This window comes from Nomia melanderi, chromosome 1, assembly GCF_051020985.1.
Source record: "Nomia melanderi isolate GNS246 chromosome 1, iyNomMela1, whole genome shotgun sequence".
NCBI lineage: Eukaryota > Metazoa > Arthropoda > Insecta > Hymenoptera > Halictidae > Nomia > Nomia melanderi.
In genome coordinates this window covers 35,987,010-36,124,474 of record NC_134999.1, presented here as the reverse complement: position 1 = coordinate 36,124,474, position 137,465 = coordinate 35,987,010, and the positions used below count along the sequence as shown (strand labels likewise).

General features: G+C 45.8%; 3 protein-coding genes and 1 long non-coding RNA gene across 5 annotated transcripts; 2 read left to right on the top strand and 2 right to left on the bottom strand.

Moving 5' to 3' along the window:
- Window positions 1-11,945: 11,945 nt before the first annotated feature.
- LOC143175258 (uncharacterized) lies at window positions 11,946-35,633 on the bottom strand. Its single transcript, XR_013000001.1, has 4 exons — window positions 35,610-35,633; window positions 33,617-33,677; window positions 33,379-33,522; window positions 11,946-12,042 (listed from the first exon to the last, which is right to left on the bottom strand). It is a non-coding gene; the product is annotated as an uncharacterized LOC143175258 (long non-coding RNA).
- Window positions 35,634-37,021: 1,388 nt separating this feature from the next.
- Window positions 37,022-42,404, top strand: Ripk5 (receptor interacting protein kinase 5). 2 transcript variants are annotated; one of them, XM_031989968.2, is made up of 5 exons: window positions 37,022-37,841; window positions 38,043-38,212; window positions 38,287-40,719; window positions 41,033-41,176; window positions 42,092-42,404. In XM_031989968.2, exons 2-5 carry the CDS (start codon window positions 38,089-38,091, stop codon window positions 42,121-42,123), a joined length of 2,733 nt encoding a protein of 910 aa, XP_031845828.1. In that variant the 5' UTR covers window positions 37,022-37,841; window positions 38,043-38,088; the 3' UTR covers window positions 42,124-42,404. The 2 variants fall into 2 exon arrangements, with proteins under 2 accessions (XP_031845828.1, XP_031845827.1); XM_031989967.2 differs by lacking the exon at window positions 42,092-42,404 and having other exon boundaries at window positions 41,033-41,914.
- Window positions 42,405-42,480: 76 nt separating this feature from the next.
- Window positions 42,481-43,335, bottom strand: LOC116432721 (COMM domain-containing protein 7). Its single transcript, XM_031989969.2, has 2 exons — window positions 43,053-43,335; window positions 42,481-42,801 (listed from the first exon to the last, which is right to left on the bottom strand). Exons 1-2 carry the CDS (start codon window positions 43,099-43,101, stop codon window positions 42,626-42,628), a joined length of 225 nt encoding a protein of 74 aa, XP_031845829.1. The 5' UTR covers window positions 43,102-43,335; the 3' UTR covers window positions 42,481-42,625.
- A 7,465-nt stretch (window positions 43,336-50,800) lies between these two features.
- Window positions 50,801-129,101, top strand: LOC116432723 (lachesin). Its single transcript, XM_076367572.1, has 5 exons — window positions 50,801-51,390; window positions 62,963-63,290; window positions 78,973-79,175; window positions 107,502-107,715; window positions 118,177-129,101. The coding sequence occupies exons 2-5, from the start codon at window positions 63,158-63,160 to the stop codon at window positions 118,590-118,592; spliced, it is 966 nt and encodes a 321-aa protein (XP_076223687.1). The 5' UTR covers window positions 50,801-51,390; window positions 62,963-63,157; the 3' UTR covers window positions 118,593-129,101.
- The last annotated feature ends 8,364 nt before the right edge of the window (window positions 129,102-137,465 follow it).

Sequence of the window (137,465 nt, the reverse complement as noted above, 5' to 3'; positions counted from 1 at the left end):
GGGAGACCGGTAAACAAACAGTGAAAATAATATAATTTACAGAGGATTAGGAATGGTCGGAACGGTGCCGGTGGGAAGGGCGGCGAAAGGAGTACGGAACCGTGGCGGAGGGGCCGGGGGAAAGGGTTTCAGTGCACAGAATAACTGTTTCTGGTTATAATTGATATCCTGGCAAAGCTCTATAATCCCTCCCGGCCGGGCCGCCACCCTCTTGAAAGTCGAAACCGACTACGGGAAAAGGTGGAGACCCGCCGAAAACCGCAGCACGTTCGGTCATGCTTCTATTTACGGAACATTTTCATAATGGTTTATTTCCGCTAATGTCAGCTTGACCGACGGAAAAGACCAGTACCTTCCTCGGCGAATTTCCGCGGGCCGCGCTCGTTACGACGACGGCGGGGCGCATTCATCTCGATTCGCGACGCGGCGCGCGGCGGTCGGCCGCTGCTACACGGTTTCAGGGGAAATTCACCGTCGAACGTAGGCGGTCAACGCGGACCAGGGAAAACTTTAATTTTCCCCATTTAGCGCGCGGTCTTTTATAATATAAGCTGGACAGATATACGGAACTCGATAAAATATCATTACGATGACGTTAATCGAGCTTAACGGTCGAATTAGAGCGGCGATTCCGCGACGTCGGATCGCGCGGTCGGATTTCCTGTTCAAAATGGCGGTTTTCTGCGCTCGAGCGACGGGAGAAATGAAGACAAGGATATCGTACGGGGATTGCGATCGGAGAGAATTGATTCGAAGAGTGTCTTTGTATTCGTCCGATTGTTAGACAACTGATAGTAGAAACTCGAAGTAAATTTTCGAATACCTAGAAACAGTATTTTATACCTTGATCCTGGAATTGGGTGTCATGAAACCTAACTGAAACTTTCGAGAAGGGAATATCGTATCAAGCGATATTGATGAATATTGTAAGTAGATATATCCGGTAGTGATCAGACTCAGACGAAACAGACACTGAAACGCAAAAGTCGTAGTCCATCGATTTATTTCACAGTTTTCCGTCAACCTGGAACACGGGATTGGTTTTTGGTAATTACGAAAGAAACAGCAACTATAAAAATGAGCAGTAACAAAGCGCGGACAGAAGTGGAACGCAGGGGAAGGGGGCGAGCGGAGTTTGGGGCCGGGGGTGAAAGGAAGAGAGAAATGTAATATCTAGCGAGCACGTAATTATGATTCCATTGAAAAGTTCGTCGGACCGGCCCTTCGTGGACGCATTAATGCGGCTGACCGTCTCTCTCCAATTATAAAAGTCTTCGAACAATGGGGAGCCGCGAGTGCTGACATCGGGACGAACGCATGCACGAGCGGGTAAATAATACTCGCATCTGTCCGGGCTCCGTTTTTCAACGTTTGTTCTTCCGGCCGCCATCCGGATGTCAGTTCCGTCTCGGCATTTTGCTCGACCGCCAAGGGAATCCATTTCTCTCTCGTCCTCTAGCACTCTCTCTCTCTTTCTTTTTCTCTCTCGCTTTTCCTCTCTCCTTTTCCCAGAGATCGCCTATCCCGACTCTTTCCTCTCGGAATTTTTTTCAAGTGCGTTATAAGACGGACTCTGACTGGCCGAACGATCGGACCCATCGGTTCTAATTAGCGTGATATAATTTCCCAAGATGTGACAAATGATACACTTTTCTACTTACGACCGCGTACACGCGCGCCGGTTGTTCCGCCTCCGGACGAGGCGCCGGTAGAATTTTTATCCGGATAAAAGATTCTGAAATGGTGAATCGCGAACGGAGAGAACGGTCTCATCCCTTGTGTTCACGGAACGGTGATAAGAATTTGGACTGTAGAATGGGATAATACTTCGTTTTCAATTAGTACAAGCTTCATACAATTTTATACATTATCTAGGGTCTTCATCCCTAATTCCGGAGAAACTGAGGACTCCGCTTTCATACACTGGTTACTTTCTATCCTTCAATGTCGCGATGTGAATTAATCTTATAATCCGGTCTCTATGGAGAACAGGATGTTTAGTCGCTGTGACATTATTTTGATATTCGTTCGGTTAACAGTGAACTTCGTATTCGATATTACTCGGATCTCCGATCTTCATACAATTGAAACGAACACTTCAGCATCAATGACAAATGATTTCGAATCTACTTTGTACATTAATCCTTTCATGAACAAAAATTCTATACTCCCGCTGGAATAGAACTGTCTCTCTTACCAATACAAACCATACTATCTCAAAGTGTACAGAATCGAAAGGGAGCCAGGAACGTCGCGAAGATCCACACGATGACAAATTAACGAACCGCGCGGTTTTAGCGCGCCGCGGGATCCTTCGATTGTCTGGAAACGGTGCAAATCCACCCCGGCTTCTGCGAGCACCTAATCCTCAGCAAAACTTTGGACGAAGCTTTTAAAAGAGATTGATCGTCGCCTCGTCGCTTGTCCTCGAAATCAACCCCTCTCTTTCTCTTCTTAACCGGCGGCCTCCAGTTCTCGCGTCGTATCGGCGAGCCTCGCGAAACGCAGAAAGGACGAGTGAAATCTCGTGCTCGACGGTAAATACCTGGTCCAAGTATCGAGACATTAGTCACGTCTTTAAATGTAGCTCAACGGCGAAAAGGGGGTTCCCAGAAACCGTATATATCTGCGTGTTCGAGAGCATTAGCGACGATTTCGAGGTACGATCAGCCACAGTCTCGAAAGGGATTTCGATACGAACCCGCTCGACAGTTCGAAGGACAAGTGCTAGATGGATTATTAACGATTCGCCGTGGCTCGCAGGCTTCGGCTCGCCTTGATCTATTTTTCAACGATCCACGGGACCGCTCCAGTTTGCGCACCGCTGCGCCCTGTGTCGCTGTATCGCCGCTGTCGAGACAATTATATGCAAATTATAGTTCGCGGGACCTCGGGCTCCTCGGGACACAGACGAGTCGAAAATTTCCGCGTAAATATCAGCTCAAGAATGAATTGCGGCCGCGAAAGTCGGGCTGGGGGGTGTCATTAGAGATCCAGAGGGGTCGGCGGCCACCTCTCCGAGCACTCCCTCACCCTCGGCGTCCCCTTATCCGAGGGGAATTTCTAACTGATTTACGAGAAAACAAGACTGTTTAATATTTCCCTTAGTCCCCTGGCGCGGCGCCGCCGTTACTCGGCGCGCGTGACTTTACGCGACGCTTTCCTCGTAACTCGCCTAAATCGGCGTGTTTCTGCAGCGGGCGGTGATGCGGTCTGGTTCGCGCGTTTTGTCATCTTGCGGTTCGTCCGGCGCGATTAGTCTGTCCGCGTGATTCATACGGGAGTTGTAAAATTCTTGAATATATCGAGTCGTTTGTATTTTTCGCCCCTGGAGTTGTGTTAGTCACGGTGTAACAGGATTTGAGGAGTTTCATAAGTAAAATAAGTAGAATAGGACTGTCTGATCTTTCAGTGAAAATTGTAAGAGTATATTTAAATTTTGAAGGAGTGATTATTGTAACTGAGTGAATACGATGAGTCATTGGACTGAATGTAACTGAAGTGTGGTTCCTACTTCCCCGGTGTCTTAAATATACCTCGTCAACTCTATTTCTAATTCGATGAGCACCCCAATGCTTATCAGCTTCACGGAGCAACAAAACACTGTTAAGGACTTTCTAATGACACGATTAATTGTGTATCAGATACAAGACCGATTTACGCAACACCAGTGGATCCTGTATCGCTCGCTTATATAAATCTTCCACTTGAAATCTACTTAGAGGCTCCCAACCCCTAACGTTTCAACCCTCTGTAACGTCCTCGCAGCCAAACAAGTCGCTTTTGCTTTCAGCCCCACCGCTTGACTCGAACCGCTGGCGGAGTATTTCCTAAAAATGCGAGTGGCCATTGCGCCGCTACGAGAATACTGGTCTCGTTAACCATCGATAAAAGAAAACACTAATTACTCGTTTAATGAGCAACGTGTTCGTCTCCCAAATGAAACGAGTCGGTTTATAATATAAGAAAAATTCTCTTCTAACCATTTTTGCTGATCGTTGAAGTAGAAACAGAAAGGACACGTTTGAACGTTTGATATCGATTGTCTTGATTACGATAGTATGCAGTCTGCGATTCTTCCGAATAAAATAAACAACAGGTTTTGTAATTACGCATCCCGGCACGCGTACACAACGAGCCTCGTAGCCGGATAACCTGTTGGATAGAACGAAACACTTCGGAAAGTTCGTGAAAACGCCGGTTACGAGTATTCTAAACCGTTTTAGGATACTTGAGCCCATCCCGAGACTCCCTTTACGATCCTCCCACGTAATTTCTTTATTTCAGTTTTATGCGTCGTTAGTGGAGCCTGAGCATTGCGTATTTAGATCACGATTGAACGTACAGCGCGTGTTTAACACGTTTACGCCGGCGTGTACCACCGGTGGCTCACAGTAAGGTGTCACGTTAGACAGTGTGTACCATTGATGGCTCATTAGACGGTGTCTAGCATGAAATATGTGGCTCGTCGAATGGTTTAGTAAGTAGAGAACATTGCTATATATTTGAGAATTAATTTACTTATTGATCGTTTCAATATTTTTATCAATTTTGAGAACTCAGTCGCCAAATGGGAGAGTAGAAATTACAGCGCCGGTGTGAACGTGTTAAATAGAAATTTGAACATCTATTTGAAAACTAATATTCTTCATAAAGAAGAGATTTGTTCGTCTAATTAAACGAGAGTTTAATACATATAAATTGTTAGAAAGTATGCAACGAAGAATTGAAAATCCTTGCTGTTGACAAGACGTGACATGTTAATTGGGTTTGCAATGAATTCGTGGAGGTATGTGTACAGCAAGACGCGGAATCATTAATTCGGCGCCCAGAAAGCCATATCTCCAGCTAACTCGGAGGGAACTATCGAGCTAGGAGATTCCGGGAAGGATGGGTTACAAAGGGGGTCACGAAGTGGTTTAAGGGAAGAGAGGAACGCCAGGCTACATCGCGAGACATCCGTCCTGCTCGGCACTAACGATAATTAGAGCGTTAAGACGGCGGACGGGAGCAAAGCGAGGAGGAGGCGAAAAGGCAGCAAGGCAAACCGATAGTGTTAATTTAAGTGCAAACTTCTGTTACCAGGATGACGGTTTCCACGAATTATTTTCGTGGCAACCGACGTAAATATTCGATCATATACTATACACTCATTTCACGAAGACTAGAATTAACAATCATTTCTATTACAATATTCTCTTGCCTGTATTATACGAAACAATTGATTAACTTAGGTAAAAAGTGGAAGTATACATTAAGAATTACGGAACAATACGGTGTTTTATAAAGGTCCGTTCAGTGAAAAGAAGCTTCTCATTAAATTTCCTTAAAAAAGAGACACGTTAACCATCCGGATACTTCCCATTGACTCGAGTGCCCCTGAACAGTTGCGTTCATTATTAACGGGAAACTACCCCTGGATAAACACTCGATGGCTCATGTATGAATGTAAAAAGGTTTTAATTATTTCATGGCATCGCGGAATTGATAATCCTACGATGAACCCTCCTAATATTTTTCCCGCGTTTCCAGGATCCTCGTCGAGAGAGAGAGAGAGAGAGAAATGGGGGAAAAGGGGTAGTAGCCGGTAGCAGCATAAACACCCGCGATACCGGGCTCTCGTTATCTCGAATAAATCAAATGACTGGTGGATATAAGCGGACAAAGCAACCCCGCAGCATATTTTCTAGTAAACTTTCCCGAGGAGGCGTGAGCCGGGGATAATAAATGCATGCACACGATACGAACCGGCCAATATAACACGCCGCTGAAATTTACGCAGCCTCCGCGCGCCTTTATGTACTCGGCCGATGTTGGAAATCCAGTCGATTCGGCGTAATAATAATAACTAGCCGTCTCAATTCTTTTGCACGTTGTCTATGCCTCTCATTTTATTATTATCCTATTGCTTAATTTACACGGTGCTCAATGTTGCCGTTGAAACTTTAAAATCTACGCGTGAAACGTTGGCGAATACTCCTCTAAACGCTCGAAACTTCAATTCCTACCAATCGAATTTCCAATATTATAATTGCTAACATTGTAATTTCTAATATTACAATCTCGGGATATCCAATTTCTAATCTTCTACTTTTCAATATTATAACTGCTAACATTGTAATTTCTAATATTATAATCTAGGGATATTCAATTTATAATCTTCTACTTTTCGATATTATAACTGCTAACATTGTAATTTCTAATATTATAATCTCGGGACATCCAACTTCTAATCTTCTACTTTTCAATATTATAACTGCTAACATTGTAATTACAAATATTCCAATTTCTAATATTATAATCTCAGGATATCCAATTTTTAATCTTCTACTTTTCAATATTACAACTGCTAACATTGTAATTTCAAATATTCCAATTTCTAATATTATAATCTCGGGATATCCAATTTCTAATCTACTTTCCAACATTCTAGTACTCTATTGTAATTTCTAATCTCCCACTTTCCAATATTCAATTTTCCAATTCCTAATCCCCCAATTTATCCAAGCCTTTTTCACAAAGGTCCAACAATCTAACAAAAACATTTCCTCTATTTCGTTAAAGAAAACCTGCAAAGCATTAGCGACCGCTTAACAAGCAGACAGAAGAGACGCCTCGTTCTGCAGTGGCGTTCTGGCAACTGCCGTTAAATAGCCAGGATAATAAATAACACTGTGGCAATATTACCCCCGCGGCGTGCGGTATCACGGAGCGGGTAGGTCCACTCGAAACACCGATGCACCGCGGCGATGCAATTGCAGCCGATAAGAACCTCTGCCAAACGGGAGGAGGGGGCGGGGGGCGAGTCGCGAGTTCTCGTCCCTCTTAACGAATCCGCCACCCCTCGATCCCCGACTTCATTCACGCACACCGAGAGAAACAACCGGGGCCACGGTCTCCAGAGTTTTTCCCTTTAACGAACGACCGTTATAAATAATTTCGATGCTTTGTCGTATTGCGTCGGCGGACGAGCGTGCCGCAAAACTGGGCGGGTTGCCTCTCCTCTCGTCTACTTTCCTCTGGTCTCTCTTCTCTTTTTCTTTTTTTCGGCGGTCCGCGCGCGCCAAAGAGGGTGAACGAGGACGAGCCAGGGGTGGAGAGTTTCTCGGGTCTCGCTCGTTTATTCTTTTATCTCGTTACGAAAGAAAGATATCGCGCTAAGAACGGATTAATTAATTAATACCGGAGGCCCGATAATGTATTTATCGCCGTCGACACGTCCGACGAGCCCCGCCGACGAAATTGTTTGATCCAGTCTAGCGGCCCGCGGATTTATGGGCGCGGCACAGTTTATTGAAAATTATGTATCTCCCAGTTGCCGGGCGCGGGAAAAAAAAGGCCGCGGCTATTCTAATGATCGCGTACGACCCCCGCGTGTAATTCATGGAAGCGAACGCGCGCGGCTCAAAGCACAATGCGTACACTTTTGCCGCGCGATAAATAACCGTCGTCCGTATGAATCATTGCAATTTATATTTCTGCTCGGCTATTTTTATCGTTCGGTTTATTATTATCCTCGTTTTTATTTGCCTTCTTTCTCGGCGGGAGAGCGTATACGTATCCCGGGGACAACAAAGAGGCCGAATAAATTTCACGCTAATTAAAAGGACACCGACGCGAGTCGCCGAATCACCTGACGAACGCGCCGGAACGATAAGTGGGATCGAGCGATCGAACCCGAGACACGGGAAAAGACAGAATCACGGAGATAGAGGCGAAATTAGCCCGCGGGGACTTCTTAACAACTCGAAGAGAACGGCGAAAGTGGGGGGGGGGGGGTGGCTTTTACACGCGGCTCGAACCACCCTTGCGAGATACAATCCGCCCCCCGCCGCTCATGCCTCGGTAACTCTGTCGAATTTGTAGTTAAGGTTGTAAACGTAAACCTGGGAATTCATCCCCGCCATGATTTTCTGCCGTCTCACCTATCCCTCTCGCACCCCCGCGCACGTTCGTTCCGCCAGCTCTCTCTCATTCGAACCCTTTTCCGTCGTTCTTAACGCGCTCGCCGAGCACGCGGCTGTACGTGTATCCGCGACACTGATACGCAAACGTTAGGCGATGTTTGCAAACCCTCCTCGTCGTTCGTAACACGCGCTACGCTCTCCTACAACCCCGAGTGTATGTACCACCTACGTCTTACAACCTCCCTCCTTGGATAACGAGCACGATGTAAAGCTTCTCTCGACTTTGCCCCGGCCGATAACTTTTCGAACACCGGGGGATACCGAGGGGGACGCGTGCGCGAATTTTCGCCTCGAACACTGTTCGCCGGGGACGTTAATTTTTATTGAGGAAGCGCGCTGGGGTGTCTCGCTGTTTGTTCATCTGATTATGCAGCGTCTTGGAACATTCGTTCATTGCGGAAGAGAATTGTGATGTAGAATAGAGTTTCTTATTTTGATGACACGTGATATGTAAAACTCACGCGGTCACATCTAACCAGCGAAGACTAGCGTCTAGTAGATTCGATTTCTAAAATCTCAAGTATAACCAAGAAATCAAGGAATGTTTCACGAATCGTTCGATAATCCTGAAGTTCGAGTAACATCTCTATTTACTCTGATCTATTATTTTCCCGGAGCGTTCAGCCGATATATCTCGAGCATAAATTAACCTCAAAGAGCTCGCACCTCCGAAAACAAAGGTGGAAACCGTCGGCGAAGGAAACGGGGCGGTTTCCACTAGCTATCGCGAGTATATCGAATCCGCAGTGGAAACGTGCTCGGGAAATGGTTGCGGATATTGGCCATAGATATATTTCTGAGGGAGCAAAAGGGAGCGCGTTGGAACATAAAAAGATCGCTCGCCTTATAGCGAACGGTAACCAGCCCCTCCGCCGCCCCCGCTCCACGGCGTTCACGACCACCCTCCGATTTATGGAGCATTCTGTACATTCGATATTTTCTATTGTCGATCGCCCCTATTTGTCTTATTTATGTTTCTTTTAGGGACCACCCTCGGCCACCCCTGCGCTGTTTCTGCCTTGGCTTGGCCGGCGTCCACCCCCGCACGCGGCCAAGTGGCGGCGTCCACTCTCGTGCGAAATTCAACCCCCCACGGACACGGACGGCCACTGGATATTCCGAAGGATTTGCTCGCGATGCAAACGCCGCCGCTATATTAAAACGATATATTTCGTCGGACCGTCGGAAATTAAATACGAGGGGAAACTATTATCGAGCGGCGAAAGGCAGTGCGACCTGCCGACTATCCTCCTTTCCTTTTTGATAATACTCGAAAATAGGAAAAACACGCTGCTGGGAAGATGGAGTGTAAAAATGCGACGCGTCATCGTGTTTGATACTCATCGGGCGCGATCATGCAACGCAGAAAAGGGCGAGGCTATTTTCTGCATAAGTGACTAAAGCTCTCTCGTAGTCGGCGTACCGAAAACATTGGAAATGCCAGGGGATGAATGGACTATAGTGTTTTTCGGTAGTCCTTTGAATCGTTTACCAGATGAACAATTATCTCTGTCGGATGAACGAATCTTCTTTAACACCTTTGATGTCACTCTCAATGAAGGTTTTGAATAGTTTGATAAATGTATATTGAATGTTACTTGTCAATCAATCGTTAACCTCTAGAATAAACGTAGATGTAGAGTATGTATTTAATTCTATTCTTTTTATATGAAATGATTAACGAGGAAAGTAGCTTTATCGAGCACAGTTGTGTAAGAAATAGGGCAAAGGGTTAAGATGTTTTTTTACCGGAGCTAAGGGACAGGAGTGTTTTTTACACGAAAGGGAACGAACGAGGAGATTATCTTGGTCCAGCAGAGAACCGAACGTCTTCCCTGCACGGTGTACACGATTTGTCTTCGGCTAGTTTAGACTCGGTGTTAATACGAGAATAAACAGCGAGGTAAGATCCCTCTTGGCTTAACGCGTCTCTCCTTGAGTAAGCCCGGTTAAGTCGAGAGGGAGGTTCGAGATTCGAGGTTCCAGGTTTCAGGTCTGGACGGCCTCGAGCTGGAATGAGCAAGGGCTTTCTAATTAAGATCGTTAAACTGCCATGAAATTCAAATTACGTTTACTGCTGTCCTTACTTCCCTTCGCGGACCCTTTTGCGGACGATGGCGAGGCGCCGTTCCGCCAAAGTCCTTGGTCAGAAATTAACTATACTTTTTAAAAACTTCCTTATATACGTAATGACGGAATAGCTGCATCGAACGGCCGTGAACGTGTACATCGAAGGAAAAACGCCTTGCTCTCCGGGGAAACTGTTACGATCGACCAATGTTTGACTTTGGAAATATTAATTATAATTTTTAATGAATGTTCGGGTCGGATGAATGAAAATATGAAGCTGTAGGAATATTTAGGTACTCGATACTTTAAAATGCTAGCCTAGCAACGCTTATTACAGGAGTCACGCAGGTTACCTTAAATTTCGTAGATACAGATCACTAATTAGAACACAATCCTCTATTGTATCTTGTAATTCTTCTTTTAGAGTATGATACTGATTTTTTCGGTTCCACCGAGCAGTATTTCGGACAAGGAAATTAATCGATATTGAAATTTCAATAATGCTACAATCTGTGAGCACTTCCCAGACTAATCTGACGATATTAGCATAGATCCTCGGACGGTAGATAACTTGGAATCTTGAAGGGTTGCCAGAGAGGTGGAGGCAGGAGGGACGTCTGATAACCGCCCCTTGTAAGTTAGCGTATCAGCCAGTGGGAAAGGGTAAGGAAAGGGGTGGTTTAGGGTAGCACGCGTCCCTTCTATTAAATTAACGTAAGGTAAAGGGGTGGAAACCACCTCCTCCCCAGATACTAGGTCAACTGATTCAACCTCTCAGAATCCCAAGTGATTCATACACCGCCTCCGACATTCTTCTCGCGTTCGAACGACTTTCGAACGGTGGGACCGCCAGTCCGTTCGATGATTTTACGAAACACTTGCACGACACAGAGTCCCCGGAGCAGATAAGAATAGGTTCTTTGTTCTCGACAAACATCACGACGGAAGTTTGTCCCCGACTACACCCGCACGCGTGATGTCAGAAGCCAAGCGACTGATTAAACCATCAGTGGTTATTCAAGCTACCCTCATAGACGAGGAATGCTACCAAGCACTATTAACCAGAGAGAGAGATACGCAACGTTAAATTGTGCTGATACAAGCGTAATGTCTTGTAAAACAGAGAAAAAGAATTGAAACCATCCGTGAGATAAACGTGTCGGAAAGCTACTCCTTGCGGTTGAAAAATATTTTATTATTTTCATACTTCCCGAGTCCATTAGCACGGCCAGCGGCAATTATACAGCGGAGAGCAGAATGGCGTCGCCCTGTTAAATATTTTCACTGCGGAGGATATATGGGGCGAACAAACACGGAGGATGTTTTTGAGATAAGCAAGCGGTACATCGGGATAGTTCAGACCCGTACGAGTTCGAACGAAGAAAGGGTGTGTCGGACGACCGTGTCCTGTCATGTTCGATAGCGATATACCTTGGGCCTTGGTTCCCTTAGAATTCTCTAGCACCCGTTCTCTAATTGCATAATAGGATGCCCGCATGTACGGAAAAGATGGGTGGTTAGTACAGACTTGGTCCGTCGACCAAGTATGGGGGCAGCGATGGAAATAGGATTCGTAAGGCTAGCTAAATAAGATATATCATTCGGCGCATAATGGCTCGCAATTCCGGTTATTTAGATTTCATAGGCTTCAAAAGATTAGATTTGGACTTTCGATTATTTTTAACACTAGAACTACCGAGCATTTAATACGATTCATTTGTAATCTCTATAAAAATTGTGACAATAGATTATTTTCAATTTCTTTGGATATTCATCATAGTACACAAGTGAAAATATTTCCAGAATCATTTCAAATATTCAGTGCTTTTAAGGTATTAATAACTGAGAAACAAACAAATCGAAACGATTTGACTGTTACGTAGTTCTAGTGTTAATCTATAAATTCTTACCGCAGAAATAATATTCCAGGCTTACTTCACTCTCTCCCGAAATGTCCGTGAAAGTAGCTGCAACTTCTGCAATTCAGTGATGTACGCAGTTGAACCTAAAAATATGAAAATATGATAATATACACTTCAATCGATATTAGATAATGTATAGATACGAATAACAAGAAACGTCTGATCACAAAGAAACAATTTATTCGATGTAACGCTTGCTAATAGCTGTTGTTTATAATACGAAGCCACAGGTCTCGTATAAAAAAGCAATCTCGCCTGTAATCGTCTCGACAAGCTTTCAAGAATAAATTATATCCCGGTAAATATCTCTCTGATGAAATATAAATTTCCTTTACATATTTTCCAGGCGATTCCCGGGCCGAGTAGAGTACCAAAACACACAGCCCTGAGTTAAACAAACGGGAATATGTTTGTGGAAGGACACAGGCCGGCTACATTCTTCCATTAACATGGTAAGAATGAGTACAAGGGAGAGGCGTAGCGATAAAGCTGTTGCACAGACGAAAGAGGCGCGTTTGTTTACGCAACGCTTTATCGTTAGAGGGTACGACGGATTTTCTTGTTGATCCTACCTGTACTTCTAATAACGATTTTCGTTTATTTCCGTTAACAAATTACCGCGCGAACGCCGGCCCCGCCGAAACTCCTGCCCTTTTGTTTAACTCTTGCTCGTCTAAACATTTACGGAGGATTCCGCGGGAGGACAAAGTTTTCGAGAACGGCGGAAAGAATTCGCCAGAAGCGAGAGATGGGAAACGAGATAAGATTATCGTCTTCCGCGACTGTTCGCTTTAGAAATGAAACCATGTCTGTTTGTCTGTTTGTTGAAGCAATTAACAATGTCGCCTGGTAGATTGGAAGGATCACACCGTCACCGGGCTCGACAGCGTGGCTCCGCCACAAGCGGCGAAATACAATTACCTAAAATACACAACGGGCAACGTCGAAAGGCAACAATAACTTGGTCTCAGACTCGGGTACGCTGCACCGACGAGTCAAGACGATATTCTAGACCTACGAAAGGTATTCTTATTCGACTGTCTCTGATCTCTTTGCAACTAATTGTTCTTTGTAAAGTAACTGATGTTATTAAATCTTTTCGATTATATTTTTATAAATAAGATGATTCAACAGGGAAGAAGGACTTTTGTATTACAATAGAGCTTGATTTTGATTACAATTACTTGGAATTACTATTTATTTCAATAATGAAATTGGATGAATGTTACGTAAAAATTAATCCGTAATTTCTTTCAGACAGTTTTTCATTCTGACAGAATTGAACGTTCCTAATTTCTTTACACGTTGAGATATTAATAATCGCGACAGGCGAGAATAAAATTAAATTTATTTAATTTCAAGTAGGAATACGAATTTGAGAGTAATTGAAATATGACTGGTGGGAGTGTCAACCCATTATAATTGTAAATGTTCCGAATGGAAAAATGCCGTTGCAAAGGCCGAGGGATGAAAAATACGGTCCGCCGTATTTTAAGCATCCCTGTAGGTGAAACCAGTGAAGTGGCTGAGGAACGTTACGAATAAATTGATGAGACACCGGCAGCCTCGTAATAAGATGGCTACGTTATAGCGATCGGACACTCGCCGCGTTATTAATTGACACTTCACTGGAGATCCTACCGTATCTGCATCGATATATTCCGTATTACCAAGTAGCCTCGCTAAGTGCCCGGCTAATCGATATCACGCCGTCGAGAGTATAGAATCCCTACACTCGTCTATTCTTTAAAGCCTAACGCGCGAATCGCAAGCTTGAATGAATGAAACACTAGAAAACTTAATAATTTAACGTTACATTGAAATACACAGAAACTGCTAAATTCACTAAAATTTGAAATTACTAAAATTCAAACGATTTAAATGTAACACAAACAGTTCAATAATTAAAATTGTCGCCTACCACCAAATAATATAAATTACTAGAATCAGACCAAGCAATACTTTCGATGATGTAGGCATTACGAAAGATTTCGAAAGCTTAAAAACTATTATAAGAGCTCTTTGTTTTTGAAATCGAGGATATCGGTGATTGTAACACGCTGTACATCACGACAGTTTCGAGCACAGAATTTTTTCCCGAAGGAAAGAGGCGTCGAAGTCCCGGTAACGAGTGGAGTTTTTCATCGTTACTCCCATGGAGAAAGACTCGGCCGGCAAATAAATACAAATTGTCGGATTACCGAGACTTTTCCCGCTGATATGGGACCCCATGCGCTTCGCGCGACAACGTTCTCCATTTTCCGAATACTTCGCATAACTTACCGCAAGCCTCACCGTGAAACCCTAACGCTCCGCGAGCCGGCGAAATAATAATAATGAAACTGCGGAACGAAGGAAGGCACAAATAATGAAATTCTGGGATACAAACGGATCTTCCGCGTGCGTCGCATTGGAACTGGAAAAACGCTGATCGAAGCGGCATTAAAGCGGTGGACGCTTAATGGATGTTTTCATCGTAAAATCCTCCCGAGCGGCGACCGCCATTTTGCAATGGAAGGCGTTAAGAACTCAGAAATATTGTGCTCGGCCGTAAAAAAACAGAGGAGACTCGGTTCCAACTTTCGTAATAGCGAAATAAAAAGCTGGAGGCGAAGTGGAATTTGCATTTCACGCCATCGAGCTGGTATCGTTACGACGCGGCCATGTTTCTCGTAGATTTCCGTTGGACCGCCTTTACATATTAAAAATACGCGACACTGTCGATCCGACAACTCAACTGGGAATCTTCACGCACCGATAACACAGAGAAATCCTCGGAAACTTGAAGAATGGGAACACCGAATGGAACTTAATAGAATTTCGGCTTTAATTTTTCATTCGAATTGAAATTTAAAACGAACGCGGATCGATCGCCGTTGTTCCATGACGTCTGCCGCATCGGTCGGAACTAAGGACGAGCCGGGAAGAGAGGATTCTCAATAATTAGCGACCGATATCCGATATACTATCCTATTTATTTGAAAAAGTTAACCGGGGGAACGGCGGGATTATGGGACGGCAGGAAATCCGAATGCATAAGTAAGGAATGATCGATCAGTCGACTCGTGCTTCGAGTTGCTCGCGTTTTTCGAATGTTCCGGCTACCGGGCGTGGATCGGCGGCGCTCGGGGGGGCAGGGCATGTTAATTAAATAGCCGGGAAGAGTTTACCAATAACGTGGCGGTGTGTGACACGGGCCTGCCGCGAAATAAAAGAAAAAAGAAAAAAGGGAAACAGGGGGAAACTCGCAGAAAAAACGAAGAACGTCACCGGGGGTGTCCGATGTTCGGAAATGTGGCCGCGGGACTTTCGATTTTTACTTTAATTAAATATTTCCCGCGCCCCCCCGGTGTACGTTCGGCGCGGCACGTTGCAAGACAAGCCGCAGCGTCGCCGCAGCGACATTTTTTAGTCACGCTTTTATCGATGAAACAAGCAATTCGCGTGCTCCTCTTTCCGTACCCGTGTCGGCCGAGTGCTTCGAACATGCGCGAGGTGTTAATTAATTGGAAAATTGTTATCCGCTGTTCGAGCCTCGCCTGTATAGTTGTAAAGTAATGCACACTGGATGTAGATAATAAACATGTAGACGAGTATCTCGAAAAGTCGACTATAAGACGTTGAACATAATTGTTATGCAATTTCCAATTCCATCGTGGATCACAGGAAAGTTATAGAATTTCATTGTCTAATAGTTTCAAAATCTTTCAGTTGTTTCGCGATAGAGCAGAAGCGATAGAAATAAATCTACTTGTACCATAGAAAGCAGTGGAATTCGCGACACGTGAAATTGTCAATAAATATTCATTGTTACAATTGAACGTAGCGAAACGCGGTATCAACTTCTCGAACCTTTAATAAAGTGGTGAAGGGATTCCATAACAGGTTTAAGGAAGCATAAAAAAGGCGGCAGGGGTCGAAACGGAAGGAGAGCGACGCTGCTAAAAATGTACATCTTAATAGATTAATTAATATAATCTGCCGGCTCGACTGCTGCCCAGGCGAGCAACTCCGTCTCAGTATGGGAAATGAATATTGTTAAAGTTAATTATAATTGGGAGTAACCTTGCGCAAATATTTCAACTGGCGAGTTAAAGAACGGCCAGGCGACGGGAAAGGTAGAGGAAGAGACCGCGCAGGAAGTGCTACTTTCTTTGTTTGGAAACGGGGGATTCTTCATCGGCCGGTAATGCGAAGGATGTGAGCCTGTCTGGGTAGAATATTCCTTTCCTCTTTCTCGAGGTCTTCTCCTCCGCGGCAGTATTTTTCCACGGATTTCACGTGTATCTTTTCATAACTCGGAACGTACAGACCGTAACATGTACAAGATAAATTTACCCTTGTTACCTTGTCAAAAAGTGTTCGGAATAACTGCATAATTATCCGGATCAGCTCGCGAGCAGTGTCGTTCGAACTGATCCTCTGAATAATTCGAGGGACCAGTCATCTTCGAGGGGAACGTATAAAGACATGATCGATGCATCAAACTTTAATTCTTTGTAGTCAAAGTTAATCTCGGTGTATGGATTATTCATCGATCCTCCCGATAACATCGACTCTAATAGATGTCTTCGATGGAAATAGACGAACAACATGAAAAAAGTGAAGACCCCGGGACACATGAATGGCGATCGAGGTTTTGTTAAGCGAAATGCTAATAATCGAAGCAATTTCCCGGCGACCGACCGGCGCTATTGTGTTTCCATTAGTTTAAGTTGCCGCGTGTACTTCATTATGCGCGGAATTTCAGATTATTACGGCGGCCGGGAGGGGGTCGACGGGGATTTTCTGAAAACTTCGACTAAACTCGACTGTCGCCTTCTCCGGCAACTTCTGCGCGGCGATGGTCCGATATTAAATGCGGATGAATATTTATGAACAATAATTGTATTTATACAATGTGTCGAGGCACGCCTGCCCCGAACGTGCCTCTAATTAAATTCATGCTAATAAGTGTACCTTGTCTCGCCAGGAACAAAGGGAAAAAGAATAACTTTCCTTATTACTCTCGCGGAGAAAAAGACTTCTCCCGGAGAAGAAAATAGTACGTACATGAAAGAATGTGACTTACATTTTTACAGTCACAAAAGTTTATCCAAAAAAAGGGAGGATACTCTCACGCGAAAGTTGTAAGAAGCACCGAGCTAGCAATAAATCCTCCCTTGATTTATTGAGAGAAAGGGGGATGAGGATTCTTGGACAAAACAGCAGTCGCGCGAGCTGCAGAGCGAAGACAATGCGTAACTTATTTATATGGGGCCGCCCTCGTTCGTTGCCAGTTAATTATACGTCTCCGAGGATCTAATCAAGCAGTCTTTTCAAAAGTTATCCTCCTCGTACCGTGCTCGAAAGGTAAATCGATGCTAACGACGCGCGATAGAAGAAACTTAATTGTTCGACGTTATAAGAATGGAATTGAATGCCACAGCGTTCGAATCTATAAAGCGTCTATCGTATCGATCCGCTGAATCTAATTGTAATGATATCGGCCGGCGAGAGAGAGATAGGAGAACGTTGCTCGAATTTTCAAGGGAGCGGTGCCGACGAAGGCGAACGACAGAAACAGCAACGGAGCCGGACCAGCCAACCCTATTTCCGTATGCACAAAGGGCTCGAGTAGGCAAAGGTTTTGCCGGCCATACGTGCTACCACCGGCCCCAATTGCTTCCACCCCCTTCTAAGTTTCATTATCTCCGCTGTCTGAGGTGTTTCTTCCATTGCATTTTACGCTGCTAATTATTACCGTCCACCCCCCAGGAAATTAGCAACCCTTTCCCGCAGCAGTTCTCGATGTCCCCCGCATGAAAAAAAAGAACCCGCGGTCAAAATTATGACGTCGAACGCTGTCCGCTTTGAAGCGATAATTGCGGGTATTAATCACGAGGGGTGGTTTTTGTGAGACGCGGCGGAGGGGAGGGAAATTATACGATTTCAGTAACGGGCGTGGATTTCAGAAAAATTCAATGCGACAATCATAGAGCTTGCTAAATAATTCTTCGATACTCAGATTAATATTTTAACACTTTGCACTCCGCCGTCATTGTGGCGATATTGTAAGATAAGTTATATGTAGCTTTCAAATGTATACGCGTTTCTTTAACAACAAAGAGGGTCTTCAATCTTTCACGGCAGAAATGAATCGGAGTCGCTGAAAGGTCATACTAAAAATCGCTCGGAAAAGGGTTAATACAGTTGTATCGAATATTAACAACACAGAATCTTCTCGCGAAAAGGACCAAAAGATCCCCACGGAAGCGAAGCAGTAACAATAAACCCTCCGCCCCTGGAAAAATCGAAATTATTCCATTTTCCCAGAAACCCCGTCGCAGAATGATTCCCGAGCCGCTCGAGTGCATGACGGCGGGCAGGCAGGCGCTTTCATCGGGCAAAGAATCCAATCAACGGGGACAAACGTTCGAGTGGTATGGCGAAAAATTAAAAAGGACAAAAGGGGAAGACTCGTGAAAACTTCGGCAGGTACTCGAGGCCAAATTGACACCTACGATCCGACAGAAGAGGAGGAAGTGCCGTTGAGGTAAATTGAGGGCTCGATGGGAGGACGTCGTAGGGGTGGGAGCGAACGCCGCCGGAGGAGGGGTGGAGTACCGGTGGCCTTCTTCGAAGGGGCTAGCGAGGGTTCCTAAGCAGAAGGGTGGAGGGAAAAGAAGAACGTTCGGGAGAAAGGTGAACGAAGAAAGAACCGACGGGGTGGAGGGGGTGGCGGAGGCCCATTACCGGTGAGCGTGTGTCTCGAAACCGCCTGAAGCGGAATCTAAAAAGAGGGCGAAAAAAGGAGGCGGCCGCCTCGCATGTCTCATTGCAATCTGCAAATATTGAGAATGTTTTCCGGCATTGCGGGAATCACGGCGTGCGCCACCAACCAATTGCGATTATCTGTCGGAGATACCGGCGAGCGGATCCATCGTTTCGCCCGTATAATCCGACTTCGCCGTCCCCCCGCCCCGCGAGCCCCGTACAACGTAGACGGAATTAGGTGTTCTCGTGTCCCGTGATACACCGAGCAAAAAAAGATCAGCTAATGGGCTTTCTATCGGCTGGCTACACCCACCCCGATCTACCTTCTATTGGCTCTCGAGTTTCGGATTGGTATCGACTACTGGAGACGTCTTCCCGGCTATCACGGAAGTTTATGCCGAATCAATGGGGAATTCGTTGCGGTTCGCTTCGTTGTGTTTCGAATTGTTATTCCAGAGAAAGATACATCTGTTTGTGTATAATCATTGTAAGGGAATAGTGTTTCTTTCAGATTAAAAGGGATAAATAGTATTCATTATTATTCATACCTATTCCTGGGAGTCCGACTCGATAAAGCAAAGGGTCGATAAGCTTCCCCCGACTATTTCTAATTAGAAGTCCCTTCGTTACGCTGGAAATACTCCGGCAAAGTAACAAAGAAGGTAACAAAAATTGATTTCCAGCGAGATCATTAATTTCTCGCCGGAGACTCTTCTCAGAGGAGAGTGCCGGCGAAAGGGTAGCGGATGTTTAGTCAATTAACCGTGGAAACAATTTGTCGATTAACGTTTCACATCTCGAAAACGCTACCGTCACAAACGGCCCGTGGGTGGTCGGGCGCAGCAATTAAGATTGTAAAACGATAAGTCCGCCGGGCGAAACGACAAAGATACGTAATGGAACAAAAGTCGCCCCCTACCACGGTCCCCCAACCCTCGGCTGACCCGGCCGGGCCGAGCCGACGTCGTCGTCGTCGTCACGGTATCGGCCGTGTCCGTTGGTAAAGAAGAACAATTAAAATATGACAATCGTTAGATTTAATTATCGGGACAAAGGGCAGCGGGTAACCCCTCCGATTGTCGGGCCAGGAATGCTGCGCGCAGCTGAAAACTTGAAAGACATTTAAAAGCGCGGCTAAACGGATGGAAGGGTGAGCGAGCCTTCTCACGGCTGATTTCGTTGCTCCGTCTGACTGCGGCTCGGCCCCGATCTCTTTCCGACGAGGTATTATTAAGTACAGGGCATAACAATCAAAGAGCGAATCTTCCGAATCATTTATAACAGGCGTTACGGCAATAACAATTATCGCGACCGTCCTCCGCCGCGCGGAGGAAGATTCTTCCGGAGGACTTCTTCGCCCTTTAAAAACAAGAGTTGCGGGAAAGGGAGGTTTTATATAGGGTGCTTTGAAAGAATACCGAGGACTTAAGAGGTTTCTTAGACTGCGCGAATTGTGGACAGGTTCAATACTTAGGAAATATGGAACAATATTAATACTTGATTTCCCAGGTGTAACAATGGGGGAATTTTGATTAATATTTAATAACGATAAGGATTTGTGTCTAGGACAAGTATATAATCGAAGGTAAATATTTCTTTTTACCGTGATCTCACTGGAAAGTTTATGAATTAAAAATATTCTAATCGTCTGTCGAGACTACATACTTCCGACTTCGTGGAAATTTGAGGGAAGATATGGTGTGGGTGGTACCAGAACTACGTCGTCTGGCAAGGGTCGAATTAATATAGTTTATAATTAAAGATGCGGCTTTGTAATTAGTAGAGACACGATTGCGTGACAAGTCTGTAATAAGGACACCCTGAAATACCAATCCGTGATATATGTTATTAGGAACGGACACGCGAAACTGTGTGACGAGGTGCCGCCGATGATTTTAAATTGGCAAACGTTACGAACAACCTCGAACAGAGGCTGGTATAATGTTTACGGACAAGTTCAACATTTAATGCACTGATAACACGAAGCCGTTGTTGTACATCCTCCGGAACCGAAGTTAAGTTTACGAGGAATATACTTTTCATGCCGCACTTCAAACTTTTCCCTCGGCCGAGATTTACTGTTCTTTCTTAACAGCATACATTTAACTGCCAGAGAAAACTTTCGTCGTGCCACGAAAAAAAAGGAAAAAAAAGAAGGAGGAAAATACGAAGCAGATTCTTTCTTCTCGATTAATCTCGATTAACGAACGCCGGTATCTACACAACATAATTATTCCATGGGATTAAAATATTCAGGCAGGCTACCGGTGGGGACGAAACTCTGCCGTGCGAAACTAGTTTACCGGAAGTCGGGCGAAATTACACGATTCAACCGCGGCGATGTCGCAGCCGCGGGACGAGACGGGTAACACCGTCTTCCAGCGATGTGAACAAGACGACGCGTCGGCCAAGGTTATTTTCCGCCGTCACACCAGGTTAATCATCCCCGAAAGTTACGGGAACGACATGACTGACGGGCAAACAGGAACGAGGCGGATCCGCCGCCCGCGCGAGTTCCCCTCGAAACTGCACCGCCGGGCAACGACAAAGCGCGCTTAAAAAACTTTTCAAATTTAACCCCATCCTAGGCCAAGTTCCTCCAGGGGAAAAATGCGGATGCAGTATACACGAGGTGACGACACCCCGGGTATCTCGTGAAATTCATGGGAAGAAGGTGGGCTTCGGGTAGTTTCTTATATAGTCTGCTTTTTACAGGGATCATTTGGAGAAATGATTTTTGTTTTGGAAGTACTGGCTGGAAGTACTGGGTTTTGGATGTTTGCTAGATTATATTGATATTGATGTGTAAAGTAGATTAATTAACACTAGAACTACTGTAACAGTCAAAATGACTGGTTTCGATTTGTTTGCTTCGCAGTTACTAATATCTTAAAAGGATTGAATATTTGAACTGATTTTGGAAATAAATAGTTTTAGAGTACTATGATGAATATCCAAAGAAACTGAAAATAATCTACTGTTACAATTTTTATAGAGATTACATATCAATCGTATTAAATGCTCATTCTAGTGTTAAGCGATGAGTTTGCTCTGATTTTAATGTAATATAGGAAATACGAATTCATATAAATATTTTCTTTGTATCGTACTTTTGATTATCGCCACTTTACTTCTAAATAATTCACCAACCACCTCCAAGGGAATAGAAAATAAAAACAAAGGCTCTCCAAGAAAACGAGGTCACAAATTAGAGTGCCGATCAACCCTCGTCGCGTTACCGAGCGATTCCAAATTCACAGGCGAGCGGAACGGAAGATCTCGCGGACTGCGTACTAATTTCGAGAAAGTGGCACGAGTGGATCATCGAGGGGTTAACCGGGGAGCTGCGTAAACGCGGGACACGGGGCTCGAAGCTGCGGGGCGGGGGATGGGTGCGGCGTAGGAGCCGCGGGATTCGGAGTGCCGTCTCGATTTGTATCGAAAGGGGGAGGGACGACGTGAAGTTTTCCAATTAAACGCGGATTATATCGCTTTGTCTCGGTATTGAAAATACATCGATACCGTCCCCGGTGGCTGTATGGAAACCAACCCCCGCGGAACCAGCCCCCGACACATAATCGTCCGGGGCATGGCGAGGGGGTTGAATCTTTCTCCGACCGGGAGAGAATCATCGAAACTTCGGTCAACAACCGACTCGGCGATATCTCGATGTATCACGAAGCAGACGAGAAGCGGGATTACACCCGTGGCCTTTCCACCCTTCCCTCCTCACCCCTTTCCCGTTCGCCTCTCACTCTCTCTCTCTCGGCCGTTCGCTCGCTCACCCCTTTTTTTCTATTTCTTTCCACCTCGTTTTCCCTTCGGCGATTGTTTAAACCGTCTGCCGGCCGCCGCCTAGCACCGGCCCCGATTCCACGTGGAGCGATTGTACGCGAAAGAGAATTGTGAAAATTTCAAGCAGGCTTGCACGCTCCTGTACACACCGTCCGCGACGTTATGCATGTATATACGGCACGTAACGTGTGTATGGTCCGTGTGTGTACGTGTGTGTGTGTGTGTGTGTGGATGTGTACGTGTATCGCGATGTTTGCTGAAGTTCAACCAAAACGGCCCGCGCTCTCCGCCGGCGCTCTGGATCTGATTAAACATTGTCCCGTCTATTCAAGGAATTTTCAATCTTTCTTCGCGATACGTGCGACGCCGGCGCTGGGGGCTTATAACCGGCTGATGCAAAAATTAATTCGCTCACGGCTTTCGTTACGTTCGGGGCCGCGGGGGACGTGGCGAGGCGTGTTTACGTTATCGTTCGCCCCTGTTTTCCCAGTGAAATTGTAAAAATTATAGAATCCGGGGAAGAAATCTGGTGACGGTAACCGCGGTATGAAAGAACTGTTTGTCTCCTGTTCGATTGAAAATAATTTCACGATTCGAACAAATATTTATACACGCTAATGAAGTTTCTTAATCTGTGAGTTCCTTAGATTCTACGATATTAAGTTTCAAATAAATTATTCAGAATTAAGTAGCAATATCCATGTGTCCCGTGCCCGAAGGCTATAATACCTCGAATCATCGATATCGATCGCTACAGTCCGAATCGCAGGGGATAGTTCGCGACGATCGTGTTCGTATCTCGCGTACGAAAAACAGCGGTCCGCGATTTGAATTCGATATAGGGATACAAGCTCCTATGGCCGGTCTAGTGATCTGTAAATACATCGGCCGGATTGGATTGGCCCCTATCAGCCTAACTCCCCGTCTACCAGGAAGTTTCGTACTTTCCGAACTCGCTCCCTTGGAAAAAATGCCCTCGGTCCCCGGGCGAAACGGCCGGCCGCTAAACCGTGCCGCGCCGAACGAATTTCTGCTTTCGCGTGTCCTCCCTTTCACGTCGGAAAGAATCGAAATATATTAATTTCGCTTTTTATCGGTGCCGCCCGCGCGGCGTTCCTTTAATCCGTTCGATTTTTCTCCGCGGAACGATGTAGCGACGCGGTATCGATAACCACGCCAATCGTCCCTCGGAGATTAACGACCTTCCTAAGGAAACGATCGGTCCGCGCGAGGCAGGGCGGGAGGGGGTTGAAAACGAACGTATGCAGGCACGCGTATGAACGCTATCGATTCGTGAAATTATGGCAGTGGGTCAAAGAGGGGTGAAACGGCGCCGGGAGCGGGAGAACGAGCAGCATCATCGAGCATACTCACCGTCAGGAAAGTATAGGGTGGACTATTTGTTCCGAAAGGGATGAGACGGTCCTCTTTAAGGCTCGATGGTGCTCGAAATAAAATGTCCTTTGTGTCCGCGGGGTGTGCGTTGGAAATTTGGAAATGTCACTCCGAACGAAGAGGTTCCTTCTATTTTTAATATACAGATACATTTCAGTCCGCGACTTGGAAGATTTCAGTTATAGAATTGAATGCCGCGTGTGTGCAATGTAACAATTAGATTTGAAATACCACTGAGGTAACACATAACCTTTTTCGTTAATATTCAAGATTTCGGTGTATAATAACCTACACGGATATCAACGATCACCGATACCCTGATCTACGAAGATCCCAATCAAACGGAATATCTAACAAAGTACACGAACAAATAGCAAATAACCTAAAATTCGAATTCACCAATCCTCAATTTACCCGAGGCATCGACGATCAACCCGTCTCTCAGTTTCGGAACAACGCGAAAAACCCTCCACCCTTTCGCCCTTTCGATTTCCAAGCGGCGCGCGAACTCCCTTCGTTCGGCAGCGAGGCAGACAGCGCGGCAGGCAAAAGATATTAAAACAATCGGGCGTTGTAGGGCCCCCCTCCGGTTCCCTTTAAAATTTGCAAATACACGAGTGAAGTGCGAATTTATTCGTCGGTCTGTAACCGCCGCGGCTCCTCTTCACGGCTCAGACTCGGTTCAACGCCGTGAGCCGTTTGCGGCAGCCGCGAAATGGAAAAACGGGTTTTCCTTCTCCCGCGAAGCGGCAAGGGGCGGGAGAGGGGGGGAGAGGAGCGGCTGCGTGCCGCGAGAGGGATTAGCATAGCCCCCTCATTAAAATACAAACACAATTCCATCGGCCCGTACAGCCGCCTACTCCGCCTGCAGCCGCCAATCTCGAATACCAACCCGTTTCTGCAGACTCGGTTCAACGTTTTCTCCTTTTCCCTCTTCGACCGTCGCCCACCTCCCTCCTCCCCACCCTGGTCCGTCTCTCCCCACCCAGTGTTGCCTCCGTGGAGAACTTTTAATCCGTATTCGTTAAGTCTCCTTAAGTAACTCCGGCATCTGCGCGGGTTGATTATTTTCCGATGATGAAAAATATAAGCAAATCGACGGGGTGGTCTATCGTGCTCGATTCCCGGCGAATGGAATCGACTAACGCGGGTTCAAGGGAGGATGAGCGTGGAAGGAGGGAAAAAACCAGTCGCTTAAAAGCAAAAGACGATGAAAAAGACGTTCCTTCCGCGCGGGCGACCGGCACATGCAAATGCTTTCTACCGTCGCGTTACTCTTACGTGAATCCATTGGTTTCACCTCGGCGGTGTTCCCACGTTTGGCTCCGCAAGGGTTGAACGGAGGCGGTGTGTATCGATAGATTTCATTTTTTTGGATTGTTACGGAGGCAGGTTGATAAGGGAATTTTTATGTGCGCGATTTAAACAAGGAGAATGGAAGAAAGTTGAGCAAACACGATGGAAATGGCAGCTGCAACGTCAGCTGTTAAGGAAACTGTCTCGTGGGGTGGTTAAACCTTATTGACCGGAAGAGGAAAAGTAGCCGTAAACAACCCTCCTAAATACCCCTGACCGCTTACTGTCCTATAGTCATCGGTTTAACCGTTGCCCAAATAACCCTCGCTTGTTTACTGATCGCCGATGCCTTTACGTGATTGAAGCTTCCTTGACAACTAATATTCCCCCCGTTATTGCCGGAAACTTTGTTCTTACAGCGACACGCCGAACTATCGATCCTACGGTAGCATCTAATTCGTCATTGTAAACAACCGGAGAAGTTAAAGAATCCCATTCGAATGTCGAAAATGAGACTAGTTTAGCATGGACAACCACGAAATGCTAGATGAAGATAAGTAAAATTAGATAGGCCGGGGAATAAAAGGCTGCGAGGCTCGGGAAAGAAACACAAGTAAGCAAACTGCGGTCTGATTAATCGCGAGGCGGAGTAATGGAGCCCGGGGTCTACTTAATTAAGTCGAAGAACAACGAAACTGGAGGCACGAAATCGACGAAAACAGAGACGCGCGGTTGTACGTACAGCAAGGTAAACATGTACGGGGGTTGATACGGTAGGATCCGGCTGCGCTCCGTAAATACTAACGAATCTATCTTGAAAATTGTTAAAGGCTACACGGGCCCCGCCAGAGGTTGGAATATTTTCAACGCAAACAACCCGCTCCGGCCGGCGCTAATCGTAGGAGAAGCTTATGCGGAGCGCGTGGCATTTCTTTGAAGGGCTTTAGACGAGTGTAGGCCTTGCCAAATACAGGATCCGTTTGACCGTCAAACGTACAGAGCAGAAAGCTTTTATCCTTTCTACCCTCGGCTCATCCTGCCGCCTAGAGGAGCCTCTTCAACCCCCGACCAGCCAGCCCGCCCCACAAAGGAAAATATTTACAAATATTTCGCGACTAGAAACGGGTTCACGCCGCAGTCGTTTCCAACGCCTCTCGAGAGTTCAACTCTTTCGTTTCTTTCTCTAAGCGTTTCGTCCCTCCGGCCTGACACAAATTTACTGGTACCGCGTTGAAGCCAGATAAATCTCCGTCATGGGGTATGTGCTTCGTGGAAACTGTATCGAGAATTGTAGGGAAAATTAATTTATTGTAGACGAGTGTACAATGCTGCCTTTAGATGTCGGAATATTTATTGTATATATGGGAGATGTATGTAATTATTGTACTTTTATCAAAGGATTGGTTAGAATTTTTAAAATAGAAATATACTGTGGTTAAGGAAAGGCGAAGATAAAGAAAGAATAAATGTTCCTTGTATTCTGTGTGAATATAGTCGCTGTTAAGTTAACAGCGAGTCCCGCAATGATTGACTGCTTGATCGAAAAAATCGGGATGAAAGGGAAAAGATAATTCAGTCCCGACCTCCCTTTATCTCTTTAAAGAGCATTCGCCACGTTGATACATATGCAGACTCGATATCTTGGTAGTTATTCTTTCGCGGCTTACCGTGGAGGAAGATAAGAGAAAACCCAGCAGTAATTTGAGGCAAAGGGAGCCGGCCGATAAAACGGTACCTTTGATGTCTCCGTCCTACGTTCAGCCAGTTCTTATGATCTTCCATACACAATTCTGCCGAATGTCAGCAACACCGTCGAACGTTTTGCGCGGAAAATTTGCATGAACCTAACAGCGAGTGTTCGGACTAAATCTAAACCCCGATTAGCGGTGGAGATCGAAGGGACACGGGGGGGGGGGGGAGATGATGGGCACTTGTCCCTTGAAGGTCAGTAGGGTGTGGCTAACGGCCGAGTAAATGAAGGGTCGCATTACGAGTTAATGTTCAGCTGTTACGTTTCTGTAATTCGCCTAATTGCACTGCCCGAGAGATTTCGAAGTAGCCTGCGTCCCTTGCCGAATAAAAAATGCAGACCCGCTAATAACTGACCCTTAGGAAAAAAACAAAATTGAAAGAGAATAACCGTTACCACTCCCCGAACACCCTGGTTCGCGCGAAATTACAAAACCGGAGTCTATAATTTTCAACGAGCCCCAAAGACGCTATCTCTCAGAAGTTACCTTAAACCGTTGCTAAATATTCATTCGAAACGGTACCAACGGCGCTAAACCATTCTCCGCATAATCTAATCCGACATGACTACCGGACGAGTCCACCGATACATCAAACAGCGATAAAAAGCAGAGATAAAGGAAGCAATGACGTCATCGAAGGGTTAATCAATTCTCGAATTCCATAAGAAATCAGCGGGAGGAAAGGTCCGACGCGTCGATACAGAGAGAACAGGGAAAAAAAGGTGGGGGGAAGAAAGAAAGGAAAGTAGAAGATGTAGCGCGTTGGTAGGACTGTCGGGACAGGAAGCTAAAGAGGGCGGTTAACAGGAGCTTCGGGGCAATAAGCGACTCTACAAGCTTTGGGAGGCGACGAGAGATGACCGCACAGGAAAAGCCGCACTGGTCAGCAGAAACAGCTCGCAAAAACACGGTCGTCCAGCCTCTTCTCTGCCCCACAGCACAGGCAGCAACCCCAGGGAAAGCTCCGCCGACCACCCACACCTAAAACCCACCCCCGATTTCCCGGTTCCCCTCGGCCGACGTTGTGCCCAGCTCTCTCTCTCTCTATCTTTCCCCCTTTCTCTCTCTCGCTCTGACTCATTCTATCTCTGTTTCCCCTCTCTTCGTCGTCGTTCTTCGCCGTTTCCTCGCTCCTTTCCGCGCCAGCTACCGCCACACGTTAAGGGTTGCTTAGGTAGTTGGTACAGAGGAGAGAGAGGGTGTCGGCAGGCTGGGTGGGGGTGAGGCCAGGCGGCGGCAGAAGAGAACGAACGAACGAACGAACGAACGAACCCGAGAGGAGTCGGAGGGGTTTGCTCCGGTGGCAAGATTACGGCGAAGTTGCGCTCATTTAAATAATGCGCACAATAAAGTATGCAATGGCTAAGAGAGTGGGCGGGCGGGCGGACGGTTCGGCCGGGTTCCCGTTAGCGCTCGATGTTCCTGTTTCAGAGGGAGAGAAGGGATGGCGCTCCCGGGTGCAGTCACGTACCCTTGAAGGAGGAAGGACCCGGCCACCCAGACGTACGTACGCGCGCAAACGTTTATACGGCCGCGGAAGTTCATGGCACGCGCGATTAGATTTCCGGGTGACGTTTTAGTGTCTACCATCCCGGCGCGCGAAAGTTCCGCGTTAAACGTTTATTAAAATTCTGCGCGCCATCGCTCAGCGAGCGTTGATACGGTACGCGGTTGCTCGATTTTGCCTGTGGCTTTCGAATGTGTATGAATTTTAATATTCCGGTGGAATCTAGGTTTCTTTGACGGTAAATTTACGGACGTTGTACGCTTTAGGTTTTTGTTTCTAGGAAACTACGTGTTCTCTATATATATCGCGAAAATGGTTGCTTTAAAAGCGGAATGTACGGCTAGAGCGTAATCGTACGAATCGAAGTCGAGTTAAATTGATACTAAATAATGTTTGAAATATTCAATATTCGTTAGATTGACGGGTTCCGTGAGTATGAATAACTAGTGTTAGGAAAGGGATTGAAGAAGGTACTATATTATTTGATAACTGTAATTTCCGATATATGGGGATTGAAGATCGATTTAGAGGAATTGAAGAATATATGATGAGTGGTTGTTGAAGGTTTTTAGTTGTTGGTTTTAAGAATGATGAATTGGGTGATAGGAGTTTTCAAGAAGAGTTAGCGGCAGAGTGGAGACTAGTTGTATATTGGGTGTAATATTTTTTCGTGAGCTCGGACTGTAAAAATCTACGCGATTACGTTCGCGTAGCCGAATCTCCTATCGCGTATGTATCAGAGGGGTGAGTTCAGGCGTTCCGCCCCAAAGGTTTCACCGATCGATTGCGATTCCCAAGGTCATCTAAGTTTTCCGACCGTGGACATTGCGTGGAATGACCTGCTTCGATAGGTTACAGGGATTCCGGAATAAATCCCTCCTAGCCGAAGCAAAAGTTTTTGTCGGCAGTAATCTTGCATCTCCGACACCCCTAGTTCGCTTTCTTTTTCTTCCCGGCAGCACTGCCTGCCTCGTATCCCGAAATGTGCTCGTTCGTCAGGATGAAATCGAGTATGCTAAAAATGACTTCGCGTCTGGAATATTTTCCTTTCGATACTTTCGACAAACCCATCTTTGTCTAACTTGTTGTATCCAAAAAACAATTCAATCTCGTTTGCGAAACGGAATGAAGCATAAATTAAATCTTACGATTACAATACCACCGTTGTTCTTTTCGTAAAAACATAAGTTCTAAAGAAATAATCACGGAAGACAACTAAACGTAATAAAAACTGGATCAGATATTATTATCTGCATTGCTTGTAGATGACAAGCGAGTCGTAAAGAAGCGTTGATGTGAAAAAAGCGAATCTGAAATAACGATTCCAGGAGACGCGAAGAGGAATGGCAAAAGTAAGAATAGTAAATAATATATTCGAGTAATGGGGGTAGTCTTTCTTCACCTGTACCCCTCGCGACGGTGTATCTTATGAGAATGAAGAGGGAGGCGTGAGAATGAATGTAATGAAAAACTGGGGCTGCTTAAATAAAATAAAGCTTGTCGGCATATTATTGGCGGGAGGGTTGCACTTTATCTTCTTCCTACCCTCTTCCTCGCCACTTCCCGGCGTACTTCATTTTTCCAGTTTACCCTTCGTCCGAGAAGTACTTTCATTTGCTCGATAACCTTACGTTCCGCGTGCGACTGTTAACGATGCAAACAGACCGTCTCATTTATCCTCGACTACTCAATTATATCCGTCAGGAAGGAAAAGAATTTAAGTAAACGATGTTTGTCGCTTGCCGAGGAATATTATCTGCTACAATGAAATTGATATCCACTGACTTCACCCCTGCGTCACGCGGTAGCTTCTCCGCTGTCCGACTAACTCGACAAAAATGACAAATAGCACGGCGAAGGAGGCGTCTAATTTACATATCCACTAATCTCTGCCTCTCACCGTGTCTCCGGCTCTAATTCCGCGCTAATTCGCCGCCCTGCTCGAAAACGGCGATGAAATAGTCCGAGCCCTCCGCTCGCCTTGTTCGCGAGCAACACTACGGACGCAACGTTCACCCCTTTCCTTCACGACGCCAGATAAGGAGGGATCTAATTCCACTTAATGTTGCTTTTTCAATTGCCCGTAAACACTCGGGAACGCAATTGCAAGCGAGACGGATAAGACTGATTGAGGGGAAATTAAAATTCGTTTGTGTGTCTGGCTAAGACAGACTCATACTACTTTGTATTATGTACGCCACGATGCTTTCCGATCAGTTAAAACTGATTACCATTGAAGATTTAATATTGAATGGTTGATCAAAGCACAGAAGTGACAATCTCTTACTTAACTTTGCTTTTGAATTAAGTATAAATTTCGAGAGTCTCAAATTTAGATAAATGAATCAACAATGAACAGAAAGGATTGCAACATCTTTAACGACAAACGTGACACAAGCCCTCCTTTCAGCTACTAATTGAGAATGAATTAAACTCGAATCAGTGTGTCGTTTCACCTATATCCGCGTCTAATGAAGGGCGGAAACGTCACCGTTCCATAAACATTTCGAAATTGTGCAGGTGCTGTTCTTGATTTATGGCAGGCAATTAGAATCCTACTACCTTATTTGCCGTCGTCGCCACTAAGAAGCGACGCCGGCATGTGAACGCGACGCATCGTAATCTATGCCTGGAAACCCTAATTTCGAACGGACGCCAGATGTTATACGACGTCTGGAGGAGATGCAAAATATAAATAGCGCGTCCGATCGACAGGAAAAATCTCCGATGACAAACTAAAGTTTACGCGAACGTCTCCGGTGATCCCGAAAGAATTATTAACGCCAGGAACGAGATGAATTCCCGTTCTAGACACGGCGCGGCTGGTATGCGCGTTACACGCGGAATTAATAATGTAAATTGTGTAATGAGACTATGGTGTAAGCGGATTATAGAATCCGAGGGTGAAGTCAACGTCGGAAGGAGACAAATGAAGAGAGATGGTTTGCGGGAACTGGAAATGCAATATTCCGTGAAAACCGTCACCGTGGGGATCGCAAAATAAATAGATATACGTGGCTGGAGTTCCGTGCCCGATTCCTGAACTTTGTCACCATCAATGACACGTATTTACCGTTTCCCTTAATGAACAGTAATTTATTACTAACGTAGAATCGAAATTATCCGAGACTACAATGAATCCCTCACCCTTAAACACAAATTCAACGATCCCAAGATCTCAGGCACTCAATGGTAAACATTCTAAAAAAGTATATACACAAAACATTTAGAAATAACCAAAAATTCTATATACACTAAGATAAACGCACAATCGATAGAAGGAATTAAATGCAATCGCCGAACAGCCGCTCTCCGAAGCTACCGAACGTTTCCAGCAAACAAATAAAACCACGGAAGCACTCGCACAGCCCGTTCCCAATATTCCCAGAGCGAGCCCGCCGCCGGTTCTCCTAACCCCCATTAATCAAGACAATAAACATCCACGAAGCGGTTGACTCGATCACAATTAATAATTCCGCGATTCGTGAAACGACAAGCTGATCCAGTGAATCGCTTCCACCCGCCCCCCCCGTTCCGCGCGACTGTATTCACCGTAGGAAATGCAGCATGCTTCGATAAATTCATCTCCGCGGAACAAGCGATTGTTTTCCGAACGAGTCCGATAAGGACATAGACGGAAATGAGTAAAGGGGTAATGGGGCGGGGAGGTGGCGGCAGAATAACCCAAACGGAAAGCTCCGAGAATGGCAGAAGGAGTAGAGGAGAAGGAGGAGGAGTAGACGACGTTGGCGCAGGAGGACTTGAGGGAGAGATGGCCCGGCCGTTCATCGGACATTTATCCAATTAACCGATCCGAGTCGAGTAACCGGGGGTCAGGAGGTCGTTCGGGTACCTATATAGACGACGGCGGTGCGCACGGTTCGGTGCACCGGGCATACCAATAATAGATACGCGCGCGCGTCCGCACGGAAGACGAGGAGAGGCTCGGGTTACGTAATGTCGAATGTTGATCCGTTATGTTTAATTACGCGGGACCGATATTGACGGGTAGGTATGCGGCGAGAAGGGTCGGAAAGAGGACAGGGCTCGTCGTTCGAGCCGATACCGGGCTGGGAATCGGTCCCAGTTGCTTGTCCGTAAAGTCAACCCCTTTCTCTTGGTCGGCAGGGGGTTGGGCCACGCGAAAGGGGTTCGGGAAACAGGAGGAGAACTGCTGAGGCGCTCCGGCCACTGTCGAACGAAATGGCCAGCAATATTGTCGTCGTGGTCCGGGGGATTTGCGTGGGGCAGATCGAGCAAGAGCGCCGGGGCTGGGGCTCGAGTGACATGGGAAATTAATTATACGCTAGTGAAACTCCTGACCTCCGAAACAGATCGCGGTCTGTTTTCTCCGCGGCCCTTTTCGTTTTATTCTTTCCTCGGGGAGGGAAACGATTATTGGATGTGTCAACGAGTGGTTCATTATAGTTAGCGATTAATTTTCATATTGCCGGTGTCTCTACTGAATTTTCGATTGTAGTTTTTTGGGGATGGGAATAAGTAGTAGTTTCGAGAGGATAGAAATTTGTATGGAATTGAATGTTTTATCTTTTTGAGATAGGGTTTAACCCTTTGAACTCTGTAGGCTCCAATATTGCACGTGTTATAATATCAAATATTTTAATGAATCTTAAAGGAACTACCCTAAAATTATTCGATTTTCACATCCAAATTTTGTGCTAAGAAGGAAAATAAAAGATCGAAGAAATGTTACATTTTTACTTTCGCTAGGAATACTATAAAAATTAGTTGCAGTTGCTGATAGATTACAAAACAACCCGGAGTGCTAAGGGTTAATAGTTTCGAATGAATTCTAATTGATTGGGATACACGCGAATATAAATCGGAGCTGTTGGAAGGGAAAGAAAGCAGATATGTGGTATCGTGATACATAGAAATAAAGAGCGATTCAAACTCACCGAACGCGGCTAGCTGAGAGTACATCCGGGGATCCATTACACCCAGATCTCGGTGTTCAACTGCCCGAGACGGCCGCAAGATTTGTGTTTTCACATTTGTGTAGGGACTCCTCTTGAAATGTTTCGCTTCCCCGAAATCCGCGGCTGTAATGGAAACGCGAGGAAGGAACGAGAGGAACGATTAAATGATTTTAATATGAAAAATTCACGATCGGACGGGGGAGGAACGGCCGTTCACCTCGGTATTCCGGGTAGCCATCGAGCGACGTCAAGTTTATCGGTCGTTCTATGCACGAAATCTGCGAAAAGAGAAAAAAAACCGATTTGTCCCGAAATATGTCGGCTTTTATATATCGTTATGGAGCATACGCGTGGGGAACGACGTCGTAGCCACCGCCGCCTACCAACTTTCTATCTCCTTTCTCATACTTTACCACCCCGGCCAGCACACATACGCTGCGAATATTTATTTTTATTACAATCCGTATACTCCTGAGTCAACAGTTTTTTCTTTTCCTTTTCCTTTTTCCTCGCCTCCGCCTCCAACCGGAGGTACGAATCGATTTTAGTGGGGGCGGGCGTACGGGGTGCGTGAAGTCGAAGAAAATTTCGGTACGTATGAAACGCTGGCGCAACGATGGTCGCCGATCGATTTGTGCTTATTTCGCCGAGAAATTAACACGTTGAATGTCGCATGATTTCATTGAGCGAAATATTCGAAATAGAATAAAAAATAATATTACGTCATTTAATTTAATTGCATTGTTATTATTGCAAGTTCATCTAGCCGAATGTCGCCGCGTTAGCTAGCATTATTTATAATATAGAAACGTCTTCAAATAATTATCGTTTAACCCTTTGCACTCGAGAGGTGACTCTGACCATTTGATTTCATACAGTAAAACTATAAAATTTGATATTTAATATTATATTTCCTACAATGCATCATTTTGAGAAATATTCAGATAAAATAGCTTTGTTCCTCAATGTACACGTGATTTCTCGTCGACTGTTTCACAAAATATCGATTTTATCTCATCAGAAAATGTTAAACTATTTCTAGTGAAAAACATCCGAGTGCAAAGGGTTAACTGAGTGAACTATAGTAATTGAATTTGGTTGGGGGTTACCGGTAACCCCCATGGCATTCAACGTGTTAAAGTCACCGCGTTCGAGGCGATCTATCCTTCGTTTTTCTTAGAAATGAAAGAAGTCGGCCGCGATTCCAGCCGAAATAAATTGTTCGCGCTCGCGTTATATCGCTTTAATGTTTTCGAGACGGGCCACCTTCCCCCTGCTGCAAAGTTAGCGGCTACTGGCGAGTCCAGTAAATCTTACACCCCGAACCATCCCCCGGTTGCCTAGCCATTCTTATTCCCTCGTTACTCGCAGCTTCGCTCGAGGCGGCTCTCTCCTTATTATATCGTCTTTCCACGCCATAAAATCGGAAAAGAATTTCGCTCCCCGAGACAATAGAAACTAATAAATTTGATTGCTGATTATACCCACGAAATTCGCAGATTAAAAAGCGATCGTGGCGTTCAACGAAATCGTCCGGTTCGCTATTGGCGATTATTGTTCGTTGCACGAGAGTATAACGTTGGATGTTCATTAAGTGTAATGTGCGTTGAACTTGTTTATCTTTAAATTAAGTACGAAGCGTAAGTAGAAGAACGGAATGATTAGATGGAAAATGGAAGCAACCTCTTGGGGTGAAAAGTTTTGGAACCCTAAATCTCGGTGATTTACCTTACACTTCGCAATATCGTAATATTGTAATATCGTGAGAGCAAGTTGGTATAATTAAAGTAGAAGTATCTTCAAAATAGCCGCGGGTAATGGCGGCACGAGATCACCCCTCGAGTTTTCCCGAAAATTCATTCCGTCCGCGTGTAAACTGTATCGAATCGGGGTAATTCGGAGATTTTAAGTTGCTAATAATATTTATTACTAAAAATTTCAGTCTATTTGTTTCGAACAATTAATTGTGAAACAAAGCTCCTAAACGATACATGGTAAAACTCCGCTAAAAAGAAATTACTCTTGATTTTGCCTATTATAACCTATATGAGAAAGGATGTAGGTTACAGCCAATAAATAGTATAGCACCTATTTAATATTGGATTTTGATTACATGTAAATGAACGCATCGAAGGGCTTGAAAACATTTGATATGCGTTAGCAATTAAGGCTATGTAGAATTCGGATAATATGGAATTAATATCACATACCATAATTAGCTGTTGATTGACCGCGCTCCGCCGCAAAAATGGCAATAAATAAAATCTGGCGCGAAATGGAAAGAGAAATGGTGGCGCCACTCGACGGCGAGAAAGAGAACTACCCATAAGACTCGATGGTGATATTCCTGGTATCATGAAACATTGAATATATAGTTCATTCGAAACGCGATCGTGTTGAAAAGAGGGAAAATTGTTTAATAATCTTTCGTGTAACTATTTCACGTGAAAAATTCGTAAGAAATTTATCTATTGTTAAATGATTAACAAAATAGTAATGTCTGTTCGGAAAACTGAATGGTGGAGCCTTCTAACGGTTTCATTTGAAAAGTAATGGCTAGTAACTTGGGCGTTTTGTCGCAGATGGCAGCGCAATTTGTATTTTTATAATATTCTGTATTTAATTAGGTATTATATAATTCTGAACGAAAATAACCACCGAATATTATTATAACGATGTGGTATAAATAACTTATCACGAATAGGACATTTATTTTGTACACTAATTCTATTTTTCATAATGTTTAGTGATTATTATGTGCACTGATCAATAAATCGCATAGTAGAAATAAATTAATTTCACAACAATTTCCCGTGAAATTTTTAACTTATCAAGATCTGTATTCAAAGATTAAATAATACTGATTAATTTCCAGTAATTTATATTGGTAAAGAATCATGATAATGCATTGAAAATTGCCATCTATTTTAAAGCTGTTCAATGGACTTAATCAATGGGTCTCCAATAAATTAATTATTCTTTGGTTTCTCGTGGAGCTTTTTCTTCGTCGAACTACAGAATTAAAGTTTAAAGTATACAGAATAAAATTCACTAATTCTCAATTCGTAAAAATTACTTGAAACCTGCAAAATCTCAGATGATTAGAGTAAGGTCCAACGAGTGCGACTGTTGTTCCGGTAAAGAATTAATTCTTCCAGAGCTTTCCGTGGAGCGTTTTCTTCTCCAAGCTGTAAATTAATATCTTGAAAAACGTAGATTATCTCTCGGTAATTGTTTTCAAACAACAGATACGCCGGTTCAAGAATGAGCTCTCATTTAGCGAGTATTTAAGCCTCGGCGTGTGTATAGGTTCCACACCTACATGGAATGACAGTTGAGAAGGAGAAGATCTTGACTTAAGGCGGTTTCCATAGCACATTCTAGAGAAGTCGATTAATCTGGTTCTCATTTATCAATAATACATAAATTATTCAATACATAATACTGATATTCTTAGACTATTGTTTCGCATTCTGACGACAACAGCGATTAACACACATCAGCACGCATAAATCAAAGTATTAATAGTTATTGTCGGTTCACAGTTATAAATGGCTGGTATTTTACTTTCGTTTGCACATTCTTATTGCCGGATGATTCACATTTCAGTTTTTATGTATGCGTACGTGCGCGTACCGGGAAAATATATTTTACCGATGATGCAATGGCTAGAATTACTTATGCAGGAGCTCGGAAAGATATTTTTTAACGTTATCCGTTTATGATAATTCGCTTTGAAATATAGTGCGACATGAAAATTTGCGTGCTGCAAATCGATAACTGTAAATTCAAAATGATCGTTTGTTCTGAACTTCAGAATATAATTGTATGCACACATATCTAAGAATGTTATCTTTGTAAATAAGGGGAACCTTGTTTATTCTGTGCAGTTCGCCTGTATTCCTCTTAATCGCATAGAGCAAAGTATCGTTCCCACTAAATGGTGCATTCAGTTTATCAGGCAATTCAATGTTTTCTTTTTAACTGCGGTTCATAGCTGCACGAGAACGTAACTGTAATAAACGTTTTGCATGTGAAAATAATCTCACTCTGTTCACAACATGTGCCCAACGTATACGTAGTTTCGTATTAACGTAGTTTCTAATTTTTAAATAAATATTTTGGTCGAGCCGTGTTGGTGATTGCTTAACTGACGTACTGTATTCGTATGTGTGAGCGTGACAGCGGGAATACGTTAGTGTTGAAAATCATATGGCGGGCGAGCGTTTACATTCACAGTAGCTCCGTAATTTATATTATACTTTTATACATGGAAAACGAAAGGAATTTGTTAATTCATTCTCTGGAAGTTGTACAAGAAGTCGTCATTATGATGAAGTTAAGGACTGAAGTCAAGGAAGAAATTAACCGCTGAGAAATAACAAAAATCATCCATCAAGCATATTTGGTTAGAAACAAGGTCCCCATACTGTGTATAGAAGGTACGCGCTTATTTAATTAATTAAAAGTCAGATTATCGATATTAGTTTTAGTTCTATTTATATAAGTTATGCATGCTTTAGTTTAGTAAAGTAATAGATAGTAATTATACGTACAGCTTTAATGAACACGCTATCAGGTCTGAATATGATCTGATGTAGTAGGCGATATATTCTTAAACTATACTTAAATCTTATTATCAGGGTATGAGAGATTTTGGAGTAGAGGTATTTAAATAGAATTAACAAAATGGTAAGCAAATTACCACAGGAATTTAGGAGGTATCATCGCAATCGAAATCAATTGAGACATATCCTCAAAGAAACCGAACATGCACTGGAACTTATAAGTGCTGAGAATTTTTTTCCTGGAGGTGAATATTTAAAGCACTGAACTTACATTCCAAGAGAATCAGTTCAATTCTTAAAATATTTTCTTTGTTTACAGAAAATATTATTGAGGAATTATTGCCTCCATTGACATTAGATAACGTTAAACACATAATATTTAATTCACCTGCCATTGTTATTTTTGGACAAGACAATAAAGCAAAGGCAACGTTAGTTAATAGCTTACTTTCTAGTGATATTTTACCAGTATCTGATGGACCGTGGCGATGGATAAAAATAACTTATGATGTGGTAAAGAACATTAGTCTTACGTTAGGTTTAGAATATGAAGTAGTTAATATTTTACAAGCAAATGAGGAACCGTGGAGTACTCTTCCAATTGAAGATTTAACAAAGTCTGGTTCTGAAGACATAAATTGTCCAACTGTACTCGAAGTTAAGATAGATCAGCCCATATTAAAAGATGGGGTTCAAATATTTATTGCTCCAAATACTGGAGCGGTCAAGATTTTGGCCAAGGGAATGTTGCATGTACTACCGATATTTCTTTATGCTCTTGGGGAACACCCTTTAACAGAGCAAAACTTGGAAGAATTAAGAGATTTGAAAGAAACATATCCGTTCAATCCTGTACTTTTTATATCATCACTGGGAAATATAACATTGAATAGCATTGACGCTGAACTGACTGAATCTGAACAACATAGACTGCAAAATCGATTTAGTTCCATTGATTCTACGAACAAAACTGATAATGACGACGGTATTGACTTTGACAAAATGAATTCACTGGGTATAACATGGCTGGAACAACTGACCAATTTAGGCTTCCTTGGTATGGAAGAATCCGTTGAAGTTGATCAGCTATCTTGGCTTGGCGGTGGACATTATGTTTGTGGTAGTGACTTGGTGGATTCATGCAAGAAAACAGACAGAATTTTATATTTTGTACGTGGATGTTTGCAAACCTACCTTATTAAAGCCAGCACCTACTTAAACGAAGTACACTCAACAAGTCTAAGAAAATTTATACTGAGTGCATTCGACATGGCCCGAACAATTCAAATAACTCCAAGGAGGATACAGTATGCACAGATGAAAGAGAACAAATTGTATGCCAGTTTAATGAACATTGTTAATGAAAACCAAGAAGAGCTGACTGAGTTGATACAAGCCATTATACAGGAAATGAAGAATGATGTTTTATTATCAGAGAATGATGTATATCCATATCCAAACACCCACTTTAATAACACGGAAAGAGCGGAATGGTCAGCGACCGTAAGAGCCGCAACGTCCGAAGTCCAAAGGGTAGTGCTCGGCCGGTTAGGTGAAAAAGTCGCGAATCAACTTGTGAATTCTGTCAAATGTCTAAGAGAAACATTCCTGGGGACTTTGCAGCGTTGTCTGTTAAGTCTCGAAAGAACGTACGATCGCGACTCGTCTTTGCTAGCTAGCGATGCATTAAAACAGATACTTTCATCCGCGTACAACGTCGAGTTACATAATTCTTCGCCGTCCTTAATACACTCATTCCTAGAAAGATTAAGACAATTATTTAAGTCGTTACCCTTGCCATGGACACCAACGCCAACCTTAGATGCAGCATGGAGGAAAAAGGTGACCATCGATGTATTAAATTCGTTATCGGCAGCGAGGCTAGCTAGAACGATATCCATGCAATTCAGAGACAAACTCAAGGCGTCCCATGACTCGTTTCAAGCAGCTCTCAGGTCTTTAGATAATTATTATTCCGGGAAATTAGAAAGAACGGAAGAGCAAAGAATAGCTATCAGAAAGGTCCATGCTCCTAGGCTAGCGAAACTAGCTTTAGAGTCGACATCGATGATAGACGCCGTCCGCTATGGAATGCCTCATTGTGGCAAAGAAATAGGCAGAGGACAATATGGAGTAGTATTCGCCTGTGATGGCTGGGGTGGTGCACCTGGACCTTGCGCAGTGAAATCAGTGGTACCCCCAGATGAAAGGCATTGGAATGATCTTGCCATGGAGTTCTATTATACCAGATCCATTCCAGATCATAAGAGGATAGTAAAACTTCGTGGATCGTTCATTGATCAATCATATGGCGGAGGATTCGGTCTTGGTTCCGCAGTTCTTTTAATATCCGATCGCCTAAGCCGCGATTTGTATTGCGGGATTCGCGCCGGTTTATCCTGGCTGGAACGTATACAAATCGCAATAGACGTGTTGGAGGGAATACGTTATCTTCATTCGCAAGGACTCGTTCATCGCGACATTAAGTTGAAGAACGTTCTCCTCGACACAGAGAACAGAGCTAAGTTAACGGATCTAGGGTTTTGCATCACGGAAGCCATGATGTCTGGCAGCGTTGTTGGAACACCCGTTCATATGGCACCAGAACTATTGTCCGGTCATTACGACAGTAGTGTCGACGTGTACGCATTTGGAATTTTGTTTTGGTACATATGTGCTGGTCATGTGAGATTACCATATGCTTTCGAACAGTTCCACAATAAAGAGCAATTGTGGACTAGCGTCAAGAAAGGTAATTGTAATTTCAGTTGCGCGTTGATTGCCGGCCGATTTTCGTGTATTTCGATCGTTTCGGTGGAAGGAAATTTTCGATATATAAACAGTATATAGTAGCGAAATGTTGTAGACAATTATTGGATTGAGTTGTGCTATCAAAAGATCAGAAATATTAGAATTTACTGGAATCAATCGTATCGATTAATTCGCTTGTAGCGTTGGTCCCCTGTAGTGATAGCGGAGTCTCGTTAGTTACGGCAGTCAACGAATTTGAGCGTAGAAGTTTTATTTTCTTTTTGTTTTTATCATTTTTGTTTAATTATAATAAGGTATACGTCCTGAACGATTGCCTTCTTTCGATGATGAGTGTTGGACGTTAATGGAACAATGCTGGGCTGGGGAACCATACAGGAGACCTCTACTCGGTGCAATATTACCGGTCTTAGAATCGGTTCAGCGAAAAGCGGAAAGAGGCAAGTCCTTACAACAGCTGAACACATTGAAGCTACAAGAAAGTTCGTCATCAGACGCAAAAAATCCTGCTTTAGCATTAGCAGAACCTTATAATCAGAGGGGGGCTGTTATCAGTCCGCATCCTGCGAAACGCAAGACAATAAGAACTGTGAAGCATCCGATCTTTCATATCACTAATCTGTTTCAAGCAAGTCTTTGCTCTAATCTCTATGTTCAAATGCGGGAATTTTAAAATTTCTGACTTTGGTAATTTTAAAGAAGATCTGACTTGATTTAATTAGGCTTAGAACGTTCGCAAAAGAATCCATTTTCTACTGCATTTATTTGACAGCATTTCAATAGTATTTTTGCAGTATTAATTTGACGGTTACTCTCTAAAAAAGATTGTTCTTTTTTTCTCTTAATAGTATTCGTTTATTTAGCCAAAGACATAATAGGAACATTTTTGTTTAAATATAAATAAGATGGATAATTGTGTAAATATTTCGATTGTGTTAGGATCGTAAGCGATTGTGATAATTGATTATTGTTTTACATATATAATTAGTGGGATAAACGAACAAATTTTTACGAGACAATACATTTTTATCCCTAGACATTGCACTCTCATTACATATGTCAGTTCCTCATTATGATACAAACATGTTGTTATAAAAAAAAATAACAAAATCAAAAAAATTGTACATTAACTACTAAAGAATAAATAAAGTTTCCCAGTTTTCTATTTATAGCTTAAACACTACTATAACATTCATTCTCCAGCTTTCATACAATTCTTTCGTAATTTTTGTGACGTCTTTCTTTCTTTCGCAAAATCTCCGAGGATTCGATTTCTTAGATCTCTAAATCACCGAAGACACAATCTCAATGGTCGATAGATCTTATATGTTATTTACGAGAATTTATCTTTTCAGATGACAGATTCTTCGATTCAGAACCCACATGAATCTCCAAATGGAAATTAAAAGGGTGTTAACAATTTTTAAATGATTTCACATTTCACCAGAAATATTTCGATTTTATTGTACAATTGGACATATAACATATCTTCTTGATTACTAACAGCTATCAAGAAAATAACTAATTTTTATATAATAGGAGGTATGGTAATCTCTTAAGGTATGAAATACTATATGAACAGAGACTATAATTTATTAGAGCTCTTATCTACTCCTATATGTATAAATTTATAATTATATTTTACTACGTAACTTTTATACCATAAAAGTTTTATTTTCTTATGAACTAGTCAAACTACCCTTGTAAGTATTTGTAGTTTATAAAATTGTCAATTACCATGATAAACTGTTATTACCTAATGTAATTGTGTAATTACATTATTATAATTTTATTTTTATACACACAAATGTATACAAATATATCGAAAAATAACATATTTATTAATCAGAAACTTAACTGATAATAATTATACAATCAACGATATTTATTTAAAGTAACAAATCAAGATCTGACTTAGCTTTTTCTAGATCATGTAAAAATTTGTAAAATTCACTTATTGTCATTTCTACAAAGACATTATTAGTTTTACCATCTTCTTCCAAATCTAACTTAAGTTGTAGAAATGATTTTCCAATGTTATCAGATTCATTGCTAGCTGCAGTGACTGTAACAATTATATATTTATATAGTACAAATCCATACTATATTAAAAAGACTATAACAAAATTGTATAGTCAAAATATCGCGTATATTTATATTTAATACCAACAAAAAGATGTTACTTAGAACTTAGAACTGATATAAAGAATGAATTTTTATAAAACATGCACAATAAAATGCATTACAACTGCAGCTCTGTGGTTTACAAAAATAACGAAACGTTAAGTCTCGTTGCATAAGGTTAAGTATTCTTACCACCAAATCTCCAAGAAATTCCTCGTATTTTACTAATACTCTTAGCCATTTTTACTTTATAATTTCTTAATCGAACGGTTTGTTTACTTTCGAACAACGACAATCTTCATTGAAATACGTTTAAATTCAATTTAGCGTAACTTCAGCCATATACAATGGAGGCTGCAGCCATCCATAGGCAAGTCGCGATACTATTCTACCAACATTACAGACTTAATATCCAAAATTCAGACTCAAGATCCAAACCGTAGACTTAAGATCCAAAGCATAAACTTTCAAATTTATATAGATGCTCCACGCAATGTAATTTTCTCTGCCAGTTCTGAAATACCGACACCGTCATGAGTTCCCTATCGCAGTAGCGTACTCTACTTGAATGGAGGAGACAGTTAGCGAACTACATAAGACTGCAACGTATGATGTGTCCAAGTGACTTTCCTTTTCATCCATCTTGCCTCTTGAAACTACCAAAATTGAAATAATAAGGTACACTTGAAACTAGTTATTCAATTAAGTGATCTAGTCTATATTGACTGATATCATCCCTTAACACAAAAGTGGAAACATAATTTGATTTTATTAATCTACATCAATGTGAATCCATATTATCACCAACCAATACTCGAGTACTCAACTCCATCAAAGTAAATGGATGCCATCTAACTTTCCTTGTCGTAAATAATTCTCTCCACCCCTAAACTACCCTTCAATGCTGACACATTTCTAGGGGTTGTCGGTTAGACAGAAAACCTCATCGAATGAGACTTCTCTACCGATCTCAAATCCTTTACCATTACAAAATTTTCTAATCAATCACCAAAAAGCAGGTATTCTTCGATGTATCATAATTCTTCGCAATCAATTATTTTCAATATATTAAATTTTATATTTCGAGATTATTCGCATGGCTACAGTCCTGTCGAACATCTCTGAATCCTTTTATTCCAACGTCCTCCCTTTATCTACGAGATTCTCTGACAAGGAACCAGGTTAATCACAGTCGACTTATCTGACCGCGATTTATTACTTTATCTCTGACCCGCGCAAAATAATTGCAATCGTCACGTATCGGTGGCGCGATGAGATATTTCAAAACCTTATCTGCGCCGGGTTCAACCGTACCGTTGGTAAGGGTAAAAGGGGTGGTTGCGCGGCACGGTTACCGAAGAGCCGGCGGGGCAACTCTGCTCCAATAAATCCTTCGGGCGTCGCGTACGCCTCGTCGGAAAACAAAAACACGAAGCGAATCAAAGGACAGCGGTTCGACGAGCACGGTGGGATGTAATAAAACGCGGCAGTTGTTCCGTGGTGGTTGTACTTTGTTCCTACGGCGGAATAAATTTCCGTTAACCCGACCTGCGTTTCGCCCTAATTTACTAAGCTCTGATAACCTACGGCAATAGCCGCTCGCGACTCGGTTTTAATCGGTTGTAAAGAAACTTCTTCTGCCCTTACTTTAAATTTAAAATCGATTTCTCCATACACGTTTCTTTGGTTTACATGCGATTCCACGGAATTGGCAGTTTGATTTTATATTTTAAATTCCCAGCAACTCTAAAGTGTTTCTTTTCATGAAGTGTTACATCGATTTTATAAATACACGGTGAGCCTTCTAATTTATAGAATTCAAACGATCCTGATTGTATCGAGCGCGCATTTCTGCGAACGAAAATCCACCAGACAAAGATGCATGTGTTGGTACCGTTGGCCTCGTGACAACTAGGGCGGCACATACGCCTACACAATGATTGCCCTGTAAAATCAGTAAATTACCCTGAACCGTAATTAAATATTAATATCGCAGCAACGGCGAGCTGCGCATTCCGGCACGATGGATTACCGTGCCAAAAATATCCAGCCTCGTAGCGTAATTAATGTAATTCACATCGAAATCGTTTCTCTCGCGAATCGGCAACGTTCTGCTCATTAAATGTATAAATCACCGTTGGACTCCGAATATTAAGAAACGGCAGACGACCTAGCAATGCAATATAGATGCGACGTAATATAAATAAAGATCATGGAATAATTTCGCGGTATCGATCTTCGGCAAAATTGAATATAAACCTAGACGGGGCACACGTGCGCCCATTTCTGCGTGCGTCAGACGGATCCTCCACTTTTATACCCCCCTTTACACATCGAACAGCTTCATATAACAATTTCTCTTCTTATATTGTACAGTAGATTGGCTTCCTGAAATATCTCGCGGGGAATACAGGCGTACTCCAGGTTTCCCAAATAATCGTGACGTACGGGGCGATCAAACGTCGCGAGGAGGAGTCAGCACCGCGGCCGGGAAGGGGTGATCCGATATCCAAAGGGATGCCTCTTAAAACGCCGCCGCTTACGCGAATTTTCTCCTTGAACTGGCACGAGTCTCGGGCCGCCTTGTAATGTCTTGTTCCCCTTTCCCGGTTTTATGGCTATCGCTCCTTTCTGATCCCGTTACGGTATAATCGAATCCCAACCTCCGCCACCCCGATTCCGTCAAACGTTTCTCGACCGGGCGGGGGCGGTAAACACCGGGCGATTAACAAAAAAGGAAATAATCACGATGTAGCGCAATTTTGTAATGCACAAGCGAGGCCGGGGTATGTAACGGCGTACCTGCCGGGGAATAATATGCAAACGAACCGTCTGAAGTACGGTTACGGGGCGCAAAAACGCAGCCCCGTTTAAACGTTTTAATTATCCGGGAGTTCCGAAAATGGAATGCAAATGAAGTGTCGGCAAATATATTTCCCTCGCAAGACACCGGTGTGCGGTAACGGGGCGTTGTTTTTCGGCTCGGTCATCGATTTTTGTTCCGTTTTCCTTTTATATTTTTGTTTTTTTTTTGTTTATTCCAGCCACTCCTCTGTCGCCTTTTAATCTTTCTCCCTTTGTAACGAACGGTGCGAGTGCACTTGAGTGGTTAATAGAATTTTTCTCGATAACAACGATGGAAAACGAATTAAATTGTTTTTTTTCTCTAGCGTTCGACACGCGTGAAACGATGCGATCGAGATTCATACGTTTTTCGGCGTGACAATTTTTTCTACGGATTTACGGGCACCCACTAATTACGATAGAGCGGCGGTAATCTTCGCGGCGTCGGGCGAACACGCACGAAGAAACTTGCGCGAACTTATTACCGAGTGACCTAAAGCCGTACTAGCTTAAGACAGATTTATCATTTCGGTGTGTGGTTTAATTAGAAATTCTAACAAGCTTCTACAACAAATATTCCGTGTACACCGAAAGTTGTACCGATGCGCCGAGCGAAAGTAAACCGCGGGATTCCGCTTAAGAGATCCGTTATTCCCCGCGTCCTTTATTTATGTCCGTTACGAAAACAATGGCGCGACGCCGGGGAGATAATTTGCATATAAATTCATACAAACGCTCCGCAGACGATTACCTAATCTAATCGACAACGGGCCCGGTAGAATGGAATAGAAGTTGCCGTGAACCGCCCCTCTAATTGTGCTCGCTTCGACGCCGCCCCGTTCATTTTTGTAACACGCGACACATTGTCCAAAGTGGTTATGCCGTGGACCGTTATTTTCCGTTTGCGGGCAGGAAACGTAGGATCATTTATATTTGTTATGGCCATTGTCGCGGGGATCCAGTCGAAGGAACAGACCTATCTGTATCTCACGGAAATCCGTGACGCGCCCCCGCGACGATGTTTTTTGAGAATTAAATTAAATTTCAACGCGCCGACTCGCGTCATTTATAATCGGTCGTTGTTCCCCTCGAAAAAATAAATTGGCGAAACTTCGGCCGGGTGGTTCTTTCGAAGGTGGAGCTTCCCGAGCGAAACGGGAACGCGAAATCTTGACGGTGTTGACCCGTCCGACGAAAAGTTATGCAATCAGAGGGTTTAATTAATGAGCATAAACCATTTGCAGATGAAAAGAAACGTATTTTTTATCGTACGTTCGTAGCCGCCGGCGGAGTCTGAATCTCGCGGAGAGTCGTCGACGAAGTTAATTACGAAATTAACGAACGCACCCGTGCGCGCGGCAACGTGTACCGCCGGTGAAAAAGTTCGGGCCGGGATGATTTTACAGATGACCGTAAAAATTTCGTCCGGTGATACAGTGACGCTCGGCTTTATGGCCGGGGCGAGCCGGATTCGACGGTAATGCTATCGGGACTTCCTCTTTACCACAGTATCTTCCTCGGTATTGACGGAACCTGAAAAGATTCCTTTTAACGGAAATCTAAGAATGTATATCGTTGCATCGAGGCACTCAATTTTTTTCTCCTTAATAAGTAACGAACTACTCTTTTTCGACGGGGAAGGGATACGAATGAATATTTGTACTTTTATGGGATCGATACGGTTTACCTCATTGCATTATTTCACGAATAATGGGAAATATTTTGACTATTTCGATGAACTGCAGCACGAGGCAGTGTTAAATAAAAGAGCAGGGGTGCTTACGTCGTGAGGGGTGGTCGTGGCAGTGTCCGTTTTTATCGTAGCAAAGGCTGCGATCGTCGAACAGTCGAAGCCTTCTCATAGCGTAGGAATCGTTATTTTATTCCCTTATTTCACGTAAAACGGCCTTTTACTACGCATCGCTGAAATCGTTCGAACATCTGTTGTTCCCAGTAAAATACCATAGCGTGCCGTTTTCTTCGCAAAACAGGGTGCGAATAAGGTTGAAGCCTTCCAAAAGTCTTTTATCCCAGGAAAGAATTATTGTCATTACTTAATGATAGTGGTCTTGAATAGCCAATTCAGTCAGAAGCTATAACCTGCGGTTGACACCCTGCCAATCGCGAATTCTTTCTTCCTAATATCACAATCTCATTTTTCACTGTCCCGTTGCAGCCTAGAATATAAATTCCGAGTCTATACGAGCAGAACACGTCCCTCGGGACTTATCGTAGGAATCACCCCTCGAAGCATTGTAATTAAGAAACACCCCTTGTCGGGGAACATGTTCCACGCAGGATGTCCCAGGAATATAAAAAGCTTCGTGTAAGAACGGGCAATCGAATCTCAGTGAAACTAAATAAAACTAAATCCTTTATCAACTCTAGATCGCTCAACTATATTCAATCGACGAACACTTGTTCCGTACGCATCCGTACGTACGATAATAATTTTGACGAGAGAACGGTGACCCAGGGTTAATCGATGAACGAATTTCAATCCCCCGTATTTCACGGAGCGAAAAAGAGGGAGGGCCGCGACGTTTCCCGCGTAATGGCGCGGCAATAAAGCACGCGGGTGCAAACTTTCCTAAATTATCGTCGAATTAATGCGGCTGTGCACGCAGTTTTGCACCGCCTCCCCCACAGACGTCACCGACCCCTCTCGTTGCTTAATAAAATTCAACCGGCGGCCCGTGACCACGTGCAATCCCGTGTCCCGTGCACACAAACGCGCACACATTCAGGAGAGGGTTGGGATACTCCCGTTCCGCGGTGCAGTGGACCCCGCGTCTTCGGTGTTCGTGTTGGTGACGATTCCTGCAGACTGGGTGGGGCGGCGAGGCGCGGGGGCGCCTGCGTCAGGCGAGATATCCAGGAGCGTGTCTCCTGGGTTATCCTTAAAATATCCAAGCTATCGTATTACCACGAAATTCGAATCGCGGCGGCTTATCATTAATCACGTCCTCCCTTCGGTGACCGGAGTCGACTAGGCCAAGGCAGACCTGTTCCTGTACACCGTCTCTACCTTTCATTTACTCTCTTTCTCTCTCTTTCAACTTTCCTCTTTCCTTTTCCCTCTGCTCCTCTCTGTCTCTCCTTGTCTTTGAAGTTCTTCCTCTTTTTTCTCCTCCTCTTCGCAAGTTCACAGTCTCGTTTCCTCTCTTTCCCTCAATTTCTCAGTCTCTTCTCCTCTGTCCCTCAATTTCTCAGTCCCTCCTTCTCTCTGCGTTCCTCGGCCACTTTCCTCTCTCTCTCTCGGCCTCGGTCTCTCGATTTTTCTCTGTCCCTCTGCCCTTCGCTCTAACCCTCTCGCCATTCCTCCTCCCTCTTTTCGAACTCACCCCGCGTACGCGCGTTTTAGAGGGCCAGCCAGCCTCCGCCGGCGAGCATGTCATGCTCGACTTTCTCCCCCTTTCTCACGCGCTCTGTCCCTCTTTCTCGCCGCGCGCGATCAGCCCGTCCTTCGTTTCGATTGCTACTCTCCAGCCACCGGCACCGATTCACGGACGGAGCCGTTGAAAGAGAGAGCCGTGGCCCGAGTGATAAATCTACGGCCGATGAGCGGAGTGCTTGGCCCGGGCGCGTTCACTCGATCGGTTTTTATTTCAAAAGGCGCGGTCGTAAAACGCCACCGGAGGTCCCGCCGTGGGAGGGGGATGTCCGCGGCGAGAAACCGAGTACAGCCTAAGGGAAAAATACGGCGGGCGGGGCGACGGCGTCCGGGCGGGAGACAGGAGTTAGGGGTTGCCCTCGGCGCGGGACGTGAAACACGGCCCGGTAATTTCGGAGGAAATTTAAAGCGCACCGCCGCGCGTAATTGCATAGGCGTCTCCGTGCCGAGCGCCACTTTACGCCTCGTCTCCTTACCGCCGGTTTGTTTTTCGCGGCGACCGGAACAGGGGACAGGCGGGGTGGCTTGAAAGGGTTTTCTAATTAAACGATACGAGCGCGATCGCGCCCGGCACCCGATAAACCACCGGTTAAGCGAGCCGGGCGGTTCGTAGGTGGGAATAACGCTGACAAATGGTGGAAACCGGTTACAAATACGGGTGATCTTCGCGGCTGCGGTGTCCTGGCCTTGCTGGACCGGTGTTACGAGAACTTATTACTATCGGGATCCGCAGCTACTTATCCCGCTCGACGTATTATCCTTCTGGCTTCGCGTCACAGCCGCGAGGAAAAGGGGGAGAGAGTCGAGCTGGAGGCGAAGAGCTCGGATAAATCTCGCCGGAAAGCAGGGATAAATCGCCGGACGTCCACGGTGTTCCCTCTATTTTTAAAGGAACACTCGGAACCCGGTCTGGCTTTTGGCGGGCCGCGACCCGTTGGACGATCGAACGCGGCCGCGCGATGCTTTATTCACGTGCTCCTCGTGTACCGCGCGCGCTCTCGCGCGGACGTTTCTATAATTTCCCGGCCCTCGAACTAGTACGCGCGCCGAACCGCGCGGCAATAAACGACGAAAAGAAAAACAGCGGCAAGGGAGAGGCAAAAAAGAGGATCGGGGTACAGCAGCCGACGTCGGCGTCGCCGGTCTGCGTGAAACGCGGCGTGAGGAGGGAGAGAGCGAGAGAGAGAGAGAGAGAGAGAGAGAGAGAGAGAGAGAGAGAGAGAGAGAGAGAGAGAGAGTGAGTGACGTCGTGTGTGCCAGTCCGTTTCGAACGACACGATGTGTTTCCCCACGCTTTTTGTTTTAATTTCGTAGAGGCCACCGGATCTCTCAGCTTTCTCTCTTTCTCGACAGTTCCTCTCCTCTCCCTGGTGCTCCCTCTTGCTCTCCTCTCGTGGGAGCCCCGCGGAATGTGCCACGGTGGTTTTCAGCGCTGTGGATGCTGCTGCTAGGTATATGTCCTCTCCTCTTTTCCATCCTCTCCTTCCTCAGCGTCGCACCCCTCTTTCCACTCGGTGGCGACCAGCTTCTCCCTCGCTCTCGTCGCTTCTGTTCCCCCTCTCCGTCGCTCCGACGTTCTCCCTCTACGCCGCCTCTCTCCGCGTTTCCCTCCTCCAGCGTGTCATATCCCTTCCCCTCGGACGCTTTCGCTGCCACCCCTACGACTCGGCAAAGGGCTGAACCGGCCAGTGCAATTCACGACGAGTTCGACGTCGAATCTGCGCGGCTCTCGCGTCCTTTTGTCAGCGATTTTTTTCACGCGGATCGACGTGAACATTTCTCGAACGCGCGCGCCCGTTCGACACCGCCGGGCGCATTTCTACTCTACCGTCTTCCCATCTATCCCCCAATTCTCTTTCTTTTCATTTCGACCGCCGACCACGGCCAGTGAGGATGTAAGAGATATATTCTCTCGGCAGGAGTATTTAGTTTCGTCGACGGATCGTCGATCGATCGGGGAGCCGGATATCGATCTATCCGCGCGACGGCGACCTCGTTACCGCTCCCTCTCGCCTCCGGGACGTTCGTCCACGGTTAATTAGCGTGCAGTCGCAGTTTAATGATCCTTCGAACGTCATTAGACGGAGTGGCCGCGTGGCGTTCGCTCGGGGCGTGAAGTTCGACGGCGGAGCGGGCTGGGAAATGATACGTTCCACGGACGACGCGGTGAACTTCGGGGATCGTTAAACCCGGCGGCGACAACTTATCGGCGGGATGTCAACGGCTCGCCCGTCCGACGACCGTGACGACGATCTAGCGATCCATCGACGCCGCGGAATGCCGCGACGACACGTAAGTGCTTCGCTCGCCACGAATTTCCTCCCCCGTTTCACCTTCACCCTGTCACCCGCGTTTCCCCGTTTTTCCGCCGCGTAGTACTCGCTTTTTGTGGAAGTAGCGAACGTCCAACCGGAAGCTGGCGACTGTCACTGCTCGAACAACAGAGAAATAGCTTCCCGAACGAGTCAATAGCATCGCGGAAACGTCGACGAATTTATGACTCGGATAACCTCGTGATTCGTTGAATATATTTCCCACCTTTTCTCTCTCTCTCCGCCCCTCGCCCCCGCTCTCCTCTTTTTTTTTATTCTTCCTGCCTTTGTGGTCTCCGGTTTTTTACGGCCGGGCGGCTCATTCGGTATGCATTCAATACACGCGTTCCTTTTTTTCCCTTGTCGCCACCGCCCCCGCTGCCGCCGCCGCGGAGCTTCCACGGACGTATTGTACGGGGCCGTCTGTCTGTGCAGCGGCGTCCGTATCTACTTGAATTCTCCCGGAGCGACGGGCGTTCTTCGCGTGAAAAAAGGGACCGGAAGGGAGCCACGGACGCGCGGATCTTTCCCTTTGCCTTTTGGCCCGCAGCTAACGTAACTCGCAGCGACGCGTCTAACGAAATTTCGCGAATTTGCTTTGCCGTTCGTGGTAACCGCGTTAGACACTGCCGCAGACGCGCCACTCGGTAGCGCGAAGCTCGCTTTAACTCCCGTGGAAACCGAATTTCGTCGCGACACGAATTTTCAACGCTGCCGACTGGTCTCTCTCCTGTCGTCTTGAGCAATCAGTCGGTTTAACGGAGAGGATAATTCCAGCCGGTAATTCGTTGAGCCGTTGCTCGCGATTCTACCAAATCGATACCCTAGAAATCGCCCGGTACGGAGGAGAATTCGAGGCTTAAGGATTTCGTTGTCACCGGGAGCCGAGCGGAGATGGAAATCCGTGTATTTCTAACGTCGACACGCGGTTTGCAGCTGGAAAATCTTAGCGGCGCGTTCTCCACTCGTTGAAAAGCTCGATCTTGAAGGCGGGAACGAGGAGGGGAGGGGAAAGAGAAAAGGAAACGCGCGGGAGACTCGTTAATTCTGTTTTTTCGTGCACGATAATGGTAACTCGCACTTGGAACTTTCTTGTCGCCGTCGTTAGCCACTCCCGGCCCGTCGCCGCGTGAAAAGCTAGCCTTATTTCTCGCTGGTACCGCCGCGGAAGAATCGCCGCCGTACGGCCGGGTAATTAAACCGCGATAATTGCGGTGATTACAATCCGATAAATCCGCCGTTACCAGGAATTTCATTCCGCGCATTAATTTCGCCCGTACCGGGGGCGCGGCCGATTGCTTTAATTGACCACCCGTTGTTTTAACGTGTCTCGCCGATAATTGTTCAACAATAAAATCATACTTCGGCCGTGGGTGGTGCACAAAGGACGGGCGATCAACGCGTCCGCGACGGGAACTGTCGTGTGTCGTTTGGATCTGAACGCTGGAGTGATAAACAACATTAACGCTGGAACTATGAAATAGGTCAAAATGATCTAGCCTGATCACTTAATTTGCAAAAATACGCGAAATATTTTCTCGGGAACTATTAAATAAGTTGATTTTACGGTACACGAACTGAAACATAGTTCGATCAGAATCTTAATAAGTCTACTCGGGTAATTCGTTTAAAGCGATAAGAACAAGACAGTTTGTTTGCTTAGTAGTTCCAGGGTCAGAAACACGACGCCATTGCAAAACTTCGATTTACGTAAACTTTTTACCCAGCAATACGCCTTTCGCGGGAACGATCGGTATGAAGTTGAAATTCCGGTAAAGCCTCGGTCGCGCAGCTACGTCATTCGTCGCGAATAGGTGAAACCACTTGGCGCGGCGACGAATACGAGGGTGAAATTTATTCGGGACCGGAAGCCTGCCTGTTTGTAACGTCGGAAACGAATCCTTGCGGCCACAAAACACGAAAGCTACGCCTTCCACTCTCCCGCTGCTCCTGGAATCTCTCTGAACCCAGCCTCGATTCGAATCTCATCGCAAACACTAGTTTGTAAACATGTAATTAAATGCCGGGGCCACCCGATAGAACGCGTGAAACGTAGTTTCCGTTAATGAGCGCTCGAAAATTCGGCGAAGGATTAGGAAACGAGATTTTCGAGGGGTGAAATTAGTTTCCAATGGGAGCAGTCGGCCGAATTCTTCCCTCCCGTTGACCGCCACTCTCCACCTCCTGCTCGGCCAACCTGGTTCGCCCGTTTTTTCCTTTTTCTTTATTCCTGCGCACCTCTCCGGAGTGTCGCGCGGTAAATATCGTTCCCCCCAGCGGTCGAAAGTTTGCTTGATTTACGTCCTATCGTTTAACTTCGGTTAAAGGGTCCATTCGCGGAGGATTTCATTGCTGTTAGCACCGTGGCACGCGCGTTTGTCGCTGACACAGGACCAGTGTACGCTTTGTCAGTGGGAGACAGATCGAATGTCCCCGTTGATTGCTTTCTTCTCCGGTCCCCACGTTTCTCCTCGATGATCGATAACCGCCGTCGATGGTGATGAACGAGTTCCGCGGCAATATATGTTTATATATATACACACCCACACACACAGCACGCCGCACTCTATACATACGCATATATATATGTATTTGTTTCGTGTCTCCTCCACACTGCGATAGACGGTCGTTTGATATTTTTATGTACAAACACGCCGCAAATACGCACGTATCGTTAGAAGGATTCAATACTTTGCGCTACTAAACTGGATAAAAAAGATGTACAAGCCGACGGGGATCGGAAAAACGAGGCTGTCACGCGATCGTGGAACTGGTATTTCCTCATTTTTCCTCCGACAGCCACCAGGCGCGAAGTGTGTTTAGAAATGGAAAGAGGACACGGTGAATACCTTTTGTGAGCGAGCGCGGAGAGCGGCAAGTACGTCATTTGCGTCGGGAACACCGAAAATATTTTCCAAATTCGACGAGCTCCGTTCCACCCTCGACCACCGCGTCTTCCCTTTTTCTCTTTTTCGAATAATCATATTTTTATTCGTCCCCGCGCCGCGCTCTATTTATCCGGCGAGCACCGGCGTCCTCTTCGCCTCCACTTTCCTCGGCTCTTTTTAGTTTGTTTTTCGCGCACGCCGCTCGCGTCTCTGTCCCGCGATCGCCCGAAAACCCCGATGAAGCCAGACCTGATTGCAATTTCGAACCGTTGACCCCGAATCGAGCGCAGATTCGAGCTAATTTCCAGGCATACGGGCTCGTTCTACCAGAAACGGCCGGGACCGCGCCGCGCCGCGCCGCGCCGCTCCGCGAAAATGCAACATTGACGGTCCGCGGACGTGTCCGCCGGAACGGGGCGCGAGCGCGGCGATAATTCCGAAACGGAATAATTGGCCAGAAAATAATTGAAGTACGAGTGGCACCGGCTCGCGATAACATAACCGACGGACGGATAAATATTGACCCATTAGCGAGTTTTATCGCGGCCCGACGCAGCCCGTCCGCTCCTGTTCTTCTCGAGAATTGAAAATACACCGAGCAATTTGTCCGCAGTTCATTCGCCGACGCGCGGTTAATGAGATAAAATTACAATGGGGAAAGTTTTGCCCGAGCGACGCGGGCGGGCACGGAAAAGCGGGCAGGGCCAGCTCGCCGAAACAAAGAAACAGGGTAGGGGGGGGGGGCGGAGACGTTCGCCAAGCATTTTTAATAAAACGTCGTTCCCCGCTGTTCCTCGCGAGTCGTCCTCCCCCGCTTAAGAAATATCAACAGTAAAACGCTCCGTTCTCGAAATAGTTTCTCGTAAAAATCGCGATAGGTGGTCCCCGGGTTTTTGGCGTTGTCGCGTTTGTTCGTCTGTTTTACCTTTTTGTTTCCTTTCTTTTCAGCCCTGTTCCCCTTTCCCCTTTGTTTCTGCCCCTCGATTTCGCCAGACGCTCGTCGCGAGAAGTATTTTTCTCTTAACCGGAGACAAAACGTTGCTCGTGCTTTTATTCGAAACTTGCCGGGCCATTTAATAACCGCGGAACGCGCATCCATCGCTTAATACCCGCGGAGAATATTCTCCGAGGCGCAACGTCTTTAGAATTATTCCACGGGAGCTTTATATTCTGAGCGCCACGCCGCCGCGCCGCGACAAACGTTCCTTATGGAAACGACCGTGCGATTCGGCTCCCGAGTGTTTTATTAACTCCGCGACGGTGCAGCTCCACCCTGAAAACTTGATCAGAAATCGTTTTACGGATTCTTTCCGTGCAACTTTTATGATATGAGGCTCGCCGGCTCGGGTAATCGCTTCTCTGTTTCAATTTTTTTCCCCGGGAAACGTCGATTCGAGGGGGATACGTCGATGGGGAACGGGGACGAGGGTTCGCGGAGCCACGTAGGAATACGCGAAACGATTTTCGAAGGTTTATTAACCCTCGAGCTCCCGGCGGGACGCATTTGTCGCGCGAACTTGTGAAAAATTACCTGTGGGAGTTAATCCCGTTTCAATTGCGCGGATCGGTGCTCCGTTTTAAATTGCTCACCCTTTCCTTTTTCGGGGGAACTTTCAGCGTAAACAACAATTGATTTTATCGTGCCATTCAGTTACTTGATAAATAGCTAATTAGATGGAAGTGTATAAATTGAAATGAATTGGTGGTTCAACCTCTTGCCCTATGACTTTCTCAAATGCGATACAATTGCTTCGTTAATCGTTTATCAGGAAAAAGTATTATTTCATTTATATTGAAAAAAGATAAAGAACACTTGGGTTTCTCAAGTCCAGTTTAAAATTTTCGTCACGAGTCCGACGCGACGTTCTAGGTCAATGGGTTAAGAGTGTCTTTCCTTTATTAACAGATGAAGACAGATTAAAATCAAAGTTTCTGTGTTTCAATCAACGATATCGCTAGACGGAAAATAGAGCACCACAATCTCCTTAGTATTCTTCGACCAGCGACGGTAACCTTTCCCGATCGACAATGTATCTATCCCCCGAGCAACGAGTTTGCCAGGATTAAATCAGAAAGATGTCTATCCAGAGGAATCCCTATACCCAGCAGCATCGTCTAATTCCCACCGCGAGGAATATCGGGTCGGTGCCGAATCGTCCCAAGGAGGGTTCAATCAATTCTCGGTCGGGCGTCGAATGCGAAAAATTTCTCCTGAGGGGGTTGGTGTGTGCACGCGTCGCGGAATTATGCACATACGTAATACGGGATCGATATCTGGTGCCCCGTATAATGTGTACCCACGGATCAGGCTGAACACCGAAAGAATAAGAAGAACTCACACAGAGATTTCTTTTAATTAACCGATCCTATTACCGATTCGACGGCGCGTTGATCCGACGGGGGATGAAAAACTGGCTCGACGGCGCCGTACCGGCCGCGACTGGTGGCCGATTATAAAGGGCAACGATTCTCATTCGAAATGTCTTCTGGGCGGTCAACCGGCCAAATGGGACGTGGCATCCGACGACGATTGACCCGATAATTGATACGGAGCCATAGGTTAAATCGATGCTCCCGGATTATCGGCACTTTAATCGGCACCCGGCGGATGGCGCAATTTCGTGTTTCACGAGACATAGATCGGAAAGGGAGCTGGATGGAACGAGCTTTAGGGGGTGGTCGGAGGCGGCTGCACACCAACGGTGGTGAACTTAATTACCAAGTACGGATGCCAAATCCAGGCCAGGCCCGTTCCATCCCGTTCACGTTTCGAACGATACGTGTTTACGCGACGGCGAAGAGGGGAACCGCTCGGCGGCCGGGCAAAGGATACAGGGGCGGCTGGATCTACATTATTCAGCGGTCGACTCCTCCGGAGTCTTCTTTACATAATGCGGACTCCCTTCTTGCCGTATTAAGTTTTTCGTCGTCCCTCTACAGAGCCGATCCCGCTGCGCGGCGAATGATGCTCCTTTTCAATGAGCCCCACTCGAGTCTCTGGATGCGGGGCGAAGAAGGTCGGAACGGGGGCGGGTTCGCGTCCGATAAACCCGATAAATTCCAACCGGCGAATGTCGTACGCTAGTTACCAATTAGTATTCATAAAGTCGGTCAACCCTTCATCCACCGCTGCTGATCTTAAATCCTTAATCCACCATATTTCCCGCCGATGCGTGGCCACCTCGCTTCCGTTCCCTCGTGACTTCGCGATTAAGCATTCAAGGGGACACGCGACCCGATCCGATCCGATCCGATCCGAACCGACTGCTTGCTCGCGACTTTCGAGTAATAGAACAGGGAACGGTTTCCCCGATTCCGTTCGCGGAATAGAGGAATCCTCGATGCGATTACCGGGAGCAACCGGGATCCGGAAGGAAGCACGCTATCCCGACTGTCTTTCGGGACGGAGGACTGTTAGTTCTCATCGTCGCCGACGATTAGTTTACACTGTTCCGGAGTATGGCAGTTGTACTCGCCGGGGTGAACGATGTTTGAGTTGCCCGTTATTCGAAGCGCACCGCTCCGCTGCGTTTCCTAACGGGCCGCGAGTGGAATTCGCTGTTTTCGAGCGGGTATTTTCGACCGGGGCGTCGAAAGTTTTCGAGAACCGGTTTTATCCTCGCGAATCCAGGGCTTCCTGTTGCTTTTTTCCCCCGTTGTGCGCGTTTTTTGTTTCTATTTTCTTTGACGCAACAGTGTTAAATTTCGGTGAATAAACAAGCAATGGGAATCACGGAGGAATATGAAATACGAGTTTGTTTGTCTTTCTCGGTTAACGGGACCAAATGTAACGGTTGCAAGGGAAATAACGAAATTTAATTCGAAATACAGCGCGAGAGGGTGTATTAAAATTCTCTTTGAATAATCGAGTTAACTAAATAGTAAATACCGGGAGCGTAGGAAAAACGGGTACTACGATTTTCAGCAGCCGTCGCCGGAATTAACGAACCCCGGGGATCGAAATCTGCGGCGCGGTGTAATTTCGTTTTAATTCGAAAAATCATTCTAAATATTTTGTCGCCGGGGCGCTGCGCGGCGAACAGAGCGTGGGAATCAACATTTCTATTCGCGACCGTCTGAACAACTGAAATCGCGCGGTTTAATTAACGTACATAATTGTTCGTACGTGCGTATTGGTTTATATCGCGCTCGAAACTGTTTATTAGCCGTTAGTTTAATAATAAAACATACACACTTCGCGGCGGGTCGGCCGGATGCATTCCTGGTCGAACGCGTACGGTTGCCAATAACTCGGCATTCCCGCCGCGTATCCCGTATCCATTCCGTTTCAAGCTTATCGTTAATATTTCCGTCGGGTTTGGTCGTTCCCCGGGCGTTTCCCAGCGCGGCCACATCATCGTTTATATCCCGTTTGCCTCAGCCTCGTTTTTCCTCATCTTTTTTATTGCCTCGGCCCGACCGCGACCTCAGTCGCTCGTTAAATTTCGCGCCGTCTTCCGGGAGCTTAACGCTCCGCGTAGTAAAGATAGAAGGAGAGGCACTCGTGGCCGAGGAAAAGCGAGCTTTTCACGAACGTATCGCGGAAGCGTGGCTGGCTCGCTCTACGGCCTCTCTCCCGCGCGTTTTCTCTCTCTTCCTCCTCGTCGCGCAGCGATTCGTTCGCCCTCGAGGGTCTCCTGATAAGTGATGATCTTTTAATAAATGCCTCCTCTGTCGTCGCTTTCCCGACCGCCGTCTAAGCGAGTCGGAATTTTGCGCGACTGCCACTCCTGCCGAAGAGTCCTTCTCCGATGAATCGTCGTTGGGGAGGAATAGAGGAGATATCACGCGAACGCACTCGCGATTCTCACTCGTCGTTTCACCAACCTGGCGGCTGCGATTCCCGCGTCGCGTCACGTCGCCGGTGAAAGCCGCGAAACGCACGAGCAGTGGAAAGTTCTTTACTCGTCTATTCTTTTCGATGGATAAAGGTATAGCGAGATAGAAACGGGATCAGGTCGGGATTCGTCGAGTAAAGACACATATTATAAACAACTCAGGAATATTTGATCGAACCGAGATCGAGACCTGGCTCATATAGTAATTAATAAGAGACGTTATAGAACCTGGAAATTCAACAGATTATGAAACTGTGTGTAAACAGAGTGAGTCAAGCCTTTTGACGAAACTTGCAATGTATTAGGCTTGACTCCGACGTAGTCACAATGGATACTGTTGGGCAGGTCTGGATTCAATCTCGGTTCGATCAAATATTCCTCAGTTGTTTATACTACACGTGTTCATACTACAGGTGTTACAATTAGTTAGGTCTTAGTTGGATAACTTCGCTTGTAAGGGGGGTTCGCCGGCATTCACGGCCGCGTTCCATGGTCGAACCGTTTGTCCTTCCAGGGTAGCCTCTAATTCGAGGGAAGCTGTCGCGGCTGTAACAGATTCGCCGGGAATTATTTCGCAACCCGAAAATTCACGCTTTATTATCCCCCAGGTCGCCCGACACGTTAACGCTCGGCGAACACAGACACTGGTATACACACGTAAACACGCCCCGCTCAATCGAATTTCGTCTAGTAAACCGACACGAGCTCCACGCAGAATGCAATCAGTCGCACAATTGCGGCCGCGCGATATTTGCTGAAAGGTAGCCCGTGAAAACGTGAAATTCGCGATAACCTAAATGTTTGTACCGACGCAACGATCGCACGGTTTTTCGAGGTAATACGCGCTTTCGCGTAGCCACAGGCGCGATTCATTGGCCTATGACCGACCAACGGTTCGTTTCCATGCATTCCTCTGCTGGCGATTCACCGGCGGAGTTCTCTCTCTCTCTCTCTCTCTCTCTCTCGAGAAAAAACCACGCCCACTACGAAATAGCGTTGGCCAGCGGCGAGCTTACAACGGGGTCTAAAGAAATAATTAAAAACCCCGCTTATACATTAAGAAACCGTAATCGCGAGCGACGAAGTGCTCACCCTTCATTAAACCCGTAATCTCCCTTTAAAAGCGCTGCTCATCCGTCCCATAAGGTTTCGCGCGGTAAATTAATTCCCGGGTTACTACGGCAGTCTTTCGCGCGGCCGGTATTCGAAAACGTCGGCGCAAAAGCGAGCGCGGCCGGAATTCTCCGTAGAATTTCATTAGGCTGATAGAGGGGAAAAAGAGGAAGCGTACCTCTCCTGGTAACGAGGCTCGCTTAACCGGTCCTGTTTCGTTTCATCCGCCGCGCCGGGCCGGCTGGCGCGCCGGTTCCGCGCGATTTCGACGCCAGATTTGAACAAAAAAGGAGCTTTACCGTGAACGCTTCACGAGAACGCTCGTCGCGGCCGGGTTATTCGCCGGCTGGCCGCCGAACTGTATCCACTTCCCTCGAATCTCAGGCGGTGCCCCTTAAGGAACCGAGTCATCCGTAATCCCTGAAGCGTCTGGGCTTCGGATCCGTCCTCCCCCGAACCGCACCCTAGCCCCAACCCTTGTTCCGCGCGGATACCAGCCGCCGGGGACGGCTCAAATACCTCAAAGGGGCGAGTTAACCGCCACCGGATCCTTCCACGAAGACATTACCGGAGCGTGTGTCGCGCCACCGACCTCCAACCCTCCTTAAGCATCGTGTGTGTACGCAGCTGGACGTTCCAGGCGGGTCGCGGGGCTAGAGAGGAGGCAGCCCGAGGCGCGTTACGTACGCTGGAACCCAGAAGACGACGAGCGGTAGCCGCAGCATTCCGCAAACTTGCACAATATCCACAAACCAGGCGGTCTCCGTCGAATCCCGCCTCGTTTATCCGACGTGTCGCGCTTGTACGTTTACAACCGCCTCGTAGACGTCGTGCGTCGTGTTACCGGCGACGATAGGGGTTGCCCGGAATCACGGAGACGCCGGAAAAGCTCGGAAGAACGCTGCCGAAGCGTTAACGCGAGGACAGTCGCATTCGCAGCGGTCAGGATATTTGCAAATGAGGCAACGGGACGAAGTAACGGAGACAAGGGTGCACTGCGAAATATTAACCGTGTCGCGTAACGATCGCTGTCTCCGGTTGCATCGGACTGTAGCCTCCTGGGAACTGGATCAAAGGACACCAGAGGTTCCCCTCTTCAACCGTTGACGGTGTCTCCAATTAAAAAGGACGAAGCGCCGGCGTGTGCGGTCCCGTCGTCGTTATCTCTGTTAATGCAGCCGGGGCAACCGATGGCTAAATTCAACGGTGACCCCGCGGAACGGGGACGAGCATTGAAGTCGGCGCCACGAATCGACGACGCGGTCTAGCCTAAGATAATATTAACGGTGGAAATTAAGCGGACGAGCTCTTTATACGCCCGGTCTAAAAGCAACGGGGCGAGCGCCGTTAGCGGCACGGAACGAACGTGGAAAAGTCTTGAAGCTGGCCGGGGCTGGGATGTTTCCTGGCCAGTGTCTCTGCGCTTGTGTTTCGGGTCCTCTATCTTCCTCGCTCCCTGCGTCCCGGATGCTCGGGAGAAAGAGAATCAGAGCTTTTCCAGCGGGAAGTAGCCTTTGGCTGTGGACCGGCGGGGAACGCTGAAAGCCACTCGAGAAAGAGAACGTTCCGTTTCAATGGCCCGGAGCGTCCTGTATTTCTGATAACGTGCAGGGAAGGGAAACGTGTGCCCGGCGCAACCGTGAATGAGGCTGAATCGGGGAGAGGCGCGCGGGGGTAACCAACGGGGCGAGGGGAGGGGGAGGGGAGTCCTTTCGCCGGAGGCACGCCATTAACTTTACTGCGAAAGGATATCGTCGAGAGGCTCCGCCGCGGCATCCTCCGCGTCCGCGGAACTTCAACGGTATCTCGGAACCGGGAAGGACAGAAGCTCGCGTCGACGGAATGTCTCGACACGTGTATCTTACGGCTCGTTCTTCCGACGACGCGTCCGTCGTCGTTCGTGGGAGACCGGGTCGGAAGGGAGCGGGTGGAGGGAGCCAGTGTCTCGAACGTTCGCCGAGAGAGAGGGAGAGAGAGAGAGAGAGAGAGAGAGAGAGAGGGAGAGGCGTAATCTATAGCCGTGGAACAATAGCGACTTCGGGGCCGCGGAGAGCAACTTGCCAACGCTTGAAGAGCGTTCGGTGACCTATACCTTGGCTCCTCGATCTCGATAAGACACAGGAAACTGGGTTCCGTCGTTGAACGACGTTGCCGAAGACGTCGCGGTACGAGCCTGTCCCTGGAACTGATTCCCCAGGGCCGGCTGGAATGAACACTGAGAGGCGCAACTTTCTATTCGCCTTTAATGATAGTTACCGGAGACGACGAAGAGGGAAGCGGAGGGAAAGCGTTCCGCGGAAACGGTTCGCCGCGCCGCCGGAGGAAACTCCATAACTCGTGCAATATCTGCTAGCCGGATTGATCTCGCTAAGTTGCCGCTGGTACGCGAGGATCTTTTAGCTCTCGGCTTGCGCCGGGTTTCCACGGCAACTAGAAACTTTTCCTTCTAACCGACGGTACACTAATCAATCTGACCGCCGAGGCGGCGGTCCAGGCGGCAACGGTGCACACCCCCGCGGACAAGACCGCGAACCTAGAAAAGATTTACGTGTCTGTTGTTTTGCCTTTTTCCTGCCCATTTTTCTTTTGATTTTGCTGCTTCCGCTCCTTTTACTTTTTTCTTCTCCTTTCTTTCTTTCTTTCGTTTTTTTTTTCTTATATTCTTTTTGCTGCCGGCGGCGGCGGCTCTTTCTCAAGCGAGGACGTTTTACAGAGCGGAGCTCGCGCGGAGCGCACGTAAGGAGAAAGCCTTGGCTCGACGACGCTTTTCGATCGCCGATAAACCCCGAGGCGCGAACTGGTTTAACCCTGGGCTCCGCGTTCGGGCTGGTGAACGACGGTGAATGAGGCCGGGCGACGAGGAGGCAATCGGTGGCAAGGCGGGCGAGAAACGGCCAGCCGGAAAAATATGGTACACGAGGGCACCGGTCTATGGCACGACGCGGGATTCAGCGTATCGAGGTGGCTGATGATCATAATACACGGGTACCGGGCCACCACCATCCTATTGTCCATCCTGCTGAACGTGATGGTGAGAACCGGTGAGTACGGACGGTATTTTGTCCCTCGGATAAAGTTCTTTCCTCGATAACCTGCCGATTGAATTCTGTTTGCTTTTCGTTTCGATCGGGCCAATTTAGACGGAATTATTAGATATTATTAGAGTATTTATTACTTTTATCGCGTCGCGTTTGGATTCAATTAGTTATCGGATAGAATCAAAGATCGGAGTATAATGGTACTTTTAGATCGGAGTGCTTATTTACTTTGTCCGCGTTTCGTTTAGATTAAATCGGCCGCTGGGTAGAATTATAGGTAGAAATAGGATTGTTCAATGGAATTAATCTCGTTTGCGTTCCGTTCGGATTAATTTGATTACTGGACGGGATTATAGGTATAAATAGAATTTCCCAGATGAAATTAATCATCAATTTTGTTTGCGTTTCGCACGGATTAAAAGGCGGAACAATAAAGGTGAGGATTCGACGTCCTCGGGGCATCGTAATCGCCGCTTTGTCGGCCGTAATGCGTCTATAGGCTGTCGTTAAGGGTCGAACGTCTCGGATCAGTTTTATAGGCGGCCTTTAGGACAACGCGGCTCCGGGACCCAGCTTTTACTGGACGCTCGCTTAATGATATCGTCGCTTCGACTCCAATCAGCCGTAAAGAGTTTAAGGCGCTGTAATCCGGCGGGACTCACGCGAAACGAACGTAATTCGGTCTCATCGATATTCTAGGATGCTCGGTGATTCCCTTTGGATGCTCGTAACTCTCGCGCACTTGAAAAGAGTGAATGTTTTCGGAATTTCATTCATTTCCTCTGTCGATTTCAACTGTAACGGTTTGTCATGCCGAAAACTTGGCTCGGCGACGATCTGGCATAAGTTTAGAACGGATGTAACCTAAATTTAACATCGTTCGAATCTTTAATTAAACCAAATGTTTAGATGCTCGCTAAACTGGATATTCGTATCTCCAGTTAACCCTAGTTTCAAGATATTTCGATTTAAATTTAACTGAAAGTCGGATGAAATCTAAGTTCAGTCCTTCTCTGTAAACGATTGAAATGTACAATTCGTTGCGCGCCGACCTCGTTCACATTTCTGATTCGTGAAAAGCGCAATTAGCGAAATCCATCGTTCCGCGAGTAATACTATAACAGCGAAAGGTTACAGTTTCATATAATATGCGCTAATAACGTTGAATCATTTCTCGACAAAGGGCTGCACGAGGAAATATCCTTTTGTTGCTTGGAAAAAATTGCCCCTTCAATGAACTCGCGATAGAAAAGCCTCCTTTGTATTCCAATCACCCTCGCAATCCGTAATGCTCAAGGAAATTTTACTGCAACGAGTCCTGCGAGGTAGCTCAAAAATCGATAGGAAACAGTTTTATTAACTCGTGCACCTCTGCCCTACTCTACTCTACCCTCTCTCTCTCTCTCTCTCTCTCTCTCTCTCTCTCTCTCTCTTTCTCTCTCTCTCTTCCTCTCCGTCTCTTTACGCGAAGTCAGTTCCTTTTCATTGTCGTTTCCGTGCAGAAGTAAAAGTTCCTTAAACCGGATGACTTTCGATTCGGAGCGATCGCTGTTCACCTACCCGATGAATATTAATTCCTCGATCGTTCGGCTGGATATCATTGAACTCAGCTTACTTGGCCGTCGACGGAACTTAGACGACGCCCATAATAAATCGCGTTATCAGTCGGATGCAACTTTAATCGGACCTCCCGGAGTCGTTGAATAATACAGGAATCTTTGTAAAAGTTCGCCGGACGTGTTCGCCGCGCCGAAGACGACGAACCGACGTCCGCCCCCCCCCCCCTTTCCGCCGTTACGTTTATCGATCATTTATGAACGGTCCGCAGGGAGGACGACCGGCAACGATGAAATTCACCGGAAGCAATAACGTCGCCGAAACAGTCTGAATTAACTATAAAGTTCTTAATGTACCCATTTAACGTGCTAATGCGGTCCGCCGAGTTTCGTCTCCGTTACTCGCTTCCAAGTAGTTTCCCCACCTTTCCGATCTTTAGCTGCGCGCCCTTTACCAGCCGGTATTTCATTAACACCATTCCCCTTGTTCTCACGGAAGAACGCCGCCCTTACAATTTTTCACGGCGCGACGAGCGCCGGGGCACTCTGGAAAGATAATTCATTCCCGACGACGAAAATCTTGATAACCGAGCAACGCGGTTCAATTAGTTCGAGAGCCGCGTCGAGCGAGTGCCCAGTTTCGATGATCGCTCGAGGTACCACGAAAACGGGCCGAATTTAATTTAACGGAAATCGCCGGTCGCGCTCGATTTAAAATCAATTTATCGGTACACAAGGTAACCGACGAACGGGGAAAAATAGGCGGGACAAGGTGTTCGGCACGGTTTTTCCCCTCTCCGTTACGCGGCGACCTTTCACCCCGCTGTTAACCGTAATTTTAATCGCGGCTCCTTCCAATCGCGCCCTGTAATTTCTCGCTCGAGCGTGTCCGACCGTTCGACTCGGCAGTTTCAAGTATTACAAAGTGCAGCTCGTTTGCCATGCAAATCGAAAGAAACGCTCGCAAATTTGCCGGCGGCCCCCCCGTTAATCCGCAATTAAACCCGGCCGGGCTCGTTGTAAATTACCGCGCGAATGTATATCTTTCGAATGGAGCGACGCCCCCCTTCCCCGCGCGATTATAATATTTGCGATGGACGGTGAAATAGCCAGCTCGATGTCGATTAGCGAGCGGACTCTTGACGCGGCCGACCATTATTGCCATCGAATTACCGTGCCGCGGCCGCCGCGCCGAAATTGCGCGCGGGACTCGATAATTTTCGAGTGGGGCGCTTTAATGAGAGCATTATGAAACGCCGCGGGACCCGGCGAACACGAGTGCCAGACACTTTTCGCGGCGAGACGCGCTTTCTGCCTGGTAACCCCTTCCGCCGATACCGCCCCCGCGGTCCCGATCTTATTTCACAACCCGGCGACCCCGAATACGCGCCTAACAGGCTTTCCCGCGTTCCCTTTCAATATGCCAAGTGCCTATAAAATCGCGCTAAGAGCGATACTTCTTTCGGCATTAAGATCCGAATCCTCCCCCGTGTCCCGGAAACGCCTCGGATGCGTCCCCTCGGCTGGGAACGTTTCATTTTACGTTCGCAGCTTGTTTTCCATCCGCGGGGAACTTATTTCCTGCGCTCGTGCACGCCGTATCGAGAAAACTCGAGGACGTCTGAGCGCATATGCGACCGAGGGAAGAGGAAGCTCCGTGCATACGTTAGCTTCCACGGTTTCCGATGAGTTCCGTTGATACCTTGTTCCGGCGAATCGATTCGTTCCGATAGAAGAATGAAATATTTCTGAAGGTATTCGAAATTAACGAGGACGGTGAGTGGAGAATGCTTCTCGGGGAATGCAGCGAAACGGAGGGTCGAATTAAAAGTTGTATGAATTTTCGGCTCGGTCTCGGGCTCCTCGAGCAAACAATCGAAGGAATTAGATTGTACTCAATTTGAGTTTGTCTGAACATCGCTGCGAGTTTAGAGAAACATCGCTACCAGTCGAATGTCCATGTAGACGCTACGTAATTGGCAGGCTGGCAGTCGAAGACCTCTCGTGCCGGTCGAGTCTCACGAATTCTCATTAGCTTCTCCCACAAACCTCAAGTTCACTCGGTAAAGCTACACCATCATTACGACCACACGCTGTACTGGGTGATCCCGAAATCGCCGGTGCGGATAAGATAATATCTTTCGCTGGGTCAAGTCGAGTATATGATATGAAATTTTCTTCTCTCATTTTTCCCATCTTTGAACGGATTAACTTCAAAACCCTATTCTTCGAATGTTAACCCTTTGCACTCGGGTGTTTACTAGAAATATTTAACATTCCTTTACGAGGCTAAGAGGATGTTCTTTGAGACTAATTCGAAGAGAAATCACCAGTACATTGAGGAACAAAGCTGTTTTGTTCCAATGTTTCACGTATCGAGGCATTATACAAAGTTTAACGTTAAATATCACATTCTACAATTTTACTGTGTCAAATTAAGTGGTCACTGAGAGTCACCTATCGAGTGCAAAGGGTTAATGGATAGAATAAGTAGAAAAGGCAGGTTATGGACAGACTTGTCGACCGATCTCTGTAAAGCAGCTATTTTCAAACCCTTTCGACTGCCAATAAATACAGTATTTATTTTTAATTCTGGATTAATATGTATGTGTGTTAACGTGACCCACATTAAATCGAAATTACGAAACAAACTCCTCTTTTATGAGTCTACATTTCGGAGCATATCAATTTGAAAAATGCACCCTTTACATCCTCGGCCGCGATAAGTAGAGGTGGAACATCGCATCAATCACGTCCTACAAAACAGCTATTTCGAAAGTTTTTTTGACAGGGATCCACTGCGCAATTTATTTTACACTGCGAGCCGGCGCGCATTCGTTAACATTTATACGAATCATTTTATTCGTTTAATCAATATTGACAGCAGCCCGTAACGTTTCTGGATGACCGCATTTAAGTTTTATACCATAAGCATTTCAAAGTATATTCAAAATATATCCGCTATATTTTTCTGTTCGCCGTGACCCGTTTTATTTATTTCACGTCCCAGTAAAGGTTCACGACCCGCAATTTCGTAAACCCGGGCTACAGAATTTTATACGTACGTGACGAACATTCGTATTCGACTTCCGAAAAAACCCAGACGTTATTATCAGCCGTGGCAATGATAAACTCATTCTATCCTATCAATCTCAAAACTCCTCCTCCGCAATCATAATGACACACGCAATGATCGAATAACAGACAACTCGACGAAACTCGATTCGACCCGAAGCCCGTTTCAAAATAAGACTCGCCCCGGCCCGGCGAACATTATCATCACCGACCCAAAATCCCATAACCGTTTTTTTCCTCTCATTTGCATAACGAATCACCGGCCTTTCAATTGCGCCGCGATTCCCGGATTACCACGGCGGTATTAACAATGCATTACACGATCCATTCGTTGTCGCGAATTTGTCGGGCAACGCGATCGTCGCCGGTCACCCCGCGCGCGCCGATTTTATTTCACCGCGACTAATAATGGGCCGCGGCAAAACACGAGTGTCGGGCTCTTTGCAATGCAAACGAAACGCGAGCGTGCTCTCTCGCTCGCTGGTTGCGTAAATAAAATTCTCCACGTGTGCCGGCGCATAAATCATGCGAGCGGTTTAATGCGCAGCCCGATGATGCGGATGACGGTAAATATTTCGGGCGTTAGGTGGCCCCCGGGGCGACGCCATGGACACCTAGGTAACAAACTACGCTGTATGAGCACCGTGTAACATTTAACCGGGGCAATAAAGCACAAACCGGGGGCGTTCGTGTCTCTCGCGCGCACCGTGAAATCTCGTTTCGCATAACTCCTGGCGGCACTCTCTTCGCCAGGTGTTACTTCTGCTTATCCCACGCATTGATTTGTTTCCTAGACAAGCTTAACGATCTAGACGCGCGCCACCGGCTCCTCTCGTTAATTTCCCCGATCCGTTCTTAGGGCGCGGCGAAACGCGGAGCGCGGTCTCTCGAACGTGGAATGAAAATTGATGACGAGTGGATGGGAAGTTTCTCCCGTTCTTTGTAACGCCGGCTGAGTCTCGGTTCAATGTGAACCGTGGACGTAAATTAATGTGCTTTTGAAATTGTATTTTCTTGCGGAGGCGAAGGCCCGAGGACGATTTTGAGAATGTCAGGGGAGTCTGCTCTTGGGTATGGAATTTATTCGCGAGGCAAGGTGAAGTGGAAATTTTAATCAACAATGATCCCCGTGATCGATACCGGCACGGAAATAGGATTTCTGTTTAAAGGTTTTCATCCCCGACGGTTGCACGGTTAGAGGAGACAGCCGTCGTTGGATCGATGAAGTAGAATGTTTGGTGCAACAAGCGAACGCATTAAGTAGATTGAGCCCTGATCGTCTCGGAAACGGAACCACCGGCGTTTTCTAGTTGCCGGTACACGGGGAATCATTCACCCTTTGATTGTGCTATCCATTACGCGCGTCTTGGGGAAGGTTCCGGGGAAATCCGGTGGACTTGTGATTAATTCTTCTAATCTGAATACTGTGAAGTAGCGGAGGCACTGTTCGTTTTAAAATTGAAATGTAACGGTATCGAATATTTAAGACGCCGTTCGTTGAAACGTTTAGAATCGTATTAGATGTAATTATATCGATATCTTCAGTAGAAAATTAGAAATATTTTACAAATGAATGTAATGCTGTAGCGGCTAGCAAGCACGACATGAAGAAACATTTGACGTGCAAAGAGCTAGTATGGTTTATGACAAGCAGGTCAGTCATAGTGAGTCATAGACGTAGTTAGTCATAGACAGTAATAGTCACGGGCAGAATGATCTGTTAATATTAGAACTACCGAGCATTTAATACGATTAATATGGAATTCCTATGAAAATTGTAACAATAGATTATTTTCAGTTTCTTCAGGCATTCATTATAGTACTGAAATGAAACTATTTATTTTCACAATCATTTCGAATATTCAATGCTTCGAAGATATCAATAATCGCTAAACAAAAAAATCGAAACCAGCTTTTTTGACTGGTACGGTAGTTAATAACCAATCTCGCCAAAATGCTCTCAATATTTCACGTATTCATATAAATATCGAATACAATAATACTGTTATAATACTCATTAGAAAAATAATAAATAATTGCGAAAGCCGACGGTGTTCGCTACAAAAATAACAGAATTCGACACATCCTGTGTCCGCGATATTATTTACAACGGATTTTCGATTTCGACACCGCCGGGATTGTATATTTATGGTAACAGACGTGATTTCCGGTGCAGCGAGCAAAAGCCAGATGTATATTTGACGAAATTCGTGGACCAAGGGTTGAATAATTCTTTGGAGACGGTGGAAGTAGGTTAAGTGTGCGTCAGATTCTCTGCATGGGTCACCGAGTCAAAATTCTGTTTTTCCCGAGTGCTCGGTGCCGCGGCTCGAAGCCAAAGCCAGAGTTTATTGAGTGTCGAACCGATAGGTCCCGAGGTTCGCGTGAATGGAATCCCTTTTAGATTATGCGCCCGCAAGGGCCGCGTGGATTTAAGCACTATTTTATAGGCGGCAGCCATTTCGAAAATCAGGCTACGGAACGCTGCGGTGGGGAGAGAACGAATCCATCGGCGACCTGGATAGCTCAATTCGTTAGAGTAGTCGTTCGGCAAACAAAAGGGCTGCTTCCAGGTCCAGCAATCGGGTTTCTTTCTCGGTATAGATTTGGAAGAATTTATTGAGCACGTCTGCGCGGGTTGTTGCGGCTCCCACGAAGACAGTCGAATCGGATTGAAAGAATCCCCTACTCTGTTCCCGATTTCCTGTAATCAGTTTTACATTAGCTCTTTTAACGATACGTTCGAAAGAACCGTACGAATTGTGTAAAGAGAACGTAATACCTTCTCGTTGGAACATTATCGAATGAAATTTAAATACGAATATAAAATCTGTAATATGAATCGTCTTCAAATATTATCATTAGAACCACGACGTTCCAAATCGTGGATTCCTCTCAAGAATCTTCCTATCCAGAGATCAATCCTCGATTCCAAATAGCTTCGATTCAAATCAGCCATAAATTAGGCTGACGTCGAATCCGTGTTAGATTCGAGACAGATATTAACTAGGCGCGGATCATTAGCATATAATTTGATTAAACCAAGCATCTCGTTCCCGTCCCATCAGGTATTCATGCGGGGCGGAATTATTCATCGGGAAATAACTGACACCACGCGTCTTAATAACTCAACAGGTCCGCAAAAATCCGCCAGCCGCCGCGAAATTGTTTAATTCCCGAGCAGTTTAATTCGAAAAGAACCTCGGCGGAGCTGGCGGAGTTATTCGCAGCAATCAAGGGTCCGCCTGCAGCCAGCCAGACAGCCAGACAGCCAGCCAACCAGCCAGCCGACCGCGCCGCGATTTACCGTGCCCGTCCCCGAACATCGATGTAACTGAATTTAATCTATCCGCGCAGCGGGGTCGTCGCCTGCGGAGTCACTTGTTCAATTTCGCGGCATAGGGAGACGGTATCGCTCATGCAAATTTCGAACGCGCTTCCGCGGCGATTTCCATGGGAAGCGTGACTAACAAAACATCGAGCGCGAATTCAATAACCGCGGAGGATGCGTTTATAATTCACCCCCCGCCCGCCCTCCTCCCGCCGGCGCGTTATGCAATTTATCAGGTCGCGTGCTCGCAAAAAGCGTCGGCCGTTACGTTAAGAAGGACGAGCGAAATGGCAAACGAGAGCGAAAAAGAGAAAGAGAGAGAGAGAGAGAGAGAGAGAGAGAGAGGAAAAAAGCGAGCAAAGTAAACTAGAAGGGAACACGGCTGAATACAGCTTTTAGCGTTACACGAGTACCCGTGGGAGGACGGGTGCAAAAAGGAGGATGGAAGATCGCGCCGCGCTGCGTCACGGGAGTTCATCAGTCCATCCGCTAAATATACTTAGCGTGGAAGACGAGGGCGGCCGCGGAGGGAGAGGCACCGATCTGTGTGCAGTTCCGTGCACCGTGTCTGTGCGACGTCCGCGAGGCTGCTTGGCGCGGACCGGCCCGCTGCGGGCCTCGTTTTGTTTGTCCACGGTATTTCTCGCCGAAAAATAGTTTACACGGCGAGCCAGGTGGACGCGCGCGCAGAACTCGACGGAATGCGGCACGTTCAGTAAATTTCGTGACCGTGCGACGGATAGAGGCTCCTGTCTTGAGGCGGGCATTGTGTACAAACGGCCGCGCGCCTGTGCGCTCCTCTGTCTGTGTACAAATGGCCCCGGCACGTGTCCGTAACTCACGGGACTTATTAAACGCGCCGGAAACGCGGGCTCGTACCCGCCGGGCTGCATCAAAGAACAATTTATATTTACTCGTGTTTCATACGTTCATTCAGTCGGCCGGGCTACCTTCGCAGCTGCCAGCGGGACTGTAACCGTGGAAACTGTCGTGCCGGCTCTCGTCCGCTTTTAACAAGTGTTTCGTTTCGTGCCGAGCAACGGAACGCGGCAGGGTGCCGGACAATTATATCGTTATTATTCCGCCGCGAGGGAGATTTTAATCATTTTTCCTGCGTCCGCCGCGCGTCCGTGTCGGGGGTTTTTCGGTTATAGTTCCGTTTCGTTATCGACGATTCGCGTGTCGTAGGCTCATTGATAATTTTCTATTCGACTCGACGCGATCCGCGGGAGGAATTATCTATTCTACATTGTTCTACATTCGGTTACTCGATTCCTTCGAAAGAACATTCAAGTTCATTCGTTACAGAATTAATTTGTCAGAACTCCCCGCTCGAGTTACAACGAGCGTGTCCAACGTGGTCCACGTAATAAACGTGGCAGATAATTACCACGCCGGTGTTATCGAAAAACAAAGCCGGATTAGTTCTTTGAAGTTCCATCCCGAAGAGACACTCGTATTCCGGCAGTATCCCGCGAACAGCCGGGGCGAACGAACACGATACCGTTGCGCGACGGAGCAGGTGAATGTATTGATAATCCGAGTGTCCGGGGGAAAAGTTCGATCCCGGAAGTATCGAGTCGCGCTCGAAACTGGTCCGATTATATAGCGCGGCGCCGGTGCTCGGCCGGGAATATAAAAGAGCGCAGATAGGATTCGTAAAAAGCTGGACAGTAAAATGACGCGTGAACCGGAGTGACACCGGGATCGGGGAAGCGTCTCGCGGCGGTCCGGCTTTTTGACAGCGCTAATATAAAGCTGGGACGAGTTTATCGCGACGCGTTTCACGGGGCCGTCTCGGCGGGACGGTGGCCGCGCGGTTCGCTTTTACATCAGCGATGGTCGTCCCGTCGCTGTGCAATGGCACCGGGAATAAATTCGCAGGTAGAAAGTTACGGGGTTCGCAACTAGACTCGTGAGGCGAAGTTATGGTGAAACAAACGGGCCTCGACCTCTCGCTCCCTTTCTCCCTCTCTCTCTTTCGCTTTCTCCGGTGCTGCGGTGTTTTATTTCCACTTTGGCGAGCATTGAGGCAAAGTTCGTAGTTAAATTGCTCCGAAAGACGCTTACCGCATGGGAGTTTAGGAATATTGCAGTTCCTTAAGCCCGGGAGTATCTCATTTTCCAAGTTTTCAGCAATAACGACACCTCGGCCTCGTTATTTTTCGCGAGTCCTGGCCCTGCCCCGGCCTCGCGGATAATACCTCCTGCCTCCCGGCCCGCGGAACGAGGATCGATTTCCTTTCGGCGCGCCATCGATCTGGATATAGCGGCTCAAGTGTCTGGAAAGCCTTAGCCGAACTACTGACCGAACATTCGAGCGGTTCATTTTCCAAAGATTTTCCATTCCGGATACATCCCCGGAGATATTCGGATTAATTCGGAAACGATATTATTCGATTGAACGGGAACCGACGGAGGATTTATGCGGGAACGATGCTTCTTTATTTCCCTGTGCGACGCTGTTTATTCGGTTTATGTCTGTAGCGATACTCGGATTCTTGATTAAAAATTAGGGAAAAATTCTGTAACGTCTGTTTCGGTGTCTGTAAGCTTCGTGAATTTTCTCAGGATTTCTCGATGCCACTCGGAACTCGATAATCCGGATTTCTGTTGTAACTCTATCCCCCAGCGAAGATAGAGGATTGTAACTTGGCACGCAATATTCGTGGTTTGCTATCGACCGGTCCATGGTCGGTTTAATTTGGTACTTTGTATACTTTTGTTGCTCCTATATTCCGAGATTATAGTTTGTTTCGATCTCAGCGGAGATTCGCCTGCCGGTAATAACCGTGATTCTTCGGGGCCCTTTGAATGCGACAATTTCTGCGGATCTTTCGCGAAGCAATGCACGAAATTCCGAAACGAAAGAGAGAAACTCGATCTACGAATTCTACGCAATTAAAAAATAAACGTGCTATCACTTCGCGAAAATTCCGGTGTTATTCCGGGGCCAAGCGAATGCTCTCCATTCGACTGTGGTATAATGGACAAGTTTCCCGCGGATTATCCTTAATCAGCGATTTCCGTGTTTCCTGGTCCCGGCCGCGGGTAAAAGTTACATCGCGCAGGAAATTTGAATTTCATGCTACACATTTAACCCCGAGAACGAGTCTGCCGGGACGAGTCGACGACTCTCGAAGATTTGAATGCCCCTCGGTAGACCGACGATTACGCCGGGCGGAGCATCAAACTTTTAATTCGCCGAATGGCTTACAGAGCCGCGATCGGAAAGTAGCTCGGATAAAAGATGAGTGATTCAGGGAACAATCGAATGTTTGCCGAGCGTGGCTCGCGGGAATCAGCTCCGACATACGGGAGCCGCGTATTATTTGCGGAATGGAAAAGCTCGAAGATTCTCCGCCCTTTTCGCTCTCGCTCGTTTAAAACGGAGCTCTCGCGAAGAACATCGTGATGAAAAAAAGAAACACCGAGAGAGAGAGAGAGAGGGAGGGAGTCTGAGAGGAAAGAGGAAATTCTCGGAGAAACGAAATTTCTTCGCGAGCGAATCGCGGGATTCTTTACCTTCCCACGAATTACTATCTTCCTCTCTGTACCGCGTACACGTGGCGTGCCAATATGTGTGTATGTATATCCAGACACGTTCCGCAGCAACGCCCCGTCCCCGTTTTAGTTCTTATTATTTTAATAGAAATTCTTGGCACGGTCTCGTTCGAAAATAATGAAACTTTCGCGGATACCGTTTACAAGTTTCCCTATTTGTTTTTGCCGCGCCGCCGTCCTGTTCCGTGTGTATACACCTGACAGCGTTCGCAGGAGCAGATACGGAAGTTCGCGGAATAATCCCGTGCCGCGGTAAATTCGATGGCCTCCATTGAATAATGCCCGGCCGCGTTGCCCCGCCGACCGCGACGAAATGGCCGGTCTCGCTGTATTCGTTAAACATTTTATTACGACCTTTTCTCCCCTCGCCGCTTCCCCCCCTCCTTTTCCCGCTTTTTCTTGCCGCAGCAACTTTCGCACGGCACCGACCGGCTGAACTTTAGCGGCGAACGGTGGCAGGACTTGCCCCCCCCCCCCCCGCGGTCCTAGACACTTTTTTAACGCTGACCTGACAACCGACGGCCGACCAACTTTTTCAACGTTTAGCCCGGCTACTTTATGCGCGTATCAGCCCCCGTGATCCCGCGACACCTGGACGAGCACCGGGAATCCGGCGAGACGGAATTCAAATGACACGCATAATTATCCGCGTCGTCTCCTCTCGGACCAGCGCGGATCACGGGTTTTTCGCTGACACCGCTTGTCAGCGTTATTTCACGTTTCATATCAGTTTTTCTCCGGCGGGAAGGAGTTATACGCTTGTTACAGACCTATATTGATTGCGTTAAACGGAGGTGTGTCTTGTTGAACTTTTTTGAAGCTTATATAAGTCTGATAGTAACTTCTCGGATATTTATAGCATTTCGGTGAGATGAAATGTTCAGATTTGGAAGACTAAGTCGTGGAAATTATCTAATTAGTCGAAAAACAAAGATCAGCACGTAGTTTTCTTTCTATTAATTAAGCAATTGATATACAATTTAGCTTCACATGTTGAAGGTTTAACGTTCACATCTGCTACGTATCACCGAAATTAATCTACCAATTTGAAAACGAAGTTCAAAATTTTCACGACCCCATTACCTGGGAAATAAGGAAATTCAATCATTTCGGCTAATACGGTAATCCCAGCTTAAAAATTTCCGACGGACAAATTGGCCAAGACAGTCGCTAGAAATTACGACTCTGCATTCGCTTATGTCTCCACTCAGCTTCCACAAAAATCTCCCTCGCAGATTTATGGCTGAGCAACGCGACTGCATCAGAGCGGGGAGTTTCCACGCGCTCTGGAGCGATTTAATTAATATATACACACCAGAAAGTTTCCTCCGCAATCTCTCGGCCCCATCTTTTCGGTTAATATACCCGTCGCCGGCGCGGAGGTCGCGAACGATCCGCTGTCGCTCGGTTGGAGGACGATGACGTTGAGTTTTTCGCGGTCGGCGAAGTTTCCAGGGCCAACCGGGATCAGAGTTCGCGTCGGTGTTGTCATTAGAATGATTCGGCGATCGTGTTTCCGTACACGGGGACGAAAACAAGGCGTATTATTCGAGCGGAGGAGCTGACCGCGACGAAACACGCGTTCCGGGGTCCTCCGAACGGGAGGAATTAATTTATTCGTGCCCAGTGTGCAATCCGGAAACTCCGACAACTGCGGATTACGCGAGGCTACGGGTCCAGAGCGCCGCTGTGTTCATGGTAATGCCTTGACAGGTAAATTGCAGGTACCGCGAACTTTACTTTATGCCCCCTCCCCGATATCCGATGACATTCTCCGTTGCGTGGCCACTGCGCCCCGGCGGTCTGTAAACTAATCAACGACGAACCGACGGAATCAATCTCATATTTCGTAGACTGCCGGCGTTTGAGCCGCGGACGGGGCGGGGCGGGGCGGGAACGATCGATCCCGAATTTCAAACGTTTGAGGCGAGCCTCTCTTTTCACGGTGAAACGCGGATTCGAAGTATCAGCAAATTTACATTCTGATACCCCGTGCTTCCATTTTATCCGGCAACAGCGATTTTGATTATTTCTGCTTGATATATCGCTCGCGAGCTATTTCATCCCTGAATCGGCGTTCAAGGGAATTCTTGTCCGCGCTGGTTCCCGGGGAAATAATTTATCCCGGTAAAGCGACGTGTCTTCAGGTGTCAAGATCTTCTGAATGGGAATTACATCACTCGCCAGATGTACTTTATCACAGGTATTTTATTGCAGCCGGGGAGGAGGACCTCGCTGTCCTGGAATAAATATAGCGACGCTCGTAATGCTGTTCGTATATTTTAGGCATCGAAGGGTCGTAATTCAGAGGCAGGCCGAGGTAGATCTTTTTTCCCTTTGACCCTTAGCTTCTAGCACCTTGGGTGAGCGGGTAACATGAATAGAAGGCCGGGCGAGGAATTGAAAGTGGGCCCGCCTCCCCATTGTGAATAAAAATCATGGCGATCTGTCTGCGGCAAGTACATCTCGAAGGACCCTCCGAATGAATGAGTAACCGCAAATAATCTCGTTAATTTGCGAAAAGTAAAAAGCAAGGACCCAGGCGGTTCTTTCTGAATGCGTTACCTTCGCGTCAAGGGAAGATCTATCAAAAGCAACATTTTCCCACGGAGATCGCCGAATGAGTCCAAACTTTTCTGCCCGGAGAGACAAACGATCTCATTAACTTGTAAAAGGAAATGTGTTGGCTTTCATTTCGAGATACTGCAACAGTTTTTATAATGAAGACAAGTGAACACGTAAGGCACGCAAAGGACTAAATTAACTAGTTTCAGAAATATCGTTATAGATATTGAGACCCATTTTTCTTATCAATTATCATTTTATCCACTCGAGTCCATAAATGGCTGTCATCGCAGGTTCCATTTCTAATACCCAAAGTTTAAATAGATCTCCCGGAATGCACGCTGCCTAAGTCAAGAGAAGATTTATCAAGAGAGAAATCTTGCCAGTGACAGACGAATGAGTGGAAACTTTCAGACCGGGAAAGTCTGAAAAATGTCACGATATTTATTTGGGCGACGCGACCGTGCGGAATTGTTTATGATCCCGATAGCGCAGCGGCCGGAACAAAGAACGATCATCGCATCCATCTTGTCCAACACTAAAATTACCGGCGCATCGAAGGTCTGTCCGGGAATTTCCTTGCGGTTGGATCGTGTTCGCGTCGTCGTTCATCAACATTTGTTTTGATTCAGACACGATACGCCGGGGCTCCCGGCGCGAGGCTAATAGAGAGCGCGTTAAAACTACAAACTGTCGACCGGGGCAGGGGCGGAATTGATGGAAGGGTTGCTCGATATTTCCCAGGGACAGATTGTTACCTTGTTGCGAACGCCGATCAGGATCAAACAAGAATATTAACAGCGTTACAGGGCGTTTAGGGTTGGCCCCGTTACAGGCTAAAGCTTTGAGTGCCGCGTCACCCACATACGGGCGATTCTTGGTTCAAAGCTTAATATTGGTCTTTCCGGTCCGCTATTCAGCGAAACAATTCTCAACGGAAACATATCGCTAAACAACGTTCATTATAGTTACATCGGAAATGCTCTATAATTGTCTCTTCTCTTTCCTGTAATTCCTAACCCTTTGACGAAGATTCTGTAAAGCATACGAAACCATACAGATTCTGCGAAATTTAATACTGAATGCTTAAATATATAATAATCATTTCTATTACTGTTATTATAGTAATATTTATAATTAACACTATTGAATACCGTACTAGGTCACTACGAATTTCTTATATGTTACAATATTCTCCAGTAAATTTGAGACACTTCCACTCCGTGAAGGGTTGATACAAAAAACTCACTGACAAGGCTCAAGAACACCTAGCGCCGAGGTATAGTCGCGGAAAATTCGAAAGAGTAAATCCGTTAAAGGCGTCGGGGATCGTTCCGCGTCGGTTTACGTAGCTCCCAGGCTGGCAAACATCGCGGAGAGCAAAATGAACAATCGTTGTAGCAATTTTCCGGGGCTGCCGGGCACGAGACGCGCATAAATATTTGACGCGGTGATAGCCGGGGTGGAAAGGGGTTAAGTAAAGTCCGGGGGAAAGCCTCTTAACGAGGATCCCCTAGTGGTACAGCGTTGCCTGCCGTTGGCCGGGCTTAAGGCTTGTTCGGGCGATCGCTTTGATTTAATGCCTATTTTTCAGAGTATCCGACGGCGGTCACCGCGGAGATAGTCGCGGCGAACTCGAACTCGCTGGACCCGGAAGCGACGGGGATGCCGCTGGACGTCGACCTGCCGCCGACTCTGCCGATGAACTTCCGGACCGAAAATTCGACGATGATCTCCGCGCAACTCGGCTCCACAGCGTTGCTCCCGTGCGACGTCCAAAACCTCGGCGACGGAATGGTGAGATTTTCAGCCGAGCGGCTATTATTCAGGAAAGTTTCCACCGAAAGCGTTACCCGCTAGGTTTCGGGACGATTCCCTTGGTCCCACGGGACGTGGAAACTTATTATCATATCTGCGTAATACATGGTCGTCCTTTAGGGACTCTCCGAGGGCGAGAACGCTTCTCCTCTTTTGTTTTCGTCGTTTCTTCCATTTGATTTTATTTCGTTTCTTCTGTCCGCCGATGATTTATAAGGTCTTACCCTTTTTTTCCATCCGAGGGCACGGTGTATTGATTTCTCTGCGGGTTATAGAAATGAAGTTCGCGGAGGTCGCGTCAGTTTCGAGACGTCCATGTAAGTGATTTCAATGGGGGTATTGTTTAAAGGGAGCGTGTACTACGCGGGAGAGGAGGCTGGTATATTTTAATCCCATTTTTTGCCTGCAGCATTGCAGCGATGTTTATTATTATCTCTGCGAACAATATCGCTTTTATTCTCGCTGTGCAACAATTGTTTAAGCTTTCTCGTCAAATTGCATTCGCGTTTTTCCGAAGTATTCTGTTTTTGAGGGGTACTATTGTTTTCGGTACATTCCTCTTCGTCGTTATTATTTCGAATGTGAAGCTTGATTAAAGATCGTATCATCTCTACACAATAGATCACAGACATTCCTAGATCTCCCTAAACATTCATCATCTAGAAGCAAAGGTTACGTCGATTTTAATTCATACAATTACCTTAATTTCAATTATCCATTCTCGAACCTCCGATTTCCAAAATCTAAGTGAACGATCATCACGAACATCTGTTTTCTAACGACAATAAAATAAGTTGCACAATAAATGTCCGCGAGCCGAATATTAATCTCGTTATTTTCGGTTGAAATTCCGTGAATCCCTCTGGAATTTTCTCTTCTCGAGAGGAAAAGAAGAACATTCCCGGGCGCATCCGGGTGCTTCGACCCGCATCACGCTCGTCGCATCGACGTGCGCCGCAGACACATAAAACCCGGCGTCAGCTGACGAATCATCTCGAAAACCGCGACGTTAATCCCCCGCCGTACGATTTTCCACGGGATTATGCACGTTAGATTTATTCCACCGTGTAAGTGGTCCGCTAAGCGTTGTATCCGCTCCGCGGTGTGGATCCTTTTAATTCGGCCCAGATATTACGAGTACGGACAAGAGCCGGGGGTAAAGATACACACAAAGGATACCGAAGGAAGATTTAATTGAAGTAAGAAGAGCGGTCCGCGTTTTTGTCCGGGCTCGGCCTAACAGAAGGTTCATCCTTCGGTTGAAATGAGATTAAAAGCTGAAGAGCCTGGCGACACGGGATTTTTAACTCTTCCTCGCCGGATACCGTCCCGCTGTCTCTTTCGACGCATTGTCTCCGGCAGAAGCATCCGCGGGGCACGATAACATGCTAATAACTCGCATTATACGCGGCACAATGATATTTTATTTCATCCAAAGTGGATGGCAAGTAGACCAGGGGGAAACTGGAAATAATTAAAGGGACCTCGTCGTCGAGTATCGATTCCGTACCTTGAAAGGTGGACCTTTTCGAGGACTCGGATATATTCAGATCCTCAGCTGTGTCATACTTTTATAAAATAATTCCCTTTGTTTCTTAATATTTTAACAAGTATAATACGAAATCTCGTGACCTCCTCACGTTTCGCTGACAAGACCGGGGAGTTACGCGAGCGATCTTTCACGTGTCAAGTCGATCACTGGAAGAGATGGAGTCTATGGGAAATTGGATCAAAATCGACGTAGATGTCTTCGTTCCAGCGATAATGGAATTTAAGAGGGAAAAGGGGACGATCGACGACGGATCAGAATCCCTTCGTTCTTCGAGAATCCGAGTTCGGAAGTTGCGAGGCGAGTTATCCGCGATTACCTTCGTTAACCAAAGTAGCTTTACCTCGCAGCGCTTTGTCGGGCCGGGACTCTGGAAATTAACCGAGCAACGCTGGGCTTTCGTTCGCGATACTTTTTCATGGCGTCTCTCTCTCCCCCTGTTTTTCTCTGCGCGCGGACACCGGCCGAAGTTTCTTCTCTCTCGCCGGCTGAAAAATGTGTCTACTTCGCGGAATTTCTCCACAATGGAAAACTATAAAGCCGGAACTTTCTGGCATCCCCTAACGAAGAGGCCGCGCTGTCGTCCTTATAATTGGAAAAAGTAATGATTCCGGGTGCCCGTGAAATAAATGTTTTGCCCCCCGCCGGGAAAAAGTCTAACGATTGCACCGGCTAATTGGTACGCGTAATTGAATGTACAGAGGGAAGAACTCGTCGCCCGGAGAATCGCGATTAATCAAGCTGATCGATCGTTTAAGCTAAAAATTCCGTTAAACTTTTGGTGCCCGATACAACGGGCCGCGAGCTCTTTGTTTTAACGAATTCGCGCTGGTAAGCGGATTGTCCCGTCTATTTTTATCATAGCTTTATTGAGCACAATGTAAAGCCAGTACTCGTCATTTATCGTGACGCAGTTCATTTTTTACTTCGCAACGGTCCTTTGACTCCGCTAATACCGACGATCTTCCTTTCTTCCATTTAAAACGTTTATTTCCATATATTATATAATAATTGAATCGGCAAACTTCCCTCTCGCTCCTCCTCGCGATGTTTTACATGAAAAGTTTCCTCCGACGTTCCATTGTATCGTTCTAAGAACGTCCCCCTTTGGAAAGTTCCGCTCTAAATTGGAAAGAATAAATGCGACGCCGCGATTCGTTCGTCCAGGAGTTCAAGGAGAGCCACGAAAATCTGCCGCGCGACTTGAAGCACGCGGCTCTTTTCCCTAAACCGAAAAGAACAAACCTGAGGAAACAAAGCGGCCGCCTTTGATCCCCCAAAGCCCGGAGCACACTCGACGATTCAAAAGCGGGCCGCTACTTCTTTCGTCCCCGTTGTCTTCGCTCGCCAGGAAGCTCGCGAGAACCTCCCCCGAACGCACACGGAGCCAACGCTTCGCAACGAAATTCCGTGTTTCATAATTGCGGGTCAGAAAGTGCGCGCACCGACGCGGAAAACACCTTTCCCGTGCCATCAAGCCGCATTTTCACGGCCCCGTATGCCCGTGTAAACATTCCGCGTTACGGGCAATTACCGCGGAGGATCCGCGCGAGGGTCAACGCCGAGAGGGTTCGCGTTCGAATTAATATTATCAAAACAGACTGCCTCTTGGTCCGGTGGACGGATACCTAATCGCGATTCACGGCTGGGACGGTCGAGAGGCTCGTTCAGGACGAGAAATCAGAGCGAGAGGTATCTTACCGCGGCTGTTTGTTCGCCGTCACGTACGCGTGCAAAAATGTCACGGCGTCGCGAGCAACGGCCATAGAAGCCGGCCCGGGTTCCGCGGATTTCGCGGCGCTCGTCGAAAACCGGCGGGAAACGGTCGCGCTTTTCACGGCCGTGATTCTTCTCCGGGATATTCACGGGGTTATCGGCGCATTATTCGTCTTCGTCCGCGCGGCAGCCTCGTCACGCAATAATTGCGCGGTCGCGGCGCTCGGATGCAGGCGGGACCGCGGATGGGAACATGAACAAGAGGATCGAGGGCAGGGGAGGGCGGGAGAAGGTAAACCGACGCAGGTGGAAATCAATAGGAAGGTCGCCGACGAACAATTCGCACGCTACTTCTATTGCCGCTACGTGATCGCTGGACCGTTCGTAGAAAATTTCATTGCGTGCTCGCTCGCGCGAGCTCTCTCTCTCTCTTTCTCGTTTTCTCATTGCGACGGGCAACGAGATAATGAAACCGGCCGCGCCCCGCTCGCCGCTTGGAACTCCCACGCAATCTTCCCGGAAGAGACTGACTTCTAATTGAATGCGACGTCTCCGAACCGATAGGAATCTATCGCCGGCGGCTCTTGCACGCGGAAACCTGGATTTCATTCATTCGGGTGTCCCGTTACGCTTACTTTGCGACAGACGTCGGTCTTTTGTGTATGGTTTCTTGCGGTTCATTCGATCATCGGACAATGGAGTTTTCGTCGGGGAAAGTGGAGTTAACCAGTGGAGTTCCGAGGTTTTCGAATTTCTAGAGATCTCGCTGGTGTTGTGGGAATTTGTGAGTTATAGTTGGAAGCTCTGGATAGTGGAGAACGAAGTTACGGAATTAGTATCTCGTTGTTGGAATAATTAGATTCAATTGCGTAGATCAATATTAGATGCGGAGGAATTTGATGGGATTTCGGTGTCGGTTTTACGGTGGTTTTATTAAGTTTCTTGTTTAAATGGCGGTGTTACTCGAGGATGATACCAGCAGGAAGTTTTTCCATACGATACTTCGTTCCCGAGGTAATCAGGTTTAAATGTTTGCCACGTACGCGGCTCGTGGAATATGCCGGCGCGTCTGATCGTGGCCGACCGTTTCTCCTTATACTTACTAATGCATATTACATAGACTTTCGACACGATTCCAGAAACCTATAAATGAACAAATTCCATCGAGGTATCGCGCAACGTTATCAGCAACCACCTCGCCGGCTCCGTCGCGTTTCATTTTTCCAAATCTGGGTTAACGAAAAACGCACAGAGTCACGTAGGGAATTTTTTCGGTTAAACATACGCTGTTTAGAATTTCGGTCCGAATTTTAATTGAGAGAACGACGCGCCACAGGCGTCCCTCCAATATTTACTTTGTTAAGGGCCTCGGCTACTTGCCATTAAAATAAATACCGACGAAAACCCGCCGAAATGTCGCTTTGACGCGACAGAATCAGAGTTCTACTTATTAACGGACCTTCGCGAGCGAACTTCAAACGTTCCGTGCTGCGGGAATCGGCGGAGCTCCCGATAAAGTGTACTTAGCGCGGCCAGAATGGGTACAGGGAAAATTTTGCGATTCACAAAGGTAAAGGAGATCCGCCGTGAATTTTAGCGTGGATCGCTTTGGTCGCGGGAAACGAGATAATGAAGTCTCGGTTTCTAATTGAACGCACGCCCGAAATAAGTCTGTGTACGGACCGCCTTATCTCGTCGAGATTGCCGCCCTTTATATGGGAATCCTCTTTATGCCCCGTGGAGGAAGCGAACGGAAGAAGCCGCCGTTGCGCGCGTCGCGGTATCGATGTCTGAAGCGCGCCGGTGCACGCCGTGGGTATTGCATGCTGGAACTACCGGCCTAAAAGCCATTTACGATGATATGTGGGATTTAGGGTACTGCCGGGGAAATAGGAAAACAGTGGCAAATGCCTGCGCCCCGCGGCAGCAAACTTGTAAATGGGAGTGCTCCCTGAACTGGAAATATTAGCTCGGCCAACGTATAATGTCGTTTTTGGGCTGGCCGAGCTTCCGATGTTATAACGCCGGTTTCACGTCATTTACATAAGTGTTCGAGAGCCGGGAGGCCGCGCCCCGTAATAAACACCAGGCCGTTTCGGAGTTTAACGATCAAACTTCGCGGCTGTACATCGCGGGCGTTAACTAACAAGAATACGTTACATAAATGTTGATCATCTTCTGTAATGCCGGCCAGATGATCACGGCCGCGTTAAACGGTTTAATCAAGTTCGGCTGGAGAACGGTTCAGCGTGCTGCTGCATTATTCGAGCAAACGACAGTTCCGCGTTGCGCGCGGGCGGTCCGCGTAAAAATTTAATTGGCGAAACGCATCGGGCTCGCGAACGCTGGACGAAATTAAAAATCACGGCCGAGGAATCCATTTCGCGCGCTCTGTAATGCATGGCACGGTACAATTTAAATTTTCGATTTCATCGAATTTCGGCCCGCCAGTGTTAATCGCGCGCGAAGGAGCGTATTGTCGTACGAAACGCGAGAATTTCATTACCGCGCGATATAAAATCCGCTCGCCGGTACCCCCCTCCCCCCGCCCCCCGTGTTCCAGGGCGATTTCCGACGATCCGGTAATAATTATTTTCATGGGTCGCGGGAATACCGCGAGCGTCGCTCGCGCAAAAATATTTTCCCCGAACGCGTCGCACGCGAAGTAACACGAGGGGCGAGCACAAAGTTATCTGGAACAACTGAAATCTCGTTGCCGCGCCGCTCCGCGCCGGGGGATGAGGGCCGCGGAGCATAAAGAATACACGCCGACATTATACGCTCGTGTCGGGGCGTGTTTAAAAATTTTTACGACGCCGCAATTACGTGCGGTATAGGCGGAGGTTATGAAAGCTGAAATATTTAATTCTTAATTAAGCCCGCGTAACTTTTTATTAACCAAAGTGAGTCGCGTTATGGCCGGCCGGAATAATAATGAGCTCTTTAATTCGTGACGCGGTCAGGGAAGGGAGAAAAATGGGGGTAAACCGCGCGTTTCGGACGCGTTTACCGGTAGCGGGACAAGAAAGGGCTAACGAAACGGCCGGCGGGAACTGGGGAGAATGTATTTTTCGCATTTCCCTGATGAACCAGACCCCCTTTCTTTGCGAAAGTTGTGTCGACTTCTAAATTGGTGACCCGTAAGCAAGGCGAGCCGGCAGAAACTTCGCCGTCCAATTACTGCAATTCCTTCCTCCCTTTTTTTCCCTTTTCACCCTCACTCTTTTTCTCCGAGGCACTCTCGTTGTTGCGCGCCCCGACACGACGTACAATTTACTTTCTCGCAGTTTATTAAAACCGTCCGGCGGCGGTGCGGTGCCGAGCTTCGACGGGCGATCCCTTCAATTCCGTTGATACGCTCGCGAAGTCGGCCGGAGCTCGCGATGATTCGGTTAGTCCCTTTATCTCGAAGATTATGCACCGCCCTCTCGCTATTAACGCGTTCACCGAACCGCTACTCGCGCGGATTACTCGTACAATCGCAGCGAGCTCCTTAATGAAACGGAAACCGTAAGGTCAGGCATCTTCGTAGGAATTTCGAACTCCCGTGAACTCTCGCGATCGCGTTTTCAACGGTAAATAACGTTTTAATAGCAATGACTGTTGTTTTCTATAATTCAATTACAAACAGAATAAAAGAAGAGGCAATATTAAAGGATACTTTATCAAAAGAGAGACACTTCCCGAATTATTCATAATACGCCATCTTGCAGCTCATATATCCAATTAACTTCAGTTCGAATATCCCGCGGAGAAACTAAATATTTAAATCCATGCGAAGAGCGACGTCACGCGAATACCAGTGACACGCCGGCGTTAAACTATTCACGAACGCCATATATAAAGACAGGATCATGGTATAACACGTTCCGCTGATTAATCGATCGACCCTTCAACCCTTCGGCCCCGAGCGAAGGTCGTCCGACCCGCGATCCCGTAGTCAGCGTAAAAACCGCGTGTACAAATGACGAAAAATGAGGAGCGAACGCGCTCGACGAAAGACGAAGGAACGTTTCAATTAGCGCGTTAATTCCGCGGAGTACTGCAGTTTCTACCCCGTTATCGGTACGTCCGAATAATAATCCGCCCGTCCGCCGCCCACTTTGTTTTTTTTTCTCTCCCGTCCCCGGTCGTGTTGCAATCGCGGTATCCCCATTCTTTCGAATTGCCACTTCGTTCGTGCGGTATTACGGTAATGGGTATTTTGGTTAAACGGTACTCTAATAATCCGCGTTCCATTGCGCCACGCGAAAGCACTTGCCGGTCTTTGAAGCTTTTATCCCGATTGCAATGCTCGAAACTTTCGCGTTTATGAATGCGTGCCGTTGTGGCCGACCTTTTTTTTTTTTGTGTCTCCCCCGACCATCCCCAATTTTCTGCGTCCCCCCGCCCGCCGTCCCCGTTCCCATCGGCTCGTCCCTCCCGCTCCGCTTCCCCGTCCGTCCTCCAGGTTCCCGATCTATTTATCTCCCTTTATCCGCGACGGTTGCAGTTTCCCGCTGAAAAGTAGCGACTCGGTGTAACGTCCCGGGAAAGGGGTTACCGGTGGGAATAGAATCACAGGGCTGAACCGGGTCGCGGCCGCCTTTTTGCCCGTAATTTACAGGAATATTTGGAATCCGTTCAACAAAGACGAGCCGGGGAGACGTAAATCTAATTATATCGATGCAAGTCGGATTGCGGCTCGCCGCCCCGTTTCTTGTTCTCCTCCCGCCCGTCGTCGTCGTCGTCGTCGTCTCGCTTCTGCGCCCTCTTTCGCCGCCGGCTATCGAAACACACCCGAAATTCCGTGAAACGAAAACGATGATCGCGTACCCGCGGGTCGTGAATCGCGTTATTCTCCCCGGGACGCGGCCGGAATACGAAATATCGTTGTGCAACCGGGCGAACGGTCCTTGATCCTTGAAGGGACGCGGCGAAGTAGGGCGTTGCTCCTTCGCGGAAATATCCCGGCTGCAAATCATTCCCGCGGCGCTGGTTTATCTCGGCCGTAATGCGATAGTTCGGCCTCCGCGGGGGAGCGATTCTAATGCGGAGCATGTTACACGTGAATTACAACGGGAATTAAACAAACACCGCGGATTGTTGGGTCTGCAACTATAGAAAATTTACCTTTCATTAAAAGTACTCGTTGCTGCGGCGGATCGCGGCTGCTAGAGGCTCGCCTCTCCGTTTGCTTTCTATGGAATTTACCCGTTGCGTTGATTTAGCGGTGGCCTCGGAAATTTCCTGCTGCTTTGCGTTCTTCTGGGACTGATTTCGGTGTTTTCGATACGCGGGGTATATTCTGTGTCTACATTCCTCGGCAGAAAAATCTAAATATACAAAGTTGAGTCTGTATGTATTGTAAAAGAAGTTTCTTAACGCGTTACAGTGTTTATATTACACTATTATCTACTTAGTTGCATTATTAACCTTTTGCACTCGGATGTTTCTTACTAGAAATATTTGCCATTTCTTTGTGAAGCGAAGACGATGTTCTTTGAGACTAATTCGAAGAGAAGTCACCAGCACATTGAGGAACAAAGCTTCTTTATTCCAATGTTTCACGTATCGAGGCATTGTACAAAGGTTAACATTAAATATCACATTCTAAATTCTTACTGTGTCAAATCGAATGACTCTCAGTTACCACTTGATATTTAACGTTGAACTTTGTACAATATCTTGATGCGTGAAATATTGAAATAAAACAGCGTTGTTTCTCATTGTACCTGTAATTTCGAGTTAGTTCCAAAGAATATCGTCTTTGTGTTCTCAAAAAGTGTTAAATATTTATAGTGAGAAACTTTCGAGTGCAAAGGGTTAAAAATTTTCTATTACATCGGTTATCTTGCATGCGACTGACATGGTCTTGTTAAGAGAGTTTGTTAGAAAACTCCATGTCCTTTTATACGAACGGAACGCCTCACGAAAATCTTCGAGTATTCAAATATAACGTTCAATAGAATTCGGCATAGTGTCGGATAATTCTTTTCCATGAGAAGATTACCGAAGTCGTCAGAATTCTACGCGCCCCTCAGATTTCTCTATTTATCATTGTGCATCCAATCTATTCCGCGCAGATAGACCGACGAATTTTCCCCGGGCCGCGGAACGATGACAGAAAATCCGGATCGGAGGCGGATGAAAACTTCCATTCCCGTGCGAAGCCGGTTCAAAATTGATCCAAGAATGGCCGGGGGAACGTCTGCGCTCGCTTTAACACGGGCAGCGGCGGCAGTGGCACGAGTCAACGACTGGCTCGACCGTACGACGCAACAGACAATACGACAGTTTGTTCAGTTCATGAATAATAATCGCTAAGCGCGATTTAAACGCAAGAAAATGGCGGTCCCGCCGCTCACGGCCGACTAGGTGACGCCGTGCACGGAATTGCGCGCGCGTCTATTCTATTATTTCGGAATTAGATAACCGCTAAAATCATTATACTCGAGCAACGCGAGATACAGCCGACGTGCTGATCTTCGAGAAGCTAACGTTGTATCTAACGATAGGAAGCTACCTGCTAAACGTATTTATATCCGACGGTGTACAAGTTGAACGGCATCGATCGAGCGAAATTTGAAGAAAATAGATTGCACTAGGGTGGAAAACAAGTGTGCCTATGTACAATGTGTGTAATGTATGTTTATATATATATATATATATATATATATAAATATAGAGAGAAGGTGTATATATAGCTGCGGGAACAACGTTTATTGGCTTCCCGCGCGCCGACAAGGGGTTTTACGAGGCCGCCGCGAGTTCGCAACATCGTTACAGGCCCAGTCGGAATCAAAGCAGGCGCGATCGCCTTTGACGCGTGCGTTCCGTGTGTCGTTTTCAACGACCTTTTACGTAACTCGACTTCCACTTACCTCTTTTATATCATATTTTACGAGGCAACCGTTCTATTTTCGGTACGGTCACCCGGCCTCTCTCGATGTCGGCTGCGCAGTGGTTGAGACTAGGGTTGAGCGAGCAGGGGGATGAGGTTTCCGTGTTGTGCATGCGCGATTTGTTACGCGAGAGATCGGTGAAAGCGCTTCGAGACCGCAGCAGAAGAACACAGCTGGGAACTGGGCTCGGAGAGGAGGGATAAAAGGTTAGGCTGAGAGGAAATCGGGATACCCGGCATTCTTTAAAAGTCTCACGGAGATACTGGCGATTGTTTATGTATTGTTATCGAATTGTGCGCAATCCGTTCTGTCTGTTATCTCCATTTTCCCGGAAATCTTACGGTACCGTTTGAAAAATTCTAAACTCAATCTGGACAGAAAGTGAGAATCTATTCTTAACCCATTCGCCTATGATTTCTTTTACAACTCCGATATATGCGGCCACTTTGTCATTAATAATTTATTGGAAAAATAGAAAAATTCTAAGCATTTCTAAGCATATGTTATATTTCCTTTTAAGTATAATAGTTGATTACAGAGGAGTAATATTTACTTTGCATTCGAATGAACTGAGTAATATATATTTATTGAATCATGTTGAAAACCACGAGTCTCACTCGTAAAACAAGGGGTTAATTTACAAAAATTCAAATCTTCAAAGACAACTCTTTGCGAACGAATGTCGACATTTCGAGGAAATCGAAGTTTCAAATCTGTAATCTTGAACATTCGTTTTCTTGGTGACGTATCGAACGAATTAAGTTTTATTGATTGTGTGAGATATACAGAACGTAGTAAAGTAACCGTTACGAAGAACCTTGACTCTTTAGTTTTTGCTTTATTAAGAGAGCTATTTCGATGGCATGAGAGTTTTGGTGGCTATTTACTCGGCAGTCAAAGTGTCAAACAAGAGATCGGTACGTAAATCCACTTCTACTGTTCATGCAATCGTATAATTAAGCTCCATCTGCGGTTTTGTATATTTCAAAGAATCTTCAAAGTGTTAACCCTTTGCACTCGGATGTTTCTTACTAGAAATATTTAACATTTTTTTACGAAGACGACATTCTTTGAGACTAATTCGAAGAAAAATCACCAGTACATTGAGGAACAAAGCTATTTTATTCCAATATTTCACGTATCGAAGCATTATACAAAGTTCAACATTAAATATCACATTCTATAGATTTACCGTGTCAAATCAAGTGGTGACAGAGTCACCTAAGAGTGCAAAGTGTTAAGAAAGTACAATTACGATAGAACATGGTTGTCCTCGCACAAAGAAACACTATCGTATAGATGATGCGCAGTGTCGCTTTCAAATGTCCACGCGAACACATGAAAATCCGCAGTCTACTCGCGGGACAACCTAACATATCGTTTTCTTCGCGAGCGTCCAGCTGGAAGCAGCGTCGCCAGTGAAAGCTCGCGAAGGAAAGGGAAGATGGTCGCGTGGCCGAGTTTACGTAGCACAGGATGAGGCTTCTTTGGAAATCGCTAACGATCTGTATCCGAGTAATTGGGCTGGCCTCGCGATCCACGGGCCGGGGTCGGGACGCGAAGAGGACGTGAATGGGATGTAAGGCATCGCGCAGGGAACCGGCGTCCGCATTCATATCGGGGAATTGCTCGATAAGCGTGAACCCGTTACTGCGGTGCCGCGGAGACGGATGAACGTGTACCAGTTGCGGACCGTTCCCTGAAATCTGCCGATCGTACGAACATTCTGCTCGCCGTTCAACCGACGGGCAAATTGTCCGATGGGCCGCGCGACCGGTCCTGACGTGAAGGAGCCGGGAGCCGCTCGGGGAAATACTTCAGCGTGCACCCGTGACGTGTAATCTTGTAGATTGCTGATCCGCAGCGGCGGACGAGGCAGAGTAAATAAATTTTTAATTGAATTTGGCTGCCGCGGCGACGTGAACGTTTAACCCTGTTACGTTCTCCGAAGGCTCGCAGTTTGTTTCTGTTTGGATATTTGCGTCGCGGGAAATGTTCCGCTGGAAACAGGTGTGCCGGTGATGATTTTTCTTTCACTCTTTGTTTAACACTTTGGATATTGAAGCTTGGTGCCGATAAAATGTTGTTCGCAACAATTGCGGTGAAGCTTGATGAATTTAGTGATGTAAGTGAATTCTAATTTAATGGTTGCAGCGTACGTTAATTAGGTATTGCATAAATGTGAGTTCTTTAGATTGGTTTAACCCCTTGCCGTACAATGAGTGAGACTCGCGGTGAAGATTTCTAAACTAATTTAAGAATCAATGTTGTTCATTAACGGATCAAAGCAAATTTTGCTATTATCAATGTATTATCACATGAAATTTCCACCTGTAGTAGAATGGAAAATTTTGTTGTATTTCTTACAAATTGTCGGTAGTAAAATATTACACGAGCTTGGCAACGAAAGTAAACAGTACGTCAAGCGGTTAATTTAGTTCAATTGAGTGTTTCAATGGTTTCGGTGGTTAAATTCGAGAGTAGTGAAAAATGGCGTTGAATGGAAAAAGAATGGATCAATGATGTTGGTAAATTGAAAATATGATTCGGTGGCCGGGAAGTGAAAGCGGCATTAAAAGGCGATTGTAGCACATTTTTATCTAAAAGCGATGGGAATTGAAGGTGAGGCGGAAAGGAATTTTTAATTGCCTCGCGAGAGGTATTTAGATGTAATTAGAATCTATTACACGCTTTAATTAATGAGCCGGAATGGAGGAGACGGACCGGAGCAACGAGAATAAATTCTTAATTGAGAGTAATTAGAAGATGGCACGAGCGCGTAAAGGGGGAGAGCGCGCGATATGCCATTTTTATTATCAATGGCCAAGAATGGAAACTGCGGAGGCGTGGCGGAGGAGGAATTTTTAATTCAACGCGGAGTGCCATTGAAACGCGTGTTAACGCCGGCTGTTTTGAATAAAGGGACGACAATGGAACGATATTAAAGCGCACACTCCGCGGAACTTCTGGCTGTCGTTACACGGACTGCTTCAAAATAACGTCTCATAATTTCATTCAACCGGAACTTTATTACATCCCATTAAAGCGGCTTCAGCTCGATGTAACCTTCTTTCGGAACTAATAAAAACAACTTAGCGAAATGTAATTGAAAAGTTTAATACCAGAAAAAAAATCAGAAAATCGTGGCGCGCTGTGGAACCGTTCAAACTTTCCTCGGGTCACCAGAGCCAGCTACGTTTCGAGATCCAACCGTCGAAAGGGAAGAAAGGAAATTTTTAAAAGCTCAGGAAACAGAGCGTGAAAATAGAAAAGAATGGTAAAGATGGTAATAATTCGGTGCGTCGTTCAACGAACACTGTTTTTCTCTCTCTCGCACGCCATTCATTTAAATCTTACTTCACGTCGAGTTCAAAGTATTTCATCGAATTTTCACATTCGCCCGCAATTCCGCGTGAAATTGTCAGCGCGCCGTATCCGCGATGTAAAAATTTTTAATGTGTTTTAGTTGCTTAACTCACAGCCAACCGGTCTCGCGAAAATATAGGTTTCGCGGATCACTTGCCAACCGGCGGGCAGATAAAAATGAAGCGATACATCAGCCTCCAATAAAAAATATCGACCAATTCCCGGAGCCGCCCTTTCACAGAACACGCGCCTTGAAAAGAGCCCGGAAATTTTTTGGTCGCGTTTCAGGCCGCGTTTATCCCGCAAAGTTGATTTCGAGGGCGCACTTCGCCGGGAATAAAAAAACGCTATTTACAGTCCGCGCAAAAACAAGACACTAAATTCCCGGCGAGCGTAACTATCTCGTGAAAAGCGTTGTAAAATATGAAATGAAACACGCTCGTCGCGTGACACAGTGTCCGAGGTGAACGGGGACAGAGCGTGACGGGGATAACGCGACAGCCGAATCGAATCCAGCGATATTCTTTCCGGCTGGAGTTTCTCGAATCGGTCCCATCGAAGGGTGGAACTGATATTGAAAAAGTTTCGCATCACCTTTCTACATTTATTTTCCTCCGCGAGCGATCGACCGATTCCAGTTAACGTTTAGTTAAGTTTGATTTAGTTACCTGTACAGGGAATTCCTGTGGCCGTCCCCCTTTTTAATCTTTGTTCCCGGCGGCATGGCTACGAAAAACGACGTAAAGTTTATGCGGGGCGGAGGGGAGGGGAAGAGGAGAGAATATCCGAGGCGAACGGTGCTATTCATGTGACCGTAATTAAGGAAGGAATACCTGCCTCGACTTTATTTATGAAGAATATCTCCAGGGCCTCGGGCCACTCGCTGTTTATACTTCCGGCGGGATAAAGCCGCCCTTTTGGAAAACTGTTTCAGCGTTACAGAGAGCGGGTGGCTTCATCAAAAGTCTAACGATCCGCTGATACCGCGCCCGGTTTTATATCGTTCGAGGTTTTCGGTCGCGTATATCAGCTCTCGCGCCGAGCAGTGGCATCGGGCTGAGACCCGGAAGCCGCCATAACCGGATGTCTAGAGCTATGTAAACCGCGTATCTCAAGACGCCAACTGCGGCGCGGCGCTCATAACGCGAGCAGGAAATATTTCCGTGACCTATTCTGAAGTGAAGCAATTATCACTTGAATACCTTCCGAATAGTCGGTCTTGGCGAAAGAATAACACGTGTGACGAGGAAGGGAACGACGTGTAGGTTTGCGAGTAATGTGGGGAAACAGTATGGAAATATTCAGGTTTTCTGTGGATCTGTCTGATGCTGTAATATTCTGTGTCTGTTAATTATGTCTAATATCTTTAATATTGGATCTGATATTCTGTATGTAATGTCTTTAATACTGAATCTAATATTCTATATGTAATGTCTTAATATTAGATCTATAGTCTGGATATTAGGTTAATTATTAATTACCAAATTTGGTATTAATCTAATATCCAACCATGAATGTTTAATATTTTGAATATTAAATTGAATATTTAATTCCTGGTAGAGAAACAATATGGAAATATTCAGGTTTTCTGTGGATCTGACACTGTAATATTCAATGTTTGTTAATTATGTCTAATATCTTTAATATTGGATCTGATATTCTGTGTGTAATGTCTTCAATATCGAATCTAATATTCTATATGTAATGTCTTAATATTAGATCTATAGTCTGGATATTAGGTTAATTATTAATTACCAAATTTGGTATTAATCTAATATCCAACCATGAATGTTTAATATTTTGAATATTAAATTGAATATTTAATTCCTGGCAGGGAAACAATATGGAAATATTCAGGTTTTCTGTGGATCTGACACTGTAATATTCAATGTCTGTTAATTATGTCTAATATCTTTAATATTGGATCTGATATTCTGTGTGTAATGTCTTCAATATCGAATCTAATATTCTATATGTAATGTTTTAATATTAGATCTATAGTCTGGATATTAGGTTAATTATTAATTACCAAATTTGGTATTAATCTAATATCCAACCTTGAATATTTAATACTTTGAGTATTAAATTGAATATTTAACATTTAACATCTACTAGCTTTTCTACGTGAAATCTGATTATTACGTCCGATACGTTTCTTACTTCTCTCGTTCTTAATTAGCTGCATAAAGATGGGCGATTGATTTTCTCTCGGTTTACAGTGTTCGAGGTTTGTGTTCATTCATGATAGATAAGGGAATTAGTAATTAATCGAACTCCCGCATACACGGGATAGAATTCCACCGCGAGCGATTGAACCGAGCAATCCTTTCGATCACTTCCTGACACCCCTATTAACTCGAGAACTCCTCGATTGTGTTACGCGAAGTTTAATCGCGAACGTCCAGGCACGCGGAACGCCGAACAATTTTTTCCATGAATTTTTCGGGACAGGCGCACGATGGTTTTCTATTTAAATTCCGGTGACACGCGGGACCCCCTAACGAACGCTAATGCCACGGGCAGCTTGAAAGTCTTAGAAGTAGAATGCAAAGTGTTTCATGATTGTCGAAAATTATTCCGGTGGAAGGGTGTTCCCAGAGTTAAATGTCTTACGACATACGCGAACTTTCAGAGAACTGCAGCCAACATTATACTCGGAAAGTAAATTCGCCAGGATGGCCACCCTTTCTCAAGATATTAAAGTGATACCTCGTAACCCCTCACTCTCCGTGTTACATCTCCCGTTAATAACTTGTTAGAAAAGGGTCAGAGGCATTAAAAGTTACGTCGTGCGGTAATTGAAAGTGTCATTTGTCGTTAACAATTGAAATCTTGCGCGGACTTAAACCTACAGATTTATCAAACGACAAGACAAATTGATAAAGCTAAAATTCATAAAATATTGCATATCACAGCATGCTTATTAACCCCTTGCACTCCAAAGGTGCCTCTCAGTCACTCGATTGGTGCATCAAAATTGTAAAATTTCGTATTTAACATCAAATCTTGAGTAATCTGCCGATACGTGAAACGTGGAAATAAAATACCATTGTTCCCCTTATTTTGTGAATAGATTCCTCGTTAGTTAAAAAATATGTCATCTATATCTCATAAAAATAAATTGAATATTTCTAGTGACAAATTTTTGGAATGCAAAGGGCTAATAATCCTATGCAAGTGTGGCTATTATAGAGAATGGTTCATAAATAAAAAAAGAAAAAATATCACTAAAACCACCCGAGTTAAAATCACCCATTCTCGTTCCTTCCTTCTGCAACGATTAAAGACCATTGACCAAAGACAACATATATCTCTCAGAGAAATCATCAAAGAAACTATTCATCAAACCGCAAACATGTCGACGTTTACTCTTCAAAGCATCCTGAAAAATATAAGCTAAGCCTAATTTCCACGTAAATCACAGCCACGTAGAACCACAAGTATTACAGCCCCATTTCGAAACAATTTCGGCGTCGTCCCGCAATACGTCGTCGTCTGCGGCCCCTTCATAATATATTCGCTAACCAGCTTTATCAGAGCCGCGTTCAAACATCGACCAACGTCGAGGAGCCAGCCACCCTCGCCGGAGAGTTAGGAAGTCAAGCAACCCGTCCGAGGGTGGCATGTTAGGGAAGAAGCCCTCGCGGACATATTGGGTCCCGAGGAATCGTGAATACGACACGGAGAGAGAGGTCTCGCGCGAGGGGAGCCAGCGTCGCGGCTGGGATTCCGTTACGCAACAGGCATCCTCGAGAAGGGAAACGAAGCACAAACGCTGTGAAAGCCGAAGACACGCGGATGAACTGGATTTCGGATGACGTGCTTCAGAGATTTCCGTCCGCGAACCGCGTTCGCTCCACCAACGGACGAACGGACGGACGGATATCACGTTCCGCCGCCTTTCAAGACGGCCGCGCGTATTCATGGCCGCCGCGGCTCCGTCTCGTTTCCGATTCATTAAATTCTAAGAAGTTATTTTGCTCGTCGCCCCCCCGCGCGCTCGCTGCGCTCACATATTATGCGCCTTAAAATAATTTAAACGGGTCGCGGAGCGAGGCGACGCCGTCGCAGCGACGTCGAGCGTGGCTTAATTAAAACGGCGCACTTACGAGACAAACGTACAATTTATGGCGTGCCGCGGACGAATTAATGATCCGACGTTTTTATGCAGCGCGCATCGGAGGATCCCCCGTTGTTCCGTCGATGCTTCTCGAACGTTCGTTCCCTCCGTCGCGCGTTCGTTTCGAATTTTCGACGCGCGCCGCCCCGGGGGGAAACGGGAACTTTCGTGTTATTTGTTAAAACGAATCGCGCTCTTTTCGCTCGGCTGTTTTCCTTGCCGTTCGCGAGCTTGTTTTCGCCGGAGCAGATCTGGATGTTAATAGGGAATCGAGTATCGATCCGCGTTCACCTACGCGAAGTTTAGTGCGCGATTTTGTGCAGGTTTCCAGCTAGGATTTTCCGTTCGTTCGAGGTTTAGGGTGTTTATCATTGAGCCGCGATACGAGCTGAGAGCTAAATGGAGCGTAGATGAATATATTTCTGGTGCGTTCGTGCGGCTGAAGCTGAAGGATTAGCGTTTTCAAGTTACGCGAAGATTGGTTAGTGTCATTGAGTTTGTAAGTGAAATTCAAGGCGGAATTTCATTTCGTTGTGTTCAGTTTCATTTAACTACGTATTGATTTAGTCAGCCTTTCTGTTAATTTTTAACCCTTTGCGGACGAAGATTCTTCGAAATGTACGAAACCTACAAGAAGAATAGATAAATTATATATCAATTGCTTAATTAATAGAACAAGAGGAATCTACGTGCTGACCTCTTGCTGTTCGAGTAATTAAATCATTTGTCTGCGACTTGGTCTTCCAACATGAACATTTCATCTCGTCGAAATGTCGACGTTCGTCTGCAAAGGGTTAACACTGGAACTATGGAGTTCAATCTACATTGCGGAATTTGTCTATAGAAACTCCAAGAGCGCATCTATCGAAGATTTGATTGATAAATGAATTTCTTTAATAATTTCTCAGAGAAACATGTTATCTTTTTAATAACCGCAAGAAGAAGCAATCAGGAATGGGCGATTTTAAGCCGTCCAATAGTTTTAGTGTCGATTTATTTATTTTCAATGTTGATTCATAGATTATCATATAAACGCCACATTCGACAATGAAACTTTCGCGCTCAGTTCCGATAGGTTATCTCAGGTGTGCTATAAACGTCCTCTTACGCACAGATCGTTTCGATTCGGCGGCTTTGCGGGCCGGCTGCGCGTTTCTCGGCGAACTTTCGGCATAGCGCGCCGAACGCTACTTCCAGGCATTCGCCGGTGAAATAGTTATTTAACCCCGCGCCAGCATTTAGGCAAAGCAGCCGAATTTTCGATTGCGATGTTAGCGGAACACGTAAAGCGGACGTCGCGGCCGGATCGGAAGGAATTCGCGATCCCGCGGACCCGTGTTTCGGCAACGAATTCCCCCCCGGAAACGGTTTATAGATTTGCGTGCCATTAATCAAGCGCGAAGTATAATCGATCGAAAGTTGGGCGTGGTGCCGCCGCGAAGGAAACCGAAAGTACCGGCACGCTTCCCGAGCAAGTTGTTCCATTGAAATTGTTCGCGAATCTCGTTGACCTAATTGAAACCTAATTCGGAGCTGATTTAAATCTAACCGAAGGTAATTTCATTCCATGTCAAAACTTGGGATTTTTCAGCATCCCCGCTGAGCAGGAGAGGATGTACACCTAGGTGCGCATCCTTGATCAAAGAAGTATCAGCTGCGGGTTAATTGGTTAACAGAACTTCCCCGACGGTTTTTCATTAAGCTCATTCTTTCGCGTAGCTCGCTGCGTCTGGCGAAACTATCTTTTAACTTTACCCGAGGCATTCCTCGCGAGATTTCTTCTGATCACCGAAACAATATGATCCTGTGATAAACGTGTTATTCCTTTGATCCTGTCTTTAATCCTAATATTCCACGTAATTTATATAATTCCGCTACTTTCGTTTCGTAATGCTTTTCTTCGATGACTTTTCTTCCTATCTTCGCTACTTTTCTTCCACGGTTCCCAATAAATTCATCTCACAGAGTCTGCCACTAACAACAACAATAACAGTCGTTTCGACACTCATTTCAAAACTACGATTCCTTTTCCCGTCTACTGTTCAGAAATCGACGAGCGAACCGCACCCGGAATACTAAATCCCAGCTTTCTTCGTTTAAACCCGTTCCCATTGATATTCGTCACGGTGGACAGTTTATTGCTAGCTCGGTTCCCAATTTTCCATCGGTATCGAATGGTTTTGCGCCGAAAACTCGGTACGTGAGAAAGTGGGACTCGGCTGCGGCGGTTTCCCATCATCCCGCCGTCCCCGTTCGTGTCTTTTCGCTGCGGTGGCTGTTTATCCGTCGCCACTCATTATTCTCCGGTCCGCCGCCAAGCGATCCATAGTTCGCCTAATCGTCCGGCTCATTCCTGGCAACTTGGCATCCCGCGTCTGTCTCCTCTCGGCTTTTTGTAAATACGTCTTTACCGAAAGAAGTCTTATATAAAAGTTTCGTGGACTCAGCCGGCTTGTTGGCACTTTCGCGGGGGTGCGCGATTCAGGGCGGACAGGATCAACGGAGGGTGGATTCGCGGAGCGAACGGCGGACGTAAACCGTCGCCGGCAAGAAATACGTCTTGTGCATGTTAACCCGTTGACTTATTTATTTCTTAGCTATGATCGGTGCGACTGCTTTATGAATAGCAGTCTATTGAAAATGAAGAAAAATTCTAGGTGTGTTCTGTGTCAACCTTTATGAAATATGCTCTGTGCGTGTTAAATCGTTGTCTTATGATTTATTTCTTAACTATGATCGGTACGACTGCTTTATGAATAGCAGTTTATTAAAAGTAAAGAAAAATTCTAGGTGTGTTCTGTGTCAATTTTTACGAAAGATGCTCTGTGCGTGTTAACTCTTTGTCATATAATTTATTTCTCAATTATGATCGATACGACTGCTTTATTAATAGCAACTCATTGAAAATGAAGAGAAATTCTATTTGTATTTTGTGTAAATTTGTACAAAATACGCCCTGTGCTTGTTGATCACTCGTCTTATGATTTATTTCTCAATTATTATCGATACGATTGCTTTATTAATAGCAATTCAGTGAAAATAAAGAGAAATTCTATTTGTATTTTGTGTAACTTTTTACAAAATACGCCCTGTGCTTGTTGATCACTTGTCTTATGATTTATTTCTCAATTATTATGGATACGATTGCTTTATTAATAGCAATTCAGTGAAAATAAAGAGAAATTCTATTTGTATTTTGTGTAACTTTTTACAAAATACGCCCTGTGCTTGTTGATCACTTGTCTTATGATTTATTTCTCAATTATTATGGATACGATTGCTTTATTAATAGCAATTCAGTGAAAATAAAGAGAAATTTTATTTGTATTTTGTGTAAATTTGTACAAAATACGCCCTGTGCTTGTTGATCACTTGTCATATGATTTATTTCTCAATTATTATTTATACGACTGCTTTATTAATAGTAATTCACTGAAAATAAAGAAAAATTCCAAAAAAGTGCCACGATAATTTTCAGCATCTCACGTACCATTTATTCTTAAGACAGGAACAATTGTTAATATTAACAAAGAGCGATTAACTACTCAATCTCTGAACAGCCTTTTAACCTATAAGTGAAAAACGCGAAGCGTCGTGACGATTACATAACAACTAATTATTGTTACTATGTAAACGCTCGGAATAATTATTACCAAAATTGTATTGACAAGCAGCGGCATTGTGTTGCGTTTCTGCATCCACTTCTGGCACAGTACACGCGCAACACAATCACCCTCGTCAGCAATTAAATGGTTAACCCTTCGCACTCCTATGCCGAGGGAAACCCTGCATTTGATTTTACTCTAATTGCTACACGTTGAATCAATTGTTGTTGTATTCGCTCGTAGTATCGTAATCGTATCCCATGCAGCTGCAATTTTCGTATAAATTTAACAATTTCCAGCTAAACGGCGCGAGGGGTGTCGCGTTAAATTATAATTCAAACAATTCAACCGAAGAACCGGACCATTGAAACCAAACGAAAAATCAGGAAAACTGCAAGGGAACGAAGTTCCCAACGCACGCGGGACCAGCATCGTCTGCCATTTTATGCGGCAGCTACGCTGTAGCTCCGTCGCAGGCCCGACGAGCGATCTTATCGTCGAAGACGAATCTTTCCCTTTCCAATTTCCAGGGTCAATTTTTCCACGGCCCCGCGTAATCTCCGCAGCTCCGGGGCGGGGCGGGGGTGGATTCCATTTAATCTCTTGTTGAGTGTTTGATGTCGTTTCGAAGTGAGGAACGGACCGGTGCCTCGCGTAACCGATGAAAAGTACCTCGTCTCTCCTTTATTTCCCTCCTCCTTTTATTCCGGCCGGTCCTCGTCTTATTTTCTCCCGTCGCGACGGCCGATAAATTAGAAGATTAAAAGTATAAAGATGTAATTGGCCGATCCGTCGTGTTAGCGGGACGTTTGATACGCGCCGCGGGAGATTAACGTCGGCCGCCGTCCGCCCCCGCGCGCATCGAGGGATTCAATCTCGCCGCGAAGACGATCCTCGCGCCGCCCCCTCGTTACTCAGGTGCCTAAACTTTACGACGGCCGTAAAGACGGGCAGAGGTGAGATTCTATCGCGAGAGGGACGCGATTCCCGTGTCTTCCCGGGCCGTTTCACGGCCGATTCACGCTCGTGAGCACCGCGCGCCGCGCCGCGCGTCGCGTCGCGTCGTTACGCGCCTCCGCTGATTATCCCCTGTTGATGGCACTTGAAGCGATGGGCTTTCACGCGGCTTTTAAATGGACGGCCTCGGGGAACGGTTACCGGATCGCGGAGCCGCACGGCCGGCTCGTGTTGCTGTCACCTTTTGTTCCGCGGCGCAGACAGTCGCTGCGAGCTTGTTTTCCCCGAATGCCGCCGCTGGAAACTTTCGGAGCTTATGCCGCGCGTTCCTGGTATTCTCTTGGTGACCTTGTTACGCGATACTTGGAGTGAATATTATATGGAGATTGTTTTGCGTGCCGCCTGAGGAGATAATTGAAATTTGATTTAACAATTCCGAGGATTCGGGTTTAATGTACGGGACGTAACGGAGGAATTGAGAAACGATGAGGGTTGGATTTGTGTTTAGTGCATTGGAGGAGGGAGTTGGAAGTGGTGGAAGTTTTTATAGTTCTAGCGTTATTGCAGTTTGTGTATGAAATAATCCATAGAAATTTGTTATATACAATTACGTGGAAACAGAGAATGTTACTATAAAGTCAAGCAAATTCTCAGGTTTCGAAATTTCATCTTTCTCTTTAGCTAATGCGTATATTTTACCATTATGTATCCATTTATGAAAAGAGATAAAGAGTTTTTTAGCTGATCATTTTCCCCATTTTGGAAACAGAGAATATTCTGGAGTCAAGCAAATTCTCAGGTTTCGAAATTTCTTTAGCTTGCGTATATTTTACCATTATGTATCCATTTATGAAAACAGACGAAGAGTTTCCTATCTAATAATTTTCCCAATTTGGAAACAGAGAACATTAGTATAAAGTCAAGTAAATTCTCAGGTTTCGAAATTTCATCTTCCTGTTTAGCTTGCGTATATATTCCAATTATGTATCCATTTATGAAAACAGACGAAGAGGTTTTTAGCTGATCATTTTCCTAATTTAGAAACAGAGAACATTAGTGTAGAGTCAAGTAAATTCTCAGGTTTCGAAATTTCATCTTCCTGTTTAGCTTGCGTATATTTTACCATAATGTATCCATTTATGAAAACAGAGGAGGAAGAGTTTTCCATCTAATCATTTTCCCAATTTAGAAACACAGAATTAGAGCTGTGGATGGTCGAATCACAGATAAATAGCACGTTTCACGAGGCACGCGGGGATAGACATTCAAAAGAATATTCTAGTCATTCGTCCCCGTCCCATATTCACCCAATTCCGCGGCACAGCGGCTGGAATGAACGATGCCGGCATTCGTGTTCATGTTTAGAGGCATAATCACGATACCGGAAGTCCACGTCGCCGCAAAACGGAGCTAATAATTCTTCGAATAAATACGGATCACCTGCGAGGGGAAAGTTGCCGTGGTACGTGCGGAGCACCGGCATAGCCGGTTTCACGATCAATTCCGGTCACGAGCTGTGCAATCATCCTGTGTCACAGTCCTGGGATTATTCGGACCGGGGACATTTCTTGCTTACTCCCAGGTACGTCGGATCCGGCGTCGGCGGGCGGGGTCGGTACCGGCAATTACCGATCGTTATTGACGTACTACATTTGCCGTGCGTCATATGTCCGGCAGTGTTTGCTGGACTGTTACGAGTTTTCGACGCGGCTCGGAATTGCTACTGTGTACGATAGTCGGTGCCCTCCCTAACTTTTCCATGGATAAACTATGGCCGGACGCTATAGGGCTTGAACTTGATTTACACCGATTCGATGACTCTTGGTAAATAGGAAGGAGAGGAGAGGAATGGCGAGAAGATAGTGAAATGTTCGGCAAATAAAAGAAAAGCTTGGAATTGATACTTGCGTACGCTAGTTAGTTCTCTTGCTAACTTTTCAGGGATAAACTATGGTCGAACGTTTTAAGCTTGAACTTGATTTACACTAATTCGATGACAGTAAATAGGAAGCAAAGAGGAGGAATGGCGAGAAGATAGTGAAATGTTCGGCAAATAAAAGGGAAGCTTTGAATTGATATTTGCGTACGCTAGTTGGTTCTCTTGCTAACTTTTCATAGGTGAACTGTACAACTTTGAAAGAGACCAAATGATTTCCATCGATGAATTTTGGTAACTGGAAAGGCAATAAGAGGAATAGAGGAAATATAGAAAAATATTTGGTAAATAGAAAGAACGCTTGGAACTAGCATTGTGTACTGTAGTTGGCCCGTTTGTTAAATTTCCATGGGTAAACTATAACGCTCTGAATGGAATTGAACTGTGTTTGCATCAGTTCGATGAATTGCAACGAAAAAAAAGAACACGAGGAAATACAGGAAAGATAATAAAATATTCCATAAATAGGAGAAACTAATTACCAGATAAGTGTTGCATCTACAAATTCTGCAGCAATGAAGGCGACTAAGTAATCCCTGGCTTCGATCTCGATTAGGTAGAATTCTACGAGCGCTTCTACGTTAAATACAAGACAATGCGTTACCCTGACAAATGGTGACTCCATAAATTCAAGGGAAATAAATGCTGCTGACTTGACCCCCACGAGTGTTATCGTCGAAGGATCTGAGAATTTCGGTTAGATCTGGGTTAGGCTGAATTCGCCGAATATTCCTCGGCTACGTAAAAAGCAAACTTATCGCGATCGCTAATTCAAACGACTGTAATAAATCCCGAAGAAATCAATTTTATCACGTCCCTCGTGCCAGTTATTAATCATGAATTCGAAAGCTAAAGATAATCTCGAATCCAATAACTCCATCGATTTTGCAAATAAAGAGAATCTAATATTCCACTTCAATTATGTCTTATAAAAGTTCCTTAACAATTCAAACACTTCTACAATAATCCCTGTTCCATCGACAGAAACTCCAACGGACAAACGAATCACGCTGTAAATTACACAACAGCGATCCGAATTAATAAATCGGTACCGGTATCCGATGAAAAGTCATGCTTCGCTATCGCGCTGATTAAAATATACGCGGACAGCATTGCGCGAAACACGGTCGCGATGGAGAAGAATGTTTTTTCTAATATTTTCAATGGCGCTTTTGAATTACAGCCTGCTAAAGGGCCGACAGAGACGCGGCGAACGAGAATTTAACGACCGCCGTGAAATAGATACCGATTATTGGCAATGGATAGAAAATACTGACTAACGGCGGCACACGTAACGCTCGCGCAGTAGTTACTGACCGTAATAGACAGACAATGGTAGCCGGCAGGGTTGGATATTACAGAGAAGTGAATGGTGACCGTCGCGAGCAGACAGCGCTTATTTGTTCCCGGCAGGAACAATATCAGGTACCTTGTCTCGAAGAAGTCGCCGGTACAGCGGGCAATAGTTGCGAATTATTGTACACACCTCCGGGCAATTAATTAAAATCCCGACCTAGAACCGGCCATATTTCTCCGGACAATGCCGAAGCGGAGGAAGTGAATTACTCGGCTTGTTACCGGCGATTTTTATTGGAGGGAAGCGTCTTCCGTTTCCCGGAGAATAAATGTTGAAACTTCGATCCGCGATAAGAACGATCCCAAGAAATCGCCGGGAAAATTGTTATGGCTTTATTCCGTGCGCTCTTTTATTTACGGCGTACACGGCGCGAAATTGTTTCCTACGTTCACGGATGCTCGCCGCACATCCGTCCGGCGCAACGATTTCCTACGTGCAACCTCGGGAAACGACGTAATCCTGACCGAAAGAATTTTTTAACGGGCTCGAATCGAGAGTTCGACTTCCGGACTTTCCAAGTTTATCTTCCATTCCCGCTGATTGCCCGTTTTAATCCCCTTGAAACAGCACTCGATGAGCTTCCGTGCCCCCGAAAAAAAAAAAATCTGGAGAGCCCGTTCTATTGTGCAATTAAAGACACATTTTAATTCGATGTCCAAACAGAAGTCTTCGAGCATGAAGCTCGTTCATAAAAATACGCGGATGGAAATGGCCGCTTTTCGGAATAGATTACGCGAGTTCTGTACTCTGTAAAAACATGAAGTGGGTACTTATCCCATTCGGAAATTCCGGCTGTACTCTCCTTAAATTCATTCGAACGGAACAACGAATTTCGGAGTTTCCCCGTCGCGGGATTATTAAAGCCGAGCGTGGTTCCATCGGAAATTATTGAATAAATTTGCGGACTCGCCGGTGTCCCAGAATTTAATATACAAATGTAAGCGATAAATTCTATATTCCCCAATTGCTATAAATCTTAACAATCATAGCACAGTGGCGGAGTCACGGTTGTTGTCAACAATACTTCCACGAAGCTAACTAATCCTTTATCTCCGAGTACACACACTTCCCAACATATTCCTCCGTATCACAGTAATCCCAATTTCTCCGGTACCTCTTTCTAATCTCGCATTTCCCTCAAAACTTCCTGAAACCTCTAACATTCACACCTACAGAATACACGTTCCGTGCCACGGAAACTTCGGTTATATTTTGCTCATGAACTGTATCGAGTTTTTCAATAAAATAAGTTATATTCGAGTTTCTGGTCGTTTTTATATATTTTGATATTGCTTCTTCGTGTTTTCACTGCTTTGCAACGTACACCGCCGACCGTGACCATATATCCATTAAAAATATTGTAGCATCTAGAATTTTTAGCGTAGGTTAAAGTATTTTTAAAAAGAGTGAATGTTTTCATTAGAAATACTCAATATTTTTTAATCCAATACCAACGACATACTTTCAAACTGACTTAACGAGAAATGGTACATAAATTAAAGAAAGAGGCTGTTTTATTTTAATATTTTACACGTCGTTGCATTGTACAAAGTTTAATATTAAATGTCGAACTCTAAAATTTTGCTGTGTCAAATCAATTGGCGACTGAGAGGCGCCTGCGGAGTGCAAAGGGTTAAATACATATATTTATTCCTAGTTCTCGATTGTTCAAGATCCACTCTTTCATTATCTATAATATAATAACACTATAATATTTTCTAACAAACATTGGCCTGTACCATATGTGGTAACATGTTAACCCTTTGCACTCAAGAGGTGACTCTCATCACTTGATTTGACACAGTAAAACTATAGAATGTGATATTTAACCCTTTGCATTCCAGAGGCGCCTCTAAGTCACCAAATGATTTGACACAGCAAAACTGTAAACTTTCATATTTAATATTAAACTTTGTATAATGCATCAGTATTTACGAAATATTGAAAGAAAATAGTTCTCTTCCTCAGTGCATGTGAGATTCCTTAATTCAATCGAAGGAAATGACATCTGTATCTCATTAGAAAATATTGAATATTTCCGGTGAAAAACTTCTGGAGCGCAAAGGATTAATGCGATACGTGAAACATTGGAATAAAACAGCTTTGTTCCTCAATGTACTGGTGATTTTGAATTAGTTCCAAAGAACATCTTCTCGTAAAGGAATGAAATATTTCTAGTAAGAAACATCCGAGTTCAAAGGGTTAATAACGTAACTAAGTTGATAATATAAACATTGTAACGCGTTAAGAAACTTCTTTTACAAGAAATGCAGACTCAAATTTGTATATTTAGATTTCTCTGCCGAGGAATGTAGACATAGAATATACTGATTTCTCTTCAAATTAATTCCAAAGAACATCTTCTCGTAAAGGAATGAAATATTTCTAGTAAGAAACATCCGAGTGCAAAGGGTTAATGCTAAACTTTGTATAATGCCTCGATACGTGAAACATTGGAACAAAACAGCTTTTTTCCTCAACGTACTGATTTCTCTTCGAATTAGTCCCAAAGAACATCTTCTCGTAAAGGAATGAAATATTTCCAGTAAGAAACATCCGAGTGCAAAGTGTTAACCAACCTCCAAACCATAAAACTTATTGCAATCCATACCACGCGAAACACATCATCAGAGTACGTATTCGTTCGAAACCCGATCCCCGTAGCTTCCCAAAATGATCCAGCAACAGGATCCACGGACACGCGTCATCCTCAGGCTACTATCGTGTACGTTGCAGTCGACGGCCGCTCGACTGCTGTATCCGGCCGCGGGCGACGGATCATTCCTGTTAACGAGTCTTTTTGCCGGGCCCGCAGGTGTCGTGGATCAAGTGGAAGGAGGTCCAGAAGTTACTGACCGTCGGTCTGAAAACGTACGCCAACGACGAGCGGTTCCAGGCGACTCATTTCCACCACAGCGAGGATTGGACGCTCCAAATAAAATACGTTCAGTCGAGGGACGCCGGATTGTACCAGTGCCAAGTGTCTACCCATCCGCCCACCAGTATATTTCTGACCCTCGAGGTTGTCGGTAAGCGTGAAATTAAACACCGATATAAGCAGGCGAGGCGCGATACATCGGGCGTCGATCGGTTCGTTATTCCTTTTTTTTTTCTCTCCCCGCCTTTTTCTCCCTTTTTTGTTGATCCACCGTGGACCACCGGTTTTTAATACGTTCCCGGCGTACCGGCGCGCGTTTTCCAATCGGATCGAGCGAATAAATTAAATTCTAGTTTATTTTGTCGAGCGACCGGTTAATGAAATTGAAATAAACGCTCGCGGCCGACGCGCGCGAGGAACGACGGTGCCAGCCGCTAGCCGGCGGCCGTGCCGTTCATTCGGAACATCGGAATTCCGCGAATGACGTATTTATGGATTCCTCCTTGTTGCTTTTGTTTGGCTCACCGTGGGCGGGAATAGTTCTTAAATAAATACCACGGTTGTTTCTCATCGTTCGAGAAATTCATGCGGAGACACGCTGAAAATTTCGGCTCGACGTCTCCGTCGCGTTTAAATGGAATCCTCTTATACCGCTTGGATATTTCAATCCTGATGTTTGTTTCATCTGAAAAGAAAACATCGGTTATCGGACTCCTGTTATACCGCATAAATCGTATTAATCTACCTCCCGCGGTATAAGCAATTCCAGTACGCTAAAGAACATTGTCTACAGGGAGGAACGTTCGTCGAGCATCGGTTCCGAATAACTCAGCGGCGAGGCCGTCGGACATTTTGTCGCGCGTAATAAGTAGAAACAGTGAACGGTCGCCAGACAAATTGCCGAGGTCCATTCAGCGCGGCTCGCGGCGAAATTCAAACGAAATTCCTGCGAGAGTATCGCAACAAAAATTCCATTCCACCGTTCCCATTTATTTCCGTATCCGGATTCAGCTTTTTCGTACTACCAATTTAACCGGACAATGCGCGCCGCGATTGACTTACACGTCCATTGTCCCGTCGAATGGGTCGTCGCGGCGAATCAATTCGCGAAATATTAACGCGACAATTACGGCCGATGCGCCTCGAACGAACCTCGAACGTCGACGAGCACCCGGCCTTATCACGTCCTCCGTATCAATAGCGCAGCTTTCCTTCGCGCTTTCCGCGCGTCCATTTGTCCCGCTCGCAATTACGTGCGCCGCAATAACGAATATTGCTGCGGGAGGTAATATTCGAACGCCCCGCAGTCCGGCGGGGCTTCCTCCGGCGAGGGACGCGCGAGAAAGAGTCGTCATCACGCCCCGAGACTGCACACTTGCCGCGTTTCCTGATAACGGTGCACGGCCACCGACGGAAACGGTTTTTCCTTATGCACCGGCTCGAGGACAGTGGCTTTAAGAACCCGTCCTCCTGTATTCTTCTCTCTGCAAACCATTCCTTTTCCTCTCGGAAGCTTGCCCTGTCTTTCTCCCGGTCTCTCGCTTTTTCTCCTCCCTTCTGTGAAGCTCGCTCTCTCTCTCTCTCTCTTTCTTTTCCTTTCTGAAGCTTTCTCACCCTTTTTTCCTCGGAATCATTTCTCTCTTTCTTTCGGAAGCTTTCCTTATCTTTCTGTCCCTTCCTCGTTTTTTCCCGTTCCGTCTATGAAGCTTGCACTCTCTTTCAAAGGATCTTCTTGCTCCCTCTTGTCCCCGGAATCATTTCTTTCCTTCGTAAGCTTCCCGTGTCCTCTGCTCTCCTCGCATTTTTTCTTTCTGCGGAGCTTGCTTTCTCTTTCAGCTTTCCCTCCTTTCAGTTGGAATCATTCCTCCCTTCTCTCGAGAGCTCCGTCTATTTATCTGTATTTTTCGGGAATCCCCCGTTTCTCTCCTCCTTGGATCCTCCTATTTATCGCTCTGCCTTCTAATCGGAAGATTTCTTTCCCTCTCGGAAACTTCTCAGTTCTTTCCGTACACTTTCTATTTCTCTTTTATTCGCACGTTCCCTCCATTCTCTATTGCTATCTTCCCCTCTTTCCTCCTCTTTTCCTCGCATCTTCTCTTTCCGCGAAGCTCGCTTTCTCTTTCAGCTTTCCCTCCTTTCAGTTGGAATCATTCCTCCCTTCTCTCGAGAGCTCCGTCTATTTATCTGTATTTTTCAGGAATCCCCCGTTTCTCTCCTTGGATCCTCCTATCTATCGCTCTCCCTTCTAATCGGTAGATTTCTTTCCTCTCGGAAGCTTCTCAGTCCTCTCCATACACTTTCCCTCAATTTCTCTTTTACTCGCACGTTCCCTCCGCTCTCTATTGGTATTTTCCCCTCTTCCCTCTGTTTCATCCCTCTCCCCCTCTCGCTCCCTGTCAACGATTCAAGTGTTTACATTTTCATCCCTATTTGCGGAAGCCCCACGTGTCACGGTAAACGGCCCACCCTCGTCATCCCTACGTCTCTGTCCGTCACGGCCCGAGCCCCGACAACCACTCTCTTATCTGGATTTTATTAAGCAGACGGTCGATCAATAGCTAAAAAGGTTAGGGGCCGCACGGGGGGAGGACGAGGAAACCAGAGGGTGCAGCGGTGGGCCAAGAGTTCGGGAGGTAGGTTGGGGGACGATGGTTTTTATCAGAACTCGGAGGAGGGCAGAAGTTTTGTGAATTACGGGTCCTCCCTTCCCTGGCGTCGGCGATTTAAGCTCCGCCGTGTTTGTGTATTTGCATTTAGATTCCCAGTTTTTGGAAGTACCATCTTCCCTCTCCCTCTCCCTCTCTCTCTCTCTTATTCTCTCTCCCTCTTACGGATATATAGATATGTATATGCGAGCAGGGAGCTGTGTACGCGCCGCGGATACACGCCGCGGTATCCGCACGAGCGCGGCACCCTTTTCCCGGGCGCGCGGGTCCGCTATCTAATTTTGCCCCGGTTTCCCGGACCGTGTTTTTACCCGTGACATCTGACGGATACGTACGAGAGCCTTTCTCAGGTACTTTTAATATTTATGTTCCATTCCCTATCCACCGCCTTCCATCCCCCGTTCCGACCGCGGAACGGGGACGTGTAATATTTACGTTTCTTCCTCCGCGCTTGAAATTCATGGGTCGAGATTCTTCTGATCCGGCGAATGATGTATAACCGCGGGTCCCCGGGACGTTTCGATTATACCGTTTTATGCGGTGTTAAACGAGCGAACGGGACGGTTTATAATGTCGGCCGTCGACGGGAAGGAGCGTATGAATGGGATCCGCGCGGCGATCGATGCGCGTCAACGTGCCGCGAAATCGACTCGTTGATCGCCGTATGAATGCGAGCGCGGCCGGCGGGCCGGCCCGATGAAAAGTCGCAGCCGCGCCGCGCCACGGTAACGCGATTACCTGATTAATTCGAGTTAATTGGATCGGCGTCCGCGAGACGGGCCGGCCTGTCCAAGTGTTTCATATCGAATTTTCGATGTTTGCGTCCGCCGGGTCGCGTGATTGACGCGGGATGAGTTTCGGGACGAGCCAACGGACCGCGGACGGGTACCTTGTAATTCCGAATAGTAGATTCGGCTTTCATGGCTCGGGATAATTTGAAGTTATTGTCGTTCGAGCTTTCGGGGCTAAGCTGCGCCCAATAGGAAGATTTCCCCGTAGCCTCGGTGTGATTGCTGTTGGTTTCATAAGACACGATACCGGCGCGCGCGTTACAAATTGATCGCTAATTGGTTTCTATCGGTAAACACACTATATCAAGCTTCTAAATTTAATTAAAACTTCCGCTGTCCTCCGTCCATTGAACCTCGCGTCGCTTATCATTCAATAAATCAGTTTCCATCCGTTGTACCTCTCTTCGCTCCCGTTTCTATCGGCAGAAATTTCTCGCCCCGGCTCTGTTTACCCTTATTTCATAACCGCTTATTCGATCGGTAACGGGCTATCGGTTGCCAAGGGTAGGTACACCCGCACAAAGGCGCCGGTACGCGGTAGCGTTAATTGTTCCGCTGATACAACCGTCGTAATTCCCTTTGGCAAGTTTCGCGCAACGGTTCTCCGTGTTCTGATCCGCGCTAATGGGATTCCATGGGAAGAAAGTTACGCCGCCGTTAAAGAGATTGAGAGTAACGTCGATATCCACGGAAGGGCGGGCAGCGCGAGGATTCCGCGGGGAAGGAAACTTTTCCACGGAGGATCGAGCTCGGACCGGATAACGCCCGGACGGTTTTCGAGTTTGTAGGGTGTAGTTTGCGGAAACGAGTTTGGGAATTAAACTCGTTGATATTCGTTGCGGTGGGAGCCGACGGGAAGCCGACGGGAAACCGACGCGGGGTGAGTATCTGTTGCGTTCGGGGTAGGAGTCGCGCGGCGTGTCGAATGAAAGGGGATAAAAGCGGGAAGGACAGCGGCGGAGGAAGAATAGATGTCACCGGTACTTCGCCGCGGCAGCCGGTGGTAGGGGCGTTGCGCTCTTGATTGGCTCCCTCGCTACCGGCACGCACTTTAGCCCCGTGTCCCTGCAACAATCGCTGTTCCCGCCCGTACGTAGCGGAATCGATTCCATCGCCGGTCGCGACGCTTCCGTCGTTTCGCAGCCATTAACCCTTTCGCTACGACCGTCTCCGCAGCGGAACGTATTACGCGATCCAGTTGTACGAGACCAGTTCGGAGCGATCCGCTCTCTCCCAGGACGCCGGAGAGCCGAAGCACACTGCCGGGGATAATTACGAGACAAGGTCCCCGCGGTAACGACCGAGGGAAATATTACTTTGCGAAGCTTTAATGAATCCCGTGTACCGAAACGGGCCGGCGAATTGTATCGCCGCCGATCTCCACGCGTTTTATTATTTCGCGCGCGGCGACGGGCTTCCCTTTTACGGAGCGAGAACCCTTGTTTCGGCTCTTTACCCGCGTTCTGGGTCGCAGCTGGCTTTTCCTCTGGTTTCGGTTCATTTCAGCTAGACTCAGTTTACCCCGGACGTAAACGAATCCGATACAATTGATTAACGTCTAATCTTCAAACCAATTCGAAGGCTGAAGAGATTCGAATATTGATCGGACCTACGATCCCAGATTCGTACTTTTAAATAGTGTGAAACAACCTCCTAATTAATTGCAACGAGGCTATCGACTGGCTAATCATGCCTTAAGAATCACGTCTATATACCTACGAACTTCTAGTTTCCTAACTCGTTTCAAAGGATTCGAGAAACGCATCTAGCAGAATATTGTTTGGTCATTACGGAAAAGAGCAGAACATACGGTACTTAACTCCCGCCGCAGGTTATAATGATCTCGCGCGAGTATCACCTGAAAATCCGTGCCGCGTATAACTGGATTACACGAGAATCGTCAGACGGCGGACGATTATAATTGAATCGAGGCGCGGAAGGTTTTAAAGACCGGCCGAAGAAGAATCGAATCGCCGGCGCCGTTAATTAGCCGAACGAGGTATTAAATCAACGATCGGGAAGAATGGGATCGAGATCGTCCCCATGCGCGTCCCCGAGTTTCTCCTCGCGATCAGATAGGAATAAGAAACCGGGCGGCGAGGATTTAACGAACCCACCCGGCCGTGCTGGATTCACTCTCGACCGTCGAATCGATATCATATCGCGGTATTGTCCGTCCCCGCCGAAATAATGACAGTCACCCTTTTTTCTCTCTCTCTCTCTCTCTCTCTCCTCCCTGCCACAAAGCCGGCCCTTAATGACGCCTCATTAACGCGTAATTAGACGTCTGGGGATACCGAGGCCCCCGGGCCTATCATAAATATCGTTCGCCAACGGGGGCGCGGCGAAATCTAATTTTAATCATCCGATATTGCCGCGTCGCCCTTAAAACTTTCGACACGGCGAACGGGATTACGCCGCGCCGCGTTTAATAAGCTTCTCAATTTCTGCGGGACGCCTAGACCCGGCTGCATTAGGATTTCTTTCGGGCCGCGACGCTAATTACGAAACGAAATTGCGGAAATGGACTCGGACGATCCTCGGACGGAATGGAACGTCGCCGCGGCGGCGAGCGGCGGCGTTGAATTATTTTGAATTATTCTGAATTATTTACCGTACCTCGTTCCGTTTATCTCGGACCATTAAAGGGTGGCGATGAAACGAAGTTTCGCCCGTCAGCGATAGCGGGGGAATCAATTCCGTGGATTTTCGTGCCGCTGAAGTTGCCGGGGAATGATATTATTTCAAGTTGCAGAAGTATCGAGTTATTTTGAGTCGTTTATATTTTTTTTTTCTTTGCTTCGAACGATTAAAGACGAAGCTTAACCGTTTACGGACGTACTGGGTTCGAACAAATTGCTTAATCACTCGAATAGCAAGAGATTCCTTTGTCTCTATTATTCGACACTAAAACTGCAGTTAAATTGTCTTTCCAAAATTTCTGTATAGGGACTTCAAGAATCCATCCATTGAGGCTTTAATTGATGTACAATTGTTATTGCTAAATTTCTTTAATAACAATTGTACATCAGTTAGTCTCAATGGATGGATTCTTGAAGTCTCTATAGAGAAATTTTGGAAAGACAATTTAACTGCAGTTTTAGTGTTTAATGATAGAGACAAAGGAATCTCTCGCTATTCGAGTGAGTTTCTCAAAGAATCATCTATCTTTTCTACAATCGCTAAAAGAAGAAATCAGGAACGAGTCATTTTGTCTCGTAGTTTTAATGTTCAGCATCTCATAATCTAGCTTCATCCGCTGAATGCTTTATTTACCTCAACGAGTCATCGGCCGCAAAGAGTTAAGCAATCAGCGGCACAACAAAATTCAAATTTATTTCTCTCCCCGCTCGAAACTCGGCCATAAAAGTTATAATACTATCTGATCCACTAATCCCGTTCTTCAGCCGACATTCCATACGCGTCAATCCGTACAAAACAATCCCCGACATCGTTCCATTATTCATCGGAGCCCGCAGAAGTGATTTCCGTCCATTCCCCGTCCGCGCGTAAACGATTCACTATAATACCTTATAATTCATTAATCAACGTTGGTCCCGCGTAGCCGTCGGCGCGTATCGAAACAAAAGTGGCCCGCCGGCCGCTGTTGCTCGGACAACGAGGGGGAAAAAAAAGAGAGAGCGCGCGGGGGAAAAAATGCGTCATCGTCCGAGCGAAACGTATAAACAAGAACGGGGGAAAAAAACGCGGAATCGTTTCGCGTTTCGGTCGATTAAAATTCACGAGCGGCGCGGCGGGGGTGCGCGTCGGCTCGCGGACTACAGAAACGAACAATCAACGGCTGAGCCTTCGGCGTTCTTGTGTCGCGCGACGTTTCCACGGACGTTCCGAGCGGGTTACAGTGAATTCGGTCCACGGCGGAATTTCGTTTTTATTCCCGCGACCCGGGGAGGGGGAGGCTGAAGCTCCGTGCACACGAGCGTGGCGACGCCGCAATGGCGATGCTGCGAGATTTCGGAAGAATAGAGAACATCTCGCGGACCTTCCGTTGAAATATAGAGTAGGACGCTGTAATAATGCGATCAACCTCTTAGGCACGACGCGCCACTATAGTGGCTCCGTCGCTACCAATATATCATAGATCATACCCAATTGTATTACTGATTATTACAGTAAATTGTTAAAGTTAAATTATGCGTATCATGTCTTTCAGAAAAATTATAATTTAATCATGAAAAACTTCATTCCAATGCACTCGCGTAGAGAACAGCATTGTCCGTACAGAACTCTGCCGTGCAGAGAAACAGCCCCGCGCAAAATTCAGTCGTGCTTAAGAGGTTAACCCTATGCACTCGGAAGTTTCTCACTGGAAATATTTAATACTTTTTTAAGAGGCGAAGATGATATTCTCTGAAACTGACTCGAAGGGGAATCACAAGTACATTGAAGAACAAAGCTGTTTTATTCCAATGTTTCGCTATCGAGGCATTATGTAAAGTTCAACATTAAATATCAGATTTCATGGTTTTCGTGTCAAATCTAGTGGTGACTCAGAGTCACCTTCCGAGTGCAAAGGGTTACATTTCCTTTCTTGGTGCTGATCTAACTTCTTCCTCTATTATAATTCCTCTACGAAGGGTCTCGCGTTTATTCTTCAATAATTCCCTAACCACGTTATCGAGGACTCGACCGCAAACTCCATATTTCACTGCAATAGACCGCACGAGCGTCCATCGAAACGTTGTTACGCGCTTGCGAAGCATGATTCGACATGTTTATTACCGTGTTTTTCCTCTCCCGCCGCGACTCCCTGTTTTACGCATCCCGAAACACGCGCATGTAATTCTTTTCATCGATAAATCGTTTAGCAGACGATAATCTAATTTCCTTCGCTAAACGAAGCACCGCGCCGTTCGTCATGCGGTGAAAAGACAGGCCGATACAATTGTTCATCGCGCGTAATACGAGCGAGTGGAAGCTCGTAAAGTACTAATCGAAATCCTCTGCCAGAAAACACTCGTGCAGTCGTTATCCTTCTTTCCGGGGGACAAAGGAACTTCGTTTCGCCGTCGGTGGAAAACAATCGCAGCGACATTCTGCCGCAAATCGCTCGTGTGCACTTGTCGTGAGAGAGGCGGGCGGCCAGGGCCGCGCGCCGATCGAACGCCAGAGGGAAACTGCTCGAGCGTGCACGCTTCAAAAGGGAGGGCAGCGCTCGTGGCGCGCCGAGGAGAGCTTAAAACTGGAGGCGAGCTATCGCTGACGCGCGCTCGTCCGTGACGCCGGAAGCTCGACGGGTCTCGGGCCGGGACGAGACGCGACAGACGGGCTCGGGGATCGCGTCCAGAGGGATGGCGAAGGTTTCCGGCCGTGTTTACAGTGTCCCGTCACACCTGATCCTATAACAGACCCGCCAGCGTCGCGTCAGACCGCGCCGTTCAACGGACAAGCGCGCACGTCGGGCGGGTAAACGAAAACCTGGCCGCGCGCTGTCATTCTCACCCCCTCGGCGACCGTTTCCGGGCCGTCCCGGAAGTCGGGAAGGATGCGCCCTGTGATCCACGTTGCGTGACGGCGGGGCACACCGCTGCGGAACGTCCGTGGTTTTCTGAAATGTTCGGCTTTTTCGAAATTGTAGCTTCTCCTGCCTCGTACTTAGGGAACGACGCCGAGGGATGTCGTTGGTTTCCTTGAAATGTGCTCGGAGTTTTTCGACCTGTGGATCCTCGCTTCCTACAGCGTGTCGCGCAGGGAGAAAGGTACCGCGACATGTCGTTGGTTTCGTTGAAATGTGCCCTCGGTTTTTGGAATTGCAGGTTCTTCTGTTACATCGCTGTTGGGAAAGTTGTGAGATGTAGGTGGTTCTTTAAAAATGTAGCCGAGTTCCTCGCGGTTCCAGCTTCTTGCGTTGCAGTTTTTGATCTGGGAAGCACTGGGCAACGACGTTGAATATGTAGAGTGTACTTGAGTTTTTTCGTGGTTCCCTAGGTCACTCTGCAGTTTTTCGTTGCGATCGGGTTTTTGTTCCGGATTTCGGTTATACTAGAGATGGGTAGCTCGGCGAAGTGTCGGGAAGACTCGAGGCTGCGCGGATCGTTACCCCGACAGTTAGGAACTACTGTATTTATAAGGTGGTTTATGTAGGTTGGTCCATATTAGATTTGATTTTCTCGAGCCACACCCCCGCTATTTATTCCGCAAGATGCCCGGCTGGATTCGTTACTAACTTACCGTCGACCTGATTTGGCAGATGTCGGAAGTTTCGTGGAAGTTCGCGTTTGATGGAGGGCCGAGGGTTTTTAAATATTCAAGAGCAGAATGTTCATGATCGAGGCAGTCTTACCGCGGGGACTATCAATGCCAGTCGAAATACGGAGGCAGGCTTGTGACGAGCATCAAAGCCGCGCTGAATATTAAACGCCGGTCTTCTTATCGAGACTCTCGTTTTAAGCGGACGCCGAATACAAGCCTCGCCTATGACTCATTAACCCGTTTACGATTTCTTTCTCACGACGGCGTTCTCCGCACTTCCATCCCCGAGAGAAAAGGCAACGGCTCGCTCTCGTCCCGTAGATTGAAACGAGTAAAACGCTATCACGCTCCACCGGCGTACAAATAATACTCACGTTTATTAAATTCAGACTGCGCCCTTCGCCGCGGTGCAAGGGCTCGTATCCCGCGCCCCTAAAAGAATCATATCCCATAAAAGAAAGAAGCCGACGGCAATCTCGTCATCTCGGAAATTAAACAATTCACCGTGGCATCTCGTTTCATCCTTGAAACATCGCCCGCCGAGAAAGTACGTGCCCTCGGCTTCGGTGTGCTTCACTCGTGACTCGACAATTTGCGAGCTGGAGCATCGAAGCTCCATCGCCAGGTATGAAGCTAACTTAAAATTCTAGTACCGGTATCGCCGCGGTAGATAGCGGAACGGTTACCTCGTGCTAGAGTGCTAGAAGAGACAGGGCGAGAAAGAAGGGAAAAGAACAAAGAAGAGAGAGAGAGAGAGTGAGAGAGGGAGTGAGAGAGTGGAAGCTTTGGTACGCCATTCCCGTACAACCCTTAACCAGCCACGATGCATAACCTCATCCCTCTCGTCCCGCTCCTCATAACCGCCTTGGACCCTAGTAAACAATATGGGGACAGTTACGGTAAGCAGCTCACGTCTGACGCGTCACGTTCTGCCATTTGCAGAGGCGAGAGCAGAGATAGCTGGGCCGGCGGAGAAGTTCGTGAGGCCGGGCAGCACCCTGAAGCTCCACTGCCTCGTGAAAAACTCGACCGAGACGCCATCCTACTTGTTCTGGTACCATAACTCCCGGATGATCAACTACGACGTCGACCAGGGGGTGAACGTCAGCACCGATCTGATCGGCAGGGAGAGCTGGCTGGAGGTGCCACGCGCCTCCGATCGGCACTCCGGAAATTACACCTGCGAGGCGAGCAAGGCGAGCAAAGCCCGTGTCCTGGTGCACGTGTTCAAGGGAGATAATCCCGCCGCCATGCAGCACAGCATCGCGTCCTCGCCATCCGTCATGGCGTGCAGCGCGCTATTGATGATGTTCACCACGCTCAAGCTGGTCCTCCACTCCACCACCACCACCAACTGACCATCGTACACCGGCACACGCGCGACATGGAACAAGTAGGAACCAACGTGTGTGATCGCGAACACGTAACCGGTGTTTCTCTGCGAGTCGTTGACGAGCCTCGAGGTTGTGTCTCTATATGAGGATTGCTTTCGGAGAAGGTTTCGGAGAGTCTTCTGGGTTAGACGGTTTATTAAAGATCCTTTTAGTTTCTTCGTTCGTGGGATTGCTTTCGGAGGTTTCAGAGAGTCGTCTGTGTTGGACGGTTTATTAACCCCTTGTCCTACGAGTGAGACTCGTGAAGATTTTCAACATGATTTAACAAATATATGTATTAGTTAATTCGAATTCAAAGTAAATGTTGTTCCTCTGTAATCGACTGTTATGCTTAAAAGGAGATATAGGTATAATATATGCTTATGATTTTTCTATTTTTTACATAAATTATTAATGATGAAGTAGCCGTGCCGATCAGGGTTGAGAAATAAATCATAGGCCAAGGGGTTGAAGATGCTTTTAGTTTCTCCATTCGAGGGATTGATGCTAGGCCTAATCTGAATTTCAGTTTCAGATAAACGAATAATTCTAAGTTAGACCTTTATTCGTATTTTGAATCTAAATCTCAAGTCTCCACTTAAACTTTAAAGGCAGCCTGTCTTCAACCCTCAATTACACCTCGTTCATATCTAATTCAGATTCCGCCGAACAACCCACTTAGCCTTAATTGTTTAAAAACCATTTAGATGCACTCCTAATCAATTTAACCGAAAGCAAACCCGACGTCTCGGGGAAAGGAACGTATAAAATCCCCGGATGTTCCGAATCGATAGTCCGAGATCTAATCAAACTTTTCTCCAGAGCAATCTCTCTCGGCTCGGAGACGTAACCCCGAGCTCGTTCGACGATCTCCCACGCAGGACACGCAGGAGTATGAAAGGAATGACGCGGAGTAACGAACGACAACGCTGTGTGATCAGTTCGAAAGAAACTCTAGACTGTGCCAAGACGAACGTTGTGTACGGGACTCCGGAAACAGGACCACGGAGCCACGCCGGGAGTCGTCGAACGCATCCCGCAAAGGTGAGAGACGTTATCGTGATTACGTAATACGTAGAACTATGGGGGCGAGATGGCGAGCGTCCGATAAGCGGAGAGTATCGCAGGCTGCGCCCGTAACCCGCGCCGGTAATCAAACATCCCGTAACAAGCTGGACCGATTCTATCTCTGTAAATAGCGTAGGTACCGGGCGGCGTATCGTCGATCTGACGGGTGCTCGAGTAGCTACTTGGAAGGGCGCTCGCGTGAATCATGGGGAATCGACGGTCGTCCGCTGGAAAAGACGCCGCGACTTTACTCGGGACCGTTTGAGCGATTTCGACACTTTGACTGGCAAGTAAACAGTCGTTCGAGTTTTTACACGGTGGAAACAGTTGTCTCGATGAAGGAGAAATGAAACGGTTAAGATTCCTCGTAAAGATTGCTGTAGTATCTCTCTTGTGTCCCATAAATGTAACAAAATTTGGTTCCTAGTTTACGTTACTAGGGAAATGAATGTTCAAGTTTGTCTAAGAATCGTGTCATTTTTATTTAGGTGACGTGGCAGTTAAAGTGTTAATAGAGAATCCTTCTTTATTTGAGAGTGTTTGCGGTTGATTGTTCGACTGCCAATTTAACACTCATCGAAACTAGCTACCTAGTTAAAACGGTTATCTTAATAAATCAGAAATGAAAAGAGATTCTCCATAAAGATTACTCTAATATCTCTCTTACGTTTCATATATGTAACAAAATTCGGTTGATCCTTACGTTACCTAGAAAAAGTATCCTCAAGTTTACATTAAAAATCGTGTGATCTATATTTACATAGCAGTCAAAGCGTTAATAGAGATTCCCTCTTCATCTGAGAGTGTTTGCGGTCGACGGTTCGACTGCCAATTAAAACTAGCTACGTAGTCAAAACAGTCTCCAATCTCCATAAAGATTGCTCTAATATCTTTCGTTTATTTAATAAATGTAACAACATTCGGTTGATCTTTACGTTACCATGAAAAAGAATCTTCAAGTTTACATTAACCAGTTAACTGTGGAATTTAGTTGGAAAAACCTCTCGTTCTGCACAATAAAATACAAAAATGAAGCGTGTACTCATCAAACGCAGAACGAATGCACGTGGAGGATATTTTAATGAAAGATCAAAGCGAAACAAAGAATTACATGTTCATGTGAGAAAATAAAGAATTCATCGCTGAAAGAATATGTCAAGCTTTACGATGACGAGTATACTCGTCGAACACAGTCAACTGGTTAATACCTCAGCTGCGAAGTAAACACTCGTCGAAACTCCTACGCAGTCGGAACAGTGTCCTTAATAAAGTAGAATTGAAACAGTCAAGATCATAACGAAGGCAAAATTAAAAATTCTGATTTTCACCAGTTAACTGTGGGATTTAGTTGGAAAAACCTCTCGTTCTACACAATGAAATACAAAAATGAAGCGTGTACTTATCCAAAGCAGAACGAATATTACGTAGAGTATATTTTAACGAAATATCAAAGCGAAACAAAGAATTACACGTTTACGTGAAAAACTAAAGAATTCATTACTGAAAGAATATCACGTCAAGCATTACGACGACGCGTACACTCGTGGAACACACTCAACTAATTAAAAATCGTGCGATCTATATTTACGTGGCAGTCAAAGTGTTAATAGAGACGCTCCGTCGGAACCCGGGGTCGCTCGGAACGAAAGGGGCGGGGGTCGAGGGTCGACGGTGGTGGCCAGACGATAAATTCGGCGTTCGGTATCTCCGCGTTGCTCAAGCTGGCAATTCCACGTGACGCCGCTGTATTAACCGTTGTGATATGTGTGAACGTAAGCTATGTGTACTCCCGCGATAATAGAACCGTAATTGTGTAATCTGTCTGCGACGAGTGGCGGGATTAATGGCGGCAATCCCGCCGCGAGGACCCGGCCCGCCGAAAACTTTCCGCGGCGCTGCGCCTCTCCGTGAACGATTACTTCATACGGACCCGGTCGGTTAGTTAGCGCCGCGCTGAAATTTGTTACGTTAATAGCCGCGGATGAGGGATCGCGAGCGGCCGCCGCCGGACGGATAACGGCCGGCGAGGAACCGCCCGCGGACGGAGCGGGACCGCGACCCCGCGCGCGGCAAGTTCGCCCGTTTCGAAAGCTATTGGCCCGCTGCGCTGGATTTAATCCGGGACACGGCTGTACGGGGAACGAATTGCTTGGCCGAAATGTTGCTTTACGGTTTCTGTAATCGCCTGCTTTGAAATACGGCGGACTCGATGACCGCTTGTTTATTGGGGCCGATTGCGCACGCTTATACACGCGGAATGTTTTCTTCGCGCTGCGAGCGGCGGATTGTTAGATACGTTAGACCTTTTAGTTTGCGATCGACGAATTGGTCGATGGAAATGCTTCGTGATGTTTCGGTGATTAGGATGATTGGTTTTGTTGATTATAGTTATAGAAATCATTAGCACTGGTGGACATTGTTAGACTCTTTATTTCGGAATTACCGGAGTAGTGTTTTTGTTGAGATCGTGAGATAGTTTGGGGATGATAATAAATTCGCGTTGAATCTCGAAAGATGCTCGTTGTTCGTGTGGATCCTATTAACACTAGAACTACCGAGCGTTTAATACGATTAACATGCAATTCCTATTAAAATTGTAAGATTATTTTCAGTTTCTTCAGACATTCATTATAGCACTCAAGTGGAACTATTTATTTTCAAAATAATTTCGAATATCTAATGCTTCGAAAATATCAGTAATTGCTAAACAAAATCGAAACCAGTCATTTTGACTGGTACGGTAGTTCTAGTGTTAAACTGGCACTAGCATTGGCTATTTCAATTTTTGAAGTGCAGGGCGGTGCAGAATATTGCAAAAGCAAAATGTTAAAATTTATTTGAAAGGTATACCCGAAGTTTCCTCGGGTATTTAACACTAGAACTACCGAGCATTTAATACGGTTAACATGCAATTCCTATAAAAATTGTGACAATGGATTATGTTCAGTTTCTTCAGACATTCATTATAGTACTCAAATGAAGCTATTTATTTTCAAAATCATTTCGAATATTCAATGCTTCGAAAATATCAATAATCGCTAAACAAAATCGAAACCAGTCATTTCGACTGGTACGGTAGTTCCAGTGCTAACTGTTTAGTAGTTGTGATGATAAATCTCGGTTCGTTATGATTGCATTTCTATCGGTGTCCGTATAAATAATTTCACTCAGCAACGAGAGATCCAGAAGATCTACATGAATAGAAGACACTCGGAACACTAGAGTAAGCAACATAGAAATCGGCGAAACTTGCTCCGACGCCGCGCGAATCCGGCAAGTGCCGATGTTCACAGGGGACATATCTTTTAATTAAAGACAGTGTTTACGAGAATCGGCTCGCACCCGGGTAACAAACATTTCGGGCAAGTTCCCGACACCCCGTTCGCCGTGCAGGCGCGAACTTTCCCCGATGCGGTAACGGTTATATTCCATATTTCGGCCTACGTGTCCAGGTGCGCGTAATTAATCGTGATAATCCCGGCGTAATGCAGCACAGCCTAACGACATTATCTTCCATTGCCCTGCTCCGGCACAGACGACCTTGCTCATAATGTCCAAATTAGTTCTAACCTGACGTCCGCGAAATGGCCCTGCTCAGGTGCGCGCGTAGACGGGCCCGGCGCTTACCGGGATTCGGAGGGCAGTTTTCGTACCGTGAACTATCGACACGTTGTTCCCGAATATTAATCCGCCGCGATCGAACCGGGACCGTCGGTTGTTAACTGCACGCGAGTCGGCGAACGGGAGAGAGCCGCGGGAGAATGAGAACCATCGAGAATTCAATCGGGGACCGTTGACAACGATCGCTCGATCCTCGGTCGCGCCGCCGCGGCACTTCGATCTCGATCGTTCGACGGTGTTTATTGTACATACATTTTCTATACGACGAGCTTGTTCGTTGTCGATGTAAATCCTAATGACGGAGGACCCATCCGATCCTCGATTTTATCGTTTTCCTTTCCGTCGCTCCCCCAACGGACGAAGGGGGCACGGACGATCGTCACGGACCACGATGTATCGCAGCGTTAGAGTCGCCGCATGCTCCGAAGCTAATCCACTATAGTAGACAGCTGTTCCACATATTGTACACATTGTCGACGAGGCTAATCCAATTCTATAAATAATAAAGTTGATCGTGTTAAACGAGTAACCGCCGGTCGGACCGACGTACCATGCACGCGGACGACGGCCGCGCGACCGAATAGCCGGCGCTGCCGTTCGAAACGGAAATAAACCGCTAATGATCGGAGATGGACCGTCGCGGAATCATCGGACTAATCGACCCGGTCGCAATTCGCGACGCATCGGCGAAAGGTCACCGCGCGTGGTGCGTGGACGCGTTTAAAGGCAACCGGCGAGTGTCGCTTCGAATATCCGAGGTGCGAACGGAGCGTTCGATTGCGTTCGAATATTCCTAGTTTCCACCGACCACTTTTTCCCTCTGAATTCGGAAATTGCTCTGGATACAGTTTTTCCAATGGGATTAGGTATCCGTAGTTTACTCGCGAGGATCCGGAGAATACTAATTTATAATATACGCCGACCTCGGACGATTTCCGAGATATCGCTCGTACATATTTGCAGATAAAACGGCGCGCTTCGCATAAGATTACAATAATTTATCGGTGTTTGCCGTGCGAGCGCTCGCCCCGTTTCATCTGCGAATCCGTAAGTTGGAAATGGAATCTACGTCTCACCGGTTATTCGATTAATACCGGAACGTCCGTTTAGAAAACAGACGCGCGTCTCTCGAATGAACACAGTTCGTTAAAAACCGTGAGCGCGGTGACGGCCATTAAACAGTTCCCTCGCACCTCCGGTAATTGAAGAGCGCAACTCGCGTTCCAGCGCGTGCACGGTGTATAGATTTTCCTCCGTGCGTGGCCGACCGCTCGACCAGCGGCTTCCCATTTATATTATAATAGTACACGTTAGAAGGGACGAAACCGAAGAGAACAGAGAAAGATGGCGAGAGAAAACGACTTATTCCATGTGATGTTCGACGAATACTGTCTCTGTCTGTTACATGTATGTATATATATATATGTATATGTTACGAACGTCGCACAATGTTAATCTCATTTACGGTTGAATAAAGTTTTCATATGAATTCCAGCCGACTCACACACGCGCGACGGGGCCCGCGCTCCGCGTGCGCGCGGCTAACGGGCGGCCCCGTTAACGCGGCCATGCAAATTTCATCGGAACTTTTCTATTCGCGAATTTGTAAATACACGACCGTTGAATTCGTAAGTTTCCCCGGGCCGATAAACCGGCCGCATTAAATTCCCCGAAGTATTAACGAGCGGCGACCGATGCGGCGGGTCGACCTCCTCTGCACGTGAATTTTATCGTCGCGCACGGCTGTCTCCGTGTGTGAGTGTGTTTGCGCGGATGTATGTGTGCGCGTGGCTCGTGTACGTGTCGCTCGTCGCTGGATATCGAAAACGGAGAGCCGCGTACGACGTCCTGGACGCGACTCGTTCGGGCGCGGGTAAAAATAGACGGACACCAGAAGTTAAATGGTACAATCTTCGGCCTTTTGTATCTTCATCGACGGGTTCACGGTTTTATTTTCATCTCCGGTTTCGCCGTTCTTTTTTCCCTCTCCTTTTCCGATCGATCGAGTCTTTGACAGTATTTTTAGATGGGAATAACGATAGGCCGCGACGCGCAGCCGAAGTCGGTCTTCGATTCTCCTTCGCGTTTTCGTTTAATTGGAAAGACGAAAAACGCCGGCGATCGTCGCGAGACATGCAGATTTGGCTCGAGCCACGCCGTTCGATGTGTATTCCGTTGCATATCGATGGGTCGACGTTATCCGGAGATACGAAGGGTTCGAGTGGATGGCTGCGAGCGCCGAAGAGTTAATGTTACGGCGCGTGATGTTGAACGGGGCTCGTGGCACGCGTGTTTGATACCGTTTACTGCGAGTTCGGCTGCCGAACAGACACCGTTAATGAGCCATTGTCGATTGCGTGAATGTTTCTTCGACGGTGACCGTTGTAATCGCGGAACCGGTTGCCGGTTTGTAGATCTCGAGGACGATTCGATCGATGTCTCTCCGGCTTTCGTTTAGATGGAACTATACAGGGAAATGTGGTGTTTTTTGTTTTCCTTCGTCTCTGTCCGATTGATTTGTACTGTTGTAAATAACACGCACGGTATCGACCAAAAGTTTGCAGTCGCATGCAGATTTTTATGAACACTGTATCATACGGAGTGGATATTTTAAGGAACCTCTCACTGAGAACTCTCAGCTTATTAACGTACTGCGGATTTTACGCGGTTATAGCATTTTCGATCTCCTGGAACCGGGCGCAATAAAGTGTATAAGAAAGTTTAATGAGATTTGTATCTTCCTTGCAACATGGCACCCCCGATAAATCACGGGAAAGTTTTTTTATTCGGCGCGCATGTATAAATCAGGCGATACATTTCTGTCGCGGCGAGATTCACGATCGAGGCTACGTTCGCGCAGCGGACGCGATTGTTTTCAATTATTTAAATCTGCTAATTTAATGAACGTATCCTGATGTTGATTAATTCCAGAGCAATTCGACACTCGGCGCCGGTAATTTATATATATGCGTAGGGCGGACGTAATTATGTAGCAATTAAGTATTTTATAGATTGCAAGCTTTGCTCTCCGGAAGTTGATTTTGGTTAACGAGCATGTTAATTTAAAATAGAATCGGGCACAAAGAGTTAATTACCCCGTTCGTATAATTTCGATAAATTTATTATCGATCACCGATAGCGTAATTATTTGTTTCCTTTGTGAGACGATGCGCGCGAATTTTCCACCGTTTATTACACAGGTTCGTGGAGTATTCATCGAAAAAAGTCAAAGTATTCGTCCATGAAAATCGGCAGATCATTAATACGTCTCGTACATTTGCAACAATTAATATTTCCTTCTGAAGATCGTATTATTAATTGTCTTCTACGTTTCTTGCCTTCTGATCTAGATATTTCTACGTGAAACCGTCATTTCACATTCATTGCTAACTATAGAACAAAGAAAACTCGAAAAATCATGAATAAATGAACTCTAATTATCCCGCCGATGTTCCGATAATTTCGATTCCCTTTCATTCCATTAAAATCGAGGACTACTTGAAAAACTGGCACTCCGCGCGGCGTATCGACAACTCCCTAGGCCGGTATCGCATTTAATTCCGATAAAACAGCCGGCGTGCCGTGTATGTAAGTAATGAATTGCACCTTGACCACTTTTCCGGAGCACAATAGACGGTATTTCCATTCCGCGGCGGCAACATCGCGCTACCCCCGTCTTTATCGAGGTAAAATAGCAGCGGAAACTGGATGGGTTCATAGGGCGTGAGCACTTTCATTCGTATCTCCCGCGAGAATAATTCCACCGCGACACAGTTCGAGCAACCACCTACAACCGCTGATAATGGGTCGCATGCTAATGGCATTGTTTGCCGCATTAAAATTACCGGTTCGTTCGATCGGCGCTAATTGATTATTACACCAGGAACCGAACTATTCCGGGATCGCGACTCCATTAAACGTTTCACGCGCCGCGCCATTGTTCCACGATGAAAAATCCCTATTGTCCTTTAACCTTTGAACCTACGAACCCTCTTACATCTTAATTTCCACGGATTTATCACCTTTTACTCTTTAATTCCTACCTCTTGAATAAACCCTTTTCTAACGATACATATAAATCTGCAATTTTCGCTTATTTACTCTGCACGCAAAGATACTTAATATAAAGATTAAACATTACTTCCCACGCAGCGAAGGAAGGATGCTCGCTGAACATTCGATAAAGGATGATGACTTCAATGAAATCGAATTTCGTGAGTTCAACGCGTTTTTCTCTAAATTTCGATTAACCCTTTGCGAACGGATGTCATTGAGATGAAACGTTCATATTTGGAAGACAGAGTCGAAGGCGAATGATTTAATTACTCGGACAGCAAGAGATTATGTAGTTTCTGTTTTTGCTATTATTTAAGTAATCAGTATATAATTTAACTTGATCTGTTGAAGGTTTTCTATATTCCAAAGAATCTTCCGCAAGGGTTTAACCCTTTGCGAACGGATGTCATTGAGATGAAACGTTCATATTTGGAAGACCGAGTCGCAGGCGAATGATTTAACCAGTTAACTGTGTTTGACGAGTATTTTTTCATGAATTCTTTATTTTCTCACATAAACATGTACTTCTTTGTTTCGCTTTGATCTCTCATTAAAATATACTCTACGTTCATTCGTCCTGCGTTCGACGAGTACACGCTCCATATTTTTATTTTATTGCGCGCAGAACGAGAGGTTTTTCTAGCTAAATTCCACAGTTAACTGGTTAATTACTCGGACAGCAAGAGATTATGTAGTTTCTGTTTTTGCTATTGTTTAAGCAATCGGTATATAATTTAGCTTCATCTGAAGGTTTTCTATATTCTAAAGAATCTTCCGCAAGGGTTTAACCCTTTGCGGACGGATGTCATTCCTAGAGATGAAACGTTCATATTTGGAAGACTGAGTCGCAGGCGAATGATTTAATTACTCCGACAGCAAGAGATTAGCATATAGTTTTTGTTTTTGCTATTATTTAAGCGATCGATATATAATTTAGCTTCATCTGAAGGTTTTCTACATTCCAAAGAATCTTCGTCCGCAAGGGTTAAGATACATTCGATCGATCATCGAGCACGTTAACCTATTGCAGACACGCCTATGAAGAACTCTCGATGCTGTTCGAGTGAAACGTCGGCCGACCGGCATCGGCCTGGTAGATTTCGCCTTGTACGCCCGACATTGTCGGAAAATTGCGTCTCAGCGAATATACATCTGGCAAGCGCGTTCAAGGCGCGCGATGTTACGTAAACATATTTTAAAACGTCACAAAGCTATCGCCTAAAGCTGTTCCCCTGCCACGGCGCCGGCCGTGTTTTCCATCAGAAATATCAAGAGACGTCGCGGCTAATCCCCTTCCGCTTCGTAACTTTTCGCGCATCGTGCGCCAAACAGCTCCCCCCCGCTAAATAGGGGGGAATCTTGCGCGATTGTACTGCTTGGCTCACATCCCGGGCCCTTTAATCCTCTGTTAACCCCCTTTCAATTAATATCCAGGCTCTAATTCGCTGTCTCTGTATTCAAAGAACCATTCAAGTAACACGTCCAATAGAAAAAGGCTCTCACAATCGTTAAATTTTATAATCGATTTAGTAGTATTCCGAACTCTGTCGAATTATGCTTTAAAGGATTGAAACTCTGCTTCGTAGCAGCGTTTCAATCGGAGTGGAATTCTTGAGTATTAACGAAGAGCACCGTCGATTCGACGTGAAAGGATTTTTTAATTTAAGTAATATTTAAGCATGTGGAACATTTGTTTCGCCGTTTATTTGAGTGAAAACCTGGAAATGGTTGAATTGTATGATATTGAAGAGAGAGTTGAACGATGATTGTGAAATAGACTTTTCAGGAAGGTTTCGAGAATCTCTGAATTATTTAAGATTTTTATTCCATAGGAATAAACTTTTGGAAACGTTAAGAATAAGTTCATAATGTTATTTACCTCGGATGAGAATCTAGGCGTTCCCGCTGTTGTAATAAACGCAAAGACTGCCATTCATGGATGGCACGGTAGTCCATAAAGTTTCATGAGCGAAGCTCACACTAATTAGACCATCTTGTAACGCAACTCCACGTAACTTAACTCCGGTTAAAGATGACCAGACGAAGAAGAGCCCTTATCCGCTTTACTAGCCTCAGAGGAGACCGCCACTCGTGGCATATACTTAAGAAAGAAGTTGCTGCCAAAGTAGTATAAAACATTGGTTAATGAAACACCCGGTACATAGAATGTTCTTGGAAGCGTGCACGTAAAACACACAAGATACAACAAGGCGGAGATAATAACTAGCACGAAAGTTGACTAAGAAAATTGAACGAAGGCGTTTCATCCGGTTAATTCGCATTTGCTGCAAGTAGAAATGGTAGGTATTGATCAGACGCGCGAATGCAGTCGAAAACGAAGCTCCATAGAATATTATCTCATTCTATATTCACAAGAATCAGATTTATCTCCATAAAATATACTCGTAATTCATCCTGAGTAGAAACATCCATTACTGATCAGACACAGGAATATACCTCTATATCGAGTTATGTCCTATATTTCAAACCGTACTTTCTATCCGACATTCAGAATAATACCATCAAATACTCTCACTTATTAACTCCCATCGCATCCTAAGTAGAACCAGCAAACCACAGTCGGACAAGCGAACGATTAGCCCTTTGAACTCTGTAGGATCCAATATTGCACCAGTTATAATATTAAATATTTTAATTAATCTTAAAAAAACTACCCTAAAATTATTCAATTTTTCACACATCCAAATTTTGTACTAACATGGAAAATAAAAGATAAAGAAATATAGCATTTCTAATTTTCGCTAGGAATACTATAAAAAATAGTTACAGTTGCTGATAGATTACAGAACAACCTGGAGTGCTAAGGGTTAACCCTTTGAACTCTGTAGGCTCCAATATTGCATCAGTTATAATACCAAATATTTTAATGAATCTTAAAGGAACTACCCCACAATTGTTAAATTTTTCACACATCTAAATTTTGCACTAAGAAGGAAAATAAAAGATGAACAAATATAGCATTTCTAATTTTAGCTAGGAATACTATAAAAATTGGTTGCAGTTGCTGATAGATTACAAAACAACTTGGAGTGCTAAGGGTTAACCCTTTGAACTCTGTAGGCTCCAATATTGCATCACTTATAATATCAAACATTTTAATGAATCTTAAAGAAACTACCCTAAAATTATTAGATTCTCCACACATCCAAATTTTGCACTAAGAAGGAAAGTAAAAGATCGAAGAAATATAGCATTTCTAATTTTCGCTAGGAATACTGTAAAAATTAGTTGCAGTTGCTGATAGCTTACAGAACAACCTGGAGTGCTAAGGATTAACTGATGCTCGAGAAAAAAAAGTCGGCATATTTATAGGAAAAAGGAGCATCTACCGAGCGGCCGATCAATGCGACTTTGTCGGACACGCGTACCGATTGGCCGCCCGGGGTAGAGGTTCCTTCTTTTGTTTCTCACACGATAGCGACGGTGAGCGCCCTACCGTCGTTTTTGGGAGCGTAACAGAGACAAACCGTGCGAAGTAATCCCCATCGAAGACACAAATCAGAAACGGGCTCGGCCTGGTGGCGTCGGATCGTTGACGAGGCGGCAGGAATAGATTAGAGTCATCTTTCTGGAATAATGACGCACGGCCAGGGCTCTAGCTGTAGGTACACGATATTAACGATTCAAATTTAGCACGCCGGGACGCGGCCCGCTGATTGCTGGGCCCGGCGCGGACGAACCAGGTCAACGGGAAACGGTTCCGCTAAAAAACAGAAGGAGACTGCGCGACACCAGACGAAACAAAGTTTCCCGTGAGCCCTCCGGCGGCACGTCCATCGCGAACTTCGATCTTCCCGACGGTCTCCGCGCTGGGACCGACGAACAACTTTACACCATAACATTTACGGATCCTCGATTTATACGGGGTGTTTGCGAAATCGGAGACAATTGAAGGGAAACGAATCCCTCGTCGGGGAAGTTGCATGGGAATCGAACGTGACCGAGGCTCCTGGGGTCTGTTAAGTTGGCTGATCAATGACGGAGCTTACTACTTGGAGTAGACGAAATTTTCTCGGAGCTTTATTTTTTGCTCGTCTGTTCCCAGTAATGTGGAGCGGGATTATTGTAGGGTTTTATTTCACCCTTAACACTCCAGGTTGTTTTGTGATCTATCGGCAACTGCAACTAATTTTTATAGTGTTCCTAGCGAAAATGAGAAATGCTGTAACATTTCTTCGATCTTTTATTTTCCTTCTTAGTGCCAAATTCGGATGTGTCGAGAATCTAATAATTTTAGGGTAGTTTCTTTAAGATTTATTAAAATGTTTGATATTACAACTGATGCAATATTGGAGCCTACAGAGTCCAAAGGGTTAACCCTTTGCACTCCAGGTTGTTCTGTAATCTATCAGCAACTGTAATTATTTTTTATAGTATTCCTAGCGAAAATGAGAAATGGTATATTTCTTCATCTTCTATTTTCCTTCTTTGTGCCAAATTCGGATGTGTGGAGAATCTAATAATTTTAGGGTAGTTTCTTTAAGATTCATTAAAATATTTCATATTATAACTGGTGCAATATTGGAGCATACAGAGTTTAAAGGGTTAACAACATCGGCTCGCGTAATCAACAACCACCCAGTCTCAACAAATAACGTAGAAACGAACATCCAAAATCAACCTCTGTGTTGATGAAATTGTTAGAATCGCTGTATTACTTCAACATTGTACTTTTAACCCTTTGCACTCGAGAGGTGACTCTCAGTCACCACTTGATTCGACGCAACAGAACTATAAAGTTGAATATTTAATATTTCAAATCAAACTTCCCATTGCTTCGTGAAATATTGAAATAAAACACCTTTGTTGCTCAACCCTCTATGGGCCGAATTTTTGTTCATGACTACAACAAAATCTATGCAGTAGAAAATTAATAAATATCCACATATGAATACAAATTAACAATGTATTCAATAGTTTCAATAATTTCATCAAATGAATACATTTTGTAACTTTCTAGTTACAATGACGTTAAACTTTCACGCCTGGGCGTATGAAAGTTTCAGTTTACTGATTACTCAATTTTATTCACCACTTTCAGTGCAAAATGAAATAAATCGACAAGAAGCCAGTATACTGATATGTGACTTCAAAGTTAGATGGGCTTACAAAGGGTTAATTTATCCATGAATTATCGTTAAATTAGTTTCAAACAATATCACCTATATCTCGACAAAAAGTGTCGAATATTTCCATTGAAAAACCTCCGAGTGCAAAGGGTTCAGTGTGAAATAATATTTTCTTTGGTGAAACTAAACAAACCAGTTCAACAACCTTATCACCCTACCACCGTAAGAAGCCATAGGATCCGAGCGTGAGTCTTGAAGTCGAAAACAGAATTAACGACGAATCTCGTCGCTGACGTGCTCGCGAACAGTCGCCGTTCCAGCGGTAAACGGTGAGATTCTATCATTGGATAGGCAACAATATTCGCCGCGTTACCAAGTTGCTGCTCCGCGATGCCGGAATTAACGGACGGGGCGGCATTAAACTCTCGTCGGCGTGCCGCGGCGTGCGCGGCAGACTCGCGAATCTGTCCCGGCGAATCCGATGAATCTGAAACCGGGCGCCGATAAACTTTTCCCTCGAAATTCGACCGGGAATTGTTCCCATTGATTCCCGGGGAACAGTAACGGATCGAGGCCGGATTTCTCCGCATTCGTTCCGTACTCGAGCGCGGGAATACAAAATGCGAAATGGAATTGAATCCGGCGATGTTTTGTGCTACGATGTTAACGTGTTATTAATCATTGACAGCTCGGATCTCGAATTCCGCGGGGATCTTCTGGGTCGCTGCTTCTGTTTTGTTTCTCGGCGGAATAGAATTTCAACGTATTGCTCGCCGTTCGACGTGATTTTCGTTTATATTTCGCCGATGATGGAGTTCCATCGATTTTTCTGTTAACTGAAAGCGAACTTTATTATGTTCCGCGGTTCAACGTTAATGCGCGTGTTGATAGGAGAAATAACGTTTATCGTTTCGACATTGTACCGATGCTTCGTTTAATTTCCCCGTGAAACGCAATCGAATTCGATACCTTTTGTGCGTCGACGTTAACGCGCCATTAATTAATGACGGGTAACAACGTTTTCTTTGGAGAACTCTTGTGGCTGTTATTGGTTCTTGTAATCGTTACGTAAAGCACAATCGGAGCCGATATTGCTCTGTTCACGTGCCGCTGACACGGGGAGTAACGTTTTTTTATAAAGATCTCCCGTAAATCGTTCCTCGTTTTATTTTCATATGAAATTCAATCGAACTCGATACTGTATCGCGTTCCGATGGTAATGTTTTATTAATCATCGACGAAACGAATATCGGTTTCCCTGTAATCTCCGGCGATCCCCGTGGACGATAGTTTTTAATTCGAGCGTGTCCAATAGTAACTTCCAGGTGACTAAAATATTCGCGGCGGACACGACCGAATAAACTTCAACGGTGGAACGGTGCGTCAATTTTATTTTCTCCTTTACTTAGCGGAAAAGTTTAATGAGCTAGCGGGCTACTATCTCGTTTCTGTTTTCGTGTTCCGTTTTGCATAAGATCCGCAGTCCGGCGATAACTTGGCACGGAGACGTTTATTCTTCCTCCAGCCCGCAATTCTTAATTTATCATCCCGTTGAATAATTTATTCGAGCATGTGTCCCGACCGGGGACTGCGGAAATTTTACGACCGACCCGAGCGCTAAACAACTCAATTAACCGCAACAACAAAAATCCGTCCAATTGCCCTGTCATTTCCACGTCCGCTGAACCAATTGCGGATCGCATTCCCGGAACTCGTTTGCGAATCATTATACGCGAGCAGAAGTTATTCGTTCGAAATCCAAACGAACAGCTGCAACGTCGAACAGATCAAATCTTGCTAAGAGTAATATTGAATCCAACGTATATTTCACATTTGACTTCTCGCTTCGCTGTTTGTTCGAAACACACACGATCCCCGCGCGCTCTTAACGCGCGAAACGAAATATCGGGTTCGATCGCCGGCTAAATTCCGCAGCCCTTAATCGCCGCCATTCTGCAGTCCTAATCGAGGTCATTACGGCGAACAGTACACACCAATTACAGAAACTAGCCGGCAATCGAACGAACGGTTTACATTATCAGCCCTTAATCAGATCGCGTTTCGACGCCGCTCGGTTTGCGCCGGCCGAACGGCGCGTTCCGCGCGAGCCGAATGAAAAGTCGTTGACAAATCCCCGCGGCGAAGAATCCGGTCGCAATTCTGCTGCTCGGAGGCGCGATTTCCGCGTGAACGCGCCCCGGCGACCCGAGATTTCTCGGTTTAAAAGGGAATCCGGTAAACGGCCGGGTCGTGACGGCGAAACAGATACCCCAGACCCGAGACCGCAATGGATGTACGCTTGTAATTCCGCGCGGGGACGTGCGCGACCGGCGAACTTCCGCCGGGACCGTGCAGGGTGCTTTCTGGTAATGCGAACCGATTCCCGGTTTTACGTGTTTCAATCGGTAATACGAGGCGAGCCGATCGTCCTGCGGAACTCGTTGATATGCGAGGACTACCTTGCGACGGAAGAAAAAAACGGACGGTCCGCGGCGGAGGGATCCTTGGGCGTGACGATGATAAATCAGGAAGGGGACGGAACCGCGGGGAATAATACGCGGCGAATTCTTTTCGATGTTTGAGTTTGAACTGGGAATTCTGAGGGAATTAACCCTTTGCGGTGAAGGTTATTTAAAATATAGGAAGCTTGAGGCAGATCCTGTCGAATTACGCGTCGAATGCTTAGATAATAGAGGAACAGGGAACTATTTACTGATCTTTTGCTGTTTTAGTTAAATCATTTGTTTGGAAGTTAGTATCGCAAATGTGAGAGTTTGATCTCGATAGAGTGTCGACATTTGTTCGCAAAGGATTAAGCAGTAGTTTCGGGTATGAGGGATATGATTGATAATTTTTGTAGCTTTCGTGTGATCAATGGGGAGTGAAGATTTTTGTGTTACTTAGGTTTTGTTTCATCAGTTTCGAATACGTTTGTGTTGGAGTTTTCTTCCCGTTTTTATTTAGACACTTAGCTATGCAACTTGGCTAATTACCGCAGTATTGAAAAAAATATAAAATTTAAATAGATAAACAATTCGAATCAAAATATATTCCATAACAATGTATAGTGATATAAGTTGACCTCAGTGAAAATTGCCATCCACACAATTGAGCTTTCTGACAATTAACCGGAACGCAATGTGTTAATATAAAGGTAACAAAGCTTTATTTTGTAGCTTTAGGTAGTAAGAATATATGAATAACTGAATCGCTTAACGTTCCTCACAAGAATCTTGATTCTTTGCAAACTCCATAGACAACAAAATGTTAAAATCACCCATTTTTAAATTTCCAGCTTCAGTAAACCTACCAAATGTATCAAAAAGAATGTCCTTTTCACAATTATTTCGAAAACATCGAATCTCCAAACAAATCATTGATCAAACCTCGACAATTTATTTATTCAAGAATATTTAGAAGTCATTGAAACGTTACCTTTAAATGGTACAATTGTGATACTACAACTAAATATAGAAAAAATGATTAAAATAGGTAGAGGTCGCAATAAAATAGAGTGTCTATTAAATTTCTATAAACAAACGACGACGTTAGTTCATTCAATTACAGCTTAATACGACGCTCTATTTATTTATTCAATATTTGGGAATCGTTGAAATATTACCTTTAAATAATACAATTGTGATACTACAAATAAACACAGAAAAAATGGTTAAAACAGGCAAACGTTGCAATAAAATAGAGTGTCTATTAAATTGCTATAAACAAACCCTTACAAGTTACACAAAAAAATGTCTGACTCCGCCTCTTTAACCCTTTGCGGTCCGAAGTGCGGTTTCTCACTTTGAGATTCACGTCGACGTTAGTTCATTCAATTACAGCTTAATACGACGCTCTATTTATTTATTCAATATTTGGGAGTCATTGAAACGTTACCTTTAAATAATACAATTGTGATACTACAAATAAACACAGAAAAACTGGTTAAAACAGGCAAACGTTGCAATAAAATAGAGTGTCTATTAAATTGCTATAAACAAACGACGACGTTAGTTCTTTCAATTACAGCTTAATACGACGCTCTATTTATTTAATCAAGAATATTTGAGAATGATTGAAACGTTACCTTTAAATGTTACAATTATGATACTACAACTAAATATAGAAAAAAAATGGTTAAAACAGGCAAACGTTGCAATAAAATAGAGTGTCTATTAAATTGCTATAAACAAACGACGACGTTAGTTCTTTCAATTACAGCTTAATACGACGCTCTATTTATTTATTCAAGAATATTTGAGAATGATTGAAACGTTACCTTTAAATGTTACAATTATGATACTACAACTAAATATAGAAAAAAAATGGTTAAAACAGGCAAACGTTGCAATAAAATAGAGTGTCTATTAAATTGCTATAAACAAACCCTTAGAAGTTACACAAAAAAATGTCGAACGATCAGTCGAACTCGGCAGTTCCAGTTCGAAACCGTCGTTCCGTCGACGCGTCCCGTGTATTCCCGCGGTGATTGATCCCGCAGCCGCGGCGCAATTCGAGCGGGGATGTCTCCGCGCGGCGTATTCGGTGTCTACGTGGCGAAAGAACGCCGCGGCGGGAACGGGGGAAGCCCGGGACGTGGATCGATGTCGAAATAAATCGACCGAATTAGAAGTTCGCGGGCATCAAAACCCAGACAGCGTGGAAGACAATCCGAGTTGGTAACTGGCTCAAGTTTTAATGCACTCGCCGGCCGATTCTGGCGCAGGCCATTCAAACTTTATCTTCCAGATAGGTACGTCATTCGGCTCGCATACATTTAGTCGACACCTCGTGTGTAGTGGGTCGCCGGGGCTCCGTCTGTCTGCGTGTAGACCGAGTCGGGAATGATTCACGTTACAACCGAGATTGTAAGTCCTTAGCGGGATTGCTCGGGTGTATTTATGTCGGTCAAAGTGTCTGCGTCTTTCTCGAGTCGAGAGTATGGTCGTTGTATTGTCGCCACTGTCGCCGAAGAGGAGACAGCGAGAAGAACTCGGGGAGAACGCTAATCCGGGGCAGCCGCAGC

Excerpts from the sequence above, each read along its gene's own strand:
- LOC116432723 (XM_076367572.1), top strand. The coding sequence starts at position 63,158 with ATGGTACACGAGGGCACCGGTCTATGGCACGACGCGGGATTCAGCGTA. Across the intron at positions 63,291-78,972 it reads GAACGTGATGGTGAGAACCG|AGTATCCGACGGCGGTCACC; the intron begins GTGAGTACGGAC and ends CCTATTTTTCAG. Across the intron at positions 79,176-107,501 it reads AAAACCTCGGCGACGGAATG|GTGTCGTGGATCAAGTGGAA; the intron begins GTGAGATTTTCA and ends CCGGGCCCGCAG.
- Ripk5 (XM_031989967.2), top strand. The coding sequence starts at position 38,089 with ATGGTAAGCAAATTACCACAGGAATTTAGGAGGTATCATCGCAATCGA. Across the intron at positions 38,213-38,286 it reads TGAGAATTTTTTTCCTGGAG|AAAATATTATTGAGGAATTA; the intron begins GTGAATATTTAA and ends CTTTGTTTACAG. Across the intron at positions 40,720-41,032 it reads GTGGACTAGCGTCAAGAAAG|GTATACGTCCTGAACGATTG; the intron begins GTAATTGTAATT and ends AATTATAATAAG.
- LOC116432721 (XM_031989969.2), bottom strand. The coding sequence starts at position 43,101 with ATGGCTAAGAGTATTAGTAAAATACGAGGAATTTCTTGGAGATTTGGT. Across the intron at positions 42,802-43,052 it reads AATTTCTTGGAGATTTGGTG|TCACTGCAGCTAGCAATGAA; the intron begins GTAAGAATACTT and ends TAATTGTTACAG.